General features: G+C 34.8%; 7 protein-coding genes across 39 annotated transcripts in view; 2 read left to right on the plus strand and 5 right to left on the minus strand.

The window, feature by feature from the left end:
* The window catches only part of LOC125668077 (RNA 3'-terminal phosphate cyclase-like protein), a 14,401-nt gene extending 10,413 nt beyond the window's left edge, over positions 1–3,988 (minus strand). The window contains exons 1-3 of one of the 2 annotated variants that reach the window (XR_007367443.2): positions 3,795–3,973; positions 1,743–1,814; positions 235–410 (exon numbers count right to left, since the gene is read on the minus strand). Coding sequence is in view for 1 of the 2 variants with exons in the window: in XM_048901837.2 (XP_048757794.1) it covers positions 235–410; positions 1,743–1,814; positions 3,795–3,924 (378 nt within the window). In the remaining variant the exon portion in view is untranslated. Of the gene's footprint in view, positions 1–234; positions 411–1,742; positions 1,815–3,794 lie in introns of both variants that reach the window. The other variant, XM_048901837.2, reaches the window with a different exon arrangement.
* A 57-nt stretch (positions 3,989–4,045) lies between these two features.
* On the plus strand, positions 4,046–10,565 carry LOC125671748 (DNA excision repair protein ERCC-8-like). The gene is made up of 5 exons (XM_048907627.2): positions 4,046–4,383; positions 6,562–6,787; positions 7,689–7,906; positions 7,984–8,084; positions 9,784–10,565. Exons 1-5 carry the CDS (start codon positions 4,211–4,213, stop codon positions 10,281–10,283), a joined length of 1,218 nt encoding a protein of 405 aa, XP_048763584.1. The 5' UTR covers positions 4,046–4,210; the 3' UTR covers positions 10,284–10,565.
* A 1,761-nt stretch (positions 10,566–12,326) lies between these two features.
* Positions 12,327–30,041, minus strand: LOC125670592 (GPI mannosyltransferase 3-like). The gene is made up of 8 exons (XM_048905834.2): positions 29,957–30,041; positions 22,089–22,439; positions 21,573–21,690; positions 21,140–21,366; positions 20,103–20,261; positions 17,747–18,004; positions 16,872–17,399; positions 12,327–16,267 (listed from the first exon to the last, which is right to left on the minus strand). The coding sequence occupies exons 1-8, from the start codon at positions 29,977–29,979 to the stop codon at positions 15,973–15,975; spliced, it is 1,959 nt and encodes a 652-aa protein (XP_048761791.1). The 5' UTR covers positions 29,980–30,041; the 3' UTR covers positions 12,327–15,972.
* A 4,481-nt stretch (positions 30,042–34,522) lies between these two features.
* Positions 34,523–66,443, plus strand: LOC125669990 (dihydropyrimidine dehydrogenase [NADP(+)]-like). The gene is made up of 23 exons (XM_048904871.2): positions 34,523–34,765; positions 39,140–39,250; positions 40,131–40,213; positions 41,482–41,569; positions 41,730–41,891; positions 44,789–44,985; positions 45,274–45,355; positions 45,660–45,747; positions 46,123–46,230; positions 48,187–48,356; positions 50,822–51,032; positions 55,270–55,454; positions 55,669–55,884; positions 56,223–56,387; positions 56,942–57,010; positions 57,174–57,257; positions 57,410–57,530; positions 58,301–58,563; positions 59,301–59,480; positions 60,027–60,173; positions 62,601–62,684; positions 63,184–63,295; positions 64,565–66,443. The coding sequence occupies exons 1-23, from the start codon at positions 34,724–34,726 to the stop codon at positions 64,705–64,707; spliced, it is 3,111 nt and encodes a 1,036-aa protein (XP_048760828.1). The 5' UTR covers positions 34,523–34,723; the 3' UTR covers positions 64,708–66,443.
* A 4,341-nt stretch (positions 66,444–70,784) lies between these two features.
* Positions 70,785–114,021, minus strand: LOC125669838 (uncharacterized). 27 transcript variants are annotated; one of them, XM_048904649.2, is made up of 17 exons: positions 106,491–106,920; positions 88,627–88,807; positions 88,457–88,486; positions 85,352–85,497; positions 84,753–84,879; positions 84,377–84,397; positions 83,632–83,664; positions 82,503–83,090; positions 80,302–80,429; positions 79,272–79,325; positions 78,328–78,484; positions 77,079–77,179; positions 76,431–76,617; positions 75,616–75,756; positions 75,453–75,542; positions 73,560–73,671; positions 70,785–71,814 (listed from the first exon to the last, which is right to left on the minus strand). In XM_048904649.2, the coding sequence occupies exons 2-17, from the start codon at positions 88,750–88,752 to the stop codon at positions 71,633–71,635; spliced, it is 2,223 nt and encodes a 740-aa protein (XP_048760606.1). In that variant the 5' UTR covers positions 88,753–88,807; positions 106,491–106,920; the 3' UTR covers positions 70,785–71,632. The 27 variants fall into 27 exon arrangements, with proteins under 27 accessions (XP_048760606.1, XP_048760597.1, XP_056019085.1 ...); XM_048904640.2 differs by lacking the exons at positions 88,457–88,486; positions 88,627–88,807; positions 106,491–106,920 and adding exons at positions 109,882–109,917; positions 113,552–114,007; XM_056163110.1 differs by lacking the exon at positions 84,377–84,397 and having other exon boundaries at positions 106,491–106,919.
* A 15,017-nt stretch (positions 114,022–129,038) lies between these two features.
* LOC125669959 (uncharacterized) lies at positions 129,039–133,159 on the minus strand. Its single transcript, XM_048904838.2, has 5 exons — positions 133,109–133,159; positions 131,196–131,276; positions 130,675–130,749; positions 130,347–130,483; positions 129,039–130,073 (listed from the first exon to the last, which is right to left on the minus strand). Exons 1-4 carry the CDS (start codon positions 133,157–133,159, stop codon positions 130,364–130,366), a joined length of 327 nt encoding a protein of 108 aa, XP_048760795.2. The 3' UTR covers positions 129,039–130,073; positions 130,347–130,363.
* A 5,960-nt stretch (positions 133,160–139,119) lies between these two features.
* LOC125669957 (mitochondrial fission regulator 2-like) overlaps positions 139,120–144,179 on the minus strand; it is a 27,343-nt gene continuing 22,283 nt past the window's right edge. For all 6 annotated transcript variants that reach the window (XM_056163120.1, XM_056163125.1, XM_056163126.1 and 3 more), the window contains one exon: positions 139,120–142,974. In XM_056163120.1, the coding sequence (XP_056019095.1) occupies positions 142,882–142,974 (93 nt within the window). In that variant the 3' untranslated portion in view covers positions 139,120–142,881. The remainder of the gene's footprint in view (positions 142,975–144,179) is intronic.

Here is a 144,179-nt window from a genome sequence, read left to right on the forward strand (position 1 = left end):
AGTGTTTTCCACATAAACACTATATAACAAGTTTGGCCCCGCCCTGGGGTCAGAGCCCCTACCCCGGGGATCATGAAATTTACAATATTGGTAGAGGCCTTCCTGCTCTACATCACCTGAGTTTACTCATCACTGTAGGTGGGACCCTGATTGATGTCTTCATCAAATCACATAAATCACATAATCACTTTATATATACATTTATAAGAAATACTGAATTAATAATTAGCTTACTGATGGATCAATTTGGTCATTGGTGACTCCTTTTAATACTGCATGAATTGGTTTTTTCGTGAAAGGAGCTAAGCATATCAGACTCTCCAGGTAATAACCAATGCTTCGCTGTATGTTACAATCATGCTCAATTTTACCTCCCACCAATAGTCCAGGTTGGTATAAAATACTTGTACCTGTGTAACAAAATTAATTCCTGTAAATATTGTACATACTGTAACATTAAATAATAATTACAGATAATTTTTTAACAACCCGTAAAGAATTGTACAGTGGAACCACTTTCTTTGTCAGATTCATGAATAACTTTAACTACAATTTTTGCTTAATAGGTATATCTTTTTAATGTAGAGCAGAATAATAAGTATATCTCAATTTACTAAACTGTCACAATTTCTTTCTCTGAACAATTGTTTAACCCTTTTCTGTCTGTCATTCTATCTGTCCCACATAGGGTACATGTATGTTAGCATTGTTGTCTGATTTACTCCTCCAGAATTTCATCTAGCTTTCAGATATTACTACCCACCCATTTTCTATTTAAGTGGAAATTTTGAGGATGCGGGATTGAGAGGAACCTGAAGTGGACAACCTTTCTCAGAGTAAAATAACTTGCATCATCACTGATTACTGTTCATTTTGTTGGAGTTTGAGAATAATAGAATATGAAAGGAAAATATCCAAAAAAGATTTATACAAGTACAATCTTATGTAAGGAATTTCTACAGTTTAGGAATTTTCTACATGTACAATTGAAGGGAAAATTTTACCAGTGAAAGAGGAAAGGTACCCTTCACTGGTAGTAAAAACAACTTTGATAAAATCCTAGTCTTCCTACAGTTTTCAATGTAGAATACAGAGTATCCTTCCATACACTAAGGTTCTTACTTATTTTCCTCCTCCAACCAAAATTTTGGAGAAACAAGATGTGTTTGTGAAACACTGATGTCCCCATAAGGCAGCATAGTAATTCTGGTACCCAAAGAAAGGTCTTGTCACAAAGGATACACATGTGAAATATATATGAAAGTCCTAGCACTATATAACCATTTAAAAGTTATGGCTCAGGTTAAAGTTTTGCAAATGTAAATAAACAATTTTGGTAAAAAAAGAAAGGTCTTGTCACAAGGAAAGGAATACACATGCAAAATATGAAACCCCTATCACCATCCATTCATATGTTATGGCTAACCAGGCTAAGTAAGGATGAAATTTTACAGAAAAACAGACTAAACATATGTTCCTGAATCTCTGATTATGGGGGTGTAAAAAATCTGTGAAACTTTAACTCTTTTGACCATGTGGTGTAGAACATGGTGGGGGTGGGTTGGGGGTAATAAGTATGTGAAGTGACTTACAATGGAGGTGTCTTAATATTTATAATTTGTTTATAGAGAAATTCATAGAAGGATAAACCTTTTTCTTGATATATCACATTAAAGCTAGTGCTTGTGCTTATAACATAGCTAACCAAGACAGTTGCAAAACATCTTTTTTAAATCACATACCTGTTTCATTTACAACAATGTTGGAGCCATTTGTCAACTTGTCTAGTAACCGAATAAAACTTGCTTCAAAATCTGAAATATGAATAATATTTATTAATACAACTAAACATTTAAAAATTCTTGAAATATATTTAAAGTCTGAATAGCCTATTTTTTTCATTTGAAACATAGTATAAGTACAGTATGGTAGTATAATGAGCAAGGCTGACAAATGATATTTTTCATCTTTATAAAAGTTATCTCACATTGTCTACATAACATTCAGTTTTCCCATGGTATATTTGTAACTTTACATATATATATATATATATATATATATATATATATATATATATATATATAATATATAAATCTTTTACATATTAATCAAATGTTTTTCATAAGTGTTGCCCTGTATGAAGCAACACTGAAATCACAATGAATATATACTTAGGCCTCATCATTTCTTATTGCCAGACATTGCTTTGTAAGATTTAAACAAAGTGAAAACAGTGACTTATGCCAGCTGGATACTTCAAAGGAAAATAACCCTTAAGTATTGTTAAGTGAATGTGCATTTGTACTATTGAAATGTTGCAGGCTCAAAAATTTAAGCATTTCACTTATTTGGTTTGAAATACTAAATTAGAGCACAATTCGATGTGAATCACAATATTGATTCAATACAAGAACAACTGTCTGAATTATTTCTGGCTTTTGATAATACATGTATGTATGTTGCTTATTGCTATCTGTAGATAAAATAATGAGTCTTATTAGTAATGATACATAAAAATGCAAATTTAACCAATGTGAATTTGAAAATGACAGCAGGTTTTCAAATGAATCTAACAATGTCCATCTGGCATGCACTTTCATGATACTGAGTTGAAAAGTAATAAAACTTTGATTAAATTTATTTACGGCATGTTTTTTAATTGTTTTGTATAAAATCAAGGTACTTGTGTACAACAGTTTCATGTAGCACTTTTGTTGTGAGAAGGTACTGACTGCCATGTTTTATCTAAAAATTTGTTATTTTTGTACCCCCAGTTTTACAAAAATATTTATTTTACATGTTGCCACATTCATTTTTGCCTATCAAAATTCAAATTGGTAAAAGATAGGACATTGACTTGTCGAGACAACATTTAGTTTCAAGCATGCCTAACTAAGAAGATTTATTTCAAAATGTTTTTCAGCATATTTGTGGGCCAATATAGTTATTCCTTTGCTTTTATTTGATAGGATAAAACTCTTTCATTTTCAACTTTCAATCATTTATTAAAGGTGGTACGGTACAAATTTTGTCCATCAAGTAAAGGTCCGAAAGTTGTGTCTATGATTCTGTACACTTCTCAATAATTTTGCATTTCTGTTCGGTGCAGGATTAAAAAAATCTTGGACAGTCTGTTTTCATAGCATAATATGTTTTACGGTGTGACCGTTGAGACGAGCGAAAACCCTTAATATTTTGCAACACGACTTTAGACATTTAATCTGCCTATTCATTTAGCGCAGGAAACATAACACAATCGATGTAAACAATGCATTGTGACATCATATCAGCTGTGATGTTGCTTTTCTTCCTTTGAAACCAAGCAATAACAAAACGTATGAAGGTACGAGAAAGCTTGTCTGGAATCTAAAAACAATTGTGGAACTTTCCAAACAATTTATTTATTCTATTTATGGGGTTGTCAATGAAGTATACCGCAGTGACTGCAACATTTTTCTGGAAGCATTATGGGTAGTCCCCATCATTTTTCGGCTGTTAACAGCTACTCACAACTACTAACTTACTGACTGACTATTCTCTTCAGAGTAGTGGACATGTAGACTATGCCTGTCCACTTCTATAAAAGAGAGTAACTCAGTAACTGACTATTAACCAGTGGATTAATAAAACACAGGACTGACCTGGAGTTCTAAATTCTATTAATAAAGTCAGTAAAATTCACTCGATTGACCAAGCCATGAGCTATGCGTTAGCATTAGCCAATTCGAGTGAAATTTATTGATGATTGATAAAATTTCGAACTCCTGTGAATCAACATCCTACAGTACACAAACCTTTTAACCCTGGATCATCATCCTTTGATCTAATTTTTTTAATCCTCACTGTTTTCCCACTAAGTGTTGACAAAATTAATCGTTGTCTGAAGTAATTACAACCCTCAAAAGTGACCGTGTTCCCACTCATTTTGTTGTTCAACTTGTTGTTAACAAAACACGTGGTTGTCAGTGTTGAATATTATCTTATAGTCATATCACAATATTTACTTCTAATGAAACGCACAAATGACTCAGTAATAAATATAGACGAAAATTACCTTTATGAGCAAAAGAGTTCTACTTTCATATTGGATCAGCACTTTAGCAATGAAGACGGCTTGTATTGCATAATCCGTCAGTAATCGAGCCGAAATGAATGAAAAATGTGTAAATAATTAAAATGGTAATGAAACTGATAAAAGACAGATTAAACCATGTTGAAATTTCTGACAGCCAGAGAATGGGGTGTAGATGGTCCTGCTATTCTGAGACGTACCGAGTCAACAAAACGAGCATGTTCATTAGAATTAAGTAAACACAGGGACATAGAGTCAGTTTTTTATGGTGGAATCAATTCATTAGATATAGATCCGGTGGAATCAAGATAGTAAGTACAAGTAATATGATTACGGTGTGACCGTTGGGGCGAGCGCAGCATATCTGAATACATTTTCAAAAAATCTATGTTGAAAACAAGGAAAACTGATCTGGTTCACTGTCACTACGTAGGATTACTGTCTTGCTCTTCTTGCCAATGTAGGAACCAGTTTAGCGGGAAATGCAACGAGCGTGTTGTGACGTAGCCTGGTAGTTGTGGCGTGACTGTTTACATTTCTTTAGACAATATTTTAAAAAGAAAGGGGGAAGAATATGATTGTCATCCTTTCCTTTCAAATAAGAAAGGTTTGTAATACTTCAAAGATTTTTTATTATTATTATTTTACGAATCTAACCATCCGCCATTTTGTATGAGGGACTTCTGGGATTGGCGTAAAAAAATATCCTTGTTAGAGGTTGAGATTTAGCTTGGATTATTTCCCGCGCTCTAGTCATTAGAACTCGCAGTACGAGCCAGCGCTCCACACTGGCTCGCTGCGCTCGCTATCAATAGAACATTTTATTTTGTAATCAAGGGGCAGCATGAAAATATATACAAATACTGTATATATACATACATAAGTAAAGAAAGAAGTGATTACATAACACATTGTTACATGCAAATACAGTGTCATAAATTGTTCAACACAATTCTCTTTAGAGAAGTGAACAGGCATAGTCAACATCCACTTCTCTAAAGCAAACCTTTATCAGGTTGGGAACACTTCCCCTATGGTGAGATATTCTCGCAAAAACCTGATTATCCCTCTCTAGCGAGAGTAAATATATCCCATACAACTGAGAAAAACACCTGTGGAGTACATCTCTTCATGTTTCCTACGAAAAGAAGAAAAAGTGCTGAAATGTCCGATACTTCTGCAAATATATTAATCAAAACAAAAACACTCATGATGTGCATTGAATTTTAGACTGCTTCCCTCTTGCGCAGCACCGTTGATATGAAATTTCTTAACTGTGTTGTAAATTCTATAGAGACAATTCGCTTCATGCTGAGTGTCACTGTGTGTGTCTCAATCATTCAGCATTGTACAGGATTTGCCATTATTTTCAATAAAGACACTAAAACATCTGTTTATGGTAATGTTTACTTTCTGGAAAACATGTAATGACGGTTCACGCTTTGACTGACGTTTCAACTAAAATATTGCTAGATTTACTTAACAGACACGTTATTCCCACAATTTTACATTTTTTAATGCAACTGTTATTAGGAAATGACAAGCGCTGTTAATCCATTTTCACATGTTTACTGTCCAGAGTTTGAATGATGTGTTTACTCTATTGGCGATAGAAAAAACACGAACATCCGAAGTCACATAATTCAGAAATATTAATAAACGCGCATTTTGGTTCTCAAAAAGCTTTTCTGTTTTAATTAAAAATATCATTTTTGTTTATGTCAACGGAATAAAAATCAAATGTCAAAAAGCTACCAAGGAAGCAAAATGCATGTTTACTAATTTTTCCAAATTTTCCTACTTGGGATATTCAATTTTTTTTCTACCACTAACAGAAATAAACACATAATTCAAACCCAGGACTGGGAACATGTGAAAATGGATTAACAGCACGTAAGTATTGATTTCCTTCTGACAGATACATGCATTAATGTTAAAGTTGTGGAAATAACTTAGTCCAACTTGTCTGTTTAGTAAATCAAGGCATATTTGGGTTGAAATATCAATCGTAGTATAAACCGTCACCTGTTAAGGCATTTACACGTTTTCCAAAATCAAAACATGAAGGTTTGCAAAGAGAAATGGATGAAGGCTATGCCTGTTTGTAAACAAAAAATACTTCTTAAACTATACATCCCTTAGAAAGAATTTTGATTCAAAATTGTCAAATGTCAAGGATTATTAAGTTGTTAAGGAACAGTTAGCCAATCTTTAGTATAGAATAAAAGTCAAAGAGGATCAAAAGAATAATGTAAAGTCATCATACTTATATGCACTTCAATGCACACAGGGTAGTGGACAGTTATCAACACAAAAGAAATTCTCTTTTCATAAAAATTCCTAAAACAATACAACAACAATACAAGTTGTGGTCAAACACGAGCACCACTTATTATTTACTTAGAACTAGCTCTATGTTGAGAATGATTTGTAATTTTAAAAAAAAAGTATTCATGTAATAGATACAAAAATATCTTTTACACTTGCAGTTTGGTTTCGGGAACTGTTGTTGGGTCTTTGCACATACATGACCTAGCAAACCATTCTGGAGAGGTGAAGCATACCAAAAAAGCAGTTTGTAATGTCAGTCGATCTAACCCCTATAAACACAAACACAGCGTGGAGACTGTGCAGTGGTACCCTTTGGATACTGGGATGTTTCTTTCCAGTGGAACAGACAAAACTCTCAAGATATGGGACACAAATAGCATGAAAGTAAGACATCAATGAGAGATTTTTCCTCTTCAAAAGAAGCCTGTTCTTTTTTACTTGATTTTTTCCATATTTATAGTGATTACTTTTCTTGATTGTGGAAAATTTGAATTCATAGGTACATGTATATCCATTCCTTGAATTAAACAGGAAAATACTCCCACAATAATAACTGCTTTTACAGTACTTTAGGCTAACCAAGAATGGTGGTGGTGATGGGGGTGTTACTGTACTTTATTTCTCAATCCTCAGCAAATCCACTCATATCAGGATAATGATAAATCTGATCCTTTAAAGTGTTATCCACTTTAAATTACTCAATTCTATTTTTCGTCAATCTTGATGAAGGATACCAGACTTTTTTAATGTCTTGCTTTGTGTTTATTATAGTTAACAGACAACATGTAAAGTTATGATAGAAATGTCATCATATTTTGAACTCTACACTACAGCAGGCTAATGCAAGTGGAAAATAGTATGCTGAGTTATATGAAATATAATTTTTGATTGTCCAGCATGGTAGGAGATTTCTAACTAGGTATTTACTATGATTATTACATTAAATGAATAATTATATCTTGATTTTACTTCATTAAGGTATTCAAATATTATTTCCATACAATTTGTAGAAATCTGCCACAGTACATCATAATGAGGTTACTTATAGCCTTCACTTTTAGATCATAAGCTGTACAGGTTTTAAACCAATCCATGACATTTGCACACAGAACTACTTTATTCTGTACAGGCTACCATGTGAAAGAAATATTAAAAAATACAAATGATTACATTAATGTTTTAATGTAATGAGTGGTGTGGCCTTTAATTGGGTCTCTTGTTTATAATTTTGAACTTGGTATGGAGAGGGATATTACTACATTTTGATGTTTTCTGTGATCTTCAGCCTGCAGATGAGTATGAGTTTAGTGGTATCGTCTACAGTCATCACATGTCTCCAGTAGCCACATCACATTGTTTAGTGGCCGTGGGGTGTCACAGTTCTACGCTGAAATTGGTGGATCTCAAGTCTGGATCCGCTACTCACATGCTTAAAGGACACAAGATGTCAATACTGACTGTAAAGTGGTCACCCAAGAATGAATTCTTGCTGGCATCTGGCAGGTTGGTAAATGTTTAATTGATGATGAAGATGAAGATGACTATGATGATAATAATGAGTGTCTTCTGTCTTATTTCAGTGAAGACAACAGAGTACTTCTGTGGGACATTAGAAGTTCTAAGGGATCACTGATGACTCTAGACCAATTCAATGGACAGGAGGTTCCTACCTTTTTTAGTGGTAAATTTTCAAACATGAATATACTCAACTCGCAAATCATGAAGTGATGAGCCTCTAACAGTGCACTTATTGGCATTAGTCAACTTTCATCAATTCACAGGTGCTTCTGGTCCAGTGCCATCTAGTACATCTAACTGGTTGCATCATTAATTACAAGGAATCGGTTACTACTGTATGTTGCAAGTTTTAATTTTCAGTAAACCGTTCTTATAAAAGTTTTAGGCGACCTCATAATTATGGGATTTAAACCTATATGTATCGGGTTTGTGATGGATTGCACATTGTGAACTCCTGGTAAAAAATGCTTGTGTTGCACCTTGTTAGAGTTTCCAAAGTAAAGCCACATTTTATGTAAATGTCAGAATTCTCAGGTTTAGTGCCAACCAGTACTTTTAGTGCTTTGATTTTATAGATTATGATGTATACCACAAATAGGGATATGCTCTCCATTTTATATGTAGGCTTTATCATAAGTTGGTGGTTTCCTTGGGCCTAAAAATGAAGAAAACTTCTCAGTAAAATTTCATGTTCATTTGAAATCATGATGCCCATGCATCTTCTGATATTTGTATATTCAGTATTAAGGCTATTCCAACAAAAAAATATGGGAGGGGAGAGGCACTTTATTTTTAAGACAGCCACCCATACAATTAAATTTTCCTCTGCTACCACCACCCATACAAATAGATTCTCTCCTGCCACCACCATCCATACAAATGGAATTAAGAATTCAATACTGAAATCACCTGTATATTAAGATTTTCCTTTAAAAGTAGAGTTCAGTTTCAACAAGTTCATATTGGTCTTAATCCTATGTGCATGCAACTATTTTTTAGATAAACCAGAATTTGAGGTGATTTATATGAAAAACTTACCCGAATTTAAATGAATTTTGACTACATTAATGTGAATAAATATTCAAACGTAGATTTGTAATTTGTGATCCATTCTCTAGCCAAAATCAAGTTGTAATGTCATCTTAAGCATGTTGATTTTAACAGTTAACAGAGAATGTTCGCTCATACCAAAATTATTACACTACTGTAGTGGCCTAGCTAATGTTTTATATGAATGGGGATATTATTACCTTGAAAGACCTGACAATAACTGCCTAAGCCATTGGCTGATAAAAATGTGGAAACACGTTTCGGTGGGCTTATGGCTGCAACATCTTTGTTAACTTGTACATAATTTTCTTCTCGTTCCCTTACATCTAATCATGTCATTCCAACAGAAAACATTTCATTTTCATTTATTATTGTTGTCATTTCTACACAAACAGAAACATTTACTTTGAATAGAGTTATCTGACCATTTATCAATCTTTTTTCGTACATAATGTAGGATGGCTCCACTTTTTTTCTTCCTCTTCTTTTATAATAAAAGAAATTTTGCAACATGATACAGATTCTGTAATGTCTTTATTTTTATCATAATTCACTAGCACCCATATTTTTTTTAACCTAGAAGACAACCACCCATACAAATACATTTTCCCAACTCACCACTACCCATACAAATACATTTTCCCAACTCACCACTTCCCATACAAATACATTTTCCCAAATCACCCCCACCCATCCAAAAATATCAACTCCCCCCCCCCCCCCCCCCCCCCCCCCCCCCCCCCCCCATATACGTTTTTTGCTGGAAAAGCCCTTAGCTAGATTATTATCTTCAAATACACATGTTTTTGTAGCATGCACCGCTCACAGTGGCTATGTCAGTGGGATGTCATTTACAATGGATGGTCTGCACTTAGTAACATCTGGTACAGACAACAGAATAAGACTGTGGAATATCGATACAGGAAGAAACACTTTGGTGAATTATGGGAAAATTCATAATGAGACTAGAAAATCCTTGCAATTTGCAGTTTCTTGCTGGTGCAAATCAGATCTGATTTACATTCCTGATGAATACTGTAACATACAGGTCTATGAGATGTTCACAGGGAGAAAAATTGACACCCTGCGTGGTCATCTTCAGCAGGCCAACTGTTGTGTGTTCCATCCAGATTACCAGGAACTGTACAGTGGTGGAAATGACCGGAACATTCTTATATGGGAACCAGAATCAGACGGTGCTTATGACAACCATCTGAAGGAACAGAGTTCTAAGAAAGTGACACAAAATAAAAAATTTGTCAGCAGAATAGCTGCCACAGCAGACGCATGGAGTAGTGATGAAGAAACTTGAAAATAAAAGTACGATGTACAAGAATAAATAGAATGCAAGTGTCAAAGTGAAATAACATTTATTCTTCACTTTACCACATCAGATCCTGCCCATGGACAAAACTGAATCAGCACAAGGACAAAAATGGGTGTAGAAAAAAATCAGTCACTGGAATACAAAAACTTTTGATTCAAGTATTTCACAGCCCACAAAGACAAAACCATGGTTTTGAATGGAGAAAGGACTGATAAATTGTCATATTTTCTCAGAAAGATGACTTATGTGAATAAATTTGTAACCATATATACATGAAGTGAAGTTTTATTTCTACTCAGTAGTATTAAGTAACAAATACAGTAAAATATCTGTCTCAAATATGGGTTATCTCAAGTACCTTGCTCAAGTCGATCGCCAGTCCCAGCTGTAGTTTCTATATAAATGATTTCTAAAACTCCTGATTTCTCGAACATGGTAATCGAATACCTCACTTATGTGTCTTTAAGGTCCCAAACCCGAATTTCAACTTGTTTATCTCGACGTGCAGTCAATTTGTACAGGAACTTCCTTATACTATAATGAAAATTCAACTTTTTTCAAATTGGAACCAATGCACATTTGAAATTTTACATAGTATTAACATGAAAATTCTTAAAACCTTCTCAAGAACCACAAGGATACACTTAGTCAAATATGCAAGCATCCTCACCTATTGTAGATTCAAGTTCCTTCACACCATTACCATGGCCCTTGGGGACTAGGGTGGAAGTAGAGTAGGGGTTCAAAATTTAAAAGTATATTGGAGATTTTTAATTAAAATCTTCTACACAATCACAAGGGTACAATATGTCAAATTGACATGTAAACATCCTCATATAATGTATGTTCATGTCTGTTTACATCATGACACCCCTAGGTCTTTTAGAGGTTACAGGAAGGATTTAAATTTTACATTGGAATACACAGAAATTTAAAAAAAAATTCATCTCAAAAACCACAGGAATAAAAGTCAAATTAATATACAAGCATCCTCATATAGTGTAGATTCATGTTTGTTCACACCATGACGCCCCACAATATGTCAAAACATGCAAACATCATCCTGTTGTGTAGATTTAAGTTGGCTGAGTGGTTAGAGCATCACGCTCAAAATCACACGGCCTCTCACCTCTGGTCGACGCGGGTTCGAATCCCACTCGCACCGGTAAGTGAGAAAGTTTCCCAGTTTACCTGCAGAAGGTCGGTGGTCTCTTCCCTGATACATTGTATCTGGGTTCTCTCTTCCACCAATAAAAACTGGGCACCACCAAATAACTGAAAAATTGTTGAGTGTGGTGGAAAACATCAATCAATCAACCAATCACGGCCATGGTGAGGTACAAACGAGGTGCTAAATTTTACATAGGGAAATTGTTTTATCTTCTCATTAACCATAATGGAAGGGTACAATGTGTCAAATTTTTGTGTCCTCGTGTAGTGTAGATTCATACCAATGCTCCAGTGATTAGGGTGAGGCCAGAGTAGGGGGGTTAATGTAGGATTTTTTTTTTAAATCCTCTTCTAGAGTACAAGGCTACATGTACAATTTGTCCAATGATAAACAAGTCTTTATGCAGAGTAGATTCTTTGTTCACACCACAGGATGAAGCCAGAATTGAGATATGCTTTAAATGGGTAAATGCAATCACTCTGGTGAGCAATGTGGCCCATGGCCCTGTTGATTTCAAGTGACCTTGGTCCTCAGCAAATGACCTTTGGTCAGGATCATGACACACCATGTGGTCCTAATGAGACAACCTTTAAGCCAAGTATAATGTTTGTTTAATGTTTTTATGTCCCATTCAAGAATTTTTCATTCATATAGAAATGTCACTATATAGCTGAAGATAAAGTGCAACAAATTTTGACCTATGGCCATACCAGCTGCAATTCTGTCTGTAAAGTTAAATATAAGACTCCGAACAGGACGCACGATTCTCATTTTACAATGAAAATGACATGGCGGAATGAACTTCTATATAATCATTTCATCTTTTCCTTGGACTTTCAATCATATTACAATAGACATGAAATTTATACTATTTTATTCATTCTGCACTACAAGTAATGTATTTATATTGCACAACTACAAGTAATGTATTCATATTGCACAACTACGAGAAGCACTGATGTGCAGTGTTTTTTGCTCAATGTGATCACAGAAAATGGCTGCCTGTATATGACAAAAATAAGTCTTGATTAACACTGATTACTTTTATAAAAATCATTTACTTGCATTGCTTTGCATTTTCTATATTTAAAAATATCTGAACATATATTTTTTTTTAAAATGGTACCAGTATTGTATACATGCAACTGTACTAGGAAAACTTCACCAATGTTGTATTTCTATCCATTTCACTTTATCCCTTTGTGAGTGAATATATATTAAGTGGACAAGCTAACAAAAGCTGTATAATTTTAAAGATGAAAAAAAAAAAAAAAAAGAGAATTGTTGGCAAATCTTAAATTCGGTAAAAACCATTTTTTAAAATTTTACGGTAAAAATTTCCCAGTATACAGTATTTTTCATGGTTTATTCAAACAAATCTTGTCATTTTCTAAGACAAGGTCCATACACAGTGGAACTCGTAATACAACTTGATCATAGATTTATCTTGAGGCAGAACAGAATGAAAAACAATTAATTTCGAATGCCTCAAATATATTTGTTAGACACATGTACATACAAAAGTTGCATCAGGTATTAAAGAATTTGCGGTTCAAATGTCCCGGTGGTTTAGCAATTAAGATTCAAACGTAACAAACATTTCATACAAAACATGTTATCAAAATGCTACATCATTGCACATTTATAATGCATATCAAGTGCATGTATTATATAATAGCACAAGAGTTATACAGTACATGTAAATGAAAAATTCTATGAAACATGTTTTAGCAGCGATTCTTTCTTGAAAAAGCTGTAAGGTTTTATACTCTGTCAGCATTTTGAACCAAAAACTTAATTTCAATAAATGTTTGTAATTGAACTTTATTTCATAAACATGGAGTAACTTTAATGTGAATTGATATTTTTACCTTTGGCATATCTTTAGATAATGCATATGTGGTACATGTAACAATATGAATTTTGTTCACAAAGATTGATTTGGGAAGAGGAAAATGATACAAAAATGTGCACGTTTACATTTTTTTATCCGAAAACAGTTGAATAGTTTTGACATTTTATCTTACGATTTCAGGTGTCCTACCAATAAATATGAAATTCTATAGGGTAGTACATGTATATAAATGTTTACAAACTAATTAAGTATATGCAGGTTTTTAGATTATCCAAAATTTTAAATACTGAGTAAATGTCATATTATACTCATCATGATGACAGTTTGAAAGATTATCAGAAAAGACAAATTATTTAGATTTTCTTCTTAAAAGGATTCATCTGATCCAACCTCCCTAACCAAGACCTGAATTAGGGTATCTGACCATCTCCTCTTGGAAAGGACTAAATTATTTACTTAAGAAAAGATGCATTTCACTTGCCCTTGCTAAATCAACTTTTCACATAAATATTATTCATGAAAACTTTCAATTTACATGTCATCTTGTTTGTCATTGATTAAAATAATGCATTCATACACACAAATCCTAATTCATATTTAAACATTTGTATCTAATTTCCGAGAATGTTAATCAATAAACTAAAGTATCAATACAAAAATAACAATGAAAATATTGATTGTGCATCACTCCAGTGTTAACTCCATATTCGATATCTTCATACATGTATAGAGCAGTACTAGGAAATTTATCAGCAAAAAATAGCTCTCAACATTGCTCCAAATGATGCAAAACTTATGTGACAACAATGGCACAAAATGAAAAGGGATACAAACATTTTAGTAAAAATCAATGTCATTAATCTACCTTCATTGAGAGAAAAAGTTTCGATGCAACACATATTTTCAAATATATGTACTAGTATACTAATATATACAAAAAAATAAAGTGACCCAAAACATTACATAACTTCATAAAACCACCTCATTGTATCTTGGTTTTTCAATCTTATTAAAAATAAAATTCATTAAAGATCTTAAGCAGGTATAACACACCAATCAAAATTGTCAGAAATATAAACTATATCGGATAGGTATACCTTTAATAATGTTTTTTAACAGAGTTTCCCCAAACCCTGTAGCACTAACAAAAATCACCAGCAGTTCGGTTAGGTTACATGAATGTTTATGTATACACTGTAAACTCTAAAATATTCAAGATTTTACTTTTTGCTTCTTTTTTTTTTGCACTGGAAGTGATCCAAATATTCCTCACCATTATTTCAATGTCCTGTATTCACACCAGAATAAGATTAGTCCAGAAGTTCAATGTCTTTGTTACCAATTGTGCTGGACCATGTATAGGTATACTAACCTTTAACAGACATACAGATTGTCTTCCCCAGTAGGTTAGGTTGTCATCCTATTAGATTGTCTGCAAGAAACCTCTAAATTCCAGTTCAAGTAGACCTTCTGTGAAAGGCAGGTGGTTAAATTTTGAGGCATATCTGGATACTGATGCTAGGATGATGGACAATGATTCTGGTAATACTGAATGGAGGTTCAGGATGTTTGTAATTTTTTTTTTCTTACCTTGGTAGCACAGTGGTTAGTAAAAACCATGGATATGTAGTCATGCCAAAAGAATACTTTCATGTAGTGTATCCCCCCTCCCAAATAACCCAATTCTATTTTGAAATTCATGTGCATAGATATACATGTGTATTCTGTGCTTGTCTTTCATGTTAAAGAGTACATGTATTATCCATCTAGAAAGGACTTTAATAAAAACAGCAACTATTTGATATATTTGATGAACCAATACTGCCTTTCTGTTGATGTTGAAGTAAAGTATATTTTTGTCAATTTGAAGTGACCATATTATATAACTGTAGATTCTCCCCAAAAGAGAACTGGGAATTTTGAGTTATAGAACATTGGATTACACCTTTATACACATGCATATCTACCACTGGTCCTGCACAATATCTATTCTAGAAATATCTTGATATACATATTTGTAGTTTAAAGGGACTGGTTCACGATTTTTGATAAAAATATTTTTCATTTTTGATGGTAAACATTAGAAATATAACTCATTTAATGTTGACTGCCAAAATTTTGACCTTCTGAATGCAAGAATGAAAGCAATATTTTAGCCTTAAATGTGTTATGTAAACAAAGACTTGAGTCTTTTTATGTAAACAAACAAGTGAAATATTGATTTTGTAATTTAATGCATCTTAATTTTGCATAGTCACAAATTCTAACTTTTAGATGACACACTTCACCCCAAAAATGCTTGAAATGTGAGATATAATAATACTTAGATCGATATCCGTTTCTTTTGAAAATTTCGTAACAATAGCATACCGTAATCTTTGTTTACATAACAAATAATAAACTCTCTAAAATGAGTTTCTGTGATGATGTATAACCTTAATTATCATGTGAAATCTTTCAAACACATTAGACAGTAGATTTTGATCATTAAAAGTGAAAAACAAAATTTTGGGTAAAATCATGAATCAGTCCCTTTAATACACCTTTTCCAGGTGGGTAAAACACATCACAGTATTCATCCAAAATAATTTATAACCTTGTTTTAAAAATATCACTAGAAAAATATCAATATAAATATCAATTCATTATCACCTACAGCTAACGAGCACAGTGTTCCCTACCCTCCCATCCGGGAGATGTGTGTGGAAAAAAGTCCCACAGTGATTGTACCCTGTCTGGGTCAGAAACTGTGAAATGTCCAACTTCAATCTGTCAAAGTACACAATATGACTAGGTGGGGATTTCCCTTGAAAGTGGTATTCTTTCTTCAGCCAGTGCAGAGGATCATTGTAGAAATCATCAGCCTCATCTATGTAGTGCTCCTTCTTGGAGAGGTTTGGTTCACAAGTCAAGAATCTCATGGAGACATTTCTGTGTAGATAACTACAAAAATATGCCAAAGAATACGATATTAGTAAACATGATAAAACTTTTTAAAAAGTTTTTTATTATACACCCATCTTTGGATGGGTCGTATTATGGTACATCAATGTATGTAGATCCATCTGTTTACCTAACCAGGTTTTCCACACTGTTTTCTGTTATGCTTTAACATATTGAAGTGAAACTTGCTGTATACCTTTCTTATGGAAAAGTCAGATCACACTGGATTTTTGTAGTGGTTTGTCCACTTTTGCAAGAGTTAAGCCCCTTTATATGAAATTAAGTTTTCTTATAATTCCAATCTAATAGTATTACATATATTCAATAATCAAGCCTTCTGATTGGTTGATAAGCTAGCTCCTCAAGAGTTTACACTTCAATACACTTTGTTTACTTCAGATCTAGATCTGATGGGATCTATCGCTCTACGCGCCGAGCAAAGGCCTAAATTTTGCAGCCCTTCACCGGTATTGGTGACGTCTCCATATGAGTGAAAAATTTTCAAAGGAACGTTAAACAATATATGACCAACCAACCAGTAATCTACATTTAATTTAACTTACAGTTATATGATCCAGTATTCACAATTTATGTCACACTTTACCTGTAATAAGGTGTTGAGTGGCACGGCATGAGAAATAATACATCCATATTTTTCTCAAAGCTCTCATCGTACAGAAATTTCATGACAACTACCGTCCCTCTTTGGTGAATGAGACCAAAATATACAGCAGCTGGAATATTGACAACAAGGAACACCATCACAAGTATCCAAGCTTTCATCAGATTGCTTTTGTGCTTCATTTCCTGAGCAATCTGAGGGTTGACATTAGACTCCTCTTCACTGGTTTGAAATTTTGTTGTTGTACTCTCTACATTTCCAAGAATGTCTCTAGTCTCTGTACTTTCTGAGTGCTTTGTATGATCTGGCCCAGGTTCCTGAGTTTCAGCTGGTGTGTGACCCTGTTCACCGCTGTCACATTTTACATTGTTTTCAGTATTTTTTGTGGCCTTGTGTTTCTTTTTCTTCAGGCGAGGCTTCTTGCACAAGGTTTGGAAGAAAACGCCACAATAATGCATTGATATGGGTAGAATTTGTAGCAAGAACCTGAATTCTTTGTGGGCTAGGAAACTGTTAAAAAAATGGTAACATTTACCTACATGAACAAATACTGATGACATAAGTCATAAAAATCATGCCTAGTAGTAGTTCTCAATTCTGGCTATGTAAAGGTAACTTTATCATATCATGTATTCATTTTATACATCTAGTTGTGTGTGTTTATCAATACACACACACACACACACCCACATTTGAAAACATTAATTACATGTAACAATGTTTGGCTTTCCATTTATTATCCAATAACTGTGGGGTATACAAGCTCACTTTACCAGCAGCTTAGAAACTCAAAGCTCTACAATAAAAGATATTTGGCTCAATCAATTTTAATACATGCTATGGACTCCATATCTTACCTGTAAATAAATATATTCCATATGATCAACATCAGCAGCACTTTGTTTTTTGCATACCACCCACCAATCAGAAATGGGATCAGATGGGTGGCCATGATGACTGGGTAGCCCTGTGTAATGTACCAGTGCCAGGGGTGACTGCCATAGAAAGCCGAGCCTCCATGAAGAACATTGAACTCCAGGAAGTTGTACTGAACTAGTATCCAGTCACCATAGAAAATCCTGTCAACCAGTATACTTACTAGCAGGAGGACAGACCTGTCAATCATAAAGCATAGCTGAATAAAGCGCCACATGAAAACCATTTATCAATCCATCACTGTTATCGTTACTTGATAGCTCTATTTCCAAAGGCAAAATAACAATAACATTAACATCAAAGAAAAACCATCCTTTTGAGCACCCTTACCCCTATAAACACCTCCTGGGACTTTTTCCAACTCTCAAAAAGCTCCACGTTTAGATACAGTACGACTTACCTTACATTGGTAATAGCTACTATATCTTTGTGTTGTGTATTTACTATGTTGTTTTGATGATTTGAAAATAATAAATCAAGGAATAAGATAGAGCAGATTATATCATAAAGAAAAATATAACAATAACTCATTTAGAATTTAATATCTATTCAAACATTTCTCAAAATCAACATTTCACAGGAAATATTTCAATACAAAGTTCTAAATAATCCCCCTCTAATTTTCTAAGTACCTGGGGCACTCAATAGGATGAATAAGATATGCAATGTTTGTTGCAATATTGAACCATTGGTGATTTTGATATAACTGGTTTATTAATCAAAATTTACATTTGTCAATTTCATCTCCCACTAAAAAGATAAATACATACATGTACTACACTACTCCTCTGTAAAATTCATCATCATTGATCGACACAGGTAATACAAATGGATTAAATCTATCAATTTGCTTCCTCAGTACAATATCATATTTCTATTTTTGACAGTTATAGGGCGAAAAATTCTTCATGTAAAAATATATCCAAGTAAAATTACTTTAAGATTTATGATAATTCATTAGACTCATTTCACTAAGGAGACGTTTGCAGCCCACAAATACTGCCCAGTGATTATGAATTCATTGTGAAGGAGAACAAACATTTTTAACAACTCTCTTGTCTTGTGTGATTGAGGACACGGTGTATTTGTAAAGTAAAAGTGTTTCGTATGATACCAAGTCCTCCTCCATCAGGGCTGACCATGATTTGTGGTAGAGATAAGGTGACTTCTGTTCAACCTCAATTAATGATGATTTTTTAAAACAACAATATACTAATGTTCGAAAATCAACACCTCATTCTGAACTTTTTTCGTACAAGACTGTAGAAACTTTAGAAGATAGTGGTTGGAATGAAATAAACAGTATATCTAAGTGTTATATTTCTCCTCAATATTCTACACATCATACAGTCAAAGCCTGTACTCCACACATCATCATTTAGTTACAGAACTGTAGCTCTCGGAAAAAAATATTGGGACAGATCTACAGTTCTTCAGCTAATTATCATTATTAACCAATAATGCAATACCCATGAATTGAAACAGACAAGGTTTCACAGAAGCTACTGACTTTCATAAAAATGGACAATTCTAAATCCAAAAGCATATGTACCAGGCCTGGGGTCAATTATATAGCAATGTAATGCATTACATTACTATTACTTAGAAAATTTGACATTACCATTACCATTACTCCTATTTTGAAATGTAATGTTACATTACACATCACTTGAGAGTGCATTACATCACATTACATAACATACTGATATCAAAGAAATGGCAGAAAAATTATTTCTTTATAATGATTTATGAATTTTAATATAAGGTAACATAAGCACACAAAATATTCATTAATGTTAGAAAATGCATCTAAGTTATTCATTGCATTTTATTGTCATCAATGTTTTAAAAGTTTCATCTTTCAAAGAACATCTGTCTGGTCTTTTGTTTATAAGGTCTTAGAGTCAATCACTAATACAATGAATTAATCCAAACCTCCAAAATATCATCAAATTAATATTTGTAAATGTAATGGAATGTAATGTGCAATGCAGTGTATTTTCTACAAGTAATGCATTACATTACCATTACTTGTAATGCAAAAATGGCCCATTACACATTACACTGAAATTGGCTGTCATTACCATTACACATTACCATCACACATTACCATTACCCCAGGCCTGATATGTACGTGTTTCACTTTGATTCTCCAAATCTCTGTGAGAGCAAACAATGATAACTTTTCCCTCTCATAAAAACATTTGACATGGATTTTTAACTTGCCTGGTGTTCACCTCATTGGCTCCCAATCACATGAGCTTATAATCTACTAACCCATACTGGAGATAAACTTTGATGGTTTTCCACAGTTTAGAAACATTCAGCTGCATGTGCCATGAGCACATAAGTACCCAGGTAACAGCAGCTGTTGGTCTTATCAGCACTGACAGGACAGCCAGAGTCACAAACTTCCAGGCACTGGATTTCTTCCCACTGTAATCATAATGACATTAACTAATCAGCATGTTTCAACTAGAATACTTGTATCTAAATTATAGAACACAATGGTTGACTCCTACAATTTGAAAATTTAAATTTAAGTTACAAAATAAGTGGTAAATTTTAAACTTTACATCCATATCACAAGAGACATTCTTAAAGCATAATCAAATTCATTGATTGAGTGTAAGATGTTTTTTGCCAATTTGGTAATATTTCAGTTTTGATACAAATTTAATAAAACTGTGGATTGGTTCTGGAGTTTCAAATTTCCTGTGGTACTCTGCAATGGGCCTATTATTTTTCATACCCCTGAGACTTTTTGCATGCCAAGGGGATTAAGATTTAGACAAAGGACCACCATTTTAACATTCCCATCTGACAAACCAGAGTAATCTTAAAAGTTTCCAATTTATCAACCAAAAATGGTAAGTATACAAATTTAACCCGAAAGGACAAAAATGCAGCGGGCCAGACTGGGATTCGAACCCAGGCCCCGAGTCTCCAGTAGGTGCTTTATTAACTGCGCTATCTGGCCACTGGCAATTGTACCTGGCTGACCACTACATTCCTCCCTCCTTAAATGTCTTAACACTTGAAGACACACAACCCAGATTCTTTTATGACCATGGCAGGACTTTGACCTGCACATCCAAGGGTAGTTAAAGGCACCAAATGTAACTGAAAAGGAGAAAATGCAATGGACCAGACAGAGATTCGAACCTGGGCCCCCTGAATCTCCAGTCAGGTGCTCTACCAACTGAGCTATCTGGTCACCAGAGATTTAACCCAGTCTGGTCCGTTGCATTTTCTCCATTCTTGTTACACAATATTTACTAACTAGCATAGGTGGGTTCACTACATGTACTTACTCTCTTATATTTGGCCATGGGAAGTAATACAATGCAGCTGTAACCAACACAGATTCCATGGAGTTTGTCAGCGTTCTGGTGCAGCAGTAAAGAGTAAACCAGGAGGTGATCTGACAAAACAAGGTCCACTGAGCTGTAGCTCGGTCTGATAGCTTCCAGCTGAGCTTGTACAGATATAAATCACCCCAAGCTGCTATCACTCCCTGTAGGATCCTAGGTAACTTTATCTAAAAAATGAATAAATTATACCACATTCATGTACAGAAGAACTAATCAAAATACCCCTACTGTACATGATTAGCATGATATGCATGCATTTTATAAACTTAATCTATAACTTCTTCTTTGCAACTGACTTAAATTGAGATTCAAAAAAGTTTTGCCCATGAAAAACTTTCCTTTGATATACACATACTATGATAGTTTTTCTTACCAATAGTAATCTGTGGTCTAAACCAAGTAGAGCCAGAAACTTATACAAAACTGCAAACATCGAAGGATACAGATATGTTCGTAAACCATGTATCCACTCCCACGTCAGATATCCATAACTAAAGTGAAAATAAACAAAGGAAAATTACAAATGTTCAAATGGATTCGCTTGTGGTTATATATCCCAAAGGTCCTAAAAGTTGAAAAGCGTGACTTATTTCCTATCAAGCATATTTTCTACTCATACTTTTATTAAGTTTGAATATTTGAGTTTTAATTCACAGAATATTCATAGAATTTTTCGAGATGCAGATTTATTGATGCAACAGAATGAAATACACATCTGATGATACTTGAAGATTCTATGCTTAACCACTGTTCTATGACATCATGTGATTTGCTATCAATAAAGCTAGTAAGAAAGTTCTCAGAATTCATAATGCAAACCAATGATTTTCCCTGATGAGAATTTTGCTTTATATCAAAGTGTTTATTTCCATGTACTAAATTTCCTCACCTGAATACCATATTATGTGAAACTTCTAAGGACTGCCAGTACTCATCTGGTACATAAGATGTCTGGATAAAGAGAGCATTTACAATTCGTAGGGCTATCAGGCCACTGAACAGCTTTTTCTCTGATGACATGATCATCTTAATGATTGATGGGCCTAAAATTTCATCATCAAATAAATAACCCTCCTCTTCTTCTTTGTTGTAAATCGTCTCATCTTCAGGGAGGTTGGCGGCATTAACCTTTGTACTGTTCCTAGCCTGGTCAAGTTCTTCTGGTGCATGTTTCATTTTACGCCTACGAATGGTAGCTGCACCTTTTCCATCTTTTGTCATCTTTGTGTTTTTCAAAACCCTGAAATGTATAAAATGTACATCACATGTGCATTCATAATAGCAAGAGCAGTAAGTACACGAAACTAGAGATGTGTAGTATTTCATTCTTTACACATCAGAAAAGTTCAATGGTCATCAATATCAAATCCTCATCAGAAAAGGAAAGTATTGTTTATGGATGTATCTCCTTTTATCTCTTCCCCTGAAACTTTCAGCATTTGAAGATGTCACAGGATGAATCGCTGAATTTTCCAGTAAAGATTTTCTACATTTAAACAAAGATTAAGTTATACTTATCTAATAAATGTATATGATATATGTTCAGAGAAATGCGAACCAGGTTTCAGTTGTGAAATGTTAAAAAGTATATCCACACTACCCCTTTTTGAACAACATTTTAAAAAACAAGAGGCCTATGGGCCACAGAGCTCACCTGAGTCACCTTGGCCCTGCCATTGTTCAGCTGTTATGATTTTAAAGATTTTTTTTATCAATCTTTATTCCCATGAAAAATTTTGACCCCATTTTGTGGCCCCAACCAAGCCCCAAAGGATCACAACTTAACTGAAAATGAATTAACATAGCATAGAGATACCTCAACACAAATATGACTAACATGATCTTGCTGTTCTGGATAACACCAAGGTCAAAAGGTCATTGATAATGGTATGATTTGAAGACCTTGCCATAAGAAACTGTTATACAAAATATGAAGGTATAGATCTTAAATAGTTCAGGAGATATTCAATAGGTTAGATTTTTATCAAAAGTAGGTCGAACTTCCAGGTCAAGGTCAAGCTTCACAAAATAATAAGGTCTTGCCATAAAGAACCTGCATACAATATATGAAAGTCTTACCTTCTATAGTTCAGGAGATATTTGATAGTTTTTTGTGGGTTTTTTTAAGTAGGTCAAACTCCAAGGTCAAAAGACCAAACACTATTGTGTACAAATTTTGCCATAAAAAAAAAAAATATAAAATATGAAAGCTATACCTAAAATAGTTCTACATATATTTAATAGGTTATGTTTTCTTAAATGTAGATCAAACTCCAAGTTCAAAGTCACAGGGTCAAAGATCATGATATCAAATGAAAGGTCTTGTCATAAGAAATATATATATATATATATATATATATATATATATATATATATATATATACAAGATATGAAAGATCTACCTTAAATAGTTCAGGAGATATCAAATAGGTAAGATTTTTATTTAAAGTAGGTCAGACTTGTGACCTAGACCTGGAAGTTTGTTGAAGATCACACACCATTGCATCACATGAAAGGTCTTTCGTAAAAAATGTATATTCAAAATATGAAAGCCTTAGATTAAATAGTTCAAGAGATCTTTTATAAGATGTTCCCCATACATCACCACAAACCACTTTGATCCCCCTTGTGGCCCCACCCTACCCCTGGGGGGCCATGCTTTGAACAAACTTGAATCTGCTCTATATCAGAAAGCTTTCATGTAAGTTTTAACTTTTCTGGCCCAGTGGTTCTTGAGAAGATTTTTAAAGATTTTCCCTATATACCCACATGTAAAACTTTGATCCCCCATTGTGGCCTCATCCTACCCCCAGAGAACATGATTTGAACAGAGTTGAATTTGCACTATGTAAGGAAGCTTTCATGTAAATTTCAACTTTTCTGACCCAGTGGTTCTTGAGAAGAAGATTTTTAAAGATTTTCCCTATATAATTGCACGTAAAACTTTGATCCCCTATTCTGGCCCAAGCCTACACCAAGGGGTCATGATTTGAACAAACTTAAATCTGCATTATGTCAGGAAGCTTTCATGTACATTTGAACTTTTCTGGTCCAGTGGTTCTTAAGATTTTTAAATGACCCTACCCTATTTTTGCGATTTATCTCCCCTTTGAAGGGGGATGACCCTTCATTTGATTAAACTTGAAAGCCCTTCACCCAAAGATGCTTTTTGTCAAGTTTAGTTAAAATTGGCCCAGTGGTTCTAATGTGTAAAGTTTACAGACAGACAGACAGACGACAGACAACAGGTGATTAGAAAAGTTCACTTGAGCTTTCAGCTCAGGTGAGCTAAAAAAAATCTCAAACTTAACGTAGTTCCACCCTCCTGTGACGTCATAAGATTTTGCAAAGTCAACGATTTAATAAGATTTATGCATGACAGGAACATAAATTTTGTTGAAATCTTTTTCAATAGTTATTATAAAAAAATTTGTTAACCATAAAATATTTCAAAATTCTTAAGTTATATATGAATAATCAATTATTATATGTTTCAAAATATTGAATCCAAGGGCAATAACTATGTTTTCATTAAATTATTTATCAAGTCCATTATGCAATAGATTTTCTTTATGTTTCACAAACATTTTGTATATTTTTCAAAGAAACAGTTTCATGAAATTGTTATGAATACTATTTTATCGTTTCAACCAGTTTTTGTGAAATTTTGAAAATGCTGTTTAAGGAAAATTGCAGTTTTCTGACGCTGATAAAAAAAAAAAATTAATACCGCAAAATACTTATTTTATCATTTTCATTTGTTACAAAGATATATTATTTGAAGAACCAACAATCAAATATAAGATTGAACCTATAAAATTCTAGAGGGGTGGAATTACCTTAAGTTTGAGTTTTCTTCAATTTGAGCAGTCAAAAGTTGGGTATATAAATTCTCAGACTTAGGTCCAAGTTTCGACTTCAGTTCTTTTTGAGAAATTGAGGTCTGGTCCTTGATATTAATTAATACCTAACAAGAGTACCACAAACGGTACATAATACGCCCGTGAAAATGCTTACTTAGGATGTTTTTCTTACACCATAATTTGTAGAACTATGCCTCAGGTAGTATAAGCCATCATCAGGCTGTGACATACTTTCTTCGTATAATATGAATAAAGGGTCTTAGCTTAAAACTGTGACAGGAGGTAGATAGACAAACCAAGAGTTCTCTTTATAAGATATTTCCCCAAATTCAACCAAGTTCAACAACCCGTAGATATTCAAAATGTCAAGGAAAATTTAAAAAATTTGAGAATCAAAATACTTTCACTATGCACATCTACAATTTATTTACAAATACCCTAGCTTCTAAACTGTGAGAGGAGTTACAAGGACAAACCATGTTCTTTATTTAATAATAATATATTGGACTAAGTTCAACAACCTGCAATTTTCTTAAGAATTGAAGAAAATCAAATCCTTGCCACATGCACATCTTCAATATCCATACAAACACTCTGTAAAACAAGATGGTCCTCGCTTGAAAATTGTGGGAAGAGTTTGCCTGATCCTCGCTTGAAAATTGTGGGAAGAGTTTGCCGCACAAAATTATGTACCCCCCATATACATGTAACAATGATTCTCAAATAAAGGAGCAAAACTTTTGCAAGAGAGGTCAAAATGGATCAAAATTGCAACATGATCTAGAGTGATCATGAAAGAACCTACATAGCAAGTTTCAGCTTGATATGTGACAGAGAAATAAAATTAGAAACAGAAAACCCAGAACGGACGGACATACAGACATCGCTTTACTATAATACGTCCTGTCTAAAGACTGGTATATAAAAAACTGTGTTAATCAGGGTTCTACATCATTTAAAATTTTACTGTGTTGCAGACTGTGCGCGAAGCATTTAATGACATTTAGAATAGACTGCATGCAAAGTGCCTCACGACCCTTTTTGCTTTCGATAATGTACCATATATCATATCATAAACATATAATATGAACTATCATATAAAAAACAAAAACAAAAAAAAACAAGAGGTCTAAGGGCCTAGAATCGCTCTTCTGATAAATTGTACAACCCCACCATTTCTATTCTTAGCCTCTTAGTATTCTAAATCTTTAGTTAAATCCTAAGAATTCAAAAAAAGTAGGTCAATGTGACCTACTTTTTGGTTTACACATTTTGAGAACCCAAGAAATATCAACTGACAAAGTTTGATGATTTTAAGCCAATTAGTATCTGAATATTGAAATATAGCTGTCAAATTCCAATCGTAGGTCATGGTGACCTACTTTTTGGTCAGCGAACTCCGAACATGCAAGACCCATCAACTGACAAAGTTTGATGACTGTTAAGGTCAAATAGTATCTGAAATATATAAATATAGCCGTCCAATTCCAAAAGTAGGTCAAGTTGACCTACTTTTTGGTCAAAACCCTTTGAACATGCAAGACCCATCAACTGACAAAGTTTGATGACTGTAGGTCAAATAGTATCTGAAATATATAAATATAGCCGTCAAATTCCAAAAGTAGGTCAAGGTGACCTACTTTTTGGTCGACACACTCCATAGACTCAAGATGCATCAACTGTCAAAGTTTGATGATTGTAGGTCAAATAGTGTCTGAAATATAGTAATTTAGCTGTCAAATACCAAAAGTAGGTCATGGTGACCTACTTTTTGGTCAACACAAACTGAAGACTGAAGACGCATCAACTGACAAAGTTTGATGATCCTAGGTTTTACAGTGCCCAAAATATGCATCTAAAATTGAAAATGTGAAATTTGAATATCTGCAAAATTCAAAAAGTAGGTCACTGTGACCTACTTTTTTTATAAATATGTTTCAAGGCCTCAAGATGCATCAACTTACAAGATTTGATGATTCTAAACCTCTCGGTATTTGAAATAACAACTTAAAATATATCTATAAATGATAAGCCATAAAATTCAGAAAGTAGGTCACGGTGACCTATTTTTCAGTTGACGCATTTCAAGGTCCCATGATCCACCAACTGACAAGTTTTGATGATCATAGGCTTCAAAGTGTCCAAGATATGCATCAAAATTAATTTTAAAATAAATACCTGCAAAATTCAAAAAGTAGGTCACCGTGACCTACTTTTGAGACAACTTGACACAAGGTCTTAAGATGCATCAACTGTCAAAATTTGATGATCCTAGTCCTTATAATGACTAAAATATCAAAGATTTAAGGAAATATAAATTTAGGTCAACTTTGAAGTGACTTTGAGACCACGCCCTTTGCCCCAGGGTAATGCCTTGAACAATTTTTAATCTACAACATATCCTCATCCTTATGTGTAAGTTTGGTGATAATCTGTCCAGTGGTTCTTGAGAAGAAGATTTTTTAGCAACCACTACTTTTGTTTGTATTTTCCTTATTATCTCCCCTTGTTAAAGGGTCACATCCCTCTATTTAGTATGTATGAAAGCCCTTGGGCCAATGATACCCTGTAACAAATTTGAAAAAAATTGGCCAAGGGGTTCTTGAGTTATAGCCCTTTTTCTAAAAAGTTTACGCACACCGCACAAATGGCCATAGCATTAGCTCTTTGAGCCTTCGGCTCAGAAGAGCTAAAAAACCATACACACACAGATTTGACATTTCAATAGTTTATATATGGTGCAAATTTTAAACATTAATCAATCTTGGTCTAGAAATTTTCCACAAAACAATATAAATTGTAATACTTGTATTGATTTTATTGTAATTTTACAAATATCAGCAAAAATTTACAGCCACATTACGAAAATGGCTCTTTTCATGTCTCCTTTGAGATCCCTCCCTGTATGTACTAAGGATACACAGAGGTGCACCATATTTGACTGTTCTTGCCCGGTATGATGCTTGAACTCTTGACAGAGTTTACTAAACATTCCTACCTAAAAGACATTACATGTTTTCAATACTGTTGTAGGTCAATCTATCTAGTTTATTTTTCTTTTTTAATATTTAGATAAAATTATTTTAAATTACATAATTAAAGTACACCAAATCAATTATATCTAACGCTTAATAGTGGTTCAATACATTAAATTTACTCTCTTTTTCTGAAAAAAAACCCCCATCAAGTACCTTTATCTGACACAATTTTAAGTTCTTGTGATGTGTATTTCAGTAACCAGACCTCTTAAAATTCAGGCGGTGAAATAAATTTTAAGGGCTTGAAATGGCAGCATTGTCTTCTGTCAACGCAGGCCTATCATTTTCCTTATGTCTTTTCCCTTCCCCAAGATCATCATTTTCATTCTCATCTTTGAAACAAAATAACATGGTTAAAATTCATTGTTTCGATGATGATTCTGAACAAAGTAACATGCTCTATATCAGTATATTACTAAGTGAATATCGATGATCTATTTTAACAATTCAAAATCAAGTGGCTAGTGCTGTTCCATTCACACCTACTTAATTATACCGTGTATTGTATCTGGGAAGGTGTACTGAATTATGTAATATCACCACTCTGAGACATGGAACAATGTCCCTCGCTATCAAAACACAATCGTACTCAAGTCCAGTTTAATATACTAGTCTCATTGCCCTAGTTTTGTTCAAGATCGGCACAGATCTTACTATGTTGTTATTTTTTTCTTTGTCGCGTATTGTGTCGCACACATTGTAGTCACTGTGTCGGGCAAAAATTGTACCGTGTCAGAGCAACCAGTAAAAATGCTGATGAAGAACCCTGGTTGATATGATGTCACAGTGCATTGTTTACAATGACTGTGTTATATTTCCTGTGTTAAATGAAGAGGAGGATCAAATGCCTAAAGTCATGTTGCATGATGTAAAATATAATTTGATCATCTGTATGCAAATGTACAAAAACATCTAAACAAGCAATCTTAAACTGTAACATCACATGCTTTACCAAGTTTAGCATCAGTGGACCCTTTTCCAGTTTCATATGAAAACCAACTAAAGAAATATTTGATACTTGGATGTTACTGGACGTTTAACAACAGAGATTTGATACATAATATATATTCAAGTGACTATTTCTAATAAATTTACCGAACTTTACTGTCAGAATATGATTGATTTACACACTTAGGATACGCCAATGTCACCATTTCATGTTTCGTCGGTCCAACAGTCACACCGTTAAACATATTAGAATAACAGTGTGAAAAGGAGTCTTTATACATAACTTCCATTTGCACACATACACACACAAATAAATCAATAAAAAGGACTAGATTTTTTAAATTATTATTACCAAGGATATCTGTTTACATTTATTAAAACGATGTGCGTAAATTCGCCGAACGTAACGCATTCACGCAACACCGAGCTTTGCTGGGAACTTTATAATGCTTATCAAATGGCATCAAGAGGATAAAGATGTATAAGCAATTAAAACGTATACAATTGCAGTATTTGTTATGCCTTTTACCAATATCATGACAACATACCTTTCTTCACCTTTCGCGTAGCAATGACCAGATTATTACTACCAAAATCGATCATATGGCATGCTCTTCAGTTCTTTCCAAGTGATCATTTTTAAATAATCAATAATAAACACTAATTCTGCTAAAGATCAGTACAATAGTTGTATTGATCGATTTGCACAGTTTACATTCAATGTTAAAGTAACTTTTACTGTGTACTTCTTTTTTTTCTGTTATGCCAAACGCTTGTTTGACATGAACACTATAAAATAAAATATAAACGAAAAGATAGCCTTTTCCCGAATTATATACAATAATATTAAAACTTTGTATGATGTTTCGTAACTTAATAAATGTTTCTAGACGAAATATTAAACTAACCATTGCAAATTTTTGTTGGGCATCTGGTATCGACACCTAGTTAGGCCTAGTCACTTCAGTATCTCAATATTGCGGCAATCTCTCAATCAATCTCTACCCAGAGTTGTCGTTCCCTGCTCTCACTTTTTTTTAATGTACACATGATACACCTTTTTTAAAACCTCGAAAAAAGCGGATTTTGGTGGTGGATTTTATTTATATAATTTATTATTCGGACACAAATCATGCAAAACTTCAATTTTTTTATTCGGGAACAAATAATACAAAACTTCAATATCTGACAACCGAGCCCCTGTGAATTGTTATCGATGCAAGTTGTTTCGGCCTTTTTACAGTTCGGCCCTAGGTTCGTTCGGCCTCAAGTTTTTTCGGCCTCTTGTCGTTTCGGCCTCAGATACCTAGTCGTTTCGACCCAAGTTTCGTAAGCGACAAAATACCGACAATGTGATGTTGTTTTTTTGTTAATATAGATGTGTAATGAATTTATGCTATTGTTGTTTGTTGAATGGAAGCTGTTCGAGTGTAAGCTTTTGAGAGGTAGGCCTAGTGTTAGAAAAGATTATAAAATATATGCAAAATTGTTCAAATTTTCTTTTCCATGATGCTTAGCAAATTGTGATACCATGATGATTGTGAATAGCTTTTGAAATCATCAAGGCAAACTTTTTAACATCGAAATATAATGATTTCTTAACTTTGTGCCGTAAAATTTCAATTTAGCATTTGACATGTGATTTCACCGCAAAACCTATAGATATTAAAAATCACTTTGAAATCATGTGAAGAAACTACAAACAACTGTGTATTTTTTGTTAGTATATTTATAAAAATTAGCTACAATTTAAGTGATACTACACTAAGCTTATTCAAAAAGGCATTTTTTCAATGAAATATATTTAGTGAAAAAATAAACAATTATGACTCATGGCCAGGTACTGTTCCTGTAAACTGATGTGTTATTTGCGTAGTTAGTGTATGTTAGGTTCAGTTAGTAATTTTACGGGTGAATACAATGATGTTGATAATAAAATCTACAGTACAGACCACGAGTATTCCCCAACACACGGTGTAAAATGTCCGTGAACACGATGTATGTGTATTTCGAATACACAAGAAGACTGCCTTGTCTAAAAAGTTAGTCCCTGATACCCACCGTGAGATCAGTGGCGAATTTAAGGGGGGCAGCCGGCGTCCCACCACCCATAAATTTTCAAATTTAAGGTAAATCGTGGTATCTTGTTTAGAAAAAATGTAATAAACGATTAAAAAAGCAATAATTTCTTTCTTTCCCAGCCGGGAATATCTATCAGACATTCATATTATGAATTATTTTTTACCATAAATGTAACGTGTTCAACTTTGTATACAAATAAAGAAGTCGATCAACAGAAACACGAGTGATTAATTCTAAAATCTTATTTACAAGTTTTGATGAATATTAATGAGTCAAGTATCATGGAAAATTATTTAACCATACTAAACTGACACAGAGAACTAAAAACTTGATTGTAATGTGCACGAGGTCCGCGTGCTTGAATGCTTGAAATTCGGTCACGGCCTCCCGGGAAGCTGATTCACACTTTTACGCATGGAAATATGTTACAAAATTGTTGTACATGTACATTGTATGTCCAATTCTTCGGTTTTGTAAATTAATGATTGACCACACAATTAGCTGTGCGTCAATTTTCAATTTAAGGACATAGGATACCCAACAACATTTGCTGTAGAATTTTGTAATACTATTTATAAGGGTTTAAAATATTCAATGATAACCGATGTGATTTCTCTCTCTCTCTCTCTCTCTCTCTCTCTCTCTCTCTCTCTCTCTCCTTTCTAGCCGACCAAACTTATGAAGTGTGAGGACGTCCTCACAATGTGTAGAAGATAATACACACATATATTATTATTATTGAGAAAAGAAGACATTCAGTCAAGTCGCAGATCAGGCAGACGGTAAACGTTTCTTCATACAAATGTCTTGAACCTCAACTTGTCATTACGCACATGATGGATCCACAGTTTACATAGTCTTTATGACTTGGTTGAGTCGCGAATTTCGAGAAAAAAAACTTTTTTCACATCCCCCCCTTCGCATTAGTGCGGTAATTAACTGTTTGCTAGGAATGCATCAATCTATTTATTCCTAAGATCTACCACATGCACATCTTTGATGATCTCACAGGTGCTTGGGTTCAGGACCCCCCCCCCCCCCCCCCTTCGAATAAGCTACATGAGTTGATTTAATTAATTTTTGTTGAAAATATTACTAATGCATGTCAACAACGTCTTGCATACCCATAAAGTCCAAAATACATGTAATTCAAAATAAGCCCTTTAGAAAAATACCCTCACTGATTATTATAAGTTCTGTTATAATAACCAGTGAGGGTATTATTTTTTTAAAGGGCTTATTTTGAATTATTTTGGACTTTATGGGTATGCAAGACGATTGTATTGAGAGGGGGGGGGGGATTATTGATTGTGTCAAGTCGATGTTTGGAAATAATACTTGACGTTAGGGTATTCTCTTTCGAGAAATGTTGAATATTTGAAGTGAAGTGCATATAACGTTATAGATCTGTCAAGAACGACATTAAAACAAGAAAAAAATTATCTGCAACAACTTTTTAATTGTTCACCAAAGAAAGCAGACGATATATAGAGCTTCTCTATCTGCTGGACGGTAAATATCGGATATATGGACCTAATGTATACTGACAATTCAGAAATATTGTGCAAAAATACATGTTGATTAGGCTTAAAAACACAATCTTAATCTCAAACTCCAATGAATATTGTCATCTTTCTATGTTAGGTCGTCGCACTGCACGTTTCTCAAAGCCGGATATATATTTTGAAGGCTTATTTTCATATTTTCACTGCATCAGATGGTACCGGTTTATAATTAATCAGCATCATAATGTGATTTGACATTTTTGCTTTTAAAATACAAGCTTATGTAATCTGTAAATGGCATATCATTTTCTTTGATGGTGTGGACTTCCTTGTTTACACCATAGACAATTATAACAGTTTACACAACAATTAAACATTTTTGTTTTGCAATCCTTTGTCTTTTTAGACTTTTATATACAAGAAAGTCCACTTGTAGTGAAAAGGTTATACATGTAGGTGTCCTTTATTTTTAAGAATGGATAAATTTATACTGTCCGTTCTTAAAAATAATGGACAGCAATTGTCAACTTATTGGACAGTGTCAGATAAACCCAATCTACAGGTAGACTGAAAATAAGAAAGACAATACGTGTGTCATGGAGATACAAATTCAATTTTAAATTCCTTACAAGTAAGAATCAAAACAGATATCGGAAAAATCACTGAAACACTTAAAACGATATTTTCTCTTAGTAGAATTCTCTGCTTCAACTCGTAAGATTCACAATTTTTTAAATTCCATTGGCCATTATGATGTCGCATCAAAACTTAAATTTGAAAGACATATTTCCATACTGTATTTGAATTTCGCTGGATTCAGAGGCACAATCCAAAACTTCTTCACAACGCTTGGGGGGGGGGGGGGGGGGGGGGGTTCTTTATTAGCATATCATTATATTATTATTTTCGCTTTCATGAATAATTTCATTTCACGAGATGGGCACATTGGGTTCTTTTGGCTGGCGTTAATTATTTCCTCATCCAAATATTCGAAATCACAATGCTTTTCAGATCAAAATTTGGCTCCCAGTGGCAACCTTTTACGTTGTTAAAATGTCGATAGCTTCTGACCCCCTGCCTCGGTAATATTCGAACCCAAGCTACGCCTATGGCTCCAATAAGTGAACAAAAGAAACAGACTTCTACGCAAGACTGGTTATATTGTCAGATTATTAAAAAAATAACTTTATTCATAATTATCATTGTCAATGGGTTTACCTGAGCCTGTCCATTCTTAGAACAAAAGATGTAATGTTTTAAGTAGGATATAAACCTCAAACTGTCCATTTTGCGAGAGAAAGAACTGATCTCGGCCCTACGGGCCTCACCCAGTTCTTTCTCTCACAGAATGGACAGTTTTTGGCTTATATATATCCTTTACAGAAATATCAATTTTGATATAGTAAGTAAGATGAGAAAAAAGACTTAATTTATTAGTATTACAAAGGTATTTAAAAGTGAGGCCGAAACGACTAGGGCCGAAACGACATTAGGCCGAAACTACTAACGGCCGAAAAAACTTGGGGCCGAACTGAAAAAAGGCCGAAACGACCAGAAATCATTTGTTATACAAGGATAAATAAAAGGCTTTGTGACCAAAAATAGATGAATAAATAAAATAACATTAAAAAAAAAAGAAAAAGATTTCCAATTTTTCGAAATGATCAACATAGCCCCAACTTGAAGTAGATCTATAACACATATTTCCTAAATGTTCAGGAAGAGGCCTAGATCTATTTAGAAGATTAAAATTTATAATTTTGCATTTCCAATATGCAATACACGATATCCCTGCCCTTAAAATTGAGCCCCTGACCAGAAGCGAAGATTTTTAACTTTTATAATGCATATCCACTCCTTTCTAAAATACTGTAGATCTACAGCCGCGCCTTGAACGTGGAAAACGTAAGTGACCACCTTTTGTGCCGATTTGACCAAGCGACCAAATTAACGAGCTGCGATTTGACCGGGTGTACAAGTGATTTCGTAGTACACGGATGTATTCCCATTGGTCACACCTACACAGTTGGACCAATGAGAACATTTGGCGTCCGTCCATCAACATTATCAGAATCCTAAACCAAGAACATGGAATCTCGGATGGTTAGCAGAGATGTACCAGATATTGAGGTATTGTACCACACATCTTTAAACGTTTTATGAACTAGTCTGATATGAGAGTGTTTGGTTTTTTTTAAACTCTTTTTTGCAAAGTTTTAGAATGCAATAGCTGTTGCATTATCTAGACTGCGGTGAAATTAGGTCAAAATGGTTCATGCACTGCGGAGCACGTAGCCTAGCTCTGCAAAGCAGATTGTAGGCTTTCAAGTTTATTATAAACAAAGACAACCCATTTGGAGATATGAATAATAGTTATAATATAGATCTACGAAATAGTCTAATTTTTAGAAACTTGATGCATTTTATTTAATATGTTGATTGAACCCCCAAAATAAAATTACGTAAGAAAGAAATTTATAAGAATAATTTCTTCATTATGAATATGTTATTGAACAGATCACATTTTAAAACATGATTAGTAAGCCCAGAAATATATAAAACAATGTTGTATGTCGCTGATAAGTCAAACATTGAGATGTGTCAACTGTTGGTGTATATTTCTCTCTTTTCTTTAGGTGTTGGGGGGGAGGGGGGGAGGGTTACACGTTTTTAGCTCACCTGAACTAAAAGCTCAAGTGAGCTTTTCTGATCACCCGTTGTCTGTCTGTCTGTAACTTTTCATGTTCTTCAGAACCACTGGGCCAATTTCAGCCAAACTTGGAAAAGAGCATCCTTGGGCATGGTCCCCCGGAAATTTTTTGAAAAATTAGAATGTTGTAGGAGGCATTTCCCTGAGTTTAGGCATTTAAAGTAATTCCACCCTCCTGTGATGTCATCAGATTTTGCAAAATCAATGATTTATTTAAATTTATGCATGATAGGAACATAAATTTCGTTGGGGTCTTTTCTGATAGGTATTGTAAAAATTCTTGTTTTTTTTTAGTTATTGATGAATAATCAATGATAAGTTTCAAAATATTGAATCTAAGGGCAATAACTCTGTTTTTATTGATTTCTCCATGAAGTCTATTATATGATAGATTTCCTTTATTTTTACAGACATTTTGTATATTTTTGTGAAGATACGTTTCATGAAATTGTTATGAATGCTATTACATCGTCATAACCAGTTTGTATGACATTTTGATAACGCTGTTTAAGGAATATTCCAATTTTCTGACGGAGATATATGATTCTGTTTATGTACGTCTCGCATCTTAAAAAGCGTGATGACCTATGTATTTTATTTGATAATTTGTTAGTTTTAACTCAAATGAATGGAAATAAATACAATTTTTAAACTTGTATCAGATAAAACTGCAAGTATGGAGTTACCTTAAATCTAGCATTAAAATCATTTGTAAAATGTCAGCAAAATGTGTTAATTTACATGTAAGTGACTGGTAACAATTAATTTTTTCTATATTGATAAGGAGATTTTATAGTAATTTTAGCCATGACATGGTTTGGTCTTAGACCTGTGAATGCGTCTTTCTGTTGGTGCGTTACGTAGTAGTGCAATCATTTCCAAATTCTTAATTTCATTTACATTTTTGTAATGAACCAACATTGTCACCAAAAAATCTGTTTTAAAATAAAATATATTGATTATATTTAATTCACACAAATTGTTCTTAAACAGTTCAATGCAATATGTAGAAAAAAGTTAAATCTTAAATTTGAACAAGATTCAACTCCCAATGAATGCTACCTAATGTTGGTTTCTTTGCAAAATGACCCCACAGACCCGTGATTTTCTCCATGCATCACAATACTTTGGTTTTGCATTTAAGAAAATCGGAATCAGAATTACCAAAAACAAAACCGGAACTAATCTTTACAAAGTGAAAACTGCATCTGAAATGTGACCTTCTGTTGTGCTTCATTCATTGTTTTCAACATTGTTGTTCGTACATTTTTTTGATACTATTATGCTCCATGTGGAGCCTTTTGGTGAAATAAAAAAAGTTTCAAGACTTTAAAAGTGCTTCATTGAATTTAATCATGATATAGCATGGCCTTGTTTTGTCTTAACTATAGGAGGAAGCCGGCAATTTTACTCATAGTAAGGGGCGAGAAATCGCTGGATGCCAGCTCTTAATGAGAACCCTGGGGAGGTTCTTTACATGGTTCTTCCTGACATAGTGAAGATTCCAGTTTGTTAAAATCATGGCCATAAAAGTTCAAATTTACATGAAAGCTTCCTAGCATAGAGTAGATCAAAGTTTGTGCAAACCATGGTCCTGGGGCGTAGGATGGGGCCATAGTAGGGGATCAAAGTGTTATATAAAATCTTTAAAAATGTCTTTTGAACTGTGTGTGATCTTGTGACCTTGACCTGGAAATTTGACCTACTTTTAACAAAAATCAGACATTGAATACATCCTGAACTATTTAAAGGGGCATGGACAGATTTGAGCTGTCCATTTTTTATGTTTAAAATGTTTAACTAAAGTATTTCTATTTGAATGTCAGTTGTTGAAGTACATGGGAGATACAGAGCTCACAATTCTTTGTTATGTAAACAAGGCTTAGCATGTGGCATGTTTTTATTTACATGGGCAAAATTTACTAGTAAAAGTTTCTTAAAGCTGATTTTTCAATTTACAAGATAATTCTGCACATAAGTAAATAGATTCTAGTGTTTAGCACCCCTTATTTTGTTTTAAACATGCTATTTTCTAATGAGCAATCTATATGTAAACAAAAACATGGCACAAGCCTTGTTTACATAACAAAGAATTGTGAGTGCTGTACCCAAAAAATGATGTTCAAATTTTGGTTGACCATCAGAAATACTTTAGTTAAGCATTGTTGACAATAGAAATGGAAAAATAAAATTATTTTATTCCCCTCCTGCATCGAAGACAAGCAAGCATTTTCCAGCAAGATAATGCGCATCCACATGCCGCACGGCATACACAAAACACAACATTGAGGTCATGAATTGGCTTGCAAGATGGTCAGATTTGTCACAAATTGAATATGTTTCGGGCTTTCTTGGCCGCCATTTAAGACGACATAGTATGTCAATAACGTAGCGGAACTGACGCTTGCTCTGCAGCACAAGTGGGGCCAGATCGCCATGCTCGAGATCAGAAACCTGATAAGGGCCATAGGACACCATTGTATAGCCATTATTGCTGTAATTGGAGGCCACACAAAAGACTGATACTGATTGTTACTTTCCAATCCATGTCCTTCATCTGTTTAATGTCGCTTTCTGACGTAACGAAACACAATTCTCTATAAACTGTGACATTGTATTGTTACGTTGTGATAATTCACAATTTCAATTATTTAAAAATACACAATTATATGTTTTCCTTGAATATGTATAAATCTTTCAGTTGCTAAACTTATATATTTTGCTCAGTATATCATATTCACTTGAACATGTTGACAGACCTGTACATATTGATGAATATATTGTTCTATTTTTCTGAGGTTGTTGGATCACAGCCAATCAGAAAGCCTGGAATTATTCAATCATATAATGAAAAAAAAAAAGAGATTGATATCAAATGATATGGATCATGATAAATGCAGATACATGTACTTGTATGTGATTTAGGTTTCATCATATTTAACAGTAAAAATTTATTTTATTTCAGTACATCTTAGTTTGCTTGATTTTGTATTCTTTTCAATTTCAATTCATATTTTACAGCTACCTCTCTGCTCAATATTTGATATGTAATAACTGCTGAGGTTCATAAAATCACCATTAGGCCAATTCAACTTAATTGATAGATTATCATCCCCGCCCGCCCCTCAAAAATTGGCCCGCCCCGATTTTTTTTATTTTGTGAAACTTGCGATTTCCAGAAAATTTTCATGTCCAATGGCTCAGGTTTTTTTTACACTTTTTGTTTACATTTTTGGTATAGCAACATGAAAAGCCACATGAAGAATATGGTTTCTTGCATTCTTACGGGCGTAAATCTTGAAGAAGTTTGGTATCTTCTTGTGTTTGAAATTAATCTTAACCTGGAATTCGTCTGTGAAATAAGCATAGATTGATATCCATCTTGCATTAAATGAAGCACTTCTGTTGACAAAAACTCGTTTGTCATTAATATTTTTCTCTAAAAATAAAAAAAATAAAATCCTCCCACCCACCCCATACTTTTTGGTGACCCTGGATGATAATCTACTAATTAAGTTGAATTGGCCTTAGGAAATTAAATAAAAACCACCACCCCATGATAAAAGTATCTACCACAGGAAAAATTACTTGACAACAGGTGATGTTATAAAAATTATTATACCTCAACTTATTTTATTCCTATTTGAGGTTTATATGATAAACTATAGCATCATTGTATATAATGATGAGGAGAGCATATTCCTAGCCTTAGGGCTGTTTGCAATATTCTTAAAATAAATAAAGCATTAAACTAAGATTAAATAAATTAAATTGTATACCTTGATTAAATTTAGAACTTGCTGGCTTTGAATCCTAAAGTGACCAAGTATGCCAACCTTGTATCAAGCACAGAAACCAAGGAGAACAAGAAACACTGGAAGCGCAACTCTGCCAAAGGTTGCTCAGTAAGTATACCAAAGGCTGCTCAGTAAGTATACCAAAGGTTGCTCAGTAAGTATACCAAAGGTTGCTCTGTACGTGTACCAAAGGTTGCTCTGTACATGTACCAAAGGTTGCTCTGTACGTGTACCAAAGGTTGCTCAGTACGTATACCAAAAGTTGCTCAGTACATGTACCAAAGGTTGCTCAGTACATGTACCAAAGGCTGCTCAGTAAGTATACCAAAGGTTGCTCAGTACATGTACCAAAGGTGGCTCAGTGCGTGTACCAAAGGTGGCTCAGTACGTGTACCAAAGGTGGCTCATTATGTATACCAAAGTACTGAAGGCTGCTCAGTAAGTATACCAAAGGCTGCTCAGTACGTGTACCAAAGGTGACTCAGTGCGTATACCAAAGTACTGAAGGCTGCTTGTTATGTATACCAAAGTACCAAGTGGCTCAGTACGTATACCAAAGGCTAATCAGTAAGTATACTAAAGTAGTGAAGGTTGCTCAGTACATATACCAAAGTACCGAAGGTTGCTCAGTATGTATACCAAAGTAACAAAGGTTGCTCAGTACATATACCATAGTACCAAAGGTTGCTCAGCACATATACCAAAGTAATGAAGGCTGCTTGTTATGTATACCAAAGGTTGCTCAATACGTATACCATAGTACCAAAAAGGTTGCTCAGTAAGTATACCAAAGTACCAAAGGTTGCTCAGTAAGAATACCAAAGTACCAAAGGCTGCTTATGATGTTCACCACACTACCAAAGGTGACTTGTTACCAAAGAGTGCCATATGATGATCATGTACAAAAAGTTTCAAGTACCAGTAGGTCCTTATTTTTTCATAACTTGTACTTTTACGTATAATAAAACAAGATATTTTTGTTTGGCAGGACTGTCCGCCTCGAACTAACAATTTTGACGACATCAAACACACTACACTGAGTGAGCGAGGGGCTCTCAGAGAGGCAACCAGGTAATACAAACATTTATTTTGCCTCAAACTAGAATGTCACTCAGATTGGATAAAATGTTTCCTGATCGCCAGCTATATTTCCATAGATGGTCAATAGCGATTTATAGATGGCAGTACAGTGGACGTCTGCCAAAACTTACAATGGATTTGTAAGAAAGAGTAGTGCCTCAGTATAAAACGTATTCAGTTTCAATTCCGTTCCATCCCTGCATGGGTCATCAGAGGTCAGATGGAGAATTTTCTTGGCATTACCAACTATCTTAAGATTACTGCCAGAATTTACCAGTAAATCTAACTCCCTGAAATATTTGTATGTTTTATTTTGGGCAAAGTGGCAATTAAAAGCAATTGATTTTAAAAAGAAGACTAGCACAGATGGTCAACTTGGAGAAAATTTAGTTTTTTCTGCTAGATGGTGGTCTAATGACAAAAATTAGGTTAATTGTACTATTCATGCACTGTAGTTTCCTGTTGTTGAACATTGATAGTGACAGTTATGTACAAAATCCAGTCATATCAAGTACAAGTCAGAATGGGTATGTTTTACTACACTCAATATTGACATAGTGTGTGTTGACAGTGATAAGGTCCTTAACAAAATGCAGGAGTTACAGTATTAGCATTTCCTCACCTGGGGGGTCTTCCCTTTCGGGCTGAAACGATACGCCCCTTCAAGATACGATCCATATTGCAATACTTATGCCATGATTCAATACTTTCAATGCGATACAATTTACAGAAGAAACCAATAATAACATTGAAGGAAAAATTCATTTCCAAGATTTTAAATCATAATTATAAAAGCAAAATGTTTCCAAACTTCTGAACGGTAAGATGTCTGTTGGCTCTGTAGTTTAAACTGATGAAATTCATTATTATTTTTGTCAACCTCAAGGCAAACAACAGTCTGAACATTATCTGATGCTATTTTGTCCGTCATGCAGGTAAAAATGATAAGCACAGGCCAAGCCCGATGTATGTTACAGAACCTGTTTGTAATAAACGTATCGAATCGAAAATCAAGGCATTGAATCGAGCGTTTCTGTTGAACAGTATCGATATTTTGGTGAATCGTTTCAGCCCTACTTCCTGTGCTGTGTGATATATCCCTATAGACTAACTACTCAGTATTCTTGTATTTTGGGAGAATTTGAAAAATAATGATTAAATATATAAGCTGAAAAAGTTACATGAGATAGGGGCTTTGATAATGAATTTTTGACAGATAAAATGCGAAAATTCATCATATTGTATTGTGTATGTTGTAGATGTTTGAAATGTGCAGATGCTCCTTGTCAGAAGAGCTGTCCAACCCAGCTAGATATCAAATCTTTCATCACCAGTATTGCAAACAAGGTCTGTATCTTGTGCATTTTTACAGAGAACTTTGGGAATTCTTTGTTTGTAGAATGGAATAGATTTTCTTTCTGTTGGTTATGCTCATTTCCGTATTATTTTATATGAAAACTGCATTAACATATTCAATACAATAAGCTTTTATGCATTTTTTGTACAGAACTATTACGGTGCTGCAAAGGCAATATTTTCGGACAACCCCCTTGGTTTGACCTGTGGAATGGTCTGTCCAACCTCTGACCTCTGTGTGGGAGGATGTAACTTGTACGCCGCAGAGGAGGGTCCCATTAACATTGGAGGATTGCAGCAGTTTGCTACTGAGGTAAGTACATGCTTAATTAATTCAATTAATTACAAACATGCATAGATGTATAAAAATTCTTGTGACCAAAATTCTAATGTATAAATTGTTTCTACATTCAGAAGAAATCTTAGAATTTCACGAGAATCGGATATGCATTTTTGCCCATGGGGCTCTTCAGATCAAACCAAGGGAGGGGCACACTAATTCAGTGCCTGTGATTCATATGTACATGAAGCATTAGACAATGGACATATGTAGTATATCTTGCATATTTAGAAATTGATATTTTAGACATTTAATGCAGAAGTTCATCAATAGATGAATATGAGAACAAAGAAATGGATATCTTTTTAAGGTTTTATTTTGATTATCATGTGTATAGGTTTAATTTACTGATATGACATAGTTTTGAATATTATTGCAAACGAGATGCATGAAAGTGAAACAGGGAGTATATGCAAATGACATGAGATTTCATATTTTGTATTTTAAATGAACTGATGATTTATCATTGTCCCTTCTCAACAAAGTTGTTGGGGATATACAATACAAAGTATTAAATAATAACAAATTATATTAGTAAAACCGCAATGCAGAAGTGTCATTTTCAGTTTCCTGAATCAATGGACATTTCATTAGTATCATGTTAAAATTTCATTGAATGTACTGTAAAATAGACCATGCAATCACATGACAAAACAAGTTGTGGAATTGCATCAAATAAATAAAAGTTGAAAATTTAGATGAGGTAAGTTAATTGCAGTTCTCATACCTTAGGAAGTTCTATTGGGCCCCTTAGTTCTCGTGATAAAGTTTTGTCTAATAATGAGTATAATCTGCTATACAGTTATGATCACTATATATTTATTGATCACACCATTTCTTTCTGAATTGCACTCATCAGAGAAGTATTGACCCAGCCTTAATGGAGGTCTTATTTGTGCAGTAAGCATCTAAGTTCAAATCCAACTTATATTTCATGTATGATGTTTTCATGCCACCAATGGTACATTCATTTCTTTACGTTTTACATTTCGTCAATTTTTGTTATTTTCCGTAAATACATTTCGCGGGTTTTTGAGCTCATGCACGAGCGCTTTTGCGCTTCGTATATATACTACTACTGGTCAGTGTTCGGGCAGTGCGAGGTTCACTACAAGCAACAAAGATCGCTTTTGTATATCTGTGCCTTATCCTTCCCTCCCACCCAGCCCATTTTCAGTTTTGAATTCATCTGTTTTCATTGGTGATTTTTCAGCTTTGTCGATTTGATGTTTGCTTATTAAAAGCGATCTTGTAACAAATGCAACCAACCTATTCACTTTTTCTGTTTTGTTTTATTATCAAATAGTCAAGAAAATATTTATTTTCGGACGAGGGCACTGAGGGAGAAAATAATTTTTATTAATGTTCTTTGATGAAATATCGAAATGTTTTACAGGGGCAGTATTGCCATTTTCAATCGTATAACAAGTGATTTTCATTTGTCAGTCTGAATACTCTGGATATTGTCCCCATTTTCTTTTCCTGTTATTACATAGAGAAATGCTCCCAATTTCTTCATCAGCTAGATGTTTGCAATTGAATGTTTTTGAGAGTGGAAAATTTTGTGATACTTGGAGTACCCATATCTTCCAAATAACTGATATCAAAGTTACTCATGATTTTATTTTTATATCCCCCTTTGAAAAAGAAGGGGGCATATTGTTTTGTGCACTTGTCAGTTGCATGACAGACATCAAACTTGGTGCACTGGTACATCTTCAGAAGTAGATGACCTATATGTGTAGAAGCCCTTTCAATTTTCCATGTTTCTGAAACATTTCTTGTATTGAAGAAATGACAAAGGGGAAATTTCCTTCCTGTTGTGTACTCATAATTACAATATTTTTGATCAGTGATTAGCAAAAATTATGTCTTGTGAATATATACACAGGCATATCCACATGAAAATGAATGAAGAAATAAAAGTTGCCCTACTGCCCTACACATGTACATGTGTGTCCAGAAAATGTTATCAATATCATAATGTAAAGTTCAGTCTTTCTGACATTTGTCTTGTACTTGCTACAAGATAAAAGTTGGGAATAGGAAGATCCTGGTTGATTTCTTGATCAAAGTTTGTAGGTCAGTGATTAGATATGATAATGTAAACACCATTTTAAGAGCACCATTTCAGATATTAGTATGTTTTTGAAAAGTGTCAGTCCAATGGTTTTGTCCACCAAAATTCAGAAGTGACAGTACATTGCATTATTTGAGCTGATGAATTAATTCAAATGTCCAGCATTTATAAAACTCTTCACACTTGTTAAGTAATAAAAGATGGAAAGAGGAAGATCTCACAGGATTTCTGGGTTAAAACTCCTTAGTAGTCATTGATCATAGCTCTGTTGTGAGAGAATGTCCCACTAGGCAATGCCCTCCTTTGATATCATACCCAAATAGATAAGAAAAATTCAGTGTTCTTTTTCACTAGAGACTGAGCAAAGTGTTTGAATTTGCAGTGCTTAGTTTGAATAGTCGCTTATCATAAATGCTTGCTGACAATACAATGCAGATTGGGTCCATGCAATTTTATTTCCATTTTATCGAAGTTTGATACATGTGTGTGTATTGGGTCTTTTAAAACCAACAAAACTGTTATCATTTTGTAAGCAGAAGCAAACAAAGTCAATAGATTGCATTTTAAAACGTTTACTAACAGAGATTAATGATTCACATATGTAGCTAATATCAATGTAATGAAATAAATGACAATTTTCTTCCTTCAAACTTTCAAATAATGAGAAGAGAGCAAAGGAATTCTTTATAGATAAAATAGGCATTTAGACCTGATCAGAACATTACAAAACAATACAATGCATTTTTATGTGAAAATTGTTAAAAAATATTTCTTTGTGAATTTCACATAGATTTTCAAAGCCATGAAGATCCCCCAGATAAGGGACCCCTCCCTGCCTCCTGCAGAGGAGCTCCCAGACAGCTACAAGGCTAAAGTGGCACTACTTGGCTGTGGACCAGCCAGCATCAGCTGTGCCACATTCCTAGCCAGGCTTGGTTACACAAATCTGACCATATTTGAGAAATACAATTACATTGGAGGACTGAGGTACATGTACATGAATATCTTGTCATATCATCTATGAAAGAAATATTCACACTTGGTTACAATTCCTAGCAAACATCTTCCACAAAGCAAGATTTTGATTTACATTAACATTAGTGAAATTTTAAGATTGATTTTGACGTATCCCAACAGATTCTTCTTTTTTTTTTCCTCAAAAATTTCTTAAAAGAAACAAATTTATATATATATATATCTTTAATGATGGATATTGGTTAGCTTCAGTTTTTCAAATATTGTGATAATGTTGAATTCAATCTCCCCGTTCCACAGTTCTGCAGAGATCCCCCAGTATAGGTTGCCATATAGTGTGGTCGACTTTGAGGTTGAACTTGCCAAAGATCTTGGAGTCAAAGTAAGAGAAACTTATTATATTCATGCACATGATAAAGAAACATACATTAGGGTACCCTGCAATCTAATTATAATCAAACTTCTTAGATATTTGTCATATACTCTACGTAAGAGTATGTGGCACGGATCTAAGAAATCTAATTTAGATTGGGGTACCCTCGCATATTTTGTTCTCATAAGTATCTTGTGATTTCTTTTTAAAATTTCAATCACTGTTGCAAACGAAAAGGAAATCAAATACTTATTAAACATCTTTGCTAATAGCAAGCATAGTGAATTAATAGTATGCTATTCATTCAAATCAGGTGGAGAAAGGGAGATCACTCAGTACATCTGATATCACTGTTCAGAAGTTGAAGAAAGAGGGATATGAGGCTGTATTTTTGGGCATAGGTAAAACAGTTCTACACAAAGCTCAGTTTTAACAACTGTTTCAATATTCACTAATTCTGCTGTGAAAAATAACATTAGCATCACTTGCTATGGAAATAAAATTTCTGAGTTTGAAATGGAAACAAATTTTGTTCAAAAATATGAAAATACTGTAGCTTTAAGAGAATTCAAAACTGTACGTGGTATATTATGAGGTCTTATGTATACAACATGTCAGAAATAATGGATTTCAGTATAGCAAATGAATTAAATTATTATTTTTCTTCTTTATTTGATTTCGACAAAGTCTCAGTCTGAGAAGAAAAAATCTGGATCATGTAACATGAGTTACCAGTTGACTGATGATACTAACGTCATAAACATTTAATTTCACAGGTTTGCCTGACTCAAAGAAGATACCTATATTTGCTGATTTGAAGGAATCGATGGGGTTCTTTACATCAAAAGATTTCCTTCCGAAAGTTTCTGCTGCAAGCAAAGCAGGTATCCTCTCTCTTTCTTGACTTTATAGATTAAATATCTCTAGCCATCAGTGCTTAGATACTCTCTCTCTCTTTTGTTTTTATGCCAGTATTGGGTACAAGAGGAGCAATTATTTACAAGAAATTTATTTTTCTAGTAATCCTGGAATTCGTATTGTGATTTAAAATTTGTGTGCTTAATGGGGCCCATTATTGGTGAATATGATACCTTGTATCTTGTATACCCAAATGATATTAATTAGGGCCCCGCATTGAAAATGTAAAAGGCCCATAGGAATCACATTGTCCGTCCGTCCGTCAACACTCGCTGTGATGCGATAAGTCAAACAGTTTCCATTACATTTTCAAATATTGTACAGAAATGCATTACAAGAGAAAGACGCCTATAAATTTTAGGTTTATATTACTTTGTGTGTATGTATATCTCTTGTGACATGTGGTAAATCAAAGTTTTCATCGTAACAATTTCAAATTTTATACAGAATGAGTTGATCATAAGCTAAATATTCCTGTTAAGTAGAGCCGTGCATTGAAAATGTGGAGGTCCTGTAGCAATTACATTGTCCATCTGTTTCACTTGTGTTGTGACACAATATCTGAATAGTGTTCAACATAACACTTTCATATTTTATACAAAGATAGTGGATGAATAAAGGAAGACACAAATAATTTTTAGGGTCAAAGTCATAATGGTCCTTCAAATGGAAATTTTATGTTACTTTCATTATGACACAGTAAATTGAAATGTTGTCAGCATACGGCATGTAAAACTTTTACATTCTAACACATAGTTTAATTATGGGCCTGTACACTGTATGTGTTTGTCCTTCATCACTTTCGTTGTGACTAGATATCTAACATTTTTCAACAAAAATCTTTCATATTTTTAATGAAGGTACAGTAGTTGATCATCAAAGAAAGCCATCTTTAGATTTTTCATCAGATATGAAAGGTCAAAGTTACAGCAGACCTTCCCACTAAGTTTACTTCACTTTGAACTTTTACAGCGTATATTCTATACTAACGCAGTTGATCCTGCAGTTGAACATTGAAATGAAGATCTGGGAAAGGGACATAATCACTCCTCTCTGTCATAACTATCATTAATTATACCCCCCACAACAAGTTGTGGGGGGGGGGGGGGGGGTATACTGGAATCGGGTTGTCCGTCTGTCTGTCCATCCGTCTGTAGACGCAATGGTTTCCGGGCTCTAAAGCATTATCCTTTCCACCTACCGTCACCATATCATATATATGGACTACCCATGGGATGAAGATGTTCCCTATCGATTTTAAGGTCAAAGGTCAAGCGCACTGGACATCGAAGTAGCAATATGGTTTCCGGGCTCTAAAGCGTTATCCTTTCCACCTACAGTCACCATATCATACATATGGACTACCCATGGGCTGAAGATGTTCCCTATCGATTTTGGGGTCAAAAGGTCAAAGGTCAAGCGCACTGGACATTGAAGTAGCAATATGGTTTCCGGGCTCTAAAGCGTTATCCTTTCCACCTACAGTCACCATATCATAAATATGGACTACCCATGGGATGAAGATGTTCCCTATCGATTTTGGGGTCAAAGGTCACGCGCACTGGACATCGAAGTAGCAATATGGTTTCCATTTAAATTCTTTAACGACTTTTTTCATCGCATGGAGATGCTGTGTTCCTAGAAAATCCATTTCTACCTACAAACGAGAATACCCAAGGTTTGTCATGCCATTTGTTTTTTACACTCAGAAAAGAGGTAGTTTATACCTATTACCAAAACCCTTTGGGAGATTGGGGTAAGCGTGGGGTATTCTTAGTGAGCATTGCTCACAGTACCTCTTGTTAATTCTGTGTACTTAGCACTAGTTCATGTAATACATGAATTAAATGAATTAAGTTCTTGGCAGGGCATTTCCTGTCTGATTCCGTTTTCTAGTCAGCTAGTTCACTTTGGTTTTGTAGGAATGTGCAGCTGTAAGACCAAACTACCACAGTTATCTGGTAAAGTGATAGTACTAGGAGCTGGAGACACTGCATTTGACTGTGCGACCTCAGCCCTGAGATGTGGTGCAAAGAGGGTCTATGTAGTGTTCAGAAAAGGATTCACTAACATCAGAGCTGTTCCGGAAGAGGTAAACTTTTGGGCAATTTTTCAGATTTTCAACCAAAAAAAAGAAAAAGGAAATATTTGTATCTTGTGATTGGTCATTCTAAAAATTACTCTGTTAAACACCAATCTGATATCTATGCACAAATACTCTGAAGTTGATATTAAAAAGATGCTGGAGTTCTTCATTGACAATATCTTCGTAGTCTTTGGTGATCAGGTCTTCTATCAGTCTATTGGAATACTAATGGGCACAAATTATGCTCCTTTGTCTGCTAACCTGTTTTTATATTCTTATGAGGCAGACTTTTTTCAAAAGCTTCTACGTGAGAAGAAAAAATTGCTAGCTGTGATCTTCAACTCGACATTTAGATATATTGACAACGTTTTATCAATTAACAATAATCATTTTCATTCATATGTTGATTCGATATATCCCAGTGAACTCAAAATAAGACACCACAGAATCTTCTACCTCTGCATCAAACTTAGATATTTTATTGATCATAGATGCTAACATCAAACTAACAACTGAACTTTATGACAAACAGGATAATTTCAGCTTCTCCATCATCAACTTCCCACATCTATGTAGTAATATTCCATTATCTCCTGCATATGGTGTTTATGTCTCTCAAATGATTCAATATGCAAGAGCTTGTTCTGTGTATGATAAATTCTTAAATTGAGGCAGGCTACTGACAAATAAGTTGATGTTACAGGGGTTTCAAGATTTTCATTTAAAGTCAGCATTTTGCACATTTTATGGTCGTTATAACAATCTAGTTTGCCAATACAACCTGTTGTTGGGTGAAATGTAGGGGTGTGTATTGCTCAAGATTTTCCGATACGATACAATATTTTCTGATGCGATATCCGATATATTGGATTTTCAATGTACATGTAGTTAAGCATTTTCTGAAGTAAAATATCAAAAATTAAAAAAAATGAAGTGGTTTAATATATTTTATTTCATAACAAAACAAACAATGACAATTAAATTCTGAGGAAACTCCAATGTCACAATGTAAAAGCGAGGATTAAAGTCTGAGGCATTTCTGATGTGTCACAATGTAGCCTAAAAGCGGAATTAAAGTCTGAGAAATCTCCGATGTGTCACAATGTAAAAGCGAGGATTAAAGTCTGAGGAATCTCCGATGTGTCACAATGTAAAAGCGGGGATTAAAGTCTGAGGAATCTCCGATGTGTCACAATGTAAAAGCGAGGATTAAAGTCTGAGGAATCTCCGATGTGTCACAATGTAAAATCAGGGATTAAAATCTGAGGAATCTCCGATGTGTCACAATGTAAAAGCGAGGATTAAAGTCTGAGAAATCTCCGATGTGTCACAATGTAAAAGCGGGGATTAAAGTCTGAGGAATCTCCGATGTGTCACAATGTAAAAGCGAGGATTAAAGTCTGAGGAATCTCCGATGTGTCACAATGTAAAAGCAGGGATTAAAATCTGAGGAATCTCCGATGTGTCACAATGTAAAAGCGAGGATTAAAGTCTGAGAAATCTCCGATGTGTCACAATGTAAAAGCGGGGATTAAAGTCTGAGGAATCTCCGATGTGTCACAATGTAAAAGCGAGGATTAAAGTCTGAGGAATCTCTGATGTGTCACAATGTAAAAGCGGGGATTAAAGTCTGAGGAATCTCCGATGTGTCACAATGTAAAAGCGAGGATTAAAGTCTGAGAAATCTCTGATGTGTCACAATGTAAAAGCGGGGATTAAAGTCTGAGGAATCTCCGATGTGTCACAATGTAAAAGTGGGCATTAAAGTCTGAGGATTTGTGTTCCTGTTAGAAGCCATTTTTAAATTATGAACTTCGATCCCGACTATTAAAAGGGCTATTTTTAATCCGACATTATATCGTATCGTATCGTCGAAACACCGTATCGTATATCGCTGGACAGGCGTATACCGGTACATTTCGATATATCGATATATTGATTCACCCCTAGTCAAATGCTGACTGACATATTTCATGCCTATTGTTAGGCTGTTCTTTATACACTGATTTTGACTACGTATTGCTTCGTTTATCTGATAAAAGATAAAGGGCTCATGGCGGGTGTTACCGGTTGACAGGGATGCTTACTCCTCCTAGACACCTGATCCCACTTCTGGTATATCCAGGGTCTGTCCGTGTATGCCCAACTCTTTAATTTTTTATTCCTTATAGGAGTTATGAGATTGATCACTGTTCGTTATCTTCACCCTTTCTTTTAGATAATTAGCAGGTTTGGGTCAATGTTTGCAATGAAAGAAAATCTCTGTTTTAAATGTTTATACAAACACTTGAAATGTAAATCCTTTACTTCTTTAAGTGAAGAAGTGTAAATTGAATATAAGATGATCAATACCAACATTTATAAATGCTATTGAGTGTTTGATGGATGAAGTAAATACCGATAACATTTCCTAAGAAATGCTAACTATTTGTTGGTTAGTAACTTATGAAATCAGTTGATGACATTCTCAGATGGACCTGGCAAAGGAGGAGAAATGTGAATTCTTGCCCTTCTTGGCTCCCAGAAAGGTGATGTCAAAGAATGGAGTTATCACAGGAATGGAATTTGTCAGGACAGAGCAGGATGATGAAGGAAACTGGACGGAAGATGAGGAAGAAATCATCCGCATAAAAGCCAACTATATCATCTCAGCTTTTGGTTCAGGCCTGACAGAACATGATGGTATGAGATGAAATTTTTACAAAGAGTCGTATGTTATGATAACAGTGGAATGTTTTTAGAAATTTACAGATGTAGATATACCTATTTTCTTTTTAAAAGTGCATGTTAATGATGCTGCAAAATGATCAATTTGAATCTGAGTGTTGTATTACCTTTGAGAGATTTTTTTTGTACATAAACACATTTTTTAATTTGCATGACTCTGGGAAAGATTTTCATTCCCATTTTATGTAAGCATTGTCAAGCTGCATTTGCTATAATTAATGTTCAAAATTCTATTTCCATGGATTTGCAACTGTTTTGATGTATAATATACAGGGCTCTCCATCATCTGAAATTTAAGTGTGGAGGATAATGCATAGATCAGATGTTTAGTATTCACGACATTTTGTTGTGATCAGATCTGTAGTAAACATAACAATAGTAATGAACACATGCACTATTTAGTCATGTAAAAAAAAACTTTTTAAAAAATTGATCTAGATTTCATGTCCTTTCAAATTGTCACAGCTTTTTCAAAAGGAAATTCTTCAGCACCAGGCCCCTGTATATAAAGACAAGTGTAAGAACACTATTTTTTATTTTATGACACTTAATCCTCTCACACAATATGCAAAACATTTATAGAATTGATATACACAGCATTAGAATGGCTGATACATGTAGTTCTGAAGTTGACTCTTACTGATCACTGTATTTTTACACATTTTCCAACTGAATGTAACAAAGCCAAATCTCCTGTTGAAGCCGATACAGTAAACCATGGCTATAGTGAACCTCCAGGGCCAGCTAAAAGTAGTTCGTTATTACCAAACTTCATTATACAGTAAACCATGGCTATAGTGAACCTCCAGGGCCAGCGAAAAACATTTTGTTGTAACCAAACTTCGTTATACAGTAAACCATGGCTATAGCAAACTTCCAGGGCCAGCTAAAAGTAGTTCATTTTAACCAAACTTCTTTATATCCAATATAATTTTCATTCTTTTCCTACCATTATAAATGTGTTCATTATAAGCATGTTATACAACCATATGAAGCAGGGCTGCAACGGGTACCCGAAATAACCGAAAACCGCGGGTCGTGTTGTTCGGGTCGGGTTCGGTTCCATTTTTTCGTATTTTGGTTCGGGTTTGGTTTTTAAAATAGAATCATTATTAGAAATCCGTTTAAATGAAATGTCATCAAAATCCTCGAAGGTGGCAGTATTTTGATCAATTGTTAAATGATGGCATTGTGGACAAAACTGTAATTAATGACAGTATATGTAAGATATGTCAGACGCATTGAAAATACGCCACAGAATCAACATCGTCAATGACAAAACATTGAAAGCATGGATTGAAACGAGTAGAAGTGACAATGCTGTTTCTAGTACCATGGATGTCGAATCTAAACCTCAGTCCAAATCCCCGAGTAATTATTGTGACAAAATACAATAAAGGTTTTTGATTTTAACTGTATATTAGATTTTTAAAATAGTTATATAGACCTGAACCGAAATACCCGAACCCGAAGTAAAAAATTTAGAACCGACCCGAAAATTTTTGGAACTGTGACAGCCCTAATATGAAGTGCCAGTTTGGTGAGATTTTATATGTGTAAGGCTCTCAGAATGAATCCAGACACCCTTTTCTTATGCATGATATGTTGGTAGAAGAACTCTATGGGAACTGTGGCCTCTTCTTCTAGAACACTGTTAATGAGAATCTACAATAAATTAGAGTAACATATAAACATGTGTTCCAGTCATTAAATGAAAAATTACTATGAAGGACATATACATAGGGTGTATAATTATTTAATTTTTTATTGATTTTAAATTGTCCCCAATAAGTGTAGGCAACATTTATGATCTACCAGATAATTGTACCATCAAATTATGCTGGACCAAATGAAATGTGGAAGTAAAATTGAAACCAGTTTATACTTCTTACTTAAACAATAATCACTGAAAGGCTACTTAACGATATTGATTCCACTAGTAGTTAGAGAAATTATGTACTCCAACAGCCACAAATAAATAAATTCTCTCCAGTATAAATAAGTAGGGTTACAGCCCTTTGTTTACTTCTGCTTTGGCAGATTTATCTTTGACACTGAAATCATACTGTGGAAATTTTTTAACTTCGTCCTATGAAATTAAACTGTTGCTGGGTTGCCACGTAAAACAACCCATGGAGAACCCTGATGTATAAGAAATGTCTTTCAGTTTTTGAAAGTTGATGAAATGATGTACCTTGAGCTTCTTCACATCAGTTAGCATATTGAATGAAGCATCTTGGCACTATATGAAGTAGCACATTGAATGAAGCATCTTAGCACTATATGAAGTAGCACATTAAATGAAGGGTCTTAGCACTATATGAAGTAGCACATTGAATGAAGCGTCTTAGCACTATATGAAGTAGCACATTGAATGAAGCGTCTTAGCACTATATGAAGTAGCACATTAAATGAAGGGTCTTAGCACTATATGAAGTAGCACATTGAATGAAACGTCTTAGCACTATATATTTATATTACAAATCGCATTTTCCTCTATGAACCAACCAATTTTAGCGCGCGACACAATCCGTTTACATTGACTATGAACGGATTATGAACTAGCTTAAAGCACACCACTGAGGGAGCGTGATGATTTGGAAAAAATAGAACATCTGTGACAAAGATCTCGCAAGTCACACCTTTGGATTAAGATTGTAAACTTACGTGGATTATCATCCTAATCTTGCGGTCTCCTACCTCCAAAATACAGTGCATCTTGCATTGCTGATAAGGCAGGGTGAGATGAATGTGACGTCATGTCTATGTGTTGATAGTAACTACTGTGACAGAAGCAAGGAGTTCGTTTTATGCAACAAAATAGAAGCAATGTAAACAAACTGTTTTAATAAATGAATATAAATATAAGAAATGAACATCACTTTTGAGCTGTTCATGGTCAATATGAACGGATTTGGATTTGAGGCAAATTTGCCTCAAATCCAAATCTGTTCATACTGACCATGAACAGCTCAAAAGTGATGTTCATTTCTTAAAAGAAGTAGCACATTGAATGAAGCGTCTTAGCACTGTATGAAGTAGCATATTGAATGAAGCGTCTTAGCACTGTATGAAGTAGCGTATACCAGCGTATGGTGTGAAGAATCTCAACGTATGTCATCTCATCTACAAAAACTGAATACATTTCCTATACATGTATTTGCATTTTCTAAATTATATTTACCTTGTTTCAACAGTGTTATGTCATTATGTTGACTGCACTTTGTTCAGTAACACACACACACATCAGACCCCCCCCCCCCCCCCCCAAACACACACACATAAGGAATAGGATATGTCTTGTGTCTCTTCAAGTTTTGACACTGAAACGAGTTTGCAACAAAATTACTAACAGAATGAATACCTGGAGCCTTAGTTCTAAGCTGTAATGTAGGTGTAATATCTTGCTTTTTAATGGAATTTCAGTTCATCTGCACTGGAAGCCTGTTATCTGTCTGCCATCTGTAAACTTTTCTTTCTTTTTTTTCAAGCACCACTAAGCCAATTTTAACCAAATTGTCTAGAGAGCATCCTTGGGTAAAAGAGATGTATGTGTTTATTCAAATAAAAGACCATGAATGACAATAACATGTTTGGAATGCACATCAAATTAAAAGTTTGATGGAACATGTATACTTAATAATTGGTTGATGGGAATTTATAATATATCTTTGTTATAACTGTGATGTACCATAATTTTCAAATTGATTTTATAGAAATTCACCAGTGATTCATATTTTATTTGCTATAGGTGTATATTTGCTATATTAATATTAAATAGCTTTAATCTGTTCAATAAAGAGCTTTGCCTGTGTGTGAGGAAGTCTTGCTTTGTATTAACTACAGTTAATGTATATTCATAAAGAGTTTTCTGTTTCTGCTTATGGCATACTCATGGGAGGCTACATATCACAATAATGTTAGCAATCAACATGATCAATGGACATTTTGTAAACCGATTATTTTGTACATATATGATTAAGAATAGCCATCTATGATAAAATCTTTGATTGATTTCAAATATTCAGAACTCTGGTTGGGACAGTAAATCTATGATGACAAACTACTTTTAAGCAAATAAAATGCATTACATTGTTGTAATAAAAATAGGCAGTTTTGTGTAACGACCGAGTTTCTAGAATTTCTGTTTATAGCCAACATTGTCCATTGATGATTTGTTAAAACATTTTAGTTCTTGAGGCGATGAGTCCAGTCAAGGTGAACAAATGGGGACTACCTGAGGTGAATTCCAAGACCATGCAGACCAGTGAACCCTGGGTATTTTGTGGAGGGGATCTAGCAGGGGTGGCACAGACAACTGTGGAATCTGTGAATGATGGAAAACAGGCATCGTGGCATATCCACAAATATCTTCAGGTCGGTGCTTATTGTGGAAAAATCATGACTTCAAGAAGGTTTAGATATGTGTTTAAATGAAAAAGGTTTATATATTATCAAAAATTGCATCTGTCCATTTCTCCTATGTAACTCTTTCCCATTAATCATCATTGTCATCACTAGGAAGATAATGAGAGTTTAGTAGTCCTTACACATACATGCTGGGTAATCTGAAGTCTATTGAATTTTACAGGCATTGCATGGAATTCCTATTCCTGCCACTCCATCTCTTCCCAAGTTTTACACCGCCATTGATCAGGTTGACATCAGTGTGGAGATGTGTGGGATAAAGTTTCCCAATCCATATGGCCTGGCCAGTGCTACCCCCACTACCAGTAGTACCATGATCAGACGGGCATTTGAAGCTGGATGGGGATTTGCATTGACCAAAACATTTTCTCTTGACAAGGTAGAACAAGTTCATTTTAGTTTTTCTTACAAATGCCTTTTTTTAAAAAAACAAAAAACTTTGATACCTATGATTTTGCTTTTCATACATGCACAGAATAATTCATATTCATCATAACATAGGCAGCAAAGTTCTTATCTGTTTAACGGTAGTTGTAATAAGAGATGAACTCAGTATTATTTTTTTTACTTGTTTCATCATGTTTACTTTCTAGTGATATGGTATGTTTATTGGTTGCAAGTGAATGTACAAAACAATGTTGGTTGAATTAATCAATGCTGCTGTGTCATGAAATATAGATATAGAACGAAGAGACTTAACACTTGGTATGTCTGTAGGATATTGTGACTAATGTGTCTCCACGAATTGTGAGGGGGACAACTTCGGGCCACATTTATGGACCAGGACAAGGATCATATCTCAACATCGAGCTGATCAGTGAGAAGACTGCAGCCTACTGGTGCCAGAGCATCACAGAACTCAAAAAGGACTTCCCTCAACATGTGGGTGAAACAACATGCCATCAATTCAATATAACTTGTATCAGATAATCTATATTTCAAATTTAGCTAATGTTTAAACTTGCTGGGATGAATGCTAAGATGCTGGTCAAATAATATGCAACAAAAGAACTTATGTACTATTTGTTTTACAATAATATATGTGAGAGCATGGTAAAGTATTGAAGGCACAAAGTTTCAACATTTTTCTGTTGGTCACCTTAACTGATTTTTTGGCAAGTCTGAGATCTACATGTGCATACTAAAGACTTTTTTGATATTAAAATGTTTGTGATTGTAATGTATAAATGCTTTCTTATTTAAACAAGCTTGCCAACCTGGCAGCTCTCTTATCATCTTAAAACTCTTACTGACAGCTGTGCAAACATTTCCTGTAACTGTAGTTATGTAGCTTTTTGGAGAGAGAGAGAAATAGGAATATTCCAGAGAAACCTTTTTTATTCCTTCAGAGAGCTACGGTTCTGTGCAACATTTTCATGTTTTCTTTCTGCTTTTATAATTTTCCATGTTGATATCAGTTAATATTGATATTGCAGATTGTAATAGGAAGTATCATGTGCAGCTATAACAAAGAGGACTGGACTGAACTAGCCAAAATGGCAGAGGTAAACTTCCATAGATATTTAACGAAATCCGTCATTTGAATGTCCGACAATAAGAGAAAATCTTCACTGTTTACCAGTTTCAAAATTGTACTTAAATCATCTATATGCAATACATTTATACATTGTTTTACTGTAATCTGAAGTAAGTTTTCATTGTGTTTAGGTAGCTGGGTCTGATGCCCTGGAATTAAATCTTTCTTGTCCCCATGGTATGGGAGAAAGAGGAATGGGTCTGGCATGTGGGCAGGTAAGCTACATATACATCATCGTTTTTCATGATGTGGTCTTCCATGCAGATAAATCTGTGCCTTAGACTACATGCAATAATGAGACTTACTGTCACTGTCAAAATTTCTTTCATCATACTTAGATTTTTTCAAATTTGAACGTTTTGAACAGGACCCTGAATTGGTTAGAAACATTTGTCGCTGGGTGAGAGAGGCTGTCAAAATACCATTCTTCGCCAAATTGACCCCAAATGTCACCAGCGTTGTTTCCATTGCCAAAGCAGCATATGAAGGTAAGTAATTGTATAATCTGTGTTACTTGATACAGTAGGACACGCTTATAGTGAAGTGCTTGGGACAAACAATTTAGTTTCATCATTAACATAATTCATTATACCCAACAAGTTCATAATATGGTGGAAAACTACAGGGAATGAAAATCAGTGAATTCTTTACGAGAGTGTTTGCTGTTATCCTGTTTTTACTGTAAAGGTTTCATGTATGAAAAAATTCAAGAAAAACAATTTTTGAGAAAAGGTTATACATGTATTTGCATATTTCTTGTCTCCCTCTTTTTTGATTCTTTTTTTTTTTTTTTTTTTTTTTTTGAAATCTTAGAGAAAGGGTTATACATGTATTTGGATTTTTTTTAAATTTATTTATTTAAAAAAAATGTCATTGTAATTTATAAAACATTGTAATTTTTTCATTTTAAATAGAATATATCCTTTTATATACTCTGAAAAAAGTAGGCTTAATACTGTGACACATGTATACTGTACACAGACGTATATATTGACATGTATGAAATTCATACATCGGTGTTAGCTCCCTTAACAGTATTACTGATTGTAAATGAGTTTTCCATTGCCGTTATTTCACAAGTAAAAGTAGCACTTTTCTATTAATGAAAGTTGCATTTACTGAATCACATACTGGTAATGACAAACACAGAAGTAAATTTACAAACATGTACAGTATATAATTGTTGGGGGGGGGGGGGGTTATGTTTGAAAACTCGTGTTTACCTGAGCTTTTCTATACCTGTTATGTTCGTCAACAGGTAATGCTGATGGAGTAACAGCCACAAACACAGTGTCTGGCTTGATGGGACTGAAAGGAAATGGAGTTGCTTGGCCGAATGTTGGCAAGGCACAGCGCACAACCTATGGTGGCATGTCAGGAAATGCCATTAGACCAATCGCTCTCAGGGCGGTGACAGCCATTGCCCGGGAGTTGCCAGGATTCCCCATACTGGCCACAGGTGGCATTGATTCAGCAGAGGCTGGGCTTCAGTTCCTGCAGGGTGGAGCCACTGTTCTGCAGGTACGCATGTATGATCAGTCTTTATTTTTTGTGGGAACTAAAGGTAAGAAGGCAATTTATCATAAACTGCAAAGATTCATTCTCAGCATTTTTTTTAAATGCTTGTTTATACACTCCATAAACAAAGTTGGGGGGGGGGGGGTATTGAAATCAACTGTAAACATGATTATTTGGAGCAGTATAGAGCTTTTCTAATTATTTTTATATTGTTTGTTGATGTCAATATTATGAATTCCAAAGATGTCATATTAGATGAGTATTCTAATTCAGTTTTGTCAGTTAATGTCAACTTTGTGAACATGCTCTACAGCTATAAAACACTTGTAGTGATTTGATGGCATTATTTCCTGCAAAACCTAGTGGAAAGGGAGGGGGGGTGTCCAATTCTGGACAGGTCTAGTTTAGATATGGTTGTACAGAGATAGTGTTTGTTGTAATTCCATATTTAGCACACAAAATGTTTTGCATCCCAAATTAAGTGCACTTTTATTTTGCAGTATATGATATAGAAAGTGCAATTTAGAGGACAATTAACATTTCTAGCTATTAAACAGGAAGATGAAAAGTAAAATTGCATCAATGATTTTAAAGATCAATTAAGTTGCTTCCTCACAGTGGGAACTACACAAATTTTTGTTAGTTTTTAAGAAAAATTGTACCAAATTGTGATTCTTGCCATTATAATGATGTGACAGTCAGTACAGGTGCAGTTATGATAATCCCATTTAACATTTCAGGTGTGCAGTGCTATACATAACCAGGATTACACCCTGATAGAAGATTACATTATAGGACTGAAGACCCTTCTGTACCTCAGGAGTGTGGAGGAACTATATAACTGGGATGGACAGAGTCCTCCTACTGCACCTCATCAATTGGGAAAACCAGCACTGAAGGTCAAGGACATAATTGGAGAGGTTTGTCTCAAATTGGAAATGTAGTGTGAATTTAAATTGAACCCATATTTACTCTTTGTTTGTTTTACATCCCTTTCGAATTTTTTTTACTAATTGAGATGTCACCAACTGTTACTATAAGTGAAATAAATTTAGACTAATGCATAGTACTCAGGGCCTTAGCAGTGAGAGTTCTTTTAATGTGCCAATGCCTGCAACTGCACGTCAAGACCTGTGTTTATAAGGTCATATATCGGAAAGACTGACTCGCTTCTAAATTCTGAGCATTTGGCAAATGAGCAATCACTACCCAAAGCTGTCTCCCAGAAAGCTACATGCATATCAAATCGAAATTTGAAGAAAACAATACAAAATATTTTACTTTACCATGTAATGTAAATCATAGAAGATATATGACATCGCAGCAGTGTAAAACTGAAAATTCTTATATGGCTGTCTCACATGGATAATGTCAGTCTCACACTGGTGACTATGTGAAAAATATGTATTCGTATTTCCTTATAAGAAGTGGTGAGTACTTCATATTCAATTCCAACCCTTTTCCAGAGCCTTCCATCATTTGGACCATACCTGGCCAAGAGAGAAGCCATGAAGGATGATATTTACAAGAAGATAGATCTACTGAGTGAAGAAAACATGCCAGAGCCTCAAAGACCTGCTCATGCTCCAAAGAAAACCATACCCAGTGTCAAGGTAGGTAACTTACCAAAGAAAATCATACCCAGTGTCAAGGTAGGTAACTCTTACCAAAGAAAATCATACCCAGTGTCAAGGTAGGTAACTCTTACCAAGGAAAATCATACCCAGTGTCAAGGTAGGTAACTCTTACCAAGGAAAATCATATCCAGTATCAAGGTAGGTAACTCTTACCAAAGAAAACCATACCCAGTGTCAAGGTAGGTAACTCTTACCAAGGAAAATCATACCCAGTGTCAAGGTAGGTAACTCTTACCAAGAAAAATCATATCCAGTGTCAAGGTAGGTAACTCTTACCAAAGAAAACCATACCCAGTGTCAAGGTAGGTAACTCTTACCAAATAAAATCATACCCAGTGTCAAGGTAGATAACTCTTACTCCATAAAAAACCCATACCCAGTGTCAAGGTAGATAACTCTTACCCCCAAAAAAACCCATACCCAGTGTCAAGGTAGGTAACTCTTACCAAAGAAAACCATACCCAGTGTCAAGGTAAGTAAAAACTCTTTCCAATAAAGCTTTGCCCTGCATTAAGTTTGGTGAAACATTTAACAGAAATGTATGTTTGGTGTTAAAGTATGTAAACGTCTTACCTGTGTCAAGAGAGGCAAAACTCAGAAAGCTGATAGTGTCATTGTGATAGGAGGTAAAACACTTTTGTTGAAAATATTTACATTTTATTTGTAACAAAAACATTTGAAGAGAAATGCATATATGATTAAAGGAAAATTAAATCATCTTTATCAAGATCCTGACTTTGAATGACAGGATAAAATAACCACTGGAATATTTGCTGTTATGAAGAACATGTTTTTAATGAGCATTAGAAATGGTTATTCTTCCAATCACACTGAATCAGATTCATATATCACAGAAAGCATATTTTACTTCTAATATTCCCAATCACACTGAAGTATTCAGATTCTATACATTCATGTATCACAGAAAGCATATTTTACTTCTAATATTCCCAATCACACTGAAGTATTCAGATTCTATACATTCATATATCACAGAAAGCATATTTTACTTCTAATATTCCCAATCACACTGAAGTATTCAGATTCTATACATTCATGTATCACAGAAAGCATATTTTACTTCTAATATTCCCAATCACACTGAAGTATTCAGATTCTATACATTCATATATCACAGAAAGCATATTTTACTTCTAATATTCCCAATCACACTGAAGTATCAGATTCTATACATTCATATATCACAGAAAGCATATTTTACTTCTGATATTCCCAATCACACTGAAGTATCAGATTCTATACATTCATGTATCACAGAAAGCATATTTTACTTCTAATATTCCCAATCACACTGAAGTATCAGATTCTATACATTCATGTATCACAGAAAGCATATTTTACTTCTAATATTCCCAATCACGCTGAAGTATTCAGATTCTATACATTCATATATCACAGAAAGCATATTTTACTTCTAATATTCCCAATCACACTGAAGTATTCAGATTCTATACATTCATATATCACAGAAAGCATATTTTACTTCTAATATTCCCAATCACACTGAAGTATTCAGATTCTATACATTCATATATCACAGAAAGCATATTTTACTTCTAATATTCCCAATCACACTGAAGTATCAGATTCTATACATTCATATATCACAGAAAGCATATTTTACTTCTAATATTCCCAATCACACTGAAGTATCAGATTCTATACATTCATATATCACAGAAAGCATATTTTACTTCTAATATTCCCAATCACACTGAAGTATCAGATTCTATACATTCATGTATCACAGAAAGCATATTTTACTTCTAATATTCCCAATCACACTGAAGTATCAGATTCTATACATTCATGTATCACAGAAAGCATATTTTACTTCTAATATTCCCAATCACACTGAAGTATCAGATTCTATACATTCATGTATCACAGAAAGCATACTTTACTTCTAATATTCCCAATCACACTGAAGTATCAGATTCTATACATTCATATATCACAGAAAGCATATTTTACTTCTAATATTCCCAATCACGCTGAAGTATTCAGATTCTATACATTCATATATCACAGAAAGCATATTTTACTTCTAATATTCCCAATTCAGACACATTATTCTACATATTTACTACTTTTAGAGGAATTTTTTCCTTAAAAAAAAAAAATAGCAACCGCCTGCATCATTTTTCCAGGCATACCCAGCCTGGTGATTTGAAATCTTATAACAACCCCAGGATAAAACCAATCACCAGGCTGGGTATACCTGGAAAAATGATGCGGGAGGTTGCTATTTTTTTTATGAGGAAAAAATTCCTCAAAAAATTAACCCAGTTTTTAAATGTCCAACATGGTTCTTGGTATCCGAATACCCGACATGTTCCTATGAATTTGACGCTGATTGGTTTGAACACATTTGTATTATAGGATGTGATTGGTCTGGCTGTGTCCAGGATTGGAACATATGGAGACTTGAATAACCAGGAGCAGGTGGTGGCTCTGATTGATGAGGTATTCTGGATATGTGTAATACGCGTGGACGGAGACACTGCTGTCCTTCTCATGCATTAGGAGAGCATTATGTGCACATCTCAGGCAACTTAACAGTAATGGGGGTAGTATCTGTGGTATTGGGCATTTCTAGGAATTGTCTTTGCAATAATTGCAATACACTTAAAGAATAGAATCGGATAAACACAATGGTAGATGAATTTTTAGGTTACATGAGTGACTTGGGTGACTTATTGCTATTGACCATTGACAGACAATCGAACAATTTTAACTTCTTCTTAATAACTACCATTCCAATTCTAAGATATTTAGAATTGAGCATCTTTAACTTTTTGATAACTACCAGTCCAATTCTTTTCAGTTGGTATGAAGCATCTCTTGAAGTTTTTTTTTAGGTGTTCTGTAGAAAAGGGTATTAAAAAATATTTTCATTTTGAACTCTTTCAATTCGATGTTGTATATACATTAACATGTAATTTTAAAATGACATGATTTTCAGGATATGTGTATTAATTGTGGGAAGTGTTACATGACTTGCAATGACTCCGGATATCAGGCCATTAAGTTCAATGCACAGACACATCTACCCACTGTCACGGATGATTGCACAGGTATGGTATTTCAGTCTAACATAATCCCTGATAATATTGAAAGAAAATTTTGAAACCCTTCTTCATGACACTTGCTACAAACTACAAAAATGAAAACTCAATTCATGTTTTTACATGTATAAGTAAAATGTCCATGATTTCTCAATGAAGTCTAAACAGTAGGGATATTAGTATGGGGTTACTTAATAGGGAGGAGTAATGTATTTCAACTTTTGAACATCATAGAAAATTTATGATTCTACTATGGTTATTGCAAAGATAAAAAATGCAGCAGTCATTATTCTGTGATATACCTTCATACGTAATAACTGATCATGAGAAAATTGATACACATCTCACTTGCACTTCGTGTTTTGCTAACACAACAATAAAGTCAATATCTAATTATTCAATTTATAAAATCAGAAATATTTCTCAATTTACCGGTATGTTGTAAAACAAATTTATAAATAACTAAAGAATATTTGTTATTCAATATAAATCAATCTTCTGCATTCCGAGATTGATACACATGTAAACAAACATGGAGATCGATACACATGTAAACAAACATGGAGATCGATACACATGTAAACAAACATGGAGATCGATACACATGTAAACAAACATGGAGATCGATACACATGTAAACAAACATGGAGATCGATACAAATGTAAACAAACATGGTGATGCACAGACAAGTTAACCCTCTTCCACGTATGTGCAGCTTTCATGGACTGTGTATTCAAACCAGTTGATATAATCTGTCAACATCAAACTAAGTACTTGAAATATTTTTCAAAATAGATCTAGTATACCCTGTCATTCTTCTTTTTCATCAGCAAAAAAACATGTAGGCCTAGTCTATTTCGGAAACTGCCATGACGTCATGGTGATCTAATTTGTAGCTGTATAGGTAAACGATGAGCTGAATATTTCTGAGCCGTAGTAGAACAGAAATGAAAATCTTGTTTTTGTGGATGATGCAGAATAACCCTCCGAGGTTGAGAAATGTTGTTGAAATATAAAAACCTTGGCTAACACCTCAGCTTTTATGTTTCAAAACATTTCTCGACCTTGGAGTTTATCCTGCAACATCCACGAATACGCAAAATTCATTTCTTATGTCCCTTATTTTTTTTAGGAATTTTATATTTGTACTTTTCCAACCAAACTATAAAGCCAATAAATATATATCAACCCATGCAGTCTTTTTTTTTATGGTATCAAGTGTCCTTAAGAAAAAAAGATGAATATGTCTTATTTATCTTGAATACCATGTTCCACAGGTTGTACTCTTTGTCTGTCTGTGTGTCCAATCATTGATTGCATCACCATGGTACCCAAGACAACACCTTATGTACCAAAACGTGGCATACCTCTGAACACTGGGAAAAATTTGCTGCCTGCAGTAACATTGGAGACAAATTAAAAATGAAATTATGATTTTTGTTTCGCTAACTTCCTCATTATTGTGCTCAAGTTATAATGAAATACTGTATGGTGACATCAGCTGCTTGCTCTTGTCAGACTAATAGACTTTTGAAGTATTTTATTCATTGTATTCAATTTTTCTATCCAGTTGTGATATTCTCATTTGGTGCTATAAAAAACATTATTCTTTTTTCTTCTTCAAATTCTTATGATGTACAATGTATCAACATGAAGTCAAAATCAGGTTTTCTTTGATGCAGAAATAAAAAGAATTTTTCAGCCAATCAAAATCACCATAATTTCATCAAGACAATAAATATTAAATGATTCTTGAATCAATGATTTACTACAGGACTCATGTGTTAGTATCTTTGCCGGTGAAAAAACAGCACTAACTTAGGATTGTGCTAAATAATGATAATCTTTTATTTATCCATACTCAAACACAGAATAAGCACTTATAATATGCTGAAGGAAGTATATAGGATTTCCTGCTAGAATAGCACAATGCTTTGTAAGACATTTGATATTCAGTAGATTTATTCAATATATTTCTCTCCAATAATATGTGTGTGAAGATTTTTTCATAATTTGGTGGTGGAAGTAAATATCCATGAAAAGTAAAAGTTTCTGCCAAAATTTCTTGTACTGAGACAATCAACCTCAAATTGTTAATTTTCAATACTGTTATTATCAAATCAGGGTGTGATATTTTTTTTTTATTATTTGTTTTATATTATATATTGCATGTACATACATACACATGTATACAGAGATTTTATTTAAAATTTTTAGTTGTTGGTTACCGGACTCTGAGCCAATTTTTCACATTTAGATGTACAGTGTAGTATATATCAAGGATGTGATTTTTCCTCTTTTCAGAGGAAATTCTCTGATTTGCTCAATTTTTGAAAAAATGAAACACTCGGGACAAAAGTGACAAAAAATTATATTTTTCCAGGTAGGGTGAGGTGTTATCCTCCCTTTTTGACCAGTTTTCCTCTGATTTCCGAGGAATCCCAGATATATATATTTTACAATTGAACTTGAGTATCTCAAACAACGATATCTCAAATACCATGGATATGTCAAAGTGATTCGGAAGTCCCAACCACTTATTCTTTTACCCTCGAAATCTCTCCGTCCCATCGAGTTCAAGATAACGAGGTTTGATTGTATATGTATATGTTTTATCCAGTATGTATTCATTAGTATTTGTAGCATTATGAATGTATTGTTTTGCTTGAAATCCATGGTTTTTGATTGAATTTCATTGTTTTGTTTGAAATACTAATCAAACCCAAAGAACTTCTTATCCAGTAGATTGATAAGTGTACATAGGTATTTTTTCAATAGCTGGTCTACATCGACAATATTTTTTGCTAAATCAAATAAACTAATGTACCACATACATGATTTCTTTCTTTGTCTGATGGATATGTCGGCGTTCGTAAATACCAGAATGCCACGGAGAAGGCTGAAGGATTTTTTTTTTTAAAATATACATGGTAAAAATTTGGTAGTAAATGTTATGCATGCATTGATTTTTTTGTTTTTTGTGATTCACATTCATTGCCCAAATATAAATTTGCTTTGTGAATATGTGATTGTGTTACCCCAGGATTTATAGACGTATGTACACCATATTATTATTATACTAGTGTTGGAGTCCAGGACACATACTGGCTACTGTGTTTTGTTTATTTAGCCAAATAAAGTCTTGCATATTGACAAGTATTTTTCTCTCTTTTATTGGATTTTTATTGTAAGGTGATTTCATATTATACAGTTTCATGGGTTCTTGAAATACTTCAGTAATCCCAGATGATCTGTGCATAGAATATTCAGCAGTCTTTGATGGTTGGTGTAAGGAATATTCTAACAATCGTCGAATATAACTGTGCATATGAGAACTTTTCAATCAATGTGTATTGAAAAGTGCATTATTCATATTGAAAAACATGAAATGCACTAAAAATATATTCATACATTAAATTTTGATATCAAGACTCCTTAATTATGTACAAAGGACAGTAGACTGCGGCTTGATGACGTAGGTGGCATTTCCTCGGGGACAATTCTCATCACTATCTGTCGTGGATGAAGTGAGCATTGTAATACTCTATGAATACTTGATAAACGATATCATTTTTGAATACTTTCAAGTTTCCACATCTAAACACGATTTTTTTTTTTTGCCTAATTTGGTTTTGTTGGTAGATACGTGGCAACATGTTCCGACCGGTGAAACATTTTCAACGAGTGTCCGTTTTCATTAATCTAAAATACTTGCTTACGTAAACCCAAAAAGAAACAAACTTTGGACTTTTCCACCAATTAAACCGGTATTTGTTGTTCCATTTAGTGGTGTTACGTAGCTGCAATAATGTAGCCTACTCCGACTTATTTGGGAGAGGGGGAGAAAAACGTCAAAAGAAAGAAAATCCAAGAGGACTACATAATTGCAGCTATGTTTTAACGTAACATGATTGTAATATGGTACATCATGGACCATCGCAAGCCAAGGGTTTTCGGGGAGTAGTTTTGCAAAGTTTCAGTTGGTGTGGATGTAAATAGAAACTATGAAGTGTGTATTTCGCTGTCATTAGAGATGAGCCAGTTTTTGTTGTTGTTTTTTTATTTTTTTTTTTTTTTTTCATGATGGACTTTTAAAACCGACTATGATAATTACAACAAAACCTTACTTCATATGTAACATAGTTTACTTATAGGGATAGTAAAGGTCATTTTGTTAAAAATGTTTTAAAGGATTAAAATGAGTCCAAACGACTCGTACAAGTCATTTCCTGTAAATAATAACAATTTTATTTGATTATCTGCATTTATTTCCAAATTCAAAACAATTATGATCTTCAAATTACATTGAATCTTGGCTTTCTGTTCAATCTGTTTATACAGGTTGGCCTCTAGTGTCGATTTTGACGCACATGCAGGCATTTCAAAGTTGATAAATATATTTAATTTATCTTCTTTTTTTTTTAATAATATTTGAAAGGAATAAGATGATTTGGGGTGGGAGAAAAATTCATTAAATGAGCTTTACTACCTTGAATTAAAGACTTGTAATTGAAATATGTTATCGTGTAAATTGTAGTATTCAAACTAGAAGGAACTAATGAAACCTATCAAGGATAACTGATTGAAGTGCGGCAGTATGGCAATATAAACTTCTTTTTTAACTCGACCATCAAAAGTTCTGAACAGCGGGAAATTCAAAGATCCGCAGGGTAACATTTTGATCAATGATTGATTGTATCTTGTCTAACGTCTCGGGAGATAATTTTTCTCTAATATGGAGACGTCACCAAGACCGGCGAAGGGCTTTAAATTTAGGTCTATGCTCGGCGCTTACAGCCATTGAGCAGTGAGGGTTCTTTAGCGTGCCACACCTACTGTGACACGGGACATCCGTTTTTAAGGTCATCTCCGAGGACCTGTGACATTCACACCTGGTGCCGAGCGTTTGACGGCAGAACTGTCAGTACCTGATTTAACGACTAAGGTTTGTCGCGGTCGGAATTCCACATGCGAGGCGAACACTCTAACATAAAGGCCACCGCGGCGGTTGATCAATGAAAAGCGAAAAATGTAAAAGAAACTGAATAGTGAATATGTCAACTACAACTATTTGATAAATTTAACGTTGTAAATGCAGAATACATGTTTCTTTTCAAAACATTTAATTCTGTTTTGAAATATTTAAGTTGAAACGTAGTAAATGAATTTGATATTGAGTCGAGCAATTTGATACAAAGTCGAAACTGCATGCACTTCATTAGCATTAAAAATCGCATAGAAATTTGTTGTTTGGAGACTATAAGGTCCATACATTGTGTAGCATACCATATTTTAAAACTACTTTTAACAATAATTATTTGCAGATTGAAGGGTGTGTTTTTAAAACTTTTAATTTTCTAACGCAAGACGGAAATGAATATAATTGATTTAATGTTTATTTTCAAGTTTAAATAAATTATAATGCCCTAATACCTATTTTTGAATTTAGGCACGCAGCATTTTGTTTTTAACATGCAAAGTTAGAATGATCTGCGAGTTACCACACCCCCTTTCCTTTACGTTGGTTGGGAAACCTGCTCTTAAACTGAAGGATCGATAAATCATTACATTGGAGTGGTAAGTGATAGGGTTTTCATGTTTCATATGCACTTTCCTTGTGACATGACCTTCTCTTTGGTAGAGTTTTTAATCCTTGACCTTGGGGTCTGACTTACATATCTCCTGAACTATTAAGGACAGGGTTTTCATAATTTGCATTAAGATTCCATATGGCAAGGTCTTGCATTTCATACACGATCTTTGGTTTTGTGATTTTGACCTTGAAGTTTGACTTTAATAAGTTTACTCTTTAACTTTTAAATACATATGTAATAAGTGAAAGGGCTCTCATGTGTCATATATACAGTCCTAGTACAAAACATTTTTTTCGTATCAATATTTGTGACCTTGTAGTTTGACCTACTTAAATAAAAGTAACATATTAGATATCTCCTGAAGGTAGGACTGTCATATGTTGTATATAGATTCATTATGGCAAAACCTTTCATGTGCCACCATAGTGTTTGACCTTAACCTTATGAGCCTGACCTTGAAGTTTGACCTACTTTTAAAAACACACTGACGTATTCATTTTTATGTTTCGTTTACAGATTTCTTATTGCAAGTCCTTTCATCTCCTACCATGATCTTTATGTCCTCTAAATTTTGTTTTCACTTTTAATGACAGTTGTCTAATAGGTTTAAGGTAGCTCACTACACTAAAGCTTATACTCTTTATGACACTACATCACAAAATGGCGATTTAAATGTTTTGTGAAAGTATTTGTATCGATCGATTTGTTGGTCTAACATCGTAGTTCAGTGTTTAAAGCATTGGGCTGGTGAACCGCAGATCTCGAGTTCAAATCCGCCAGTCTTTTGTTCATATGTGTTGAAATAATTTTTTTTGAAAAATCATGTTTTTATCCAAATTTGCATATATTCTGCCTTTTTTGGCATAATTGATATACTTATCATATATCATCATCTTTTAGGATTAAACCGATTCGTACTGATATATATTGCAGTCCTATTTTAAAGGACAGAAACTTGTTATGATAGTATTATAATTTAAGGTAAATACAGTTTAATTTGTAAAAGTATGGAAGCCAAATAGTGTCATTGCAATAGTCAGTATTGCGTGTTCTAAGTACGGAAATCGTTTCAGTGATATCTAATTATCCGACTATGTTTGATATCGAATTTTCTTTTAAATGTAGCTGCAGAACTGTAGCTCTCTGAAAAAATATTAGGACGAAACATAGAGCTACAGATCCACCCCTTATAAAAACCTTCGATTTACGGTGAAGGTTTTTATAAAGGGTGGATCTGTAGCTCTCTGTTCCGTTCCAATATTTTTTCAGAGAGTTAGTTACAGTGTTCTGCAGCTATTTTGAATGTAGCTTTTTACGACAAGATAAACTCTAAACTCTATTCACTGAGAGTTAGTACAGTAAAAAAGACTGGAAATTCACAATGCAGTTAGCTTCAGTGATGTTTCTTACAGATGTCAACTGCACTAGTCATTGCAACATTGACTAAGTTTAGCTCAAGCTAGGATTTGGAAAACCTCTTTGTTGGATGTTTTCTTCTCACACCACTGTGGTATTTTAAAGTTTCCTGTTGTGATATAAAGTACTGTATGACTACATAATTTTCCTCCAAATCCTGAGCATTTGTAGATCATAGATTACTTAGCACAATCATGAATTAGCAATGTCTGTTTACATCCATGTTGTATGTGCAATTTATAATTGGTAGAGGTCATGACTTGTTGACTTTAATTAGTCACTTCACACAGGCAAAATACAAATCCCGCAAAAAGAAGTACACACACTATTCTTCATCCTTAATTACTATCTTCCTCCTTGAAGATTACCTATTCCATTGTTGACAATGAAATGCGAGTCGACTCTCAGGCCCTTCTGGCCTTTGATATATGAATACCTTATGGCAAGACCTTTCATAAAATACCAAGATCATACAAAGAAGTCGAGATTGATGTAAAATCTAACTTTTATTCAATAAATATTCATGATAGTATAAATATATCCAAAATATCACAGAACTTTGAACTACTGTACAAGACAATAAAAATATAAACCATCGCAGGTATTTCATAACTATTTTGTCGACATCAGTTTCCACAAAATCACGTGTTTACATTCCCTGAAACAATTGGCTTCAAATAGAAACATAATGTAAAGTGTATCTCAGTACATACAAATTCTTGTACAACCGCTATTACTTAAATAAATAAAAACTAAAGCTCTTTGACATTAATCAATGGGATATATAAACTTTCACAACATTTCTAAACTAGAAGAGACAGTATAACATGAGAAAAATATCACAGTCTAAAACATGGACGTCTATCGGAAAAATCAATCACAGAAATTAAAAACAAGATTTTGTAAAGATTCATTCCCTATTACAAGAGTAAGGGTTGTGTCCGTATTGTGTTAAATACATCGGCAATTCTGCTGTCTCTATTTTTACAAAACGTTACATCGCGAGAAAACTTGATTGGAAACTAGTACACCTGTCTAATATTTAGAAATGAATCTAATTCAATTCTTCGACTATGCATAAACTTCCGTTTGAATTAGAAGTATTATGCATCGAAAATGCATTCTGAATCCATTTTATTTCAATATATAGACTTCGAAATTCCGAAATACTTGTTAATTTACAAAGAGAGAGATTATAAACATCATGGCATTTAGTAAATTAACATACACGGTGTCTGTTTGTAGTGAAGTTTGCAGGGGATGACGATCGAGAGATGTGATGAAAACATATTCAATGAGAAATTTGGCAGCACTGACAGTCTAGCTTCCCAAAGGTTATTTGGCGTACCAAGTTCTATCGTTTCCTAAGTCGTTTAGGTACCTATCAATATCTACTTGGTTACGATCGTTGCTGTATCTTTGAGCAAGTCGGTATATGACGTCATAAGGTAGACCCATTCTGGCATTCTCATTATACTTTGTTGTCTGATCCACAATAAACTCAAATGGCAGGACTCCTGTAAGGAAACATGAACTCATTAGTGTTAATTCGGATACCTTGCTCTTTTATTTGACCCCCCCCCCCCAAAGCTATTTCATTTGTATTTTCATCACTGAACTTCTAAATAAGAGGCCCATAGACCTTAACGGTCACCTTAGTACATGCAATATGGATTCAGGTGTGTTGAAAGAGTACACACAGACATTACTTGTTTGTTTTAAATAATCTTTTACTCTTGACATTGAAAAAAAAAATGTTTGAGCTGTCCATTGAATACTGGTTGCATGTAGTGCAATATCGTGTCAATCGTTATTTTCGGCAGTTTCCGTGAGCAAAGAATGTGTCGTTTGTGGAAATGGCCAAGAACCTGCGATTGAATGTCGACTAAAAAATCGGGGAATAAATGAAATTTGTTGCATAGCTTTTCATTTCTTGTGAAAGGCACTCATCATCAAGACAGAAGATAGGTTCAAAATACATTTCCCCATGTGTGGGTCCGTTTTTGATCGAAATAGTAGTATGAATAACCTAGATATGTTCATCGAAGTATTTGAGCCCCATGCACTTTCGAATATGTGACTACACCGCGAAAAAGCTTCCATATATTTCTGAAATTTTGCCCAATATATATTTACATCTCACTCAGGTTACCTAAAACGAGAGATAAAGACTCCCCCTGCAGGCAAGAACTTCTTCCCGTTGGATATGAAATCTAATACTTGTACTTTCTCTAAATGTGCATTTAATTTCAAACGATTGATTATCGTAACCCCCCCCCCCCCTTTCCAAACTTGACCCTGGCCTCCTGTCTCAGGTGCATTGAAATCTATGATATTTGTTGACGGCTTTATCCTCTGTCTAATTGTGAATTTAGTTTTTATTCAACGTTAGACATATAAAAAGAAGATTTTAAAAGATTAATTACAAACATTTACAGCATTTTGGCCCTGCACTAAGGCCTAAACTTCTGCCCTAAAGGTCATGAGATTTAAAAAATTTGGCAGACAGCTGTATGATATTTCTAAATATGAATTCAATATCAGAGTAAGTAAATAAGATTTCTAAACATTAAATAATTAATACTATACTACACCAATTAATACTATTTGACCCCGACCTGGAGTCTGAACCATTGCCTGGAACCAAGAAATTTACAAATTTGACAGAAAGCTCCTTTGGTCTTTCAGAATATGCAGCCAGTTTGTATTTGGTGTCAACAAAAGAAATGAATTTTAAACATTACAGACATTAACACTATATGCTCATTTTGGATCATCCTGAAGACTAAACCTCTGCCCCCCCCCCCTTTCGAGGTAATGAAATTTACAATTTTAATTAATAGAGTACTCCCGGCTATACATAACTATGCATTCAGTTTTCTCTTCACACGTGCTGAGATAGCACCTTTGAGCGTACATAGTGTATGAAAAGGGTGCTATATAAATATGGTATTATTATTATTATTTATTTTCACGAAAATTAACCAATTTTTGTCCTACTCCTATGGCCCCCGTGCAAAAGTCATGATACAATTTCGGTTCCTTTCACCCCAAAAGGGGCTATATTCCAAATTTGAAAAAGTTGTTTGAATTGTTATCAAGAAGTTAAAATATGCAATTGTTAACACATGATAGACGACGATGGACGGGGACCGATTGCAATAGGTCACCTGAAGTGATTCAGGTTGCCTAAAATGAAAGGAAGTATAACAAGTTTTGCAAATTTTAACCCAGCAAGTGTATTTTTCTTAATTGTACTCACCACTGGACCTGTAGCGCGTCTCGTTCAGCCTGTACAGCTGTCCCCCTAGTTGTATCAGCTTTGCCTCCCAGGAGTCACCCCTTGCATTGGATTCCATACCTTGTTTTAAAAACTGCAATTGGAGGAGGAGGTTAAGAATATGCTGACTTAATGACAGAAAATTTTGATTCTCGAATGAAATATTTTGATAAAATCTCGACATGAATTTAATATCAATGATACCGTATATACTCGCCTATAAGTCGGTCCGCCTAAAAGTCGGTTGTATTTTTGAAGGTTATTTTGTAGGAATTTGCCATTGACCCGCTTATAAGTCGGTACAATTTTTTGTCAGATTCGGTTGACAATTTCAAGTCAATGCTCTAGTGTTTTTACCTATCTTTCAACAAATATTTCGAGAAATTAATAATTATGATCTGCTCAATATCCAAGCCATATCTATCGGGGTTTAAACGCAACCCTTGTTCTATTATGCGCAATGATCCCTTGTTACCTAAGCAATTATGGTCTCCTAATTACCAGTACCTGACACCGTGTTTACTTAGTGGCACGCGCCTCGCACAAACTGTTATTGTGGGATTCCGGTATAATTCATTGTATCAACAATAAAGTTTTTAAGAGTCAAGAACGATGATCTAAATTATCTGTTAACAATATTCAGTCTGTTATGAAATATATTTCAGCAGGTATACATATGAATATTTCAATATTAAATCGGGTTCGTAATTCAATTTTACCGATAAACGATAGATTAGTATTAGTTATCGGTATGTAAATAATTTTTAACTAGATAAAAATATGTAAATACTTGTACTTTATACATGATTTTAAAATACACAAACAATACAATATGTCTAGATATTTGTGAACAATAATCATTTGTGTGGTAGTCCATGATAATCGTCAGAGTTGTTTAAAAAACACTACATTTTGCCGCCCAGAAAAATACCAATCTTCTTAGGACGCGCCTATAAGTCGGACATAGAGTTTTGGACCAAAAATTGACTCCCAAAAATCCGACTTACAGGCGAGTATATACGGTATATATAATCAATTACAACAATAAAAGTATCTCTGTTTGGTTGAGAAAGATTCCATACCTTTGTTAATAAAAAGAAATGAAAGGTGAAATGAAATACTGTATTAATAAGAAGAAAGTTTTCATTAAGATTTTCGTTCGTAGAGTTATCAATAAAAATCTCTCTGGGTAGAAGTATACATGTTGTAATATTTTAATGGAAATACAAATACCAGCACGAAACATGAGAAAAATCAATGCATTAAAGACATGATAAAGGAGAAGATTTCACGGTTCACTTCACCTCTGCTTACCTGATATTACATACATGATCAAAGTGATTTATGGAAACAAATGTTAACCGCTCTAAACGTGGGGGGAAACAGGACAGAAACAGAAATAACCAAAAGACCTCAAAAACACGTGCTTCAACAAGCCAAAACAACCAAATGTGCAAGAGCATAGCAATAGAGACATGAGAAAAATCTGAGACATTAACGCTGACCACGTCAGAAAAAACAAGGACAGGTTATAGAATAAATTCTAGGGCATTATGCTGACCATGTGACATGTTTGAAAACTAGACAATTGTCATTGGAAAAATACATTTAGATTTGTTCTAAGAAGCCAAGTCATTCAAAACCATTAGAACTGTTAAATGGGCATGACTTTCAAGCTGAAGTCTTCGTTGTCAGTATGAATTTATTAAAGACTTCTATTTTCTAGGACAAAATTGTATTGTTCACCAAATTTGTCTGGTTTTCAAATTGTTTCTTGCGGTCTAAGTGAATGCTGTTACTGAAATTTGTTCTAATGACTGAACGAGGAGCTGGGTATATACAGTTCTAGGACTAGCCTTGGCTAGATCCGACTACCTTATTGCTGAATTCTAAGTCATTGATCTCATCCTGGACAGTAGCTATGCGATGATAGATATCCTTCTCAGATTGGCGATTTTTATTGGGCTGCAGAGACACAAGATATAAGGATATACAAGTTTATAACCGTTTACACTTGGATGACATGATGATGATGTACCTGGTTATTTTGCTCTAAATTTCTAATTTCGTCCTCGATATCCTGGATTTTTCGCCAGATATCATTGCTGGGGCCCGAGGGACCGCCGATTCGAGAACTGTTCGAGTAACTCGTGTTCTTTCTGGGTGATAGTGGAGACCTCTGTGGAATTTTGTAAACACAATTTATATCTGTACTACAATCATCTATTATTGCCTGGATCAAAACATTGTTTCCCCTTTGCGAATATTTCAACTTTGGGACAAAAATGTAAAATAGAGACATTCATTGAGAATTTCACTTTTAACAAGTAGTACACTAGTTCTCTTCCACTATCACAAGAAAAACATTTTTTTTTAAAATCAAACCTTGAAACATTAAAAATTATTTTCTTAACATGAATTGCAGTAGAATTATTTTTTTGAGTACGCGCATTTTTCCAGGCCATTCGAAAAGGGGAAAGAAACGGTTTTTAATTGAAGCAAAGTATATGCGGTAATTCTAATCATTGACAATTACATTCAGATTACAACTGATAACACCTGAAAAGTATTGTTGTATTCGAACACTTTTGATTTAAATACAAAAAACCCGTTTCATTTTGCCACATTGTCTCAATTGTATTTCTAAATCTAGAAAGCAATTCAGAGCAAACCCTTTGATTTCCCTGCAAAGAACGCATTGTGAACAATGTTACCTTAACTTACAATCAATGGATTTTTTTATTCATAAATTTTCATATTTTAAAATCAATGATGATAAAAATTTTCAAAGTGCTTGGTATATTTTCACACTCAAATACATCCCCCAAACCTTGGATACATAAAACTACTTACCGATCCATACTGGTAGTTATTGGCAGGAGGGGGCGATGAATACCGGGGGGATTCCCTCGCCCGCGGCCAGGAGTCGACTGGCTGGGGAAACTGTTTTGCGTATTCTAAGGGTCGTTTGTTGTAAGTGATTTCCAATCCAGTTCTCGCGGGCTGCACGCGCTCGAGGAAGTCCACAAACCGTCTCCAACTGAAAAAACGACCCATACTCAAATTCAGCTAATCAAACAATAATTCAGTTATAATTTCATTGAATATTTTTTGGGCTTTTCTTTAAATCTATAATGATCTAGTATTGGTGATTAACCTAATAAGTACTGACATTGGAAAAAAAAAAAAGGAAAGGGATTGAGACATTTTTACACCTATACATTCTATACTGCTAGCTAACTAACGAACACACCTATACATTCTATACTGCTGGCTAACTAACGGACACATCTATACATTCTATACTGCTAGCTAACTAACGGACACATCTATACATTCTATACTGCTAGCTAACTAACGGACACATCTATACATTCTATACTGCTAGCTAACTAACGGACACATCTATACATTCTATACTGCTAGCTAACTAACGGACATACCTATACATTCTATACTGCTGGCTAACTAACGGACGAATATTGCAATTCGATCTCTTACTTGTATTTGCCGTCTCGATTTGCATCCGACATCTTTGCTAGGATATCGTCGGTAAGTGATTCAGACAACTGGATTTTATTATCGAATAAAACGTTCTTAATCTGAAATTGATGAGAAAACAAAGTGTTTATGGCATTGATACGAATAATATAAATGAACAAGGGGGCTTTCTTAATATTTCATTTACTAGTGATGAAATTTTAATGAATCAATTCAGTTTTTGAAACAACGACTTCACACGACAAACGCCTTTTATTGATTCCATCCAAAGATCGTGTATCTTGATTATTCAAAATCGAAAAATACTAAGTATGTGCAAGATTTAAATTTTAAAAAAAGTTGACGTAATATTTCGTGTATTTAAAGTAATTTTACTATGTAAAAAATCAAACTGTGCAAAACAATTACATTTATAAATATGGAGGATATTCTTTGAAGTGCACATGCAAATTTAAAACGAAAGTTAATTATTTAGACATGCAGACGCACGGGACAATTACTAGATGCGTTTAGTTAGTAATCATGAAGCATAGAAACGATTGTCTTTTTTTTTTTTTTTTTTTTACATTTTAATAGCAATGTTTTGTCTGTCAGTAATAAACCTATGTAATATCTGTCAGTAATAAACCTATCTATTGTTTGTCAGTAATAAACATATGCTGTGTCTGTCAGTGATAAACCTATGTTGTATCTGTCAGTAATAAACCTATGTTGTATCTGTCAGTAATAAACCTATGTTGTATCTGTCAGTAATAAATCTATGTATTGTCTGTCAGTAATAAACATATGCTGTTTCAGTAATTAACCTATGCTGTTTCAGTAATAAACATATGCTGTATTTGTCAGTAATAAACCTATGCTGCGTCTGTCAGTAATAAATATATGCTGTTTCAGTAATAAACCTATGCTGTTTCAGTAATTAACCTATGCTGCGTCTGTCAGTAATAAACATATGCTGTGTCTGTCAGTCATCAACCTATGCTGTATCATTGTGTTTTATTCCCCGGTAAAAGCACGCAATAACACGTGGTATGTTTCAGACAGGGTATAATTAATAGGAATTTGATATAAAATGCTTTTTTAAAAGAAACAAATAAACTTACAAATTATAAAACAAATAAAATTACAAATCATAATCACACCGGTAGGCAATATTGTGAAAAAATTAGCCTCATTTCCGTCCATTGTTTTCTACCCCATTAATACAAACAATATTAGAAACTTATTAGATAAATAAAAGCATGCAGACCTCATTGGCTGACAACATTTCTGTTCGCTCGTGGTCGTAGAGCTGGAACGTTCTGATAAGAGTCTCTATGTTGATTTTACTGGTTCCTAGTTGTTGAGCTGTTTTATGAAGAAGCAGCGCCGTCTCTTTTTCTCTGGGTATTGAGATGGGCTTAACTCTACAAGAAAACAAGAAATTATAAAGTTAGAACACAGGTATTAATCACAAAGAGTTAGAACACAGACATCAATTACAAATACTATTTCAAATGCAAATAAATTAAAGAAAATCTTTCCTGTTCAAAATACTCTCGATGGTCTGTGGTATTGTCCATGTTGATAACAAAGGCGATTATAAAAGGATAAATTGCTGCATGATGACAGTACAAGGCTAGCTCAAGTATCATATGTTAAATTTAACTCGAATGGATTAGTTTTTCAAGAGTGCAGATATACTTTCTCAATAAATTGATGATAGTACTTAAAAGTCACATCAAAATACACCCAACACCAGTTAGTCCACACCATTGAATTGTTACAAGTGTTTGAAACTAAGATAGTGATAAGGGAAGATGTCTCAAGTGAGTTAAGCACTCATTTTGCTACATCACGTGAGACGTTGCTACATCACGTGAGACGTTTCTAGTGTTGCGGTATGATTACTAAGCTAGTCAACAAAATTTGTTGATTTGTAGTTCACACTGGAAAAAGGGTGCTACCTAAATGCGTGCATATCAAAATGAAAATTGTTATAGAATTTACTATGTTTCCATCTTTTAAAAACAGTATATCAATATGCCGTTTAAAACTCATCCCAGCTCACAGACTTCAAAGACTCCAGATGTGTCCATCATCCAGTGAGATTTAGCATCAATAGGTATACCGCTTTTAAAATGACTGAACAGAGAGAAGAGGTGATAAAACAGGTCATGCAGAATACCCAGTGGTATAACTATATTGACTTACGAGGACCCTCCGTTCTGGTCCCTGAAATACTGATGTCGACTAGTGTCGGACGGGCTACAACCATACAAAGCCAAATCAAGTTAGTGTCATATCGTTTGTAATCACATTTCATATTAATCTGGTTTGCTAACTAAGCATATTTTTGAGAACCAATATTTGTCATATTCAGCATTTGAATAAGGCAATGTACATTGTTTAATGATTTTCATTCGTTCATAGCGACTCCTCATTACATTCTAAATCTATTTTAGTGACAAAAATTGGTCCACACAAGCCCGCTTCGTTTACAAAATTCTACGAAACATGTAGACATTACAAAAAGCTGTTAATCCATAAGCAGCCTTGAAAATGGAAGTGGAATGGGGAACATGCAATATGGCAAATGACCAAACATAAATAACAGAGATTAAAATAACCGTTTTGTGACTGCATTTTAAGTAAAACCGTATCATTATATATTCAATGGAACATTTCAGAACTAAAATTCAGATTGAAGTGTTGCAGAATAGTGAACATATAGTAGGCAGACTTTTCACCTGTTTCTGACATTAAATTGAGTAGAAAGATAATCAGTGATCTAAAAGTCAGGGACAGTCATGATAATTACTATCTCCATGATTGATTGCTATAATTTAAACACAAGATCGTTCCGATGTAACGTTTTTCACACAAAAGGGAAAAACACAGTAATTGCAGTGTTGTGCACTGCAACGTTACGCACGTGGATTATGTTTAAATTGTGACTGACTATTTCACGGAATCTATTGATCAAAACAAAATGTCAGGTCAATTTGACAATATTACACAATCTCATCTCGATTTTACAGACTTTTACTCGTCTTTGCAAATCTGAGAAAATTGCTACCTGACAACTTGGACCTGAGGGTGGGGTGTTTGCGCTCCACGGGTTAAAAAGCATGTACAATGTTTAAAAAGTGTCTATTTCTATACAGATATATCACTGGCTCTTACAACTTATAATTTTGGTGAAACATTCTATGACAACACACAGATACGGAAAACAGCTTACCCATTCTGTGTTACTCGGACTGCTTCATTCAGAAACGTAATAATGTCTTCGTAGTTGACCATATTCTGTACTTTTGGAACCACACACATGGCTGCGATAAGCCTCAACGTGCTCTCACTTGGGTCAGCCTGAATATACACATTTCATATTTACGCTACTCATAAATTTGTCATCGGATACTTTCAATTATGATTTTAAAACAAAATTAAAGAAAGGCCCGTGACCCTAATGGCTACCTAGGAATCACAACGAAAGCAGAAGTGTTGCATGTTCACCGTGTAATCAAAGGATCTTTCGTTCAAACTCTTTATAATCTTTAAATCTTATGTAATTTCTTATGTATCTACATAACAAAATCATGGTTTGGATAACATTTATCTAAAAAAAAAAGAAAACACCTCTTAATCTTGGCACATGACCATAGTTTGCAAGTTCATTATAACTATAAACTCTGTTTATGATTGATTGTACATTGTATATTGTTTAACGTCATTCGCGAGAATCTTTCACTCATATTGAGATGTCACCATTGCCATTGAAGGGCTGCAAAATTTAGGCCTATGCTCGGTACGTATGGCCAATGAGCAGGAAGGGATCTTTATCTTGCCACACCTGCTGTGACACGGGACCTCGGTTTTTGCGGTCTCATCCGAAGGACTGCTCGATTTAGTCGCCTCTTACGACAAGCAAGGAGTGAAGAGGACCTATTCCAACTCGGATCCCCAAAGGATTCCCTGCCTTTGTGTTAGATGTTCAGGGATATTCAAATAACAAATTCATTTTCATTTTATGACCCACAGAACCCCATCCTAACACCTTAATCCCTGACCATGAATTTCACAATTTTGGCAGAGGCCTATGTGCCTATGCCCTCAGTTTGGTTGTTCGATACCAAAGATTTAAATGTCAGCATTTTTCAGTACATGGGCCGCAGAATCCCACTCTAGACCAGACTCGGGGACCATGAATGTCAGAACTTTGGTAGAGACATCCTTGTTCACCATTACCAATAATCAGTTTGTCTGCTAGATGAAAAGATCTACAGATTGCATAATTTTAAAGGTTTAGCCCTACCCTTCATACCCCGGGAGGAGGGGCATGAACCACGAAAATGAAAGTTTTTTGTCCTCATCCTTAGATCCTGAATACCAAATTTGGTGAAAATGGGTAAACATTTGGCTTCCACGGTAAGTAGTATTTGACGTTGCAAAATGTTAACACGACGGACAAAATCGGACCGCAATAAGTCATCCGAGTGACTCACGTGACCCAAAATCAGCAATATACACACCATATAAAATAAATATAAACCAAATTGGACATTATAATTAACAATTTTACGGTGTATTAGTTAATTTAAAAGAAACAGGCTTCCTTGAGAAACCTTTATACATTGACCATTGAAGAGTTCCAATCAAAGTTATTAAACACTAATCAATGATTGAAAGATTGACCAAATGTTAAGTCATTCAAAGTGGGACATTTAGTCTTGTCTAAGTGAAAAATAGAGGGGAGCGCTGGGGCCGAAATTAATTTACCAAACGAAACTGAATTATCGTTTGTTTAGAGTGACGTGCCCTTGGATAGTGTTAATTATTATCGAATTATTTGCAATTTCGAATCATCTTTTGATGTAACACAACATTAATAAATAAAGTATGCCGTTACAGAATTTTACTGTTTTATAGAAACATCACATACTTTAATGACTTGGTTGTGGTGAAAGACCGCGCCCACAATGCAACAATATGGATGACTTATTCATACTTTAAAGGGTATCTTATTCTGGTTGTCAAAAACAACGTGTTTTTAGTTATATAGAAGACCAACCTTAAATTTGAATGATGTTAGCTCACAGTGTGGTATCATATATATATATATATATAGAGAGAGAGAGAGAGAGAGGAGAGAGATGCAGATGCATTTAGTTCTTCATAGTATCTAGATACCATGTGATTCATAATAATTCATGATAAAACATTTGTCATTTTGGAAAGCAAAGAAGCTTTTGTATTTATATAGGTACGTTCACGTTCTGGAATGTCCAGTGTGTGAATTGGAAAGAAGAAAAAAAAAAGAAAACATTCTCTCTGGAATAGTGCCATATGGCAATACTTAAGCATATAAGTAGCAAGTACTTAACTGCACACATATTTCAATTAGATAATCTTTATCCGAAAACGATAAGCATATTTCCTTACCCTCTCCTGCTTCAGGATTTCCTTCACATTTTCAAACTGACAAAATCCATTCAGTTGTCTGTCAATTCTGGACAAGAGATGGTATGCCCCCTTCAGTCTGTCGGTGGAGACTCCTCTCATTTCCTCGGCGGTAAGATCCAGCAGTCGCTGGCGCTGCTCGCTTGAGTACTTGACCGGGTCGGAGGGTAGAAATGGTTCCGGTGGTAATAGATGCAACATAGAGTCTTTGAATGACCTCTCCATTGTTGGGCCTCCGGTCTCGCTGTAGGCTTTCCTGGGATCGTTCTGATTCACAAAGTCAGAATTGTTATTTTGATATGTGGGTTCGTACCTTTCACTGTTAGGCCGTCCGTTTTCGTACTGAAGTTTGTACTCCGTTTGAGTGGATAGCTTTGGTTCTCCAACAGCCGACGGAATCCAAGCCTCCTTCTCTGCGAAAACTGTAGATTTCTGATTTTTGCCGCGATTGGCCTCTATTGGAGGTAGATTAGGGAAAGGGTTTAGTGTTTTGGAATCTGGTCTCGGTCCCCTGTACGTTACTGGGTTTGAATATGTGGGTTTCCCGTGAACTTGAGAAGAAAATTGGTCCTACAAGAAAAAAATATATATATGGAAAAGGGGTGGCCATTTAACTCCAGCTGAAACTGAACTTGCACAACATACTGCATTCAAAATCAAGATAGAAAATTGCATAAGAAACCCGACTACCTATTATTAGACAACTAAACAAACAAAACCAAATGATTCGGGTGTCATCTTGAACAAGATATCATTTTAAATCATACCATAGTAATACACAAAAATCTAATTTTAAAAAATTTAATTTTTCGATGTAGCAGATGGAAGTAAAAGACATGAAAGCATAAAACAGTGTCATAGCTTGCAAACCAGAATATATGAATAAGCTTGAATATTTGTGATAGATTTTTCTGTTTAGAAAATCGATGTCCTTATTTCATTAAGGGGAATTTGAAAATATTAAGGTTGCTATAAGGTGAAGATAAAAAAAAAAAAATGAACCGTGTATCATAAAACAAGCTATCAAAGTTTTATGTGAATAACATTCGTTTCAAAAGAATTATGGTGAATCTACGCAAATAGCAGTGAAGGTCTACAAAATTGTACTCACCAATGTCACTAACTTTGGAAGCCCAGTGTATTTCTAAAACACATACAACATAAGCACACCATCTCGCTTCCAACTTGTGTGTGTATGCATGTGTGTGCACATAAATATATATATACATATATATATATATATATATATATATATATATATATATATATACATACATATATATGCGAAAAAGTGCTTATAAGTATGATAGTACATATGTATAGGGATGGGAACAATTTATGTAATTGGTATGATAATAGCTAGACTCTACCAATCAATGATGACACTTTCTGGCGCTATTACCGAGACTGAAAGGGTAGATAGTTATTAATATTAGTTGGGATCACAGGATTTGAGTATTCAAGAATTTATCTATTGTTAGGTTTTAAATGTCTTCCTTTTCCAACACCGATAAAGATAGTGTCTTTTGCAAATTGAAACGGTATGTTAGCGGGAGTTCCTTCATAAACATTCCTATCAGTAAACCAGTTACCTTGGGAGAGCCTGTATATGTTGATTCATGACTAAACATATCAACGATAGTTTAATATTTTGGATCATATTGTCAATGTTTACAAGTTAGCCAGCAGTGCAATTGAAAACACCAAGACAGCGATACAATTTTTCAACAAAAATCTACCCTCTAAATGACAAGAAACCCCTGATACCCTTTATTATAAAATGAAAACAAAAAGATCACACAAAAGCAACCATGAGTGCAAATAATGACATCGCAGGTTATATGGCTATACCCTACCTCTTCGTTATGGTCATCATGCTGAGAAAAAATGGCGAGGGTGAACAAGAAATGGTTTACAAAGCGAATGATGAGGCGAAAGACTTAAGTCTCTCAACAATTTTTTAGTTACAATATTAAACCAATAGATACATTGTTGAAGCGGCGTAAAGAAGTATTACAATATCATTCAAATATGATATTTTATGAAGACAAGAGCATGCACTTAAAAGTCACATGAATGAATCAACCTCTTGACAGACACATGCTTGATGCCAGTGTAGTACAAAAGAAGCAAACTAAATTCTCAAAGTAGTGTTTTATCAGTTTTCATAAATAGTGGTAACGAAAGACATATAAAAGACTGTCGAAAATGTTCTGAAATCCCCGTATTTACCTGTTGTGCACTGTAATATCCCTTGGCTTTCTCGTTCAAAACTCTTGGATTCACCTGGTTTGGTTTGATTGTAACACCGTCTAAATTATGAATCCGTGGTCCCGTGTAAACAGTAGAATCCTGCAGTCTGAAATATTTGTAGCAAAAAAAAAGATATACCAGTCAAAGAGAATCAAAAATGGCGACTGTCAACAGAGAGACAAGTTGCCAAGAAGTCGTATGAATAGTTACAGTACAGGCTTAGTGTAATATAGGTTTTAAGATTTTTAAATACTTTAACTAGCCTTTTCTTCACGGCTGACTTGAAATTAAGGTTAATTCCAATCTTCATCCAAACACAATGGTCAAGCAAAAGCAGATGTTTGTTTTAGGTTTTCACGTTTTTATGCATTGTGGAATAGTATTTGATTATTGGTTTATAAAAACAATGCAAGATATATAAAATTCAACCTTACAATACATCAAGGCACAAATGAATATGCATCTTTTTTCAAAAAAATTTGATATGGCTATTCATTTAGGGATCCTTCAAAATGCATCAAAGTGTATATGTATTCTAAATCTGTTTTTTTGGAGGATCCTCAACTGCGCATGCTCACCTCTGTGGCTGTAAGCTTTCTATGACATGGACGGGCTTACCCCCTATGATTTTGTACGATATGTTTGGGGTATCGTTAGTACCAAACGGCGCCGTAAGCGTCGTTATGTTGTTGGAGTGCATAAAGTCATACTCCTGACGCTCACTCTGAAAAGAGAAGTAGAGACCAAATATTGCATGAAACTGGAAACTAAAAAAACTGCAGAGCAATTAATTTTAAACAGTTGCAGGTGAAATGAATTGAATTGATATCCCGGCGTTTCGGGAAATTGACATGTATGGATACATACATCCACATTCATAGAATGAGAAATTGGCATGTTACAGTAAATTAGCATCATCAGTCTTGGACATGCAATGAATGCAAAAATCCTATGTTTTCACATAAAGGATAGTTTCGATAACAGTGCAATGTCAATAAAACTGAGAATCCTTCTTTCATGTTGCTCTCAAAGCACAATTCTATAAGAAATTCAATGATTCGACATTGAAACCGGCATTTAAATCTGCTGAAAAATGGTTAAGGCGAAACATCAGCATGTTGAGCTTAATCATTCCATCAGCTTATGCTAAAGTTTATCGGGGTTAAACTAACGTACAATAGATAATAACATTTAATGGTAAAAAACGAAATCCTATCCTAAACTCAACGTTGCTAATCATTCTTCTATACTTTATACAAAGATACTTTATTTGTCAAAATATTTCATCAATAACTACACCATTTTCTATTGCAGACAGCAAAATGATCTATCAGCGTATTGTAATTATACACTCTGTTCTGCTAGAATACATGCAATTTAGGCCTTTAATGTTGTGTATAGTGAATTAAAGCAATATATGAATCAAGCATTTGTCATGATGTTAATTCATTTTTAATGGTATTCTCACCATGACGACCCTGTCCATTACTATGAATAAAAAAAATCAAGCCATGTCAAATTTTAAGCTTCACTTCAATATGCCGTAAATTACTTTTTTGAATGCTGAGCGAATAAGGTAGTGCAATCGGGGAACAGTTTTCGATCTCAACTGTCAGGCACACTCATTATTGAATGTCATTGATCTATGAGCGCCTAAACCGTAGATTTGACAATGTAAGAGTGCTTTAAATTTGTCTAACACAGATCGAATCGATAACACCGGCATTTTGAACACTTATATAGATGGTCTATCTCGATAGCAAACACTTGTCATAAATAATATATAAGGAAATAGTTATTATATTAATCTTCAAAATTTGCCCCCCTATATCACCGGGCTCTAATTGATTTCTTTTTACAAAAGCTTCGGTCCTATGTCGACGCAAAAGTATCGCATATCAAAATTAACTGTGATATTCAAACATAATTGTTTCATTCACTGTGACAGATTCAAATGAAATGCACCCACCGGTTTCACTCCGATACATACACACACATTGAAATCACCCCCGACACCATAGATACAGTGACAAAAGCCCCCTGTAAATTTCCTTAAAAGAATCATCTAATAGCACGGTTCTTTGTAACGACATTTTTTTTTCAAGGATGACATGAATAGATGAGTTGTCGTGGAGGTATATGCATTGCGTTCATTGGAAGCACTATGCTTTTAATGAATACTAGTATTTTACCATATCAAAATAATTCTTTCTTTGAACAGGGATTCCCCAACATTCTCACAAATCTTGCACAAAGAGATATGGAGGAACATGTACACAACGAATTTGGCATGGAATCATTTGCGTAATGTAGTCAAAGGCAGCACAAATGCTATACCTGTTTACCGCGTTGATAGATGTGGCACCGCATATATCGATGAATATCAGTCATATGGCTTACATAATATCAAAGTTTATGGATCTTTAAAATATTCTTAAACACCATCCTTCAACTGCAATTTCCAGTAAGTCCATTTGATTCTATTTAACGCACGTAAACATATTTGGATAAAAACAGCATATTATTCTGCTCAAACGAGATGGAACTAGAGGTTTAATCAAAACTTGAAAAGGAAATAATTTAACATTGATGAAATGATAAAAGCCATACACATCTCTTACCACTGCATTTCATGTCTCGTACATGTACTAAAGAACTATATTGTCTGTTGACATTTAGCTGAGACGCTTTGGCTGTGCTATTAGTACACATACCATTTGGTACCATTATGACAACGAACATTATGGGGAATGGCATGGATTTTCGTCTTTTAACAGGGCCAGTCAAGATTTTGTCAAATAATTGATGCTCAATATAACGAAAATGTTCTTTTTAATTTCCTTATTAATGCCTTGGGAATCTAGGTACCACATCCAAAATGTTAACACGTTAAATACGCTTAAGTTTGAAACTATTCAAAACGTTGACAGTTATAATGATATAATTTGAACTCTGACAATAGAATATAGTCCATCTGAACGATTGTTATTTATTTATATTGTTATAACTATAATTACTAGTATATTGTTTAAAAACTGTACATGCCTCCCGTGGGCCCTTATCGGTGAATAAACATACATATATATAATGTTAAAATTCAATGGTAAAGCCTATGTGTCTGTTATGAAAATTTTGTTAAATCGTATTAATTTCATGAACAATATTTAGATTCCAAAGAGCAAAGCAAACAAATTAAACATGCTCTTAAAATAGGAAGTATGTCAAAAGGTGACGAATAATTTAAGTGAATTGTAAACAACAGGAATTCACTAACATGGTTACCAGCACATTGGACTCGTTTTCCTAACCAGTAAAATGGTCTTATTGATTATAATCAACATTTTTTTTCTAATGTTAAGATCTAGATACGTTCTAAATACAAAGGTAAACAGCGGTGTAAATGAAGACACACATGGTCATCTAATAATAAGAATGGGTCTGCAGAGTACAATGGAAGGGGTTCAGATTTCAGCATGTACACGAAAAAATGCATATGGTTCAATAGTTGCAAAAGGCAAGAATATGTTTATAACCCAAAACCAAACAAACTACATACATGTATAGCTTGCAGTCCGATTAAAACAAAACTTAAATAATCCATATAAATTTATTAAGTTTCACTATCGCTGAACAGTTACATCTTCATGCAACGGTAAAGCACTACTATCATGCAAAAAACTTACCGCCCGTGCTCTCTCGTCCGGAATATAATACTGTAATATATACTTGCAATACAAATCTATTGGGAATCAGATTGGTTTTATTTTTTTACATTCAAAATCATTTCTTTTCAAATTCAATTGGAAAATAATTCGCGTTGCGTGAAATGTTCATTGATTTTAAAGGAACCAACCTTTCTATCATTATTTTCCGACATCGCGGTCGACTTAATCTGCTCCTCAGGAGTAGGCCATGACGATTTTATGGCGGATTTCGGGCGATATTTTGCCCCCAGGTCCTCCGGCCAAACCCAAGCCATAATTGGTCAATGCCAATCACAGACACAGCAAGAAACCCTCTTTTTAACTGAACTTCTTCCTTGCACGAAGACAAACTAAGATTTAAATCCCTTTAAAAACAGTGCCAATAGCAACTACCTCAATGTGGGGATACCCCGTTCTCTAATGGCATATTAGTACAGCAAGCAAACACCACTGACAGCTCAATAAACAGATCGGGGCGCTCAATTCCGTCCAAGGCCTTTGTCGGTTTGAACGAAGGAGGCATCGACAAATCTTCCCAACTAAGTCTACTTTCTCAGACACTCTACACCCGTTTAATATTGTATTTAGATCGATGATTTTGGCAATTGCTTGTATTGATTAGTGTAGGCATACATCTGGAAAATCGTTTGATTGATTGAATATGACCGCATAGAAACCCACAGATTTGAAGCATGAGTTAGAATAATATGACTGTTCCATGAATAGTGGAAAGAGAAAACCTTTAAAAAAAAAACACTTGAAAACTGTCACCTGAACTCGCGCCAAATATTTTTGTGAATAAACACAATACAATGCTCTTCTCACTTTACTCATCGTCCACTGCTTCATCCGAGAACAAAATTTGAACAAAACATAAATATTCGCAGATACATATCCCCTCGCAACAAAATTGCAGAGGATATGGTAATTTGTCCGTGTTTGTGCGTGTGGGGGTACGTGAATCCGGAACAAATACGCAACAGTCCAGCTATCGGTCTTATACATAGTGCATTGGTGACAGCAAGGAAGGTATAGTATTGGTTTCGGGTCAAAAGGTTATACGCTAAGGTCAAAATCGTTAATTAAATTTAACAATGCAACCATATACAAAGTTCCATTGAAGATGACAGATAGGGAGATCAGCTGCCATTTGATTTCTATGTCTAAAGTATAAGGTCAAGGTCAAATCTAGTGATCAAATGTAATACGTTGTGAAAACTATATTGAGTGTACCATGTCAGATTTTAATCTCATATTTACCGGTATACAGAAATGGTTGGTTGGTTGTACATTGTTTAATGTCCCGGTAATTTTTCACACATATAGAGACGTCACTATTGCCGGTGAAGAGCTGCAAAATCTAGGCCTATGCTCGGTGCTTACGGCCGTTGAGCAGGGGGGAGGGGTCTTCAACGTGTCATATCTGCTGTGACACGGGGCCTCGGTTTTTGTGGTCTCATCCGAAGGACCGTCCCATTTCATCGCCACTTACGACAAGCAAGGGGTACTGAGGACCTATTCTATCCCGACACGGGACTATACAGCAGAAATGGCAGATATGAAGAAGTTGCCTTTTCATTTCTATGTCAAATTGATACATTGATTGATTGTTTTGCGTCCCGTCGAGAATTTTTCACTCATATTGGGACGTCACCAACTGTAGGTGAAGTCCGACATTTTTAAGATCATATCCGAAAGACCCGTGATTCTCACTTCTAAATGCCGAGCGTTTGGCGAAGGAGCAATCCCTACTTATTTTAAAGTCCTCGGTTGAACGCGGCCATCGAACTCACGACATCCCGGTTACGAAGCGAACGCTCTACCGCGACCGGTATATCTATGTCAAAAGACGTAGGTGAAGGTCATAGTCAGTAATTAAAGACATGACAATGTTTAATTTTCACAGTCTGACACTTGCTACAGGGATGTTAGGGGAAGGAGAAAACCCATTGTTTCCTGTGCCAAAGGTCATAGGTCAAGTTCAGTCAATAATCGAATTTGATTATTGGGCACAATATTCTGATTTTCAGTATTATACTTGCAGAGGCCCTATTGATTACTGGCTCAAATGCTTGGGGTCAATAACATGCACATCTTTCGTCATGATTAATGTAACAATAATTTTATATTTTAGGCATCACATAATTAGGTCCTAAATGGTTTTCCATACATAATGGATATAATTTGTTTTCAGTCTCATGCCGATAGTGATAATAGAGATGGTTAGTGGAGATTAGAAAATTGATTTTAAGTCAATAAGCCATACGTGCAGTGATATATGTAAATATTTTTTCTTGGGCTTGGATGGTAAATACCAAGATGATTGGTTTCTGGACATAACTTGGCCCGGAGGTTCATTTTTGTGGGAGGAAGTTAGAATACCTGGAGAAAGCCCAGGAGTCTTGAGTGACCGACTTTTATACTTTCTCATATATAACGCAGTGGCGGATCCAAGGGGGGTTTCCGGGAGTCGGAACACCCCCTTTCGTCAGAAAAATTTGCTTTAAAAAAGTAAAAATAACGCATTTTGAGAGTGGAACCCACCTTTGAAAACCAAAATGAATGGTCGAACCCCCCTTTCAAAAATTACTGGATCCGCCCTTGTACCGTCTAATTACGAGGACCAAACCAGTTTCACAGAGATAATCTGATTGATTGATTGTTTGTTTTATGTCCCGTCGAGAATTTTTCACTCATATTGAGACGTCAGCAATTGTAGGTGAAGTACCACAAATTTAGATCTATGCTTAGCGCTGAGGTCCGTATCAATGAGGGTTTTTTAATGTGCCAACGCCTGTCGCGACACAGGATTCCCGTTTTAAGGTCATATCCGAAAGACTTCTAAATGCCGAGTGTTTGGCGAAGGAGCAATCGCAACCTATATCTACGGTTTAGGTTTGCCGCGGCCATGGCATGAGTGGGGCTCGAACTCATGACCTCCAGGTTACGATGCGAAAGCTCTACCACTGAGCCATCGCGACTGGTTCTCATAGAGATGAAGAGCATGTAACCTATCAAACACACTTTGAGTGTTAAAAAAACCAAAACAACAACAACAACAACAAAAACACCCATCAGCTATCACTCCTGAAATAGAAGCACGAACACAGTATATTGCAGTGATACACAATGAAATCCCTGTCCTGATAACTCCTTTTAAAATCAGTAAGAAATCTTGCCCTCGGTGATTATAAATGCAAATTCATATAGAACTCTCGAATGGAAGTCTTAGGGTTATATATTTGTAATACTATTACTCGGATGAACACTTCAGAAATGGTTATTATCACATACCTGCGATAGATTTCTTATGAAAGCCCATTTATAAATAAAATAAAACTGCAAATTATCTGACGCCGAAATGGGATATTTGAATCCATTACAAAAATAATTTGTGATTTCTTTGTGTCACAAAACTCCAATATACACATAAAAGCATGGTGCACTATTATTATAAAGACATGTCTTCATTATGCAAAGTAAACATTCAATTTATGCTTTGTGACATATCCGGATATTTAAAAATACTGACAAAAGAACCACTTGAAGATCACTTGAAATAGAAAATTACAGGTAACTCGTATACTTAACAATCAATGATGAATTCCACTTTTCAGATTTTTTAAAATACATAATGCATGTATACCTGATTAGTATTAACATAATCATATTTCTCTTATACATATTGCATTAATATCGTTTCAATCGAAACAGTTGAAAAAACCAGATGGTATTAAAGATTTTTGCTTTTAAAAATTAAAGGATCAATGCATTTGTGATACATTGCAACGGTAGTAAAATTGAAGTGCACGGACAAGAAGAAAATCAATTTACTCGGTGTCATAAAATGACACAATCTGTTACTGACTATACTGATAAGCAGGCATCAAAGCGCACCTTTATGACACTCTTGTAGAGAACCACAGCGTGTGGATGTTTAGACTTGGAGACAGGTCTGTACAGGTTAGAACTATACGGGCGGAATCCAATACGACATGGGGGTAAATATATCGGAATGCTTCCTTATTTGCCAAATTTAAACACCAACGGTTGATTATTTCGTTTAATGACCGTAATGTGATATCTGAGGCTTTTGAAAATGGAACCTGTTGTAGACCACTTTATGATTTCTAATAGCATTTGAAATAGCAATTCAAACATTTTAAACAAATTTCACTGTCGAAGGTGGTAGTTAAAAACATTAAGCGTATATCTCTAACAATAGCACACAATAGGAGTAGACACAATGGTTATCACAAACCTAAAATAGATCCTCTCTAGATTTATAAAATATCATGCTAAACGATAATCAAAAGAAGTGGAAATTTTAGTTTCAGCGTAATATGACCCCCCCCCCCCCCCCCCCCCCCACACACACACACACACAAACCCCACAAGTAAAACAGCACTTGTCATTCCAGTATATGTCCATTGAACAATGAACACGTATATCACTTCTAATGATAAACGTGTGTATCCATTCCAATGAGTGATAAACATCTGTATTACTTCTGATGAGAAATTCGTACACATCATCATTTCTAAACATCTCAAGTTCAAGTTCAAAACATTCTTTCAAATGTAGTGAGGTTCTACAATCGTGAATTTTCTTATTCCTAATATCCATAAGTACATAGGATAAATTTCTTATCTTAAGGGAAGAAAATGTGTTCGTTTATAAAATACACGACACGTCTTTCAAGCATTAATCCTTCAAAACTCTGAAGAGTTCCACTATGATCGGAAAACACCCGTGAAAAAAACATGTATTTCCCGGCGAGTATACGTGTATTAAATCAACGTAAGAGTCTTGTAGATTTGTAATATATTGTAGTGACGGCGGGGCGGGGGGAGGGGGGGGGGGGTTGGGGTTCAAATATACCTCTACAGAACAAAAGCAAGTAAAGAAGAGGAATCATTCATCTTTCTGATGTCTGTTTGATCACCAAGACAATATATCCATTTTTTGTGTCGAAAATACCAAAAAACAATCTCCAGTGTGGAAATCTTTTTTAACATACAATTCATAATTCGATGTGGTTATATCTTTTAAATTGAAATGCTTATTTTGTGTTTTAAAAGGTACGAGTACACTATGCCTAATCCAAAATCTTCATACTAACATTATGTAGGTATAACAGTACCGATATGTCATAAGATAGTTGTATGTATTCAAGATATTGGGGGGAACCTCTTGTGTGAGAAAACATTCAAAAAGTAATTTCCATTACCTCAAGATCAGATTGGAAAGCCTTCTCAAGTAACATTAATTTGTCGGCTTTTACTTGAGAGTACATTTTTATGATATGAAATGATACCTATAAGAGAGTGAGTAGAGAGCGGATGTGACGTTATTAGTTCTCATCTTCACTATGTTAATGCGTAAGAGCAAGCAGTCGTTGACCTAAGTTTAATTGCTCTCGAAACCACAAAGAGTAATCACAATTCTTATCGAATTTTGCAAAAGATCTAGAGTCTCGTTATTTCTTAATTTGAGGAAAATTTGAAAACATCCAACATATTCAAATCTAAAAATATGATGAATATTTGTTTAAAAATTGGAATACTTGCACTAAGTTTGTTACTTGCTTCTTATCTTTAAAAAAACATACTTGCTTCAGGGGAAAATAATATAATGATAATAAGTTATCTGCCAGTCCGCTATTTCTTGGGTGATTATCATGATAATGACAGGAGAAGGGGTGCAATTCTTTGCAACGACCAACCCTCAAGCAAACTAGGGCGCTATTCTGGTTCATCAACTTCATTTTGAACTATCATGACATTTACAATTAAGAATTATCTTAATATGTCGATTACCGTCTTTATGGCTGCGAGATATTTGATCAAATAAAAGGCATATAAAACTCGTAACTGCCATTTTCTATGCATTAAATACGTCTTTTTACATTACTGTCGAGAAAATTGTTGTTTATTCTCGGTTGTTAATAATTCAACATGGGAAAATGAATTTGATAGTATGGATCAAGCATACAAAATTTATAAGTCAGCTAACTCCTTACATGATTCGGATAGTCACCGTTATATTATGAATTTAGTTGGGTTTTTTTAAAACAGACATATACATATATGTATTTGCTTTAGTTTTTTATCACAAATGTTTGCCTTAGGCGATACACATTCCCGTTCACTTCTGGAACACGGCCAATATATTACCGATGATCTGATGTAAAAACTTGCAGGGTAATGTACGCCTAATAAATTACCTCTCCACCACATGAAGTGGCAGTCAAGCATTCTGAAGCAGGCAACTTTTTGCAATTTTACACGAATAAAAATATGACGGGTTTTAAAATACTCTAATTCAGACTAAGATCATAAAACACGATTGTCACATGAACTTTTGCTACCGCCAAGTGCAGAACCCAAATATTTGACATATCCAGGGGTGCAAAATTAATTTATAGCATGAGTAAAATAATCATTTCTCCATTGTTATCTTCAACGTGTCGTAAGTAACAATTAACGACGTCCATTCAATTCATCTGCAAATATCAGGAATAGCAATAGTACAGATATATTTCGTTCTCCAAAGTGAGCACACACAATATTGTTCAGATGACTACATAGAAAAACTACAGAAGTATAGATGGCTTTTTTTTTTCATTAAGTCCTTTGTGTTGATGTAAAATGGAATGATTCACATTTTGCAGATCACAATGCATTGATTTTTTGGTATGATATGAGAATAAAGTTTTATTTTTCTACTCATGAAAAGCTTTAAAAGTGTATTACAACAAGGCCGATCAAAAGTACTGATGAACCTCACAGGGAAGGGTATGACGTAGGGAGCATGGGGGGTATAAAACTCCTTAAACTGATATCAAAGAGTAGCCATGACTTGCGACTATGTTTAATCGTTAACAATGCTGCGCTCGGATTATACTAGGCAGGGGGACCTACACAACCCTAAATCTATTTTCCTCTGACCTTGCCTTGCGACAACCATTTGCGTCACTGTAACGGTGTTTTTTGTTGTTCAATCGATATAAAAAAGAAAATTGTCATCTAAAAGGTATATCTAATCATGCATTATCTCTAATTTACAATGTTGGTGTTTATTTTCCAGCAAGACAAGACTTAACCTTTATTACACGTATGCTCGTTTGAGAACACAAGATAAGCGAGAAAAGTTCATTGAAAAAAATGATCAATTCAGGGGAACGAAATTCCGGATGTGGTTTTAGTCTTTACAAAAAGCTCGCCTATAATCGTTCTAGATAAGGCTGAGTAAATGTATTTGATTGTTTTTCAATGCCTTTAATATATGGGCATAGACGTAAACTTTTAATAGACCTCTTACAGCGATGTACTAGCATAATGCATGTATTGTTTACGCATTTTGAGCTTTATATGATAGACTATTTCATAATTTTATAATGGTATACTTAATCGCTTTCGTGCTAACTCCCTACTTAATATACATTTATTTTACACGACATTTGTTTCTGGCAACAATAAAACAAAAATAGATAAAATGTACATTTTCCCCAAACAATGAAACATCGATTCTTCAGTGCTTCACCAACAACAGAACTCTTTCCCAAAGACGTTCTGGACAGAGCGTGAGGCAAACGCAACTATTCTTTTTTCCCTCCGTCGCACATGAGCTTTCGTCGAGTAACGCAGAATTAATGATTATGGTCCTTGGAATAAAATCGATCTCAGCAAGGATAGTTCCACTTGACTGTGTTTGGCAGAGAATTTACAGTTTTAATGTCTTTTATATAAAGAATGAATATGCATTGAAACTAGATTATTGAAGGAAAATATACAACAAATTACATAAGATATGAAAAAAGTGTTGTAAATGCGAAAAAAAAAAATATAGATAAAAGTGTGGCCCCTGGCGTGTGGCATATTCGAACCATGGCAAAAAATAACCACAGCGTATACTGCCAGTGACGCAGCTAAATGAGCTGTTCTAAGCACAAATAACATCCATGTAAATATGAACCAGGTTTTCAAAATCAGTTTCTCTATTTTTTGTCGTTTTATCGTGAATTTCGATTCCAAGGCAGGGGTGCCCCTGAAATATACTATAGTAAATTGTTCTTAAGATTGCAATCTATCTGAATGAAAGGTGAAGATAACGAACAGTGATCAATCTCATAACTCCAATAAGGAATACAAAATAAAGAGTTGGGCAAACACGGACCCCTGCATATACCAGAGGTAGGATCAGGTACCTAGGAGGAATAAACATCCCCTGTCGACCGGTCACACCCGCCGTGAGCCCTATATCTTTATCAGATAAACGGAATTATCCGTAGTCAAAATAAGAGTATCAAGAACGGCCTAACAATCGGTATGAAACAAGTCGGACAGCATTTGACACAATGATAGGTTGTATTGGCAAACTAGTTCGTTATGACGACCATAGAATTTGCGAAATGCTGACTTTAAATGCGACTGTTGAACCCCCTGCACCATCAACTTGTTTGTCAGTAGCCTGCCTCGATTTAAAAACTGATCAATCATCATACGCAGAACAAGCTCTTGCGTATCGAAGTGTCAACAATGTCAACAAATGTCAACAACTACAAAGTCTTAGGAGCAGGCCTGCCTTGAAGGACTTCAAAGCCAAAATCCATGTCAAAATCGGTTATATAATGGGAAAAATGCTGTTTAGGCCAAATTTGAAGGTTAATTTCAACATTGAAGATAATAAATTATATGTTCGAAATGAAAATATGAAAGAATTCATATATATGTACAAAAGAAAATAACTGAAGTAATTTGATTTAGCAATATGATCTTTTTCGGAAAATTGTTCTCTCCTTTAGGTCTTTTCTTTTGTGACCCTGAATTGATCTTTTGAAGCTTGAATTCAGTGGAGGATTGATTCCCAATCATACTAAATTAAGATAAGAATCATACAACATCCAATCATACGTTATCCATCAAACAGTATTCTATCACACAACATCCAATCATACAGTATTCAATCACACAACATCCAACATCCAATCAAACAGTATTCAATCATACAACATCCAATCAATTAACATCCAATCAAACAGTATTCAATCATACAACATCCAATCATTTAACATCCAATCAAACAGTATTCAATCATACAACATCCAATCATTTAACATCCAATCAAACAGTATCCAATCATACAACATCCAATCAAATAGTATTCAATCATACAACATCCAATCATTTAACATCCAATCAAACAGTATCCAATCATACAACATCCAATCAAACAGTATTCAATCACACAACATCCAATCAAACAGTATCAAATCATACAACATCCAATCAAACAGTATTCAATCATACAACATCCAATCATTTAACATCCAATCAAACAGTATCCAATCATACAACATCCAATCAAACAGTATCCAATCATACAACATCCAATCAAACAGTATTCAATCATACAACATCCAATCATTTAACATCCAATCAAACAGTATCCAATCATACAACATCCAATCAAACAGTATCCAATCATACAACATCCAATCAAACAGTATCCAATCATACAATATCCAATCAAACAGTATTCAATCATACAACATCCAATCATACAACATCCAATCAAACAGTATCCAACCATACGTCATCCAATCAAACAGTATTCAACCATACAACATCCAATCATTTAACATCCAATCAAACAGTATCCAATCATACGTCATCCAATCAAACAGTATTCAACCATACAACATCCAATCAAACAGTATTCAACCATACAACATCCAATCAAACAGTATACAGTTATTGACTGGGTTCGAGGACAACAGCTGTTTTGTTTGACCCGAGAACGGGTCTGTAGCCCGAAGCCGTAGGCTGAGGGCAACCGATCCGTTCGAGGGTCAAACAAAACAGCTGTTGTCCGAGGACCCAGTTAATAACTGTTTTGTTATACACCTTCATTTTTTTTAGGTTGTTTTTACTAGGTGCACATGGTTTGTTGACTTTAAACAGGACAGTGTGATTACATACATTTATCACTGATTCCACTAGTTTAAAAGAAAACATACTCAATATCCTAATTGATAATTATATTTTTCGTGTATCTGCTCTGCTTTTCATCTAATAAATTCCGTATTTCATCACCAGTCAAATCAGTGAACCTCACCATTACGTAAACAAATAAGCAGACCAAAAATCATATGACTTGCGTATAACAGCTTTAACACGAATAAAATAAAAATAAGTAAACTTCATCTTATACAATTGATTCTAGAAAATGATGAACAAATTTTTTTTTTTTATGTTCTTGCTGTCCGTACTTTGAAGAATTAATTGAATTTCATCTTCCGTTGCTGTCGCAAATTATGAATCCGCTACTTCGTTCTTTGAACATCGGAAGGCCTCGGGTACCAGGCTACCATTTCTCTTTATCCAAACGGCACGAAAAGATAACTCGAGTTAGCGCCATATGACGTCATCGGTCAACAGTCTTTTTTAACAGTCGATTTTAACAGTTCCCGGTCCAACAGTCGCCAGAACAGTCGAAATGTTGGACTTTTTTTGTAAGGAGTTATATAGCAACTGTTTTATAGGGGTATAACAATATCCAATCATACAACATCCAATCAAACAGTATCCAATCATACAACATCCAATCAAACAGTATCCAATCATACAACATCCAATCAAACAGTATCCAATCATACAACATCCAATCAAACAGTATCCAATCATTTAACATCCAATCAAACAGTATCCAATCATACAACATCCAATCAAACAGTATTCAATCATACAATATCCAATCATTTAACATCCAATCAAACAGTATCCAATCATACGTCATCCAATCAAACAGTATTCAACCATACAACATCCAATCATTTAACATCCAATCAAACAGTATCCAATCATACAACATCCAATCATACAACATCCAATCACTTAACAGCCAATCAAACAGTATCCAATCATACAACATCCAATCATACAGTGATACAACATCCAATCACTTAACAGCCAATCAAACAGTATCCAATCAAACAGTATCCAATCAAACAGTATCCAATCAAACAGTATCCAATCATACTTCATCCAATCATCCAGCTTGAAATCATACATTAGAGTAGACAATCCCTGCAGAGGATACCGCTTGGATACAAAATGTTAATGATGAAGCGAAAAATGAAATTGGTCCCACTAAAATATTTAGTATCAGAATAATGTAATGTATATCAGAGATGCATTTCAATGCAATCCGTTTGTATGTTGGTTTGCAAATCAGACAAGTACTAGTATATGTCAATCGATACATTTATCACTAAACTTAATCAATGCAAATTATGCATGGAATGTTTCAAGGTTACGTTTAAGACATTTCATACAACCCACCCGCCTGGTGAATGGGAGTAGTTCAGACTGGTGTAAGATGTTTTAACTCTATAATGACTGCCCCTTTGCCAAATGTTCAGAATTAGAAACGAAAGTCATAGGTCTCGTGGATGTGACCTTGAAAAACGAGATCTCGTGTCACGGTAAGCGTTGACATTTCTTGTCAATGTTGGTGTCGAGATGTCGTGTTGCAATGGATATTGAGATCGTTGTCAAAGTTAGGCGTTGGAACGACCAAGAACTTTCACTGCAATAGTTGGAGTCCGTAGCACAATTCTATGGTTGGCACTCCAAACATGGCTGGTAGCTTTCCATTTGAATGGAAAATTCATAAAATCAATTAATAAACCTTTTTGAACTAATGCTAACTTTCAGGAATTTAAAAAAAAATATTTTAAAGGTAATTCACAAGAAAAATCAATGTATATGGAATATGAACAGTATTTGCACACGCTTAAATTCTATACACCTATAAAAGCAACGAGAAAACCCCCGCCAACTATTTGTCTAATTCGCCATAAACTTCTTCGTTATTCAGAATATTTCTTTTAATTCGGTACCTTGCTATCTACGTAGAATTTTACGGTTTCGATTCGATATATCCATGTGAACTCGAAATATAAGACACCATAGAGTCCTCCACATCCGCTTCGTACTTAGACATTTTATTGAAAATCAATATTAACGGCAAACTAACAACTCAGTTTTATGACAATCGGGATGATTTCAGCTTCTCCATCGTCAACTTCCCATATTCATGAAGCAATATTCCATTATCACCTGCATATGGTGTTTATATCTCTCGGCTGATTCGATACACAAGAGCTTGTTCTGCGTATGGTCAGTTTTTAAATCGAGGCAGGCTACTGACAAATAAGTTTATGTTACAGGGGTTTCAACACTCTCGTTTAAAGTCAGCTTTTCGCAAATTCTTTGGTCGTTATAATGTTATTATCATTACTTAATAACACGTTTCCTATGAATTTGTCTAAACAATTGAATGTATACCCGACAAAATCTATCATGTACAGCTATAAGTCATAATACTTTACGAGCAAATGGTAAATTAATTAACAATATGCTTTATTAAAAACAATCAAATTTGAAATAATCCTCAAAATTTCAGGTTTGGTCTGATTTACAAACGTTTTCAGTACTTGATCTAATATCAAATGTAGTTTCAAAGAGTAAAATTCCTTTATATTTGTTTGAGTGTCACTTGTTTAGAATGTAGGTAAAATAATTACAGAAATGAAACTAGTGTTATCAATTTACAAGATGATGATAATTAATTGTGACCTCAAAATTCAAGTGTACACTTTCAACTACATGTACTTTAAATTCATAAGATATTCATTTACATTATCATATGAACTTAAAAGAACATGCTATTGTAAAGAATCACAGCAAATTTCATAAATATTCGATATAAAAAATAAAGTTGAATAATTGTATATAATACATATGCAACGAAATTTTCATTTGTTCATAATATTATGATCCATACGTCCAATCATGTACAACAAATTAGTCCATATACACCCCTTTTACTATATGTACACACTACTGTCTTAAGGCCAATATTCAACAAGTTACTTGTAACCGAGAACCCCTTGCCTCACAAAATATAAATGCCTAGTTACGGTCATCAGAGAGAAAATCTACTACAAAAAGCTTACGTTTCTTAATCACAGTGCCCTCTAATATATTAAGAAAAGTATCATTATCAAATAGATCTATCTATCCCTACTTGGTAACCGTTGATAAATTTATAGTGATACATAAATGCGCACAGCCGCTTTGATTTTTAAAGTGTGTCAGGTAAAATAGGCCTACTTTCTACCGCAAGATTCTAAATGCATAACATAAAATGCACGATCAAACATAAAAATAAGGAGTATTGATAGAATATATATTCATCACAATGTATGAAAGCAAAAGCGTAATGAACTAGTCAATACACGGATAAAAGATACAGGCAGATAGTAAATAAGACCCGTTCATCGAATCTATAGGAAAAAATCTTTTAAATATGTTCATCTAATCATATTGATTTACATTTTACATCAATGTTTAATTTGACACTTTTTAAAACGCAGCCCAAAATAAAAGACGTTTTCGATTTCTATTTTCACGTACTACCTGTGGTTTTCTGTGTTTTAAAGGGGAGGGGTGGTTCAATCTTCATAACATTATTGATGCTACTTTTTATAGCTCATGCAATAACTTTTTAACGGAATGAGATTGAACAATTTTGAATGATTTAAATCAAAATAAATGTTTATTATCAAATAATAATGAAAGTGGAAGTAGATCTAATTTACATGACAGGTAAATGTTTCTGCACTTAAAACTGTTTGGAAGAATTATCCGCATAAATTTGGTGAAAAGATGAAAAATCTAAAATAAAAATGCGCGGTAAATGATAATTTTATTCCATTTTTTGTTATAAAGCTAATATTAATGTAACTTTTTACCAAGAGATGTATATGAAAATATAATTTCTTTTAAAAATATTTTAATAAAACTTGCTCTCCTATGGTGGCACAGTTCTGCCACCACTTTTCAGATAATTACCTGTGGTATGTCGACTTATCAGATCTTTATATTGTCTTGTCAGATCTTTATGTCGACTTGTCAAATCTTTTTGTTGACTTGTCACTTATTCACGTGTTGAAAAATTCAACATGAAAACGTTTACATGCCCAGTTTGTGCCATCCAGTTGACAAAATATTTTTTTGACAAGTCGACATAAAGATCTGAAAAATAAACATAATCATCTGACAAGTCGACATCACTTTCCAGCAAGTCGTCATAATTATCTGACAAGTCGACATAATCATCTGACTAGTCGACATGTTGACTTGTCAGAAAATTATGTCGACTTGTCAGAAAATTATGTCGACTTGTCGAATAATTATGTTGACTTGCCAGAAAAATCATGTCGACTTGTCAGATATCATGATGACAAGTAAATGACAGTTGTGGCATTAATACGCTTTAATAACAGAATACTGAGTTCCTAGTCATGGTGATTATTTTCTGACAAGTCGACATAAAGATCTGACAAGTTGACATTAATATATGACAAGTCGACATAAAGATCTGACAAGTGGGCACAATTATCTGACAAGTGGTGGCAGAAATATGTCACCATAGTTTTGAAATAGAAATCAAGAAGAATGAAGATTTTAAAAAATGATCCAAATGAATTTTAAATGCATGATATATATACATGTGACACCAAGGAAGACTAAGTGATGTTTTTTTGCCTTTGATACATATCTACAAATTGCAATGATAGCTATTTCCTTATGAATGCGTTGCAGTTGTAAACAAAGCGCGTATGAATACAGATATATATTAACGTCTATTTTCTACGGCTGGGAATTTCGACAGAACTTAAAGTAGAATGTAAATATAAGAAAAATAAACTTCACTAGGGTATGAACTGCAACGCTAAAGCACTTCGTGAAGCCGGCGTGAAGCATGGCAGTTCATACCCCCATGTAACCTCAAAATTCTTAAATGTTCAATGACAAGGGGGTTCACAGTTTCTACATAACTCATGCTTGTGTTCGTCTAATTTAACAGTTCAATGGTTTCAAATATACTTATATAAGTAAATGCATATCCTTTGTCGGTGGTTTCGGAGAGAGAGAGAGAGGGAGGGGGACAGACTAAAATGACCATTATACTTTTCTTTGACATTTAAAATTGTTATTTTTTCTCTCGCTCTTTAGCGATACGCGCGAATGGAAGGCATGTTCTGTATTGTTGAAGGCCGTGCGCCATTGTTCGTGGAAGTTAATGTTCCAAATTGCCCATTGTCAATTAGACGAAATTCCTCAAGCGGCAAATGATATACGGTTTCCATTGTGCAGTATATGAATAAAAGTAAATTCCACATGGAAAATAATCCACATCACGCAATAAACATTGTCTACCTTTCTCTCTACCTCATCGGGATATGATATTACTAATCAATAAAACTTAGAAAAAGTTCAAACCATTTATTGAAATGTCGATAACATTTCAAATTGAATCAATGTTATTTCAAAGTTTTAAAGCCTTGAATGATTAATAAAAATCGAATTCCTTTGATAAACGTTATATCATGAATGTCAACAGTGGAAAGGTCTTGGATTCTATGTTGGTCCATTGACTAAGTATTTGACACATTTGTCGATGAGAATTATTAAAACTACAGATTTATTAGATTTACTGACAGGTATTGTGCTATTAAACTTCATAAAGCAATATATTAAATATGGTCAATTGTCCATCACTCTTAATGCTTTATCTGTTGATAAGAAGTAAAGTAACCATAGCAAGATTTTACCCAGTCGAAAGGCATATTCACCGAGGTCATCCTTGCCGTATAGAAGGCTATTAATCTAGTGATATCTAAATATTATCACTGACAAATAGTTTAACATGAAAACCTGCGTCAGACTGCTACAGTATGTCTTCTCTTATCATTATTGATTATATTATTGCATTAAAAGGGTAGCTTCAAAGACATTGCATATCTAACACTATTCTGCATTTGGGCGACAAATGAATTAAAAAAAAGATCAAAAGTAATTGCCAGCATGGACAATGCACAAGATGAGAGAGAGAGAGAGAGAGAGAGAGAGAGAGAGAGAGCGTTTTATCGGTGTCTTCAAAATATTGCACATCGTGTGGTTTCCCCCCGTAAATGGATATCACTGATAAAGCATCCATATTGTTTAAACTTATATCAAAATTTGATATATTCATAAAAAAATCGATAAGCATACACTATCGTTATGATTCCATCAGCTGCACTAGCTATATATTACAGAACTTGCGAATTTGTGATTAAGCTATTTCTTTTGAACTATGCGATGGAGAATTTAAGAACGACACACCTGTGCTTATATCAACAAATTACAGTAGCAAAGATCTACATGGTAAAGGCAAGAGTCAGTTCACAAAGTTCCGACAAATGATTTAACATGTTTGACCTCCTTATCGCCCGGACATGAAATATATTAGTCAATCATACATAGTAAGTTCTCCGGTCTCCTCAAATACGGTAATGGCTTCTTTAAAACCTTCAAAGTAAACATTCTTCAGGTGCAAAATATAATCGAGGACTTATGATAACAAATATCTTCTGAATTGTATATCATTTCCACACCACAAAGCTAAACAAAGCCTGCTCCCTTGTATGAAATATCGATGAATCTTCCCCTCGTATTTTACTTTCCGATTTAAAAATTTCTAAATTTCAATAGCCTTTCCGGTGTAAATAACAACGGGAAATCTACCACACTGGGCGTAATACCAACTGACAAAAAATGTCCTGGATAAGCTATATCTTTATTTATCCAAAGCATTAAAATGGGACCGACACAGTGCAAAATGTTTAATTACCCATTTGTATTGGATTAGGGTATAAATCCTGCATGTTATTCTTTCAACGTACACCTGTAGACAACAGGTAGCGATGTCTTGATATATTCCACATGCGCAAGCAAAGATGTGAATTATTCATTGGGTATATAATTGAGAATTAACCTATCTAATTCCATGTCACGCATGTATATCGATGTGGAATGTTTTATTTGGTATGTGTGTCTATGCACTGCACAGTGACAACATGCACATCTAAACTTTTATTTTTTGCAAGACATTGATAAAGATTTGGAGAAACATAACTATGTCTTAGAACTTTAAATGGGAAATTTACATATTTGCCAATAAAATTCAATAACGGTGGCAATAAATCATAAAATTCAAATACGAATTCGTGTCAATGTGCGTTCACTTAAAAGAAATGAAATATGTATCAGCTTAAAATTGTCTTCAGAGGACTACGCCTTATGCCGCTAAACTTAAAACACGACAATCAGAGACAAGCTCACTATGGGTTGGTAAGAACAAAATCCTATCATTGCAGGTAGTTAACAAAACTCCAATAATCAGAAGAAAGTTGAACACAATGAAAGGAAAAATTGATAAGGTCCCCCCGAGTGTAAACGCCATAAGGGTTTGGCTTATCAGGTTAGGTACTGGTCTCATTCAAAGTACAGGAAACGACAGGCAACAAGGTGACTGGGCCTTAACAACAGCAGAAGCAGCCAAAACTTCTGTTCATTTGTCAAACGTTTTAATAGCGACAGCACGATATCCATTTTCTACAGACATCTAACTGTATACACTTCTACTACACAACAATTAATATGCAGCAATAAAGTTGCACTAGAGATATATCCCGTGTATCTCTGTCCTTGACGATCGGTTTGGAAGCCAAACCATTTTCTTCCATGGAATCCAATTCATTTTGCCAGAATTATTAAAACCTCTACAAGAACACCAGGCTGTCAAATTGACAGATATTAATGCGCTCCATTCAAAATATTCCCCAAGAAGAGCATGCATGAACTGATCTTTTATCAATTTTAATTGTTAAAATTCGTGTACTCTTTAACGCCACATTTATCAATACAATTCAATCAGGTCTGCATTTTATATGTATGTAATAATTCCTACAATTCATAGTCTCATGAGATTAATCGTGATGAGATTATGATTTAACTAGGGCAAATTAAATGAAATGTGGTATAAAAATATTTTACACAACAAAGAAAATAATACGATTAAATTAAACCACGTAAATAAACTTCGTTTACATACCCTTCTTCCAAGTTTCGGCATAGTTCCTCTTTTCCCTCACAAGAAAGACATTTAAAAACAAGTAAAATCTCTATTTCTTTTAAATTGTCATGTTTTCAAAAAAAGTTGGGTAAATACACTCCTTATATATAAAGTATTTTTTAAAAATTCAATGGTTGTCACTGTTAGCTTTTAAAAGAAATCCATTCACTTTTGCTATATTAGCGGACGATATCAGTTCCGATTCATTTTTCATTCGACTACTAGCTACTGCTCCATATGATTAAGCAACCAGTCACCCGTGATCTCGTTTCTGTTTACACTGTCACTCCGCGTTTCCAACTGAAGTCAGCCGCTGTTTCGTATCAAAAGTTGAAAAAACTAATTTGACATCCATTCACTGCAACGATATTTTAGACCCCTGTATTTACGATTATCCGAAACTCAAAGAACGATATCCAATGCCAATGCAAAATCGGCAAGCGTTGTCAATGCACCATCAAATCCCAGTAATTCAAACAGGGGGATAACTCTTATTCAAGAAAAATCAATATCTCAACAGGATTGTGGTAAAATTTGAACAAAGCGCACATACGAACAGTCAATGCTTGTTAAACAAAGCTTAATAGTCAAATTGATTATTCATACCCATATTGTGTAAAATGATGAGAGTGTCGATTGTTCTACAATGAGAGTATCTACGTGTTGTTGGTTAGCTGATTAAGGCGAGTTTTTCAACCGTTTCTAAGTGAACAAATATTCCGAAGTAAAACATCGATATATGCATTCAATCTGAATCAACTTAAACTGTTTTTTAGTGTAAGATAACACCAACACATTTACGAACATGTTTCTTTTTTCTATTTTGAATTTTTGAAAAATATTCTATTGACCGATTATTGAAAGGAGACCAAAGTGACGTCCGTGGATTACACCAAAGTCGATTTCAGCTTACACATATCATGAAAACTTTTTACGAAGCAATGGTGCAGAAGGAAATGGGTTCTTTTGCAGTCTAAAATTTAGCATCCATAATTCACTTTTCAGAGGAAAAGAAACCCGTATTGGATATAATTGAATATAGTTATGATAATCAGTAGTCACGTGACGATTTGCTGATTTATGATTACATGGTTACAAACTTATTTACTGATATGACAAATGAAAAAAATGATGTTTAAATGTCCTTCCATAATTCATAAAACAATCATTGAACAATGGTTTATAATGAGTGGTTCTTTGAACAATGAAATTGACGCGTATCAAAGTTTGGTTTCAACAAATAGAATCCCAACAAAACTGGTACAAAAATTCAATACAAGAATTTGTTCCTAGAAACAACGATTTATATTTTCTTTCCTTTCGTGTTTGATCTCGCATTGCTGTTTTCATTTCAAGACATTTCAATCTTTACGGGAAATTTAAGATAAATTCTGATGCATTTTACAAATAGTTAACTGAAATCCGGTTGACTATTCATGAAATACAGTAAACTAAGAACACATTTCGTACCAAAAATTTCAAAGTAACAAGTATATGAAATAATATTATATAAGACCCAAAATGTGTCATTCGAATTTTAGTCAATAATTATATTACTATATATGTACCAGTATTTCTGGTTTTTAGGTTGAAAGTGGTGCCAGCTAAATTTAATAATCTCTTGAAGAGACTATCGTAAAGAGTAATTAACGACAATCAGAGCTGTTTAAGGTGATGCATACTACTAAACCAAAAACACTGTTTGGAGGAAATTTCGCCAAATACGACCGACTTGATCAGAGGCAATGTCACTGACTTGATACTAAACAGTGTTAAATACGACTGGTTTGACCAGAAACACGATCTAGGAGGAATGCCGACCAGCTCTAGGCACAATCTGTGCGTGACGTCGATAAATGTCGTTAACTTTACCAAAAGCAGTGTCATGTAAAAAAGTTTATTCTTTATAAAGAAACCTTTTTAACGCCTTTAAAAGATGAAGCTGGAAAATTCTGATACAGCACCGCACTTTCACGATCATAGATAAAATAAAGTCTGGCAAAGGAGATAAAATAAAGTCCGGCAAAGGAGATTCACGACCATAGATAAAATAAAGTCCGGCAAAGGAGATAAAATAAAGTCCGGCAAGGGAGAGTCACGACCATAGATAAAATAAAGTCCGGCAAAGGAGGTAAAATAAAGTCCGGCAAAGGAGAGTCACGACTATAGATAAAATAAAGTCCGGCAAAGGAGAGTCACGACTATAGATAAAATAAAGTCCGGCAAAGGAGAGTCATGACCATAGATAAAATAAAGTCCGGCAAAGGAGATAAAATAAAGTCCGGCAAAGGAGAGTCACGACTATAGATAAAATAAAGTCCGGCAAAGGAGAGTCACGATCATAGATAAAATAAAGTCCGGCAAAGGAGATAAAATAAAGTTCGGCAAAGGAGATTCACGACCATAGATAAAATAAAGTCCGGCAAAGGAGATAAAATAAAATCCGGCAAAGGAGATTCACGACCATAGATAAAATAAAGTCAGGCAAAGGAGATAAAATAAAATCCGGCAAAGGAGATTCACGACCATAGATAAAATAAAGTCCGGCAAAGGAGAGTCACGACCATAGATAAAATAAAATAAAGTCCGGCAAAGGAGAGTCACGACTATAGATAAAATAAAGTCCGGCAAAGGAGAGTCATATAGCAAAGAATGCGCTTGTTTCCTATTCAAAGTCAAATTAGGAGTGGAAATAGCTTTTCTTTTCTTACATCTGAAATTCAATCTACCTCGTACACTGTTGATAAAGTGTATTTTTAAAGTCTGGCTACTTTGATAAAATTGGTGCTATCAGTGCTGATATACGTACTTGTCTTTGGGGAGCATAATTGTATCTAGGAGACTGCTGGAAGAGAAATTAAAGATACAACAACCGGTTACTGTCATGGACACGGAGGTTATAGGTTAATACAACTTCAATACATGATATACTCGTACATTTTTCATGTAATCATCATTTTTAGATTTAGTCAATAGGGTGTTTTGAGACAATTGTTTGATTCTTCCACTTTCAAAATTATATATTGATTTGAAATTTATTTAAAAAATTCCATTTTTTGTTTTACAGTTTGACAAATTTGAGTACAATGCAAAGTAAAAGATTTAATGTTAGGACAAATAATGTACTATCGAGAAATGTCCCGCGTTTCCTTAAAATAAGATAAAGTCCGGTAAAGGAGAGTCACGACCAAAGTAAAGAGTGCGCTTGTTTCCTATTCAAAGTCAAATTAAGAATGAAAATAGCTTTTCTTTTCTTACATCTGAAATTCAAAACTACCTTGTACACAGTGTTGATAAAGTGCATTTTCAAAGTATTTTTAAAGTCTGCGTGCTTTGATAAAGTAGGTGCTATCAGTGCTGATATACGTACTTGTCTTTGGGGAGCATAATTGTATCTAGGAGACTGCTGGAAGAGAAATTAAAGATACAACAACCGGTTACTATCAAGGAACATGGAGATTATAGGTTAATACAATTTCAATACATGTACATGATAGTCCTATACTCGTACAGTTTTCATTTGAGATTTATTTTTAAAAGTTCCTTTTTTAAATTTGAGGACAATGCAAAGTAAAAGAAAACTGCCGTGAACGAACACAGTGGTAAATCTATGACAGGAATATTCGTATTGATGTGTAGTGTGTATAAAACACATACATTATTTAGTGGATGCTTAAAACAGCATTTTCTTTTTCTTTTGCACTCCACCCCCGCGCTTGGAATATCAAGCAAAGAATACTGGAAGGTTGACACAATTCAGATTCAGATCATGAAGACCCATTAATTCAAAATGTCACAACCAACAATCACACGGACAATTACATTGTGTCAAAAACGTTTGTTACATTTTTAAAAATAAAACATACAAGTACTTCCGGTACAAATACAGGAACATTTATTTGACCCCCTTCCATTCTTAGACTTGACGAGAACATCTTTAAGAATCGGAGATGTCAATCGATCCCGAGGAGCACGAAGAACGCAACAGGGGCGTGCTATGCATTCTATCAAACATGTTCAGCCTTGAGATTTAAACAGATTGACCATATCGACTCATATTAAAAGATATACATAAAGTTTTAATGAAATCTGTTCATTGGTGTTAAAGATATTCTCTGGACAAATGATGTCTATGGATATACAGACGGTCAGACGGACAAGGTGATTCCAGTATACCCCCAAACTATAGTCCATAAGTACATTTTTTTTTAAAGTTTGGTTTAAACAATACTTTTATTCATAAATAAGTTGATATCAATGTTTACAAACAATGTCTTAAAAATTTTGTGTTTTGTTCTTGTGTTATCTACACAGAGCACAATCAATTCAATTATTTATTGATTCACCAAGCATGTTGGCATACAATCATGTTACACAATATGAGATATATGATGACAATAAACTAATTACTAACAGTTCATTTACATATATGTAAATACAAGTATATATTTGATATGTACCTGTGATATTAGACTATGTATGCAATTTAGTATTGCATATTACATAAATTAAATGTAGTTATAGCACTCTACTTTTGGTGCGCAATTCAAAACATTCATGTAAAAATTCACAAAACCTTTTAGCATGAACTACATTGACAGGGTTGCATAGTACTTTACAATGGTTTTCCTTTGATATATCATCGTCTGAATTGTAGATGTTCAAAGGGTAATATTTCTTTCTTATATCTTTATACATGAAGCAGTCATATAAAAAATGTAACTCATCTTCAACAGTAGTTTTACAAAACTGACAAAAACAACATTCTTTTGGAATACATGGTTTTAAATATCTACCAGTTTCAATTTCTAAAGGGTGGGCAGATATTCTTAGTTTTGTTAATCTAGAGCGTACTACTTTCGCAATTGGAAATTTCAAATAGTCTTGTAATTCATAGTTCTTTCTAATTTTACTGTAAAGTAGCAATTTTCCACGTTTAGAGAATTCAGTATTTTGCAGTTGCATGTTAATATTATCAATATAGTAATTCTTCATGTAATTGTAAAATGTGCTTTTATCAATATCCAATGATGGAAGATTTAGCTTATTTCTTAACTTTATTATTTGTCCTTACCTATTTTCCTGTATGCCAGTATTATAAAGGTTATCATCTTCTAGTCTAGCAGCCATAAGTATTGGATTTTTAATACCATTTTCATCAACATAGCTTTTTAGTCTTTTGTAAAATTTGAACATAGAGAGGAGAGCTTTAAAGCAGATGGGGAATGTTCCTAGTTCATATTTGATGGCTAGATTTGAAGCTTTTTTCTGTACACCCAAAATGTCTTTAAATATTAAGTGCAATCATATAATCTACGGTTTTGCTGGAAGGAATTGTGGGATACAGAGAAAATAACACACTATCACTTTCGTTTCAGGGGTTTTCACCTGTGTTACTTCATTTGCATTGGCTTATATAGCCGTTACCATCGTAAAAAAACATTCCAATCAATACACTAAATGCAAAATATAGATTTAATTCACATATGTAATTTTTAGCGTGGGCTTCATAGGTTATCTAAAAATCTGTAAACAGAGTCAATGGTCTCTCAGTTTATTCTGCAATATTTTTTTACCATGAAAGCCATCGACCACTAAACTCTTATTTGCTCAACATATAATTGACCTACATATTGTTTTAAATCTGTGCTGCAATTTTAAGTATATTAACCAATTCGCTGATCCATCGATAATCAATGTTCTAGGTCATTTAAAGATCACAAAAAACAAAATAAACTGAGGAACAAAGAAAGGGTGCACTTTTATTTATTTATTCATTTCTTTTAAAAAAAATCTTGGTGATTATAACAACCACTACCTATGCTTGACGCGGACACGGCACGAGAGGGACTAGAACTCACGACCACCCGGGTACGAAGCAGCGAACAATCTACCAAACCAGCGCGACCGCATTCTAGGCATGCTGCAGGCAGATACTGTCATTGCTTGATGGGATGTAAACGCTTGGCGATTATCGCTTGCAGAGACTGTTCAACTTCACTCAAACTTTGTCCACAAAAAATACAATCCGGTAGTGCTCAAGAGCGACCTACAGCGATTGTTGGGTACAGGTCCCCATGCATGGTTCCAGCAGAAGAGCCAGTGGCAGGACCATGCGCAGAAGACCTAAAGAGGACAATCTACGACCATGACGTCCATATTAAGACTCGGGGCTTACGTCATCGCCAAAAGAAACTTAGATAGCGCCCAGGCAGGTTATGGTGGTCTTAAAGAATGGAGCAATGTCGTTTTCCTGGTGAGTTCACCATTCGACAGGAACCACTAGAGTATATAGACGGAATGAGGAGCGATTTGTAGATTGTTGTGTTTAGGAGCATGGGAGATGTTGAGGCGGAAGTGTCACAATAAGGGTTGGTTTAAAACTCAGTAATCGGACGAATCTTGTGTTTATCGATGAAACTTTGAATGCGGAGAAGTTATCAACAAAACATTTCGGCAACAGATGTGGACAATTTCCTGAACCAGAATGGACCAGGGATCACTTTTCATCATGAATTAAATTTTTAAAACTTGTTTCGTTTTGAAGTATCTAAAACTTATTTAAAAGTATATATTATCTGATACATACTAGTACCGGTATATCCTTTGCCTCTCGGTACAGTAAACATTTTTTTTTTTCTCTAGCAGTTCCCATTGTTTTATTTGACGACTTCTAGGCATTTATACATAGTCTCGCATGGAACTGATAATTAAGTTTAAATTACACGTCGGCAACATACACTGTAGGCATTGTTCAATATAGTTGATCTCTAATTAAATATATTCATATCAAGGACAAGTCTTTCACCAGGTCTTTACATGTAGCTATGATACATGTACGACACCGTCACGGGCCTTATCTAATATAACGTTATATTTTGTGAGTCACGAGATATGAAATACAAATTTAAAAAAAAATCATGCTCGTAGTTTCTAGATTTTATTGTACGACATATTGGGCATTTTTAGCAAATAAAAGCATTATTACTATCGAGTATGAAAACTAAATGATGAAAATTAAAGATGAAAGTTGAACTTACATTATCCCAGATAGGATTACGCTTCTGTCTCCTATCCGGCCAGTGATGGTAGCGGACTCTCTCCAGATTCTGGGGACTGATTCTGTTATCGTACCCCACGAAATCCCCACTAACACCCTGGGGGATTTCGTCTGGAGCAGATCGGTGAGTCCATTCCCCGGAGGAAGTATGCTGACGGGACCAGAAATCTCTCTGCAAGGGCCAGTGGTGATATCGCCAAACGTCTCGGACAACAGCGCTCATTATTATTGGTCACTTGTTCACTTCAGTCCAAAAATTTACATTTCTAAAGATTCCCTGTATAAAACGAATGTTAATATTCCAGTTTAATTCAACATCCGCTGAATAGGCATTTCAGTAACTATGAAGACAATAGAGTGTTACATAGTAGTGTTAACACAGAGACAAGGCTTTGAATACATCTTGATCTGATTGACATACTTCGTCTGTTTCAATCCTTTAACTGATTAAAATCGAATAAATGTGTAAACACTCGTCTCTAAAGATTGTCGCCGATTCGGTCGACTTGTTATAAAGTCTTGTGTATATTTACAGGTTTCGAATTATAGAATTAAATAAACCCAGAACTGGTTTGTTATCGGATTTACGTCCATATTACCTGCATAGGATCATATTCTTCCCTTGTTATGTGCAGCGAAACAGTTTTATCAGTCAGATAAAAAAAAATCCAAGCTGCCAGAAAGGTCAGGTAACGGTGTATTGAAAAACTATCAATCTTTCACGAGTTACTTTACGGTAATTTTTACAAATGTTTGTATGTATAAGGTGTTGAATGAATTACCAAAATCAACATTTAATGAAACAACCCCTCCATGACTGATGTTTGCAGATTGGTTTATTTGACAGTTTTATTAAAAGAGACACTCTCTCTGCACTATGGTTCAAGTGCAATTTACAGAAACTTTGAAATAAAATATCAAACGAATATTTTTGCTACTCGCATTATCTGGGTTCATTTCTTATTTATTAACTCACCTGCAAAGAAATTTCATTAAACCGATGTGCATACAGGCGCGTGGCCAGAGAGAAAATTAAGTGTACGCAAAACACGGCAAGGGGTCTGGTGCCGCCTTGAGGCCCCCAGTGGGTTCAGGGAAAGCCCTGGTGGGGGCCCAGGGGGTGAAGCCCCTGGGAGCTCCTGGGTTTTACCAATGAAATCATTTAGTTTTTGTACATAGAAACAGGTTTCTTGTCCAAAACAAAAAGAATGCACAAAATTATTTTCTAAAGTGTTTTTAATGCCAACTCACAGTGTGTACATGGACTGACTTAACATTTATTTTACGAATTGTGCTGTCCACTTAAAGCTTATATTCGTTGTTTTCGACTATTATTTATGATAAATGTTACTGATAACAAAGAATATCCTTAATTTATCTACTATATGTACATACATGTATATGAAGTACATTAAAGTGACTTTGAATTTGATTAATGATATCGATGTTGATTAAATCATAAATCGGAACTATATAATGCAAAATTATTTTTGAGGCACATATATATTTCAACGGCATCTCTCTCTCTCTCTCTCTCTCTCTCTCTCTCTCTCTCTCTCGCAAGTGATGTGTATGCAGTTGCGTACTTGCGTATGGGCAGCTACGCGCCTGGCATAATAATTTGCGAATATTCCAATAGTGGGTTGAAAATTCTACAGCAACTGTCATTTACTAGGCAGTTAATTCAGATTGGGTATGTAACATAATTTCAATTACGTATAAGTGGTATTTTAAAGATAAACAAATTTAGCGGTTTTCCGTAAATTATATATATACAATGTATAAATGTATATATATATATATATATATATATATATATATATATATATATATATATATATATATATAAGCACTCAGTTCCAACAACACCCGATACCTAAAAGTGTAGGATCCACAACATGGATACAAGGTCAAATACAAAAAAATTATACAAAGCACTAAAATGACCAACGACACGAACAACCAGATTGTCAAATTTTCAGGACGACCCCTCCTTTCTTCAGGACAAACGAAAAGAATTACATAATGTGGCCAATATCAACAGAGAATAATAACAAAAACTACATATAAATACATCTAGCACTACAACTACACTAATCTACAAACGTATTTACAACGCAGACTACATGTTTTTTGGTCTTTAGGCTTGCCAATCAATGTTAAATTGTTCAATACAATGTATTACATTATGTAATTCTTTTCGTTTATCCTGAAGAAGGGACGGGTCGTCCCGAAAATTTGACAATCTGGTTGTTCGTGTCGTTGGTCATTTTTTAGATAACGAAAAGGCTTTTGATAGAATATGGCATAATGGCCTTTTATTTAAACTGCATACTCTTGGAATTGATCGTAGAATATGGAAAATCCTGAAATACTGGTACAATGGCAATAAATGTTTTGTATCCTTTGCTGGGATGAATTCGTCATTATACAATGTTTCACAAGGTGTTGGTCAAGGAAGAGTTCTTAGTGCTTTTATGTTCCTTGTATATATAGACGATCTCTTAAATGAAATTTGTAAACTCAACTATGGATTATTGTTGGGTGATATACATATACCAAGTATACTGTTATCAGATAATACTGTTTTGCTGAGTAATTCGCCTCGCTCTCTTCAAAGTCTGTTGGTTATCGTTGAGCGTTATGCATACAAATGGAGACTTCATTACAACCCATGTAAAAGTGTTTTTATAGTTTTTAATAAGTTTCCTCTTTCATTTGTAAATCATGAAATGAAATTATTTAATGATCATATACCATATTGTGATAGTGTCATATATGCAGGTTGTTTGCTTCAAGCAAACATGAAATGTGACAAATTGACAGATCGAGCGTGCAAGGCTGCAAGAACTAAAATACATTCCTTGTATACAATTGGTGTGAACAGTTTTCAGATTCATCCTATAGTTTCAGCTAAAATTTGGAAAAGGATTGTGTTACCGTCGGCATTCTATTCTTGTGAGCTATGGACAGCATTATCTAAAGAAGATCTGAACAAAATTGAATATATCCAAAGACATTTTTCTAGAATAATACAAGGTTTTTCAAAATATTCTCCATCTCTGTCGTGTATTGCAAATCTAGGTTTATGGACTATGGAAGGATATATTGATAAATGTCGTTGTTTATTATTTGGTAGACTGCATAGAGCAGATCAAAACTCTACTCACAATAAAGTATATAGATTTATATCCAATGTTTGTGTTGCTGAAAAGTTTCTCGTGACAAAAATTATTACTGATACTCTGACAAAATACGAAATGTCTAATGTATTTTCTGACCATGCTGATATTGTTTTTGATAAACAATCATTTTCAAAATTAGTTTTTAAAGATGTATTTCTAGTAGAAGATAGAAAATGGCATAATGCAATATCGCAATGTCAACATATGTCGTTGTTTATGAAAATTCATTGTAAATTAAGACCAAGTCATATCTGGTGTATCCTTAATGAAAATCCTGGTCAACGACGGTCTATTAATTGTCTCTTGCAACTTGCTTCTATGAAAATAGTTTCAAAAGAATGTACTTTGTGTGGTAAAAATGTTTTAAATTATAACATGCATGTAATGCTTAGTTGCTTCAATGTTTTATCAGAAAGAGAACATTTACTAGAGAATATATTGGATCTGTTAGACCTTGAAGAATATGTTAATTTTGAGAGCCAAAGTATTGAAACACAATATCTTTCTCTTCTGGGATGTATTAATGGTACTAGCTTTGGAAATTTGTTTCGTGATAAATGGAAAAAAGTAATTCAAATTGTTTCAAATTACGTTTTCAAATTGAAAAATCTCTTTATCTTTGATTGTCGTAAAATGTAACTTTGTACATATATAATTATGTTTGTTTGTTCCTGTTCATATCTAATTATATAATGTTCTAGTTGTCAATTACTTATAACTCTCCATTACTTTGGAGGAAATAAAGATGACTTTATGGTTCCAAGGAAGATAGCTATTACCTAAATTGAAGTAAATTGTTAGCGATATCAGATTTTAGCCGCCAATACTGCCAAAATTAAATCCTCGCTAAAATTCTGCTTATACGGTAGTCTTTAATTTTGTACAGCGTAAAAGACAGATACTATTAGTATGGTATTTCAGTTTGTATTCAAACGCAGGCAGTGTGACCTAATGTGTAACTGCTACGTACTCAACATTTTATAATTACATGTATATTTTTCATAAGATGCATAGAAAGCTGTAAGCATGCCACGAAAATGGACGTATGTGTATTCACACATGCTTGTTCAAAAGAAGCTGGACGAAGGGGTAGTGAGAGGTATGTAGCTCTGCACCGCGTATCTCCGCAGGTCAGGAGGGTTCTTTAACTTGTTTTCTTTTTTGGATAGATCACAATATTCAACATGAGATCCTAATCTAATGTACATTATTTTGGCAATTGTTGTTTTAATCTTGATAAGATTCTGAGTTAAATAAACACGAGCCCGTCTGTCCTGTTCTTGTCAGCGCAACTCCTCTGAGGCTGCTCAACAGAATTTCGTGAAACTGTGTAGTTAATAAGGACACTGTGTAGATGTGCATATTCCCAGGTAAATTATTCTGGGAGTTATGCCCCTTGTGAACTTAGAATTTCGAGCCCGTCTGTCCTGTTCTTGTCAGCGTAACTCCTCTGAGACCGCTCAACTGAATTTCGTGAAACTTTGTACATGTAGTTAATAAGGAAACACTGTAGATGTGCATATTCCCAGAAATTTCTGATTCATTAATTTTTCTGGGAGTTACACACAGTGTATGTCTCTATTGAATTTAGAATTTTGAGTCCGTCTGTCCTGTTCTTGCAATTAATGCATAACATTACCATTCATTATGTGAGGCATTGTCAAGCAATATTGGAGCTTTCTTTCATTTGATTTTAAAAAGGTGTTTACAAACAACCACGCCACTCTGCCATTTCAAGTGACAGTCATGTGACCAGTTCAAACTTACATATCATCAGTGGTTTTATCCGTCTAAAGCGGTGTATTTTGTTACAACAGTACCGTGCCATAAGGTTAAGAGAAATAAAATTATCAAATAACTGTTAGTAATTCGTTGTTTTACGCTCTTTCAGCCTTAAAGTTGGACAGTTTTATCCTAGTTACACATCGCTTTGGTATTCCCTTGACCCGCGTAGGGCTATTTCTAGACGCCTAACAGACAATATGCGTACCCGCTACTATTTACCTTTAAATCATCTTCTCATTGTTTTCTTTTACATGCGAATGTTTTCAAGCATGTAATTAAGGGAAAGTTAATAACTTTATAAACTAATTAATCTGCTTTAAAGTAATTATGTACAAAAATAATACATGAACATCGGATCATACAGATTTAAATTAAAACTTAATACATGTACACTGTTAGTTTTAATCATAGCATTACGTTAATATCCAGTATGAACTTAGTAAAGGTAATTACATGTATATCGTCATAGTATGAAAATGTTAGAGAGAGAGAGAGAGAGAGAGAGAGAGAGAGAGAGAGAGAGAGAGATTGTTTTACATCCCATTTAATTATTTTTCACTCATGAATAGACGTCCCCAGCTTCAGAGGAAGTGCCACAATATTTGACCTACACAGGACATAGATACGGACGCTTGGATCTTCACTCCCTTTGATCTACCCCCTTTTAAGAATGAACAACACAAAACTGATAAGAAATAATGTTATTTTTCGTACATTAGTAGATGGTATGTATAAACGAATTGACGGGCAACATTTTTTTCATTACTTTTGTTTTGCGCAATTTAATAAGTGGTTGCGGGTCCAAACGTCAGATGGCGCTTATGGCAGTAGTTATAAGGGTATTCATCGTGCCAACGCCTCTGTTTCTAAGGTAATATGCGAGCGCTTCACGAATAGTCACGGCATCCCGGTTGCGAAGTAAGCACTGTAACCAAATCGGCTACTACGACCAGGGAGAAAGAAAAGGATCTGGCACAGGTTACTTTCCTAAAATTTTCCGGACATCATGAAATAAAAGGCAACAAGTCTAATATTGCTGACAAAATCAGGTCTTGATTTCGGATTTTCTTAATATCAGAGACTTTCATGCTATGATCGTTTAAAACAAATGGAGAGAAGTGGGTAGTAAATTGTAACAGAGAACTATAAAAGAGAAATACTAGTAATCAAGTTTTATATTAAAAACATACCTCTAACCCCTTTCGCTTTCTTTTGGTCTCTTGAAAGTATAAAAAGTTTTTACTGGGTGATTTCAATAACAGTGAACAGGTAGGCAGCGATGACGTCAAAATGTAATTTAGTAAACTATTGACCGAGGTAATTAAAGTCGTAAAACAAACACTTTCGTCTGGTTTAGTCGTTATTTTGTGAACAGTGTACAAAATACCCCAATGTTGACCGAGCTGGATCGATGACAGAAGGATACCGCGGATATTACCCGAGTAGACCCATCTCTCAGTCGATGTGAATTCAAAATTAAGCTGTTTTAAATTGATTATACGTTAAACGTCACCCGCGCGCGTAGAATCAAGCCCGGAGGTTAGAAATATTTTACCATACTCGTACTCAAACTCAGCCATGTTTGTTTTCAGTACAAATCTGAGCAAGCTCCAAAGCATACTCGAAAAATTTTGAGCATGTACTCTATTGAAATATGAGAATGATTTTGAAAACGTGCTCAAAAACGTTTTATAACCTCCAGGCCAGATTAAAGGAAAAAAGAACAGTTGGACAAAACAGGACAAGAAACCCACTGAATTTAACCTATTTGATCCATATTATGGTTTCAACCTATTCTCATTTAAGTAGTATAGGATGCACATTTCGACCCCCTTGAACCGGGTCCAAGATGACGGCCCTTCCGCTTCTGCCAAGATGGCGGCCCTTCCGCTTCCGGGCGTTACTTTCGCCAAGATGGTGGCCAACCAAGATGGCGATCCTTCCGCTAAGATGGCGGCCCTTTCGTCAAAGTAGCTATCACCCTTTACCAGGACTTTTGACCTGCTGCCCGAAGGTAGGTGGGTTTACTACTTATTTTATGAGAAGAATGAGTCAGACCTATGCACACAGCAGCACAAAGCTAGGTCTCGCACCGACCGGAACATGGTTTACAGATCTTTACGACCGCGTCAGTGACCATTTTTTGGAAGACATTCCCCGAGGTGTTTTCGAGTCTTTACGACCGGGCCAGGGACCCCTCGAAAGGTGACCCACCCTACTCGCCCCCCTCCTCCCCAAAAACATTTCATATACATTGTATACCATCCCCCCTTTCCCCCAAAATATCAAAATCAATCTATATACATCAATCTATATACAACTAGTAGAAGAACCCACGAGAGGACCTAATACACTAGATCTTGTGGTGACCAACAACCCATCACGTATCACACGTACAAAGATCATCCCAGGATTATCAGATCATGACATTGTTTTCTCAGAGGTTGACATCAAGTCAATGAAACATAACCAACCCCACGTAAAATCCCACTCTATAAGAACGCAAAGTGGGAATCGATGAAATCAGACATGAACTTAACATATCAGACAAGATCTGCATGGCGTACATTTAAAGAAGATCTAGAATGCAGCATATACATATACATAAAGTAGCCAAACCCAAAGACAGTCCCCCATGGCGCTCACCTGAAATCCGCCGACTAATACATCGTTGAGACCGCCTATATAAACGTAGGAAGAAGTTAGCCAATGCAAACCTAACATTCAAATTGTGCAGAGGGAAATCTGATGTACCTACTGCAAGTACATTGAAAATATCGTCTCACCGGCAGAAAAATGACCCGGAACAAAGCTGCATGAAACGTTTCTGGTCATACCTAAAGCATTAAAGGACATGTCATAATGGAATCGCACTGTTAAGAAGTAATGGAATCCTACATACCAATCCCGTGGACCGGGCAACCATACTCAACAAATAGTTCCAGTCAGTATTTTCCGCAAAGGACGCACACTCTAGAGAAGACTTTGCTGTGAGATCACGGCGGGTGTGACCGGTCGACAGGTGATGCTTACTCCTCTTAGACACCTGACCCCACCTCTGGTTTGTCCAGGTGTCCGTGTTTGCCCAACTCTCTATTTTGTATTGCTTATAGGAGTTATGAGATTGATCACTGTTCGTTATCTCCACCTTTCATGCAATATGTCAGGCACATTCCTCACTTGTGAAGATCTCCTCATAACGGAAAACAGTGTCCTGAAGCTCCTCCAAAGCCGCTGGTCCGGACAATATCAAACCTAGAGTATTGAAAGAACTGTCAAATGAACTGGATCCTATCCTTACCATCAACTGGATCCTATCCTTACCATCATCTGCAACAAATCGCTTGACACTGTGGAGGTACCCTCAGACTGGAGATCTGCTAATGTGAATCCAGTATACAAGAATGGAGAACGATACAAAGCTGGGAACTACAAACCAATCTCGCTAACTTGTGTGTACTGTAAAATAACGGAGCATGTAGGTACCAGCCATGTCATGAAACATGCGGAACGCCAGAACATACTTTATCCTTTACAGCATGGATTTCATAGTAAACGTTCCTGCGAAACGCAACTTATCGAATTTGTGGATGACATCACCATCAACATGAGTAAAGGCAAACAGACCGACGTTCTAATCATGGACTTTTCCAAAGCCTTTGGCAAGGTCAGTCATAATCTATTAGTACACAAGCTCGAGCACAATGCAATCCAAGGATGGGTTACCTGATGGATAGAGGGTTTTCTGCTAACTAGATCCCAGTCAGTCGTATATCAGGTAATGCTTATAAGAGTTATAAGATTGATCACTGTTCGTTATCTTCACCTTTCATCTACCATCTGTGACTACCGCAAATACTCATTCTTTCCCCGTACCATCAGTGTCAGCACCGTTACTTGAAGACTTTAGGGCCTCAGTGATAAATATGTAAAACTTAAAGAACTGTTTTTATCCTGTTTTACTTCATGGCAGAATAATCAACTTCTTGATGGTGGCCATTATCGGGAAGAAGCAGAAGCTGAATTATATACATATCACCATATCAGGAAGTAGCTCTATATACATATATATGAATATATATTAAAACACATCTATATACACAAAAATCATGTATTTTTTCAATATATCAAAATTAATCTATATACATCAAAACACCATTTTTAAAAGTCTTTTTTTTTTTTTTTTTTAAATAACATCAAGAGGTTCAGTAGAAAGACCGTCGTCCAAAACTTTTCTTCTACAATAAAAATCAGAAAATCCACTTCTATCCTGGGTGTAGGTAAACATGGTATTATCCCGCGCGAATCCCGCGATTGAAACCGATTCCTGCCTTCTGATTGGACAAAACTTAATCGTAAATTTTCCAAGGATTGGACACTTTATATTTGTTATTCCTTTCAGAACTAAATTTGCATTCATTTCCGTTCGTAACTACACAAGTTTCCTTAACAAAGACCGACCATTCTATCCCCTTCGGATTCCGTTTTAAATAACCCCCCGACGCATCTATCAAATTTCTGGTGTTTTTCGCAACATTCCCGGGGAAGGGTAGGAATAGGGGACACGCATCATCGCGACAAACATTTTGCAGGTGGTGGATGTAACTTTCATGCATATTCGGTTTAATGGTGTCGCGCACGTTTTCCCCGCTTATACACAAATAATTCAAATCCGTGTACCTTTTCAATAATATATAATCCGTGCGATCAACATGAACGTCTTGAAAATCGTAATTAAATTCGAACATTTTCATCTTGGCGTATTGTAAAATGAAATAACCTAACTCAATCGGAAGATCCATCCTGATCTTAGACTTGGCCGTTTCTAATTCACAAACATAAAAAATCTTCCCCAAAACACATCGCCTTTCTAAATTCATCTTGATTAACCGCGAGGTAAGTTTCGCGCTCCCCCTAAACGTACACGATATCACGACGAAAGGTGAAGACAACGAACAGTGATCAATCTCACAAATACCACAAGCAATACAAAATAGATAGTTGGGCAAACATGGACCCCTGGACACATCAGAGGTGGGATCAGGTGCCTAGGAGGAGTAAGCATTCCCTGTCGACCGGTCACACCCATGATGAGCCCTATACATGTATCTTGATCAGGTAAACGAAGTAATTCGTTGTCAAAATCAGTGTGACACGAACGGTCTAACAATCGACATGAAACACGTCAGACAGCATTTGACCCAATGAAAAGTTGTATTGGCAAACTAGATCGTCATAACGACCATAGAATTTGCGAAATGCTGACTTTAAACGAGACTGTTGAAACCCCTGTACGATGTTTCGTTTTGTCCATGATTAACGATCCATAGCCCGAATTTCCAATTAATTTCACCAAATTGCCAATAATTTCCATTTCTGGTCGCGCATCGTCCGCTCTTCGCGCTTCTGTCACGTGATTCACACATTTTTTAAAACACGCCTGCTAGTTAAATTCCACCAGCTGATAGATTCACGTCATTTTTAAACCGTGATCTAAAGAACACTTCAACAAGGGAATGTCCAACAACATTTTCTCTGCCTTCATTCCTCCCACTAATAAACGTCTGGAGTGCGTACTAAGGCCTTCATTTTTAATATGTTTGCATGTGTTCTCCAATGTCTTCAAAATTTACTTCGGTGTTGCAAAAAAAAAGTCATATACACCACAGATAAAGAGCATTGCAATCATACCCCAAGACTTTCTGACATACTTTTCCTCCCCTAATTTTTGTTTCCCCCTTGAGGGCCTTTCTGTGATAAATGATCGAGGGACCCCCCCCCCCTCACAATGTTGGACTTGATAGTGTAATATACTAGCGGGAAAAAAAAACTGTGCATTATTTGATATATGAAAAAATAATATAACAATGAACAAATTTTATTTTTTGTAATAGTGTTAAAAAATCCATTAATGTTAACGTCGAATAACGTCAATTTCAGCACACTCGAAAGACACTGGTATTCGAAATTGAATTATCAAAGTTAATAACGCGTGTGACCACCATTTGCATTCACGCCTGCTTGACAACGGCGCCTCATTGATGCCACTAAAGTGTTCAGAAATGCTTGAGGGATGTTGTACCAACAAAAAAGTCCCTGACTACACGTGAAACATGTGGCCTTGCGTTGTCTTGCTGCAGAGTGATGTGATTTTGCTGTCTCTGTATGAAGGGTATCCCATGGCGCTGAATAATTTCGTCTCGATAGCGTACGACGGTGAGATTTCAATTGACAATTTGTAGAGGGGTCCTTCCACGTGCTGTTATTCCACTCCATACCATAACGCTACCTCCACCGAATTGTCGACGTTGCACAACACAAGCTTCAGCGTCATCGTATCGCTAGACTAGCGTGGTGCAGACGACATCTGCGATTCAGAATACAGGACTGGGCCAATATTCTGTTCACTGATGAATCCAGATTTCATTTGGATAGCAGTGACGGCGTTGTAGAGTGTATTTTCGCGTTGGGGAGCGGTACCAGGACGCTTGTGTTGTGCTACGTCGAACAATCAGTCCAAGAACTGTGCGTAATCGTCTGCGCGAGCACAACATCAGACCAAGACGTCCAGCGGTGCGCCCAATTGATTGTTCGAAGTCCAGGAATGCTACGAGCAGTCAAACTTGCTGTCTGGAAACGATTTCTCAGGTGCACAAGACTAATGTGGTTGTCCTGTCGACATGACGTCACACGAGGACGCCAGAACGTGGTCGATCCCGAGTGTTACCAGATTGTTGGAAACGTCTCCATAATGACTGGATGGTGTTTTGATGAACTCCAAAGTGTCTTGCTACGATATTTTGTGCCATTCCAGCTTGAAGCATCCCAACAGCACGATTACGTTGGTTTTCGCTGAGTCGTGGCATGACACAAGAGTACATTTTGTCAAAACTAAAGTGCTTTCCTTAACGAATAGTGTCCAAACAAACCTTTTATACTTCTTATCCAATCAGTATTGGCCAGTAAAACTCGTGCATACGAACACTTCAAAAAACAACATGTGTTCACTAACCATGAAAAAGTCCGTGCATCCGAGTCGGGTACTATCCGATATTGTTAAAAAAAACATCACCTTTATCGATTGTTTAGATTTTATAAATATAAACAATAAATATAGAAAAATTATACTAAATTTTATAATGCACAGTTTCTTTTTTTCCGCTAGTATATAAATCTTTGTTTTTCTGGTCCATTAACATGAATTCCGCCCCCTCCCTCGTTGCTGTTTCAAATAGCATTTTCCAAACAATACCGGGGGCGGACTTGGCAATTTTAAATAAATCAATATTTCTCTCAAAATAAGATTGTTGCAGGCGCGAGACAGCAGTGATGAAAGGTCCTACATCTAAATTATTGTACCACACTAAAAATTCCTTAACGTCTTCATGTCGTGATCTGTCCAGGTCTGTTGGCAAGTTTGATAGTCAATATCAGAAATGCACGTCTAAACTGCTGTGAAAGGCGCAAGAGGTAGGTAATTCTGTACATTCTAACTTTGACACGTCATCAAACCACTCATAGGGGAAATGACCTTTTGATTCCTCCACTTGATACGCTTTCAAGAAGTTTGCATAAGACGTACCGGAGGCCCAAAAGTGAGACACATCTAAAAATTTCAATTCTCGGTCGAAATGCAGGCATAAGCGTTATTATTTTTTATGGTGAAACAATATTCTAACTGATGGAGTCCTAAATGTTTGGCCAGTTTTGTTTTGATTAAATTGAAATCGTATTTGGCCGAATTAAATCCTAGCACGGGGACCTGAGCGATATACGCATTGAATTTCCCGCATAATTGTTTGATCTTTTTACCTTCATCCTCCTCTATACCAGCAGGTCCTGGTAAAGGGTGATGGCTACTTTGACGAAATGGCCGCCATCTTGGCGGAAGCGGAAGGGTCACCATCTTGGTTGGCGATATCGTGTACGTTTAGGGGGAGCGCGAAACCTGCCTCGCGGTCAATCAAGATTAATTTAGAAACGCGATATATTTTGGAGAAGATTTTTGTGAATTAGAAATGGCCAAGTCTATCAGGATGGATCTTCCGATTCAGTTAAGTTATTTCATTTTACGATACGCCAAGATGAAAATGTTGGAATTTAATTACGATTTTCTAGACGTTCATGTTTATCGCGCGGATTATATGTTTTTGGAAAGGTACACGGATTCGAATTATTTGTGTATTAGCGGGGAACACATGCGCGACATCATTAAACCGAATATGCATGAAAGTTACATCCGCCACCTGCAAAATGTTTGTCGCGATGATGCGTGTCCTCTATTACTACCCCGGGAATGTTGCGAAAAACACCAGAAATTTGATAGACACGTCCCGGAATACGAAGGGGATAGAATAATCGGTCTTTGTTCAAGAAATTATGTAGTCGCGAACGGAAATGAATGAAAATTTAGATCTAAAGGGATTGACAAAAATCAGGTGGCCAATCCGTGGGAAATTTACGATCAAGGGTCGCAATCTTCTTTGGCCACCATCTTGGCGGAAGGGCCCCTGGAAGCAGAAGGGTTGCCATCTTGGCGGAAGGGCCTCGATCTTGGGTCCGGTTCAATGGGGTCGAAATGTACACCCTATTCTACTTGCATGAGAATACAGGTTGAAACCATAATATGGATCAAATAGGTTAAATTTGGTGGTTTTTAAAAATCTGGCCTGGAAGTTATGTTTTTACGTTTTCAAAATCAAATACCGTGCTATAAATTGTATTCAAATGTCAAGATTATAAACAAGGCTGTGACTGAATTCCTCAGAAATCAGAGGAAAACTGGTCAAAAATGAAGGAAAACACCTCATGCTACCGGGAAAATTACCAATTTCTGTCACTTTAGATCAAACCCGAGTGTTTTATTTTTTCGAAAATTGAGCCAATCAGAGGATTTCCTCTTAAAAGATGAAAATTCACAACCCTGATAAAACTTTTATAAAATCATTCTCGAACTCAAATTGAGTACATGCTCAAAATTTTTCGAGTATACTTTGGAGACCCGGTTTAAAGGGGTCGAAATATACACCCTATACTACTCATGTATGAGAAACATACTTGATATTTCTTGTGTACTTCCCAAAACTTTTGAAAATTGTCCATAACTGGTCAGCTCTATGACAATCGTTTTAAAGAACATTACTGATGCTAAAATTATGCATAGAAATGTTCATTCCAGGGCGGTCTTTCTACTGCACTTCAGATCGGCTGAACCTTGTGATCGCCCCGCGTTCCCAAATGCGGGCAACTCGGGTATGCAAGGACTCATCCCCAAATAAAAACACGATTCATTAAGTTACTTTTAAAATATTTTATTACAATAACATAGCGCAAATATAAACATAAATACACACAGTGTATAAATAAATAAATAACCGGTACTAGTAGGAATGAATACCATAATCCGTAAATAAAAGTCTACATGTATATTCAAAAGCACCAGCCACTTGTCAAAATATTAGGGTATATTTTTAAAATGTTTCCTCAGTAATGAAACTTGGTATAATATTTTAAGATTGTACTAATAACATGTGTACATGATCAATCGGACGGTTACGTGCATTACTTCAAGGGCGGAATAGGAGAAATAAATAGCTTACATGTGTATCCACTTAGAAATTCACCGAAAATATTTTCCGAGTATAATTTACATGGCAATGTTGTGTAAGTATAGTCTATCAGGTATGATTGGAACACTATTCCCTTCCGCATTCACTACTCCCCTCCCCCCCCCCCCCTTACATCAGAGGGGTGTTCATTACATTTATTTGTAAACCGACAAACTGAATATGTACACAGTTTAGTATATTTAAAAAATCTGTTAATCTAAAAATGGCAAAAACAAAGAAATGAATAGAATAATCTAAATTAGATATTTTGAAAATACTACATACCCCTGACAGTAGTTTGACAATAACTGATAAGAAATGACATTTCCCCAAATCCAGTCAATAAATATCAAAAATGGAAGACTGGCCCGCACGATAAAGGCAAATAGCCACTAGTAATTGCCAAATAGTGAAACCCTGTCATGAATGATAAACAACTCGTATCCAGCTCTTTTGTTTCATGTTGAAAGCAAATATGGCATACTAATGTACAGGAACCGGTAATTTTGTCTGTAATAATAATAGTAGGGGTCTATACTATACCACCCCTACAAAAAACTTTTAACAACAACAAATAACAACACTTTTTGAGTAAAATCATTCGTTTCATTCCTTGTCTTTTTTTTAAATTAGGGGTGGTATAGTATAGACCCCTATTACTATTACAGACAAAATTAGCGGTTCCTGTATATGAATATGCCATATTTGCTTTTAGCATGAAACAAAAGAGCTGAATACCAGTTGTTATCATTGTCTGCTATATTCATCTCTTCATAAAAGTAGCTGCAATAATGTAGCCCTCTCCGAGTTGGGTTTTGGGGGGGGGGGGGGGGGGGGGGGGGGGGCTACAACTCCTAGGGATCTCCGTATAAATGGTGCAGATGCGGGAGTGATTTTCCGATCATTCTAAACATTTGCTGGTTTTCTTTACTGAAACAAACTTAATATTATATGTTTCTTAGTCAATATATAAATTTACAACCTGCAACTTACGACTTGTGAGACTCTATTCTACCATTTTTAACAATTTCGGTATATTCCAAATTGTGCGCCATTTTTGAGGTAGATACTGAAGTTTATCAATTTATTTGCATATGCCCATATAAAGTAGTGTTTACATCAATGCACGAGTATGGAGGAGATTTAAAGCAATTTTGTCGGTGTTATCACGTCAAAAAACGAACAGCAGATCGAGCGTAAAAATTTTCTGCCACATATCATTTTCCTTTCTTTGTCGGAATGGATTTTCGCGGTAAGGTTTTTCAGTAGATTCACTTATGAGATCTCGCGACAACAAGCATGGCGGGGCAGACGAAGAATTTTGCATTTTGTACATGATATTTAATGAAAAACACCTTTATTATAGACATCCCCTAGCGTAAAGCCGGTGTTGTAGAGTGAGCCTTCCCCCATAATGAGACTTCCCACTACCGGGGGGAAGGCTCACTCTAGAGCCAGACTTCCGGGGGGAAGGCTCTCTCTAGAGCCAGACTTCCACGAGGGGAAGGCTCACTCCAGAGTCAGACTTCCGTGGGGGAAGTCTGGCTCTGGGGGGAAGTCTAGCTCTAGAGTGAGCCTTCTCCCCGGGGGGAAGGCTCACTCTAGAGTCAGACTTCCGGGGGGAAGTCTGGCTCTATAACACCGGTACTCTTTTTAGTGTAAACAACATTGGAGACAAATATACATGGAGCTTTTTACAGGTTATTCATAACAATATATTGCACCATTACGAAGATCCTATGGAAGTGCAGTCCCCTCCCGATCAAAAATGTCATAATTTAAAAAAAAATCGGAGAAGGCTACATCATTACAGCTACATAACAGGGAAATATATCGGTCACAGAGCTCAGTGGTACAGGAATGGTTGTCAAGGAATCTTGACTCCGACCCTTGCTGACCATGCGCCAGTGTTGTAAACAGTACCCTGCAACAGAAGAATGAATACATAAACAATGTTATAGATATAGGCTAGCAGCGAAACGTCCAAAACTAAGCACCTAAAAATACTCCCCCCCCCCTCCATCAAAAAATGAAAATCCTAAAATATGACATTTCCAAATGCCTATGAAACAGTTCCTCGCAATATTCTTCCATCCGTTTAAATAGACGTCATGTTAATATATTAGACCACCTTGCAGATGAGGACAGGAAATGACGACAATGTTTTCAGACCACAGTCTGTCATTGGTTTACTTACCAATGTCACCTCCATCTTTAGTAGATATACTTGGAGGAGTCGAACACAGGTTTCTTGGGGACTTTGTGTTGTCTCAGTTCGGGTATGTTGCGGCGCATCGGTCTGTGTTTAAAATTGACTCGGGCCAACCACTCAATCTAGAAATAATTACATGTATATCGTATTAAAAAACGTTTTATGGATGAATAAATTTTGAGGCTGATATGTATTATAGAATATAATATGAACCCATCCCTTCCAAAGAAAAAATAACATCTTGGATAAACCTTGAATACCTAATGTATTTATCATGTCTCATTCAAACATTGAACACGATTCCATCACTTACCATATGCGTAGGCTGGGGAATGGTGGGGAGGTCCCTACGCCCTTCTGACCTGTTGATGGCATAGGTCAACTCATGCTGTAAAACAATGTTCATTGTTTGTAAATGACCATTTACTTAAATAGTAAAACAATTTACATGTAATAGATGAGTAAACGTTGATTACATGTATCATTGTACATGACTACGTACATAGTAAAACAAGTTACATGTAATAAATTAGTAAGCGTTGATTACATGCATCATTGTGCATGACTATTTACATAAATGTGATTCATTTGTAACCGTTGATTACATGGATTCCGGGGTATATTTGCTCTGACTTATAGACTCTTACCCAGTCTTGAATATGCTCTGTCATTTCGTGAGCAACAGAGGCATAGACTGGTTTGCTCTGTAGAGAAAATAAAAGAAACTACAGCTAACGGTTCAGAGAGTGAGATACATAAAGGAGAGAGAGAGAGAGAGAGAGAGAGAGAGAGAGAGAGAGAGAGAGAGAGAGAGAGAGGGAGGGGGTGACTTACAGCAGACTTAGCTGCTAGGGCCAGCATCACTTCGTACCACTGACGGCTCTGATTATCGTCTGAAGAGGTCTCTATACGACGCTAAAATAAAAAATTATTATTCCTGTATATCGTAACGTGATTATACATTGTTTAAATTCATGTACATTTTGTCTATTTATTTACTTTCTCGTTACCCATTGAAGTGAAATGAAAGAATAGAAAGAAAGGGGAGTCCAAATATTCTTCGGGAAGGAGTGAGTGTCCTTTTCAGTCCTTACGTAATTAGATATTTTATTAAAAAATCGCCAACACTTTTTTCTTTAAAACTAGGCCTATTATGAATTCCATTATATCCACCTTCATTTACTACAATTTTTATTAGATCACCTGAGCCAAAGGCTCAAGTGAGCTTTTCTAGTTCGAAATTTGTCTGTTGTCGGTCGTCGTAAACTTTTCACATTTTTATTTTCTTCCTCAGGACCACTTGGCCAATTTCAACCAAACTTGAAACAAAGCATCCTAGGGTGAAGGGGATTCAATTTTGTTGACATGAAGGGTCATGTTCCCTTCAAAGGTGAAATAATCACAAAAATGCAAAAATAGGGTGGGATCATTACTGAGGGAAATAGTAGATTTACATTGTTCAGATCATGGCCCCCGAGGGTAGGATGGGACCACATTAGGGGATCAAAGTTGTACAGCAGATATATAGGGAAATCTTCTCCAGGACCACTTGACTAATTTCGATCAAACTCATCCTTAGGTGAACGGGATTCAAGTTTGTTCAAATGAAGGGTCCTGCCCCCTTCAAAGGTGAAATAATCACAAAAATGCAAGAATAGGATGGGTAGTCATCTCAAGAACCACTGGGCCAGAAAAGCTGAAATTTATATGAAAGCTTTCTGACAAAGTGGATATTCAAATTTGTAATTATTTAATCATGACCCGTGGGATTAAGGTGGAGCCACAATCGGGGATCAAAGTTTTACATGAGAATGTTTAGGGAACCAAACTTGGCAAAAACAGCTTAGGATCCTTAATGTAAATGAAATTGGTTAATATGAAAGGCATATGAAAATTAATGAATTTTTTTACCCATGTAAACGGCGCTGGTATCTTAGCTAGGCCTAGTCCGAAATATCTGAAGTGTTTTGAATAGGGAATTTTTAGTCGTTATCTTTGATTTTTTTTCTGAACCAAGCTGTTTGTATAATGATAGTTTTGCTTAAACTTGTTAATTGAGCTCTATGAAATGCTTCAGTCTCAGGTGAGCGATGTGACCCATGGGCCTCTTCATGATTATCGCCTCATCGAAACAGGGAAACAAAAAAAGGATAACAGTTTGAATAATTAATTCTTCATCCGTCACCCCAACAGCATTATTTATGTAGCCCATACCCTCTTAACCCCGTCCCTCTCTTTTCATGTGTTAGGCCTAGTTCGACGGGTATTTTATCTGGGTATGGTTTACTCCAATATAATAAACAATAAACTGGGTCTAGCTAAGTTTGCAACTAGTATTCAACACAATGTCTATAAGCTCGACACGACACCTCCCCCTCCCCCGCCCATATGTAAACGGCGCTGGTATCTTAGCTAGGCCTAGTCCGAAATATCTGAAGCCAGGAAAACGTTTTACAAAAGAAATTACGACTTACGACCAACTTTACATACTGGAATTTTCCAGTTTATTGTAAGATCATTCACACCAAATGCAAGATTAATTTTTTTAAAATGTTGAAATTTAATCCTCAGAAAAGTTTAACTTCATTCATTTAAAATAATATATGTAAAATACAAGTTAAGACTGTGACTTTGTCGTAAGTTTGTTTTGTAAAACAGGCCCGAGATATTTCGGACTAGTTAAGCTAGGCCTACAGTGTAAAAACAACACTCTGAGACGGGAAAAGTTTTATTTCTCGGAGCATTACCCTCTTAGACACACTCCTGCTCTTCCTCTCGGTAGATCTTTCCCTTTTCATTGTGATATTCAAACTTTTTGTATCTGTGTGAAAAAACTCGTCTAACCGTCACAGATCAAAGCAAACAAATGGCAACGGTAACCACAACGCAACGGTTCCTTGGGGGTTACCAAGCATGACGTCATCGCAAATAAGAACATGGATTTATAGATATAAAGGTGGAAAACAAATGAATTGATATTCTATCTTACCTTTTCTCAATGATTAACTATTTGTATAACTTCTACATTATTATTTTTAATCTGTTATCAATTCCACACTTCGAGTTCACCCAGAACGTCATATGACGTCAGAAGGCGGGAAAGAGTCACAACCTACGTTGCTCAGAGCATCCCCCCCCCCCCCCCCCCCATTTCCCCAAACTCCCCGTCGAGGCCTCTCCTATGTGACGCACCACAATATACAGATTTGTATATTGTGAGTCCGCGATTATCACGTAGACAAATTACACTAAAGAAGTAGTTCGCAGTTAAAAGTTTGAAGATATTAATATTAAGAGCATTAATATAAAAGTATGGATTTTATTTTAAACATAAAATGATCAAAAGATCATTAAAAAGTAGGGAGACTATGTTCAAATTATTGTGTAAAGTAATGAACTTGATGTTTACGTTCTTGTTTTGAAAGTTGTTTACGTTTGACGTTATGGTTTTTCGTCATTCTACAGTGACGTCACAGTATACGCGGCCTAAGAAATCGCTATCCCATAATGCCTAAGTGGAAGAGTTTGGTTTGTGAGCAAACGAACTCTGGTGGAAGTTTGCCCATTTCCCCTCTAGGCTTTTAAAAATCATGAAAAGTATAACGAGATACAACATTACTAAAAATAACATACTCATTCATCATCAAGTGTATTTTATCTAGAAATGATATGCAAAAATAGATCTAGAATATATGTTAATGCATTTTAGGCCTATATACAATCATACCTGTCACGGTGTACTTTTGCAGTAATCTATATTAATACTGAGTATATAAGCTGATGTACATTCTTGATATGTTGGGCCTTTGCCAATTACTGTAATTGGTTTTTGTCAATAAATATTTGTGTAAACTTGAAATATAGTCTCAAATTCTTGAAAAGCAAAGAAGAAACCCTAAAATATCGTCTTCTGCCCACACGTTAATAATCTTGACTAAATGGGGGGGGGGGGGGGGGGGGTTGATAAATAAACCAAAATATGTGGTGGGTTTGGTTTTTTTTTTGTTGGTCTGAACTAAAAAAAATCGTGAAAGGGGGTAGATATAGAATGTTCTATCGAAAACAAATGGGGGGGGGGGGGGGGGGATGTAATCAACTAATGACATCTAACTCATATGAGAATAACTAACTTTGCATAATAAATTAACGGAAAATGTCATTCGTCTGTGGACTTGAATCTGTTTCAAAGTTAAACCTCATAGTTACAATTGAAATTGAAAATTTGTACATTCGAAACCATTTTACATTTGTTTATTTATCGTGGTAGTGAACCCAACGCCGCTTGACGCGACACGAGACAACGGTCAACTTAGGACTACATTGTTTATAAATTATTCCTTGAGTAATTTCTATGTTATTCTACTGTTGATATATCTACATCAATGTTGTATATGATATTTTTATGACTTCGAAAAATATTTATTATACATAATAGTGATATTATGTATTTTCATATAAATTATATATATGCCTAAATGCCTTAGGGCTATATAAAATAATAATCATAATAAAAATACATTCAATCCAATGGGCCCCTGGCACCATTGGTGAGAATTATGCGGGAGTATCCGAGGATATTTTATCCCAAATAATATGTATACTTTCTAATAAATGATGAAATTATAAAAAAAAAAAAAGTTCTGCCTCATGAGAATACAAGAACAGATTAATTAGCTAATAAAGGAGCCCATGGGAAATCCAATATCAAGCTGTTGGAAGAGTGATCACCAAGGAACTCGTACATATTCTCATGTAACAAAAAAGGAGAAAGATTATAACTGATCTGGGAATCGAGCCCGGGATTCCTGCATCAAAGTCAGATTCTCTAACCACTGGGCTATCCAGGCCAATATATCCACGGTCCATATGGGCCAAACTGGCAACTGCTACATTTACATGCTATAATAAAATAATGTTCTTGAACTATCTTGGAATATTGTCTATATAATGGTAAATATGTACGAACAATTAGTCACCTACTTGTGCAGGTCAGTTTTCATACAAGTGTTGACCAATCCTGAGAAATTTCTGCGAAACTATTCTGCCTGTCTACTGTAGTGGCCATGTTTTTCCATGCTCAGTTTGTAGTTGAAGATATGTGTAATATTTTACAACCAATAAGCACGTAGTTCTAGCTAGCATCCACTAAAGTTGGTTGGTTTTATATTGTTTAACACGAGAATTTCTCATTCTTCTGAAAATTTCACCACCATTTAGTCGTCTCTTACGACAAGTAAAGGGTTACTGAGGACTTTAGAATTATAACCCGGATCCCCAAAGGACTAATTCATCAAAGCAGCCACTAAGGAAAATCATCAAAGGACTGAAAGTACGCATAGCAAAATCTTTAATTAGAAACCTATTCAAAGGATTGATCGTATATTGTTTAAGATCCCACTCCAGAATTATTCACTCATATGGAGACGTCACCATTGTCGGTGAAGGGCTGTGAAATTTAGGCCTGTTCTCGGCGCTTTGAGCAGGGATGGATCTTTATTGTGCCACACTTGTCTTGACACAAAGCCTCGGTGGATTGCTAGATCTCATCCAAACGACTGTTCCATTAGTCGCCTTTTACGACAAGAAAGAGGGTACTGAGGTCCTATTCTAACCAGAAAATTGAATTAACATGTTTTGAATCAATAAATGTCAATCACAACACACATGGGAAACTTAGCTCACTTGAGAGGTTACACATTGCTGGTGAATTGTATTTATATCAGTAATCTGTAATGAAAGCAAATAAAATTAACCACACTTCATACTGCCACCTTACATGGACGTAAATGCACATGGATAATTTAGTTCACCACAACATCGGAACTATGTTCTTAGTCATTAAAGGGGCATGGACACAATTTGAGATGAAAATTTTCAAATTTTATTTTTCCATTTTTATCGTTTATAATGCTTAATTAAAGTATTTCTAATGGTCAACCAAAATTTGAATATCAGTTGTCGAGTTACAGCACTCAAAATTCTTCGTTATGTAAACAAGGTTCGTGACATGTTTTTGCTTACATATAGATTGCTTAAGCATGTTTAAAACAAAATACAAACACTAGAAACTAATATTCAATTGTGTTCAATATTAACTTGTAAATTGAAAAAAATTGCCGTAAACGAAACTTTGACTAGCATATTTAACCTATGTAAACAAAAGCATGGCACGACCCTTGTTTACATAACAAAGAATTGAGAGCTTTGTATTTCCCATGTACCTCGATAACTGACATTCAAATTTTTGCTGACCATAAGAAATACCTTAGTTAAGCATTCTAAACATTGAAAATTTTCAGCTCAAATCATATCCATGCCCCTTTAAGACTTAGAACCAATGAATAGATGTATAGGATATTAAAAGTATATGATGTGAAATGCTTTATTATCTCAAGACTGATCCTATTTTCAAGTGCCAATCCATTCCGTATTATGTTACATTCAAAAATCCTTCCTGTAAATTAGCTCACCCGAAGAGTGATTAGCATTGCCTTCTAACAAAAGAAACCTCTCGAGAAAGTACTGTACGGAAAAGGATTAAATAATGAAATGAACATTTCCCATGTATTATATGGGGAATAATACCTCCAACCAACTACGGAAGTCGACCAGTGTTATAAAAAAAACCATGGAGTAGCTCACCTGAACTTTGACATTCCACATGACATACTTGATACAGGAGTTTCATGATGGCCTCTTATGCTGTTAATGTTTGAACGAAGAACAACGCAACAAGAAAGGGGACCCCAAGGACTATCGTTCTTGCTTTTAGTTTGAGGTTGTAGGGGTACCATCAGGTGACTGCTGGCAGATTTGAAGTCACAAAAAAAAAATAAAAAAAATAATAAGAGAACTAAACAGAATACAAAAATTACTTTAACTACAATTTTTGTCAAAACAAGCATTCTGTAAGTATTGCATAGATACATGCTCCCTACCAGCATCAAGTGACAAGGAATGCATATAGGGAATACTATTTAAAAAATAAAGTGCACCGCCACGGCACATGATACGCCCGTCACATATTGTTAACAGTATAGATTGTACCCATTAAAACATTTTTTTTTAAATATCACCTTAATTAAATGTCACAGTGACCTTAAAGTAGGATGCGACACACCTTCTACCTAAGATGCATTAGTTGACCAATTTTGGTGATTCTAGGTCTAATAGTTTTCAAGTTATGAGCCGGACAAGTTTTTGCCATATATGGCCATATCTTCTTAATGAAAAGTCACAGTGACCTGGTTTTAATGTGCGACACACCTTCTACCCAAGATGTATCTACAGACAAAGTTTGATAATCCTAGGCCTTGTAGTATTTAAGTTACGGGTCGGACACGAAAAAGCTAACAGACGGACGGACATGAACGCCATACCATAATACGTCCCGTCTTAAGACAGGCGTATAATGAGCAAGGTTCAAGTTTTGACATTTGGGCCAAACTTAAAGATCACAATTTCAACAGTCATGTATGAAATGTAGGGACTTAGTGTAAGGAATCTATATGCAAATTAAGAAAGCCCTACCTTAAATATTCAGGAGATTTTGAATACCTTTGGTTTTCTTAAAAGTAGGTCAAAGTCCAGGGACAACAAATTTGGTATCAAAGTAAAGGTCTTGTCAAATGGAATGTGCATATGAAATATGAGAGCCCTATCACTCACCATTCAAAAGTTAAAGTTTTAGATAGATAAGCATGACACAAATTGTCCCCCTCCCAGGGACAAAAAGCTTGAATCCCTATAACTTGGGAATATTCACTTATGCTTTTGTGTGACCCTGATACTTTTGAAAAAGAATTTGATTTAATTGAATCTGCATTACCTTGGGATGTTTGCATAGCAATATGATTTCTGTTCTTGAGAAAATTTCTTTCTATACATCTTCATGTAATACTTCATTCCCCTATAGTGGCCCCATCCTACTTCCATGGGGCACAATTTGAACTTCAATCTGCACTACCTATGGATGCTTACATACTAATATGAATAATCATGGCCCTGTTGAGAAGATTTCAAAATATATACATGTAATTATATATCTGCATGTAAAACTTTGATCCCCTGTTGTGGCTCCACCCAACCCCCAAGGACCATGATCTGAACCAACTTGAATCTACTCTGTCAGGAAACTTTTGTGTAGATTTAAATTTTTCTGGCCCAGTGGTTCTTGAGAAGGTCTTTTAACGACCCCCATGTTATTTTTGCCATTTCTTGATTGTCTCCCATTTGAAGTGAGCATTTAGAACTTCATTTGAAGAAGCTTTACCAAAAGATGATTTGTGCCAAATTCGATTGAAATTGGCCCCGTGGTTCTGGAGAAGATGAAAATGTGAAAAATTGACAATGACAACAGACGCCTGACAAATTTCAATCAGAAAAGCTCACTTGAACAGCCCAGGTGAGCTAAAAAGTGTGGAAAACCAAGTGGGACAGACTGACTGAGGGACAGATGATGAGGAAAGCTATATAGTTCCTTCTGTTTCCCCAGTGGGGACTAAAAAAGCCTGGAATTAAACAGTAAACAAGGAAAAATTGTTTTAGCACACTAAAACTTCCATAGTTTTTTTTTAATGTTTATTAGGGATCATCTTTAAAGAAGAAAACTAAGAGTTTCGGTACATAACAGTCACCCATATGTACATGTATATGTGCTTCAACCAAGGACCAGTGCTGTGAATATATGATAATAAATTAAACATACCAAATATCAAATGCCTAATAATTACATGTATGTAAAGATAAAAAAGTTACGGCCCATAAGAAAATTTTTATTATTTGACCTTTACATAAAAGGTCAAGGTCATCAAAACTGACACACAACACAATGTCTTATCATGGTTTACCAACATACCAAATATCAAAGGCCTATGTCAAAACTTATGGTCCGGACAAACTAAAAATGCCCCAAAAATTCATACCTCATTATCTACAAGTACAGCCAAAATAGTCTAGAAAACTAATGATGAAATGACGGATAAAAAGTCAGTTCATGGTGGGAGCATAAAAATAAATTGATATCTTTCTGAAGCATGGCTAGTTTAAGAATTTGACAGGTTTACTAGTCCAAAGTCATTAACGGACTAAAAGGATCAACTTTTAATTTAGAATGTCTGTAATGATGGTGAAAAATATGGGTTATCTATAGTCTGGGGCAACCACAATACTAAGTTTGATCTAGCTTTCAAGATACTGAGTAGACATTTCTACATAATCAGTCATGATCTTTGACCTTCTTACTTGAAAACCATTGGGGGTCATCTACTCTTTAGGGGGTACCAGAGTACCAAGTTTGATGTCTGTCATCAAAGGGTTCACAATCAGTGAGGAAGTAAGGGCTATGGGAGTTTATTGGACATATATCGAGAGAAGATCCTACCAGTGACTGTAACATCACATTAACATGGGCACCTTAAGGAGGTACTCTACATCGTCATAATGGCTGACTTCCTTTTAAATCATGGATGAAAATATGAATATCAGCAATATTTGTCAATTCATTTAATAATTTCTCGCCTAGCTGAGTAGCTCAGTATGCTAGCACGTTGACTGCTGAAATGTAGATCGTGTGTTTGAGTTGAGCAGGGGTTTTAAATTTTTCTCAGATTGCTTTCAACTAAAACTGCAATTTTTGACTAAATGAAGTTAATTTGAAAGTTTTCAATTTCAAAATATTGTTGTACATATCCTCCTTTTTTCATCCATATCAAATTTTTCTGGTGTAGCATACCTCCTTAAGGAAGAAAGCATGGGTGACCAAAAACAACTTGGTGCTGCACAAGATAAAGGGAGAGGGCAGATGCTGGCTGGCAGCTGTGGAATGAAGCAATAACAACAGTTGAATAGAAATACTCTTTGCACGATAGATGAAGAGTACCGTAAATTCCTAAATAATATGCGAGGAATTTATAATCACATATTTTCACGAGAAGCATCACTCATGAATTAAAATTACTTACTGTTACTTCTATATTGCTAAAATACATGTAAAAACTCTTGATCAACTAAGCACTTGTGAAAACTTTCAATTTCAAACATACAGTACGAGTCATTTCACATATCAAGTACTTGCGTACAATAAGGAATCTACAATAGTTTGTCCATCGACCTTGTGACCTCCAATCAATAGCGTTTATCTCTGTCAAGCAAAGGGTTCTTGAAATATTGAGCAGACATCCTCCAATGTCTAGAATAGTTCGACCCTTAACCTTGTGACCTCAAAATCAATAAGGTTCATTTACCCTTAGTACTTGTACTAGTGTATCAAGTTTGATGTCAGTCAAACAAATGGTGCTAATGGTATTGAGTGGACAATATCTTTCTAAGTCCAGAGTAGATTGACCCTTGACCTTATGCTCAAAATCAATAGAGGAGCATAAAAATTGCTCAGTTCTTGTTTGGTCCAAAGCTTTGATGTAATTTACCTCTAAAACATATAGAATGGAATATTAATGTTAAATATGACAAAATGTAGGAATGCTTACACTAAAGCAAATTTAATAAAATAGCATATGTAAAATTTCTAAATATAATAAAACACCATGAACAGAATTTGATTTATAAAATCACAGCACTCACTTTCTAAAAACGTTATGCTACAAAGATCACTGTGTCTTTTAAATATAATGATAAGGCATTGATTCTAGAATATTTTCTGCCAAAAACAACAATTTTCCATTATGGATAATCACCATGTTTTTAAGTCTGAGCAAGATAAAATATATATGCAACAGCCTGAAGTAGTCCGAAATACGAAACCTTAAGAGAGAATACTACATTCATGAATATGTATACATTAAATTAGCATAAACTAGATAGAGTGTGTGTATAAAATATATACATGCACATTCTTCTGACCCACAGAAATGAGGGTTACGGTTCTTGACCTTGAGATAAACCATTAGTTGCATATATATTAACAGTGCGTTACATATTTCTGTCTTTTTGTAAAGCAGAACTATCACGCACTGGTATAAGGTAACAACTCTGGTAACAAATAAAATAAAAGGTATCCGATAATATAAAGAAAAAAGATATGGGGTAGGCATCTAAAATAGTGTCAAGAGGTGTAACAAGTTAATCCTCTGTTACTTTGGCCAATTAAGACTTATTCTCATAGTTTCGTAATTATTTTCTTGCTGTGATTTTGTTCTAGACAGAAGTCAGCACTTTCAAATTTTTTATCTGGGGGATTAAAGTTTTACTATGCTGATGATTACACAAAAAGAGGGAACAGTGAAATGCATGTACTATAACTTATCCATTGAATAAATACGATATTTTCACAGTGTGAAAATAATAACTGATTGTGACGTCAGGTTGAGTATGACTATAAACATGTACATATTTTAACATGTTCTTGTTAAACAGGATTTTTTTAAAAAATATTTCGACTCAAGCTCTGCACTCCTGAAAAAAAGGTATCCTTACTCTTGAAATAAATTCCATATCCAACGACAGAGATTGAATATTCCCTCTATAATTCAAGTTCCACTCAGACTCCATTATCATGTTCTATGTTACAAACGTAAAGCAAGAAAGAGTTTTGTGGCTCCGTGACCCCCACGTTTCACAAATGAAGAAACTACACTCACACATGGAGCACATCTTCTAATTTGTTTGAATTATATCAAGAATCCATTCTTTAAAATCACAATACATGTACTAGAACAAGAAGTTATTGACGTCTCCATGCAGGAAAAACATATACAAATCAATTGATAAAAATGCATACAATATTATCTCTGTGACTTTTGATACTCTTCAGACTGTTATTGGGGAAAATAAAAAGATATGACTGCAAGTAAAAACTGACAAGAAAAACTGAATATCTGGTTTGAAGATTTCAAATGAATTTGTTTTGAAGAAATTATTTAACATGTAAAATTACTTTATAAATACATTTTAGCCAAAAATATCATTAAAGTATAACTCAGATATTGTGAACATGGATATAGCTTTATATCAGAGTTTCCAGCAAAACTTTCTACAAAAAATTGCTTATGCTTAACATGCATGTCCCAAATCATTGCTGAAACAGTAAATTTCAATCCCCAACCAATAGAAATGCAAATTCCCATTTCAAAATAAAATTTCACTTCTTAAAAATATCTACCAATAATTTGGTACAGCTAACAATTTAAAATAAAAGATTAAACTTGCTATATATATGCAGGGAATCAGAATATCATTGAATGGAACTAAAAAAAACTTAATATAATAAATAAATCACTTGCCCACAAATATAAGTATCTTTCATTAAAAGTTAAATCTATCTGCTATATGGGGAATTTGTTATAGATCTTGAATTGAATCATTATTAACATGCAGATTATCGTGAATATTTTTATTAGGTCCCCTCAAACTCGTAACATTTGATTTACTGTAGTGCTAATATTACCAGCATGAAGCAATCTATCTGTATGCCACTATATCTATAAATTTAAAATCAAATTCCTTAAAAGAAAATGTCTTTATAAAAGTCAGCACTGTTGTTCCATCCACTATTAACAAATGTTCATAAATTTATGTCCCCAAGTGGACTATGACTCGTTCTCCGTTCTTCATACAGTAAAGATCTTCGCTTAGACTTCTTCACAGCAAAAGTTTTCTGAAATTTATGAAATACTTATTAATTCTACACTATTTGTGCATCATATCAAAACTACCACAAATGGAGAAAGAATTTTTTCAAAATAATTATGTCCTGTATCAATTGAATTTTCAACAAAATAATGGGAAAAATTAATATATGCACCCATGGGTGCATAAGCCGAGTTGCACGGGATACATTGTAAAGTCAGGAATGATGTGGCATATTTATAATTGTGAAGAACTAATTTCAGTTTTAAACTATTCGAGTTACTGTCCAGAAACCATATTTGTCTGAAGTTTTCAATCTATTTTCGGTCACTGTGACCTTGACCTTTGTTCTCCAAAATCAATAGGGGCCTTGCTTTGCTGGTATCCAACAATATATCCAAGTTTCATTTGATTCAAATTAAATTTTTCGAGTTATCCTCCGGAAACCAATTTTTAAAAAAAATTTTTTAATCTATTTTCGGTCACTGTAACCTTGACCTTTTTTCTCCAAATTCATTAGGGGTCTTCCTTACCTGGTACATAACAATATCTTTAAGTATCATTTGATTCGGATTTAAACTTTCTGAATTATCATCCGGAAACCAAATTTTTCTGAAATTTTCATTCTATTTCCGGTCACTGTGACCTTGACCTTTGACCATTTTTCTCCAAAATCAATAGGGGTCTTCCTTACCTGGTACTCAACAATATTTTAAAGCTTCATTTGATTGGATTGTAAACTTTTCTAGTTATCATCCGGAAACCAATTGTTGATGTCCAACCGCCCGCCCGCCCGCCAACCCGCATCACCAAACCAATAGCCGAGTTCAATTTCGTTGCAACTCGGCTAAAAATGATTTGTCTGTAACATCTCCCTTTAAAGGGACTGATTCACTATTTTCCCTAAAATTTTGTTTTTCACTTTTAATGATCAAAAAATCTACTGTCTAATGTGTCTGAAAGATTTCACATGAAAATTAAGGTTATACATTATCACAGAAGCTCATTATAGAGAGTTTATTATTTGTTTTGTAAACAAAGATTGCGGTATGCTATTGTTTACGAAATTTTCAAAAGAAATGGATATCGATCTAAGTTTATTATATCTTTCACATTTCAAGCATTTTTGGGGGTAAAATGTGTCATCTAAAAGTTAAAATTTGTGACTATGCAAAATTAAGATGTATTATATTACAAAATCAATAGTTCACTTGTTTGTTTGTTTACATATAA

The sequence above is a fragment of the Ostrea edulis genome, chromosome 4 (assembly GCF_947568905.1).
Source record: "Ostrea edulis chromosome 4, xbOstEdul1.1, whole genome shotgun sequence".
In the NCBI taxonomy this organism is placed as follows: Eukaryota; Metazoa; Mollusca; class Bivalvia; order Ostreida; family Ostreidae; genus Ostrea; species Ostrea edulis.

Coding starts and splice junctions, on each gene's coding strand:
- LOC125669990 (XM_048904871.2), top strand. CDS start 34,724: ATGGAATCTCGGATGGTTAGCAGAGATGTACCAGATATTGAG. Junction 46,231..48,186: donor TTCTGCTGCAAGCAAAGCAG/GTATCCTCTCTC, acceptor TTGGTTTTGTAG/GAATGTGCAGCTGTAAGACC. Junction 56,388..56,941: donor AAAAGGACTTCCCTCAACAT/GTGGGTGAAACA, acceptor TTGATATTGCAG/ATTGTAATAGGAAGTATCAT.
- LOC125671748 (XM_048907627.2), top strand. CDS start 4,211: ATGTTGAAATTTCTGACAGCCAGAGAATGGGGTGTAGATGGTCCTGCT. Junction 7,907..7,983: donor TTCTTGCTGGCATCTGGCAG/GTTGGTAAATGT, acceptor GTCTTATTTCAG/TGAAGACAACAGAGTACTTC. Junction 8,085..9,783: donor GGTTCCTACCTTTTTTAGTG/GTAAATTTTCAA, acceptor ATGTTTTTGTAG/CATGCACCGCTCACAGTGGC.
- LOC125670592 (XM_048905834.2), bottom strand. CDS start 29,979: ATGCCCAACAAAAATTTGCAATG. Junction 21,691..22,088: donor TCACATAATATGGTATTCAG/GTGAGGAAATTT, acceptor TTTTCACTTTAG/TTATGGATATCTGACGTGGG. Junction 21,367..21,572: donor TAGACCACAGATTACTATTG/GTAAGAAAAACT, acceptor TTCATTTTTTAG/ATAAAGTTACCTAGGATCCT.
- LOC125669959 (XM_048904838.2), bottom strand. CDS start 133,159: ATGAAAAGGGAAAGATCTACCGAGAGGAAGAGCAGGAGTGTGTCTAAG. Junction 130,750..131,195: donor CCCTAGCAGCTAAGTCTGCT/GTAAGTCACCCC, acceptor ATTGTTTTACAG/CATGAGTTGACCTATGCCAT. Junction 130,484..130,674: donor TTCCCCAGCCTACGCATATG/GTAAGTGATGGA, acceptor AATTATTTCTAG/ATTGAGTGGTTGGCCCGAGT.
- LOC125669838 (XM_048904640.2), bottom strand. CDS start 113,794: ATGAGCGCTGTTGTCCGAGACGTTTGGCGATATCACCACTGGCCCTTG. Junction 79,326..80,301: donor GTCCGAGTAACACAGAATGG/GTAAGCTGTTTT, acceptor GTATGGTTGTAG/CCCGTCCGACACTAGTCGAC. Junction 71,815..73,559: donor GACGCGCTACAGGTCCAGTG/GTGAGTACAATT, acceptor GTTTCCTTACAG/GAGTCCTGCCATTTGAGTTT.